Genomic DNA, 144,179 nt, shown 5'->3' with positions numbered 1-144,179 from the left:
CATACTAAATATGAAAGTTATATAAACATAACTCCAAAACCAAACATGTTTTATTTCTAAAATGTCCTGTAATATTGTATCTATGTGAGTTTTACCAGAATAAGGTATTTTGGTAAGGTTTACAAATACAAAAAATAGGTTTTACTCATAATGACAATATAACTGCCACATTTAACATGACAGGTATTTAAACATAATTACTAAACCAAACATGATAAAAGACTAATTATGCCTGGAGAAATGTATCTTTGTGAGTTTTACTGGGGAAAAAAAATTGTAAGGTTTATAAAGACACACGTTATTTTTTTTTACTCAATAAGACGGTATAACTGTCATACTAAATATGAAAGTTATATAAACATAACTCCAAAACCAAACATACATGTCTAAAAATTCCTGTAATATTGTATCGGTGTGGGTTTTACCAGATTCAGGTTATTTGGTAAGGTTTACAAATACAAAAAATAGGTTTTACTCATAATGACAGTATAACTGCCACATTCAATATGACAGTTATTTAAACATAACTCCTAAACCAAACATGTTAAATGGCTAATAATGCCTGGGGAAATGTATCTTTGTGAGTTTAACTGGAAAAAAAAATATTTTGTAAGGTTTGTAAAGACAAAAGTTAGTTTTTTTTTACTCATAATGACAGTATAACTGCCACATTCAAAATGACAGTTATATAAACATAACGCCAAAACCAAACATGCATTATGTCTAAAAATGCCTGTAATATTAAATCTATGTGAGTTTGACCAGAATCAGGTATTTTGGTAAGGTTTACAAATACAAAAAGTAGGTTTTACTCATAATGACAGTTCAAAATTACAGTTATTTAAACATAACTCCTAATTTAAACATGCTGAATGGCTAATACTGCCTGGAGAAAGGTATCTTTGTGAGTTTAACTGGAAAATAAAAATATTTTGTAAGGTTTGTAAAGACACAAGTTAAGTTTTTTTATTCAATATGTTTGTATAACTGTCATAATGAATGTAAAAGATACATAAACATAACTCCAAAACCAAACATGCATTATGTCTAAAAATGCCTGTAATTTTGTATCCATGTGAGTTTTACTAGAATCAGTTGTTTTTGTAAGGTTTACAAATACAACATATTAGTTTTACTCATCATGACAGTATACTGTCACAATTAATCTGACAAAATGGCTAATAATGCCTTGAGGAATGTATCTTTGTGATTTTTACTGGAAAAATTATATTGTAATGTTTGTAAAGACACGAGTTAGTTTTTTTTTTTTACACAATTTTACAGTAAAGCTGTCATACGATATATGAAAGTTATATAAACACAACTCCAAAACCAAATATACAATATGTGAATTTTATCAGAATCAGGTTTTTTGGTAAGGTTTACAAATACAAAAATTAGGTTTTACTCATAATGACAGTATACTACTACATTCAATCTGACAGTTATTTAAACATAACTCCTAAACCACAAATACAAAATGGTTAATAATGCCTGGAGAAATGTATCTTTGTGAGTTTTCCTGGAAAAAAAATATTTTATCACGTTTGTAAAGACACAAGTTAGTTTTTTTTACTTAATATGACAGTATAACTGTCTTACTAAATATTAAAGTTAAATAAACATAACTCCAAAACCAAACTTGCAATACGTCTAAAAATGCCTGTGATATTGAATCTATGTGAGTTTTACCAGAATCAGGTATTCAGGTAAGGTTTACAAATACAAAAATTGGGTTTTACTCATAATGACTGTATAACTGTCATATTCAAAATAACAGTTATTTAAACACAACTCCTAAACCAAACATGCTAAATGGCTAATCGTGCCTGGAGAAATGTATCTTTGTGAATTTTACTAGAAAAAACTATTTTGTAAGGTTTGTAAAGAAAAAAGTTATTTTCTTTTACTGAATATGATGGTATAACTGTCAAACTAAATATAAAATTAATATAAACATAATTCCAAAAACAAACTCCTAAACCAAACTTGCAATCCGTCTTAAACTGTCTTTAATATTGAATCTATATGACTTTTACCTGAATCAGGTATTTTGGTAAAGACACGAGTTAGTTTTTCTTTTACACAATTTAACAGTATAGCTGTCATACTATATATGAAAGTTATATAAACACAACTCCAAAACCAAATATGCAATCCGTCTAAAAATGCCTGTAATATTGAATATATGTGAGTTTTATCAGAATCAGGTATTTTGGTAAGGTTTACAAAAACAAAAATTAGGTTTTACTCATATTGACAGTATAACTGCCACACTCAATATGACAGTAAATTAAACATAACTCCTAAAACACAAATGCAAAATGACTAATAATGCCTAGAGAAAGGTATATTTGTGAATTTTACTGGAAAACAATATTTTGTAAGGTTTGTAAAGATACAAATTATTTTTTGTTTTTTACTCAATATGATGGTATAACTTTCATACTAAATATGAAAGTTATATAAACATAACTCCAAAACCAAACATGCTTTATGTCTAAAGATTCCTGTAATATTGTATCAATGTGGGTTTAACCAGAATGAGGTATTTTGGTAAGGTTTACAAATACAAAAAATAGGTTTTACTCATAATGACAGTATAACTGCCACACTCAATATGACAGTTGTTTAAACATAACTCCTAAACCAAACATGATAAATGGCTAATTATGCCTGGAGAAATGTATCTTTGTGAGTTTTACTGGGAATTTTTTTTTTGTAAGGTTTATAAAGACACAAGTTGTTTGTTTTTTTACTCAATATGATGGTATAACTGTCATACTAAATATAAAAGTTGTATAAACATAACTCCAAAACCAAATATGCATTATGTCTAAAAATGCCTGCAATATTGTATCTATGTGATTTTTACCAGAATCAGGTATTTTTGGTAAGGTTTACAAATACAAAAATTAGGTTTTACTCACTATGACAGTATACTGTCACATTCAATCTGACAGTTATTTAAACATACTGTAACTCCTAAACCACAATTACAAAATGGCTAATAATGCCTGGAAAAATGTATCTTTGTGAATTTTACTAGAAAAAAAAATATTTTGTAAGGTTTGTAAAGAAAAACGTTTTTTTTTTTTACTCAATATGATGGTATAACTGTCAAACTAAATATAAAAGTAATATAAACATGATTCCAAAACCAAACTCCTAAACCAAATTTGCAATCCGTCTTAAACTGCCTGTAATATTGAATCTATATGAGTTTTACCAGAATAAGGTATTTTGGTAAGGTTTACAAATACAAAAATTGGGTTTTACTCATAATGACAGTACAACTGCCATATTCGAAATAACAGTTATTTAAACATAACTCCTAAACCAAACATGCTAAATGGCTAATAATGCCTGGAGAAATGTATCTTTGTGAGTTTTACTTGAAAAAAATATTTTGTAAGGTTTGTAAAGACAAAAGTCGTTTTTTTTTTTACTCAATATAATGGTAAGACTGTCAAACTAATATAAACATAATTCCAAAACCAAACTCCTAAACCAAACTTGCAATCCGTCTTAAACTGCCTGTAATATTGAATCTATATGAGTTTTACCAGAATCAGGTATTTTGGTAAGGTTTACAAATACAAAACTTGGGTTTTACTCATAATGACAGTATAACTGCATTATTTGATATGACATAACTCCTAAACCAAACATGATAAATGGCTAATAATGCCTGGAAAAATGTATATAAACATAACTCCAAAACCAAACATGCATTATGTCTAAAAATGCCTGTAATATTGTATCTATGTGAGTTTTACCAGAATCAGGTATTTTGGTAAGGTTTATAAATACAAAATTTAGGTTTTTTTCATAGTGACAGTATAACTGCCATATTCAAAATAACAGTTATTTAAACATAACTCCTGAACCAAACATGCTAAATGGCTATCAATGCCTGGAGAAATGTATACAAACATAACTCCAAAACCAAACATGCATTATGTCTAAAAATGCCTTTAGTATTGTATCTATGTGAGTTTTACCAGAATCAGGTATTTTGGTAATGTTGAAATATACAAAAATGAGGTTTTACTCATAATGACAGTATAACTGCCACATTGACTGTCACCAAACATGCATGATGTATAAAAATGCCTATAATTTTGTATCCATGTGAGTTTTACTAGAATCAGTTGTTTTTGTAAGGTTTACAAATACAAAATATTAGTTTTACTCATAATGACAGTATATTGTCACATTTAATCTGACAAAATGGCTAATAATGCCTTGAGGAATGTATCTTTGTGAATTTTCCTGGAAAAAATATTTTGTAAGGTTTGTAAAGATACGATTTAGTTGGGGTTTTTCACACAATTTAACAGTATAGCTGTCATACTATATATGAAAGTTATATAAACACAACTCCAAAACCAATAATGCAATCCGTCTAAAAATGCCTGTAATATTGAATACATGTGAGTTTGATCAGAATCAGGTATTTTGGTAAGGTTTACAAAAACAAAAATTAGGTTTTACTCATGGTGACAGTATAACTGCCACACTCAATATGACAGTTAATTAAACATAACTCCTAAAACACAAATGCAAAATGACTCCAAAACCAAACATGCATTATGTCTAAAAATGCCTTTAGTATTGTATCTATGTGAGTAAGTATGTATGTAAGGTTTACAAATACAAAATATTAGTTTTATTCATAATGACAGTATACTGTCACATTTAATCTGACAAAATGGCTAATAATGCCTTGAGGAATGTATCTTTGTGAGTTTCACTGGAAAACATATTTTGTAAGGTTTGTAAAGACACAAGTTAGTTGTTTTTTTACACAATTTAACAGTATAGCTGTCATACTATATATGAAAGTTATTTAAAAAAAATTCCAAAACCAAATATGCAATCCGTCTAAAAATGCCTGTAATATTGAATATATGTGAGTTTTATCAGAATCAGGTATTTTGGTAAGGTTTACGAAAACAAAAATTAGGTTTTACTCATAGTGACAGTATAACTGCCACACTCAATATGACAGTTTTTTAAACATAACTCCTAAAAAACAAATGCAAAATGACTAATAATGCCTGGAAAAATGTATCTTTGTGAATTTTAATGAAAAAATTTTTTTTTGTAAGGTTTGTAAAGACACAAATTAGTTTTTTTTACTCAATATGATGGTATAACTGTCATACTAAATATGAAAGTTATATAAACATAACTCCAAAACCAAACATGTTTTATTTCTAAAATGTCCTGTAATATTGTATCTATGTGAGTTTTACCAGAATAAGGTATTTTGGTAAGGTTTACAAATACAAAAAATAGGTTTTACTCATAATGACAATATAACTGCCACATTTAACATGACAGGTATTTAAACATAATTACTAAACCAAACATGATAAAAGACTAATTATGCCTGGAGAAATGTATCTTTGTGAGTTTTACTGGGGAAAAAAAATTGTAAGGTTTATAAAGACACACGTTATTTTTTTTTACTCAATAAGACGGTATAACTGTCATACTAAATATGAAAGTTATATAAACATAACTCCAAAAACAAACATGAATTTGTCTAAAAATACCTGTAATATTGTATCTATGTGAGTTTAACCACAATCAGGTATTTTGGTAAGGTTTACAAATACAAAAATTAGGTTTTACTCACTATGACAGTATACTGTCACATTCAATCTGACAGTTATGTAAACAAAACTCCTAAACCACACATACAAAATGGCTAATAATGCCTGGAGAAATGTATCTTTGTGAGTTATCCTGGAAAAAAAAAATTATAAGGTTTGTAAAGACACAAGTTAGTTTTTTTTACTTAATATGACAGTAAAACTGTCATACTAAATATGAAAGTTAAATAAACATAACTCCAAAACCAAACTTGCAATACGTCTAAAAATGCCTGTAATATTGAATCTATGTGAGTTTTACCAGAATCAGGTATTTTGGTAAGGTTTACAAATACAAAAAATGGGTTTTACTCACAATGACAGTATAACTGGCATATTCAAAATAACAGTTATTTAAACATAACTCCTAAACCAAACATGCTAAATGGCTAATAATGCCTGGAGAAATGTATCGTTGTGAGTTTTACTAGAAAAAAATATTTTGTAAGGTTTGTAAAGACAAAAGTTTTTTTTTTTTACTCAATATGATGGTATAACTGTCAAACTAAATATAAAAGTAATATAAACATCATTCCAAAACCAAACTCCTAAACCAAACTTGCAATCCGTCTTAAACTGCCTGTAATATTGAATCTATATGAGTTTTACCAGAATCAGGTATTTTGGTAAGGTTTTACTCATAATGAAAGTATAACTGCATTATTTGATATGACAGTTATTTAAACAAACTCCTAAACCAAACATGATAAATAGCTAATAATGCCTGGACAAATGTATATAAACATAACTCCAAAACCAAACATGCATGATGTCTAAAAATGCCTGTAATATTGTATCTATGTGAGTTTTACCATAATCAGGTATTTGGTAAGGTTTATAAATACAAAAATTAGGTTTTACTTATAATGACAGTATAACTGCCACCCTCAATATGACGGTTATGTTAACATAACTCCTAAACCACACATGCAAAATGGCTAATAATTCCTGGAGAAATGTATCTTTGTGAGTTTTACAGTAAAAAAAATATTTTGTAAAGTTTGATAAGACACAAAATAGTTTTTTTAATTCAATATGTTTGTACAACTGTCATAATAACTGTAAAAGTTATATAAACATAACTCCAATACCAAACATGCAATCCGTCTTAAAATGCCTGTAATATTGAATCTATGTGAGTTTTACTAGAATCAGGTATTTTGTTAAGGTGTACAAGTACAAAAATTAGGGTTTACTCACTATGACAGTATACTGTCACATTCAATCTGACTGTTATTTAAACAGAAATTCTAAACCACAGATGCAAAATGGCTAATAATAACTGGAGAAATGTATTTTTGTGAGTTTTACTGGAAAAAAAATATTTTGTAAGGTTTGTATATACACAAGTTAGTTTTTTTTACTCAATATGATGGAAACATCCTTTATGTCTAAAAAATCCTGTAATATTTTATCCATGTGAATTTTATCAGAATCAGTTATTTTGGTAATATTACAAATACAAAAAATAGGTTTTACTCATAATGACAGTATATCTGCCACACTCAATATGACAGTTATTTAAACATAACTCTAAACCAAACATGGTTAATGGCTATTAATGCCTGGAGAAATGTATCTTTGTGAGTTTTACTGGAAAAAAATATTTTTTAAGGTTTACAAAGACACAAGTTAGTTTTTTTTACTCAATATGACAGTATAACTGTAATACTAAATGTAAAAAATATATAAACATAACTCCAAAACATAACATGCATTATGTTTAAAAATGCCTGTAATTTTGTATCCATGCGAGTTTTACTAAAATCAATTGTTGTAGTAAGGTTTGCAATTACAAAATATTGGTTTTACTCACCATAATAGTATACTGTCACATTCAATTTGACAGTTATTTAAACATAACTACCAAACCACACATGCAAAATGGCTATAATGCCTGGAGAAATGTATCTTTGTGAGATTACTGGAAAAACATATTTTGTAAGGTTTGTAAAGAAACAATTTAGTTTTTTTTACTTAATATGATGAGGTAGCGACTTTTCCAGGGTGTACACCGCCTTCCGCCCGATTGTAGCTGAGATAGGCTCCAGCGCCCCCAGCGACCCCGAAGGGAATACGCGGTAGAAAATGGATGGATGGATGGACAGTATAACTGTCACACTAAATGTAAAAGTAGTATAAACATAACTCCAAAACCAAACATGCATTATGTCTAAAAATGCCTGTAATATTGTATCCATGTGAGTTTTACTAGAATCAGTTGTTTTTGTAAGTTTTTCAAATACAAAATATTGTTTTTTCTCACTATGACAGTATACTGTCACATTCAATCTGACAGCTATTTAAACATAACTCCTAAACCACACATGCAAAATGACTAATAATGCCGAGAAAAATGTATCTCTCTGAATTTTATTGGAAAAAAATATTTTGTGAGGTTTTTAAAATTACGAGTTTGTTATTTTTTACTCAATTTGACAGTATAACTGTCATACTAAATATGAAAGTTATATACACATAACTCTAAAACCAAACTTGCAATCCGTCTAAAAATGCCTGTAATATTGAATCTATGTGAGTTTTACCAAAATCAGGTATTTTGGTAAGGTTTACAAATACAAAATTTAGGTTTTACTCATAATGACAGTATAACTGCCACACTCAATATGACAGTTTTTTAAACATAACTCCTAAAAAACAAATGCAAAATGACTAATAATGCCTGGAAAAATGTATCTTTGTGAATTTTAATGAAAACATTTTTTTTTGTAGGTTTGTAAAGACACAAATTAGTTTTTTTTTACTCAATATGATGGTATAACTGTCATACTGAATATGAAAGTTATATAAACATAACTCCAAAACCAAACATGTTTTATTCCTAAAAATTCCTGTAATATTGTATCTATGTGAGTTTTACCAGAATCAGGTATTTTGGTAAGGTTTACAAATACAAAAAATAGGTTTTACTCATAATGACAATATAACTGCCACATTTAACATGACAGGTATTTTAAACATAACTACTAAACCAAACATGATAAATGGCTAATAATGCCTGGAGAAATGTATCTTTGTGAGTTTTACAGGAAAAAAATAATTTGTAAGGTTTATAAAGACACAAGGTAGTTTTTTTTACTCAATATGATGGTTTAACCGTCATACTAAATATGAAAGTTATATAAACATAACTCCAAAAACAAACATGAATTTTGTCTAAAAATACCTGTAATATTGTATCTATGTGAGTTTTACCAGAATCAGGTATTTTGGTAAGGTTTACAAATACAAAAATTAGGTTTTACTCACTATGACAGTATACTGTCAATCTGACAGTTATGTAAACATAACTCCTAAACCACACATGCAAAATGGCTAATAATGCCTGGAGAAATGTATCTGTGAGTTTTACTAGGAAAAATAATTTGTAAGGTTTGTAAAGACACACGTTAGTTTTTTTTACTCAATATGACAGTATAACTGTCATACTACATGCAGAAAATATATAAACATGACTCAAAACCAAACTTGCAATCCGTCTAAAAATGTCTGTAGTATTGAATATATGTGAGTTTTACCAAAATGAGGTATTTTGGTAAGGTTGACAAATAAAAAAAATAGGTTTTACTGATAGTGACATTATAAGTGCCACACTCAATATGACAGTTATTTAAACATAAGTCATAAACGAGACATGAAAATGGCTATTAAACCTGGAGAAATGTATCTTTGCTAGTTTTACTAGAGTAATGATCTTTTGTAAGGTTTACAAAGTTTTTTTACTCAATATGACGGTATAACTGTCAAACTAAATAAAAAAGTTATAGAAACATAACTCCAAAACCAAACTCAAAAACCAAACATGCAATCCATTTAAAAATGCCTGTAATATTGAATACATGTGAGTTTTATCAGAATCGGGTATTTTGGTAAGGTTTACAAAAACAAAAATTAGGTTTTACTCATAGTGACAGTATAACCGCCACACTCAATATGACAGTTAATTAAACATAACTCCTAAAACACAAATGCAAAATGACTATTAATGCCTAGAGAAAGGTATATTTGTGAATTTTACTGGAAAACAATATTTCTAAGGTTTGTAAAGATACACATTTTTTTTTTTTTTTTTTACTCAATATGATGGGATAACTTTCATACTAAATATGAAAGTTGTATAAACATAACTCCAAAACCAAACATGCTTTATGTCTAAAAATTCTTGTAATATTGTATCGATGTGGGTTTTACCAGAATCAGGTATTTTGGTAAAGTTTACAAATACAAAAAATAGGTTTTACTCATCATGACAGTATAACTGCCACACTCAATATGACAGTTTTTAAACATAACTCCTAAACCAAACATGATAAATGGCTAGTTATGCCTGGAGAAATGTATCTTTGTGAGTTTTACTGGAAAAAAAAAAAAATTGTATGGTTTGTAAAGACACAAGTTAGTTTTTTCTAACTCAAAAAGACACGACAACTGTCATACTAAATGGAAAAGTTATATAAACATAACTCCAAAACCAAACATGCATTATGTCTAAAAATGCATGAAATGATGTATCCAAGTGAGTTATACTAGAATATGTTGTTTTTGTAAGTTTTGCAAAAACAAAATATTGGTTTTACTCACTATGACAGTATACTGTCACATTCGATCTGACAGTTATTTAAACATAACTCCTAAACCACACATTCAAAATGACTAATAATGCCTGGAGAAATGTATCTCTGTAAATTTTTTTGGAAAAAAATATTTTGTAAGGTTTGTTATAACACAAGTTTTTTTTACTCAATATGACAGCAGTATACTGTCATAGTGAGTAAAACCAATATTTTGTATTTGCAAACCTTACAAAAACAACTGATTCTAGTAAAACTCACATGGATACAATATTACAGTTTTTTTTAGATAATATGCATGTTTGGTTTTGGAGTTATGTTTATATAGAATGAAAGTTATAATGTCATATTGAGTAAAAAAAATAACTTGTCTTTACAAAATAACAATTTTTTCCAAGCATTATTAGCCATTTTGCATGTGTGGTTTAGGAGTTATATTTAAATAACTGTCATATTGAGTGTGGCAATTATACTGTCATTATGAGTGAAACCTTGTTTTTGTATTTGTAAACCTTACCAAAATACCTGATTATAATAAAACTTACATAGATACAATATTACAGGCATTTTTAGACATAATGCATGTTTGGTTTTGGAGTTATGTTTATATAACTTTCATATTTAGTATGACAGTTATACTGTCAAATTAAGTAAAAAAAACTAACTTGTGTCTTTACAAACCTTACAAAATATTTGTTTTTTTTTTCAGTAAAACTCACAAAGATACATTTCTCCAGGCATTATTAGTCATTTTGTATGTGTGATTTAGGAGTTATGTTTAAATAACTGTCATATTGAAGGTGACAGTATACTGTCATAGTGAGTAAAACCAAAATGTTGTATTTGCAGACCTTACAAAAACAAATTATTCTACTAAAACTCACTTGGATACAATATTATAGGCATTTTAAGACATAATGCATGTTTGGTTTAGGAATTATGTTGAAAAACAATTTTATTGCTTTTTTTGCATTATATCAGGATTTTAAAAACATCACTGTCATATTGAGAAAAAAACTACTTTTTTTAATTGCAAGCATTAAAAAAGCATATGTTCGAGTAAAACTCATAAGGATGCATTGTTTTAGGCATTATTAGCATTTTTGCATGTGTGGTTTAGGAGTTATGTTTAAATAACTGTCAGATTGAATGTGACAGTATACTGTCATAGTGAGTAAAACCAATATTTTGTATTTGCAAACCTTACAAAAACAACTTATTCTAGTAAAACTCACATGGATACAATATTACAGGCATTTTTAGACATAAAGCATGTTTGGTTTTGGAGTTATGTTTATATGAATTTTACATTTAGTAAGAGAGTTATACTGTCATATGGAGTAAAAAAAACTAACTTGTGTCTTTACAAACCTTACAAAAAAATGTTTTTTCCAGTAAAACTCACAAAAATGCATTTCGCCAGTCATAAATAGCCTTTAGCATGTTTGGTTTAGGAGTTATGTTTAAATAACTGTCATTTTGAATGAGGCAGTTATACTGTCATTATGAGTAAAACCTAATTTTTGTATTTGTAAATAATATCATGCATCATGTCTAAAAATGCCTGTAATATTGTATCTATGTGAGTTTTACGAGAATCAGGTATTTTGTTCAGGTTTACAAATACAAAAATTAGGTTTTACTCACTATGACAGTATACTGTCACATTCAATCTGACTGTTATTTAAACACAAATTCTAAACCACAGATGCAAAATGGCTAATAATAACTGGAGAAATGTATTTTTGAGAGTTTTACTGGAAAAAAAATATTTTGTAATGTTTGTATGGACACAAGTTAGTTTTTTTTACTCAATATGATGGAAACATGCTTTATGTCTAAAAAATCCTGTAATAATAAAATAATAATACAAAATTATATTTATTATAATAAAAATAATAAAAATTGTGTAATTCCAAAACCAAATATGCAATCCGTCTAAAAATGCCTGTAATATTGATTATATGTGAGTTTTATCAGATTCAGGTATTTTGGTAAGGTTTACGAATACAAAAATTAGGTTTTACTCATAGTGACAATATAACTGCCACACTCAATATGACAGTTAATTAAACATAACTCCTAAAACACAAATGCAAAATGACTAATAATGCCAAGAGAAATGTATATTTGTGAATTTTACTGGAAAACAATATTTTGTAAGATTTGTAAAGATACAATTTTTTTTTACTCAATATGATGGTATAACTGTCATACTAAATATGAAAGTTATATAAACATAACTCCAAAACCAAACATGCTTTATGTCTAAAAAATCCTGTAATATTGTATCGGTGTGGGTTTTACCAGAATCAGGTATTTTGGTAAGGTGTACAAATACAAAAAATAGGTTTTTATTTATAATGACACACAATACAATAACTGCCACACTCAATATGACAGTTATTTAAACATAAATCCTAAACCAAACATGATAAATGGCTAATTATGCCTGGAGAAATGTATCTTTGTGAGTTTTACTGGGGGAAAAAAATTGTAAGGTTTATAAAGACACACGTTATACCATCATATTGAGTAAAAAACAAAAAATAATTTGTATCTTTACAAACCTTACAAATATTGTCTTCCAGTAAAATTCACAAATATACCTTTCTCTAGGCATTATTAGTCATTTTGCATTTGTGTTTTAGGAGTTATGTTTAATTAACTGTCATATTGAGTGTGGCAGTTATACTGTCACTATGAGTAAAACCTAATTTTTGTTTTTGTAAACCTTACCAAAATACCTGATTCTGATAAAACTCACATGTATTCAATTTTAAAGGCATTTTTAGACGGATTGCTTATTTGCTTTTGGAGTTGTGTTTATATAACTTTCATATATAGTATGACAGCTATACTGTTAAATTGTGTAAAAAAAACAACTAACTCGTGTCTTTACCAAAATACCTGATTCTGGTAAAACTCATATAGATTCAATATTACAGGCAGTTTAAGACGGATTGCAAGTTTGGTTTAGGAGTTTGTTTTTTGAATTATGTTTATATTAATTTTATATTTAGTTTGACAGTTATACCATCATCCATCCATCCATCCATTTCCTACCGCTTATTCCCTTTGGGGTCGCGGGGGGCGCTGGAGCCTATCTCAGCTACAATCGGGCGGAAGGCGGGGTACACCCTGGACAAATCGCCACTCATCGCAGGGCCAACACAGATAGACAGACAACATTCACACTCACATCCACACACTAGGGCCAATTTAGTGTTGCCAATCAACTTATCCCCAGGTGCATGTCTTTGGAGGTGGGAGGAAGCCGGAGTACCCGGAGGGAACCCACGCAGTCACGGGGAGGACATGCAAACTCCACACAGAAAGATCCCGAGCCCGGGATTGAACCCAAGACTACTCAGGACCTTCGTATTGTGAGGCAGATGCACTAACCCCTCTTCCACCGTGAAGCCCAGTTATACCATCATATTCAGTAAAAAAAAAAAAAACTTTTGTCTTTACAAACCTTACAAAATAGTTTTTTCTAGTAAAATTCACAAAGATACATTTCTCCAGGCATTATTAGCCATTTAGCATGTTTGGTTTAGGAGTTGTGTTTAAATAACTGTTATTTTGAATATGGCAGTTGTACTGTCATTATGAGTAAAACCCAATTGTTGTAATTGTAAACCTTACCTAAATACGTGATTGTGATAAAACTCACATAGATTCTATATTAAAGGCATTTTTAGACGTATTTCAAGTTTGGTTTTGGAGTTATGTTTATTTAACTTTCATATTTAGTATGACAGTTATACTGTCATATTAAGTAAAAAAAACTAACTTGTGTCTTTACAAACCTTATAAAATATGTTTTTTTCCAGGGAAACTCACAAAGATACATTTCTCCAGGCATTATTAGCCATTTTGTATTTGTGGTTTAGGAGTTATGTTTAAATAACTGTCATATTGAATGTGACAGTATACTGTCATTATGAGTAAAACCTAATTTTTGTATTTGTAAAACTTACCAAAAATACCTGATTCTGGTAAAAATCACATAGATACAATATTGCAGGTATTTTTAGACATAATGCATGTTTGGTTTTGGAGTATTGTTTATACAACTTTCATATTTAGTATGACAGTTATACCATCATTTTGAATAAAAAAAAAAAAAAAAACTTGTGTCTTTATAAACCTTACATTTTTTTTTATTCCCAAACTCACAAAGATACATTTCTCCAGGCATAATTAGCCATTTATCATGTTTGGTTTAGGAGTTATGTTTAAATAACTGTCATATTGAGTGGGGTAGTTATTGTATCGTGTGTCATTATAAATAAAAACCTATTTTTTGTAATTGTAAACCTTACCAAAATACCTGATTCTGGTAAAACTCACATAGATACAATATTACAGGCATTTTTAGACATAATGTATGTTTTGTTTTGGAGTTATATTTATATAACTTTCATATTTAGTATGACAGTTATACCATCATATTCAATAAAAAAAACTAACTTGTGTCTTTATAAACCTTACAAATTATTTGTTTCCAGTAAAACTCACACTGATATATTTCTCCAGGCATTATTAGCCATTTATCATGTTTGGTTTAGGAGTTATGTTTAAATAACTGTCATATCAAATGTTGCAGTTATACTGTCATTATGAGTAAAACCCAAGTTTTGTATTTGTAAACCTTACCAAAATACCTGATTCTGGTAAAACTCGCATATATTAAATATTACAGGCAGTTTAAGACATATTGCAAGTTTGGTTTAGGAGTTTGGTTTTGGAATCATGTTTATATAACTTTCATATTTAGTATGACAGTTATACCATCATATTGAGTAAAAAAAAACTAACTTTTGTCTTTACAAACCTTACAAATAATTGTTTTCTAGTAAAAATCACAAAGATAAATTTTTTCCAGGCATTATTAGCCATGTATCATGTTTGGTTTAGGAATTATGTTTAAATAACTGTCATGTTGAGTGTGGCAGTTATATTGTCAATATGAGTAAAACCTATTTTTTGTATTTGTAAACCTTACCAAAATACCTGATTCTGGTAAAACTCATATAGATACAATATTACAGGAATTTTTAGACATAAAACATGTTTGGTTTAGGAGTTATGTTTAAATAACTGTCAGATTGAATGTGACAGTATACTGTCATAGTGAGTTAAACCAATATTTTGTATTTGCAAACCTTACAAAAACAACTGATTCTAGTTAAACTCACATTAATACAATATTACAGGCATTTTTAGACATAATGCATGTTTGGTTTTGGAGTTATGTTTATAATTTTTTTACATTTAGTATGACAGTTTTACTGTCATATTGAGTAAGAAAAAAATAACTTGTGTCTTTACAAACCCATTCATCCATCCATTTTCTACCGCTTATTCCCTTTGGGTTCGCGGGGGGCGCTGGAGCCTATCTCAGCTACAATCGGGCGGAAGGCGGCGTACACCCTGGACAAGTCACCACCTCATCGCAGTCTTTACAAACCTTACAAAATTGTTTTTTTTTCCTGTAAAACTTAAAAAGATAAATTTCTCCAGGCATTATTAACCATTTTGCATGTGAGTTTAGGAGTTATGTTTACATAACTGTCATATTGAAAGTGGCAGTTATACTGTCATTATGAGTAAAACCTATTTTTTGTTTTTGTAAACCTTACCAAAATACCTGATTCTAGTAAAACGAACATAGATTCATTGGTTTTGGAGTTATGTTAATATAACTTTCATATTTAGTAAGACAGTTATATCATCATATTGAGTAAAACATTTAACTTGTATCTTTATAAACCTTACAAATTCGTTTTTTCCAGTAAAACTCACAAAGATACATTTCTCCAGGCATTATTAGGCATTTATCATGTTTGGTTTAGGAATTATGTTTAAATACCTGTCATGTTAAATGTGGCAGTTATATTGTCATTATGAGTAAAACCTATTTTTTGTATTTGTAAACCTTACCAAAATACCTAATTCTGGTAAAACTCACATAGATACAATATTACAGGAATTTTTAGACATAAAACATGTTTGGTTTTGGAGTTATGTTTATATAACTTTCATATTTAGTATGACAGTTAGACCATCATATTAAGTAAAAAAAACTAATTTGTGTCTTTACAAACCTTACAAAATATATTTTTTTTCATTAAAATTCACAAAGATACATTTTTCCAGGCATTATTAGTCATTTTGCATTTGTTTTTTATGAGTTATGTTTAAAAAAAAATGTCATATTGAGTGTGGCAGATATACTGTCATTATGAGTAAAACCTAATTTTTGTATTTGTAAACCTTACCAAAATACCTGATCACATAGATTCAATATTACAGGCATTTTTAGACAGATTGCAAGTTTGGTTTTAGAGTTATGTGTATATAACTTTCATATTTAGTATGACAGTTATACTGTGAAATTGAGTAAAAAATAACAAACTTGTAATTTTAAAAACCTTACAAAATATTTTTTTCCATTAAAATTCACAGAGCTACATTTTTCTCGGCATTATTAGTCATTTTGCATGTGTGGTTTAGGAGTTATGTTTAAATAGCTGTCAGATTGAATGTGACAGTATACTGTCATAGTGAGTAAAACCAATATTTTGTATTTGCAAAACTTACAAAAACAACTGATTCTAGTAAAACTCACATGGATACAATATTACAGGCATTTTTAGACATAATGCATGTTTGGTTTTGGAGTTATGTTTATACTACTTTTATATTTAGTATGACAGTTATACTGTCCATCCATCCATCCATTTTCTACCGCTTATTCCCTTCGGGGTCGCGGGGGGCCCTGGAGCCTATCTCAGCTACAATCGGGCGGAAAGCGGGGTACATCCTGGAAAAGTCGCCACCTCATCATATTATGTAAAAAAAACTAAATTGTTTCTTTACAAACCTTACAAAATATGTTTTTCCAGTAATCTCACAAAGATACATTTCTCCAGGCATTATAGCCATTTTGCATGTGTGGTTTGGTAGTTATGTTTAAATAACTGTCAAATTGAATGTGACAGTATACTATCATGGTGAGTAAAACCAATATTATGTAATTGCAAACCTTACTACAACAATTGATTTTAGTAAAACTCGCATGGATACAAAATTACAGGCATTTTTAACATAATGCATGTTTGGTTTTGGAGTTATGTTTATATATTTTTTACATTTAGTATTACAGTTATACTGTCATATTGAGTAAAAAAAACTAACTTGTGTCTTTATAAACCTTAAAAAAAATGTTTTTCCTGTAAAACTCACAAAGATACATTTCTACAGGCATTATTAGCCATTAACCATGTTTGGTTTAGAGTTATGTTTAAATAACTGTCATATTGAGTGTGGCAGATATACTGTCATTATGAGTAAAACCTAATTTTGGTATTTGTAAAATTACCAAAATAACTGATTCTGATAAAACTCACATGGATAAAATATTACAGAATTTTTTTAGACATAAAGCATGTTTCCATCATATTGTGTAAAAAAAACTAACTTGTGTCTATACAAACCTTACAAAATATTTTTTTTCCAGTAAAACTCACAAAAATACATTTCTCCAGTTATTTTTAATCATTTTGCATCTGTGGTTTAGAATTTGTGTTTAAATAACAGTCAGATTGAATGTGACAGTATACTGTCATAGTGAGTAAAACCCAATTTTTGTATTTGTAAACCTTACCAAAATACCTGATTCTGGTAAAACTCACATAGAAACAATATTACAGGCATTTTTAGACATAATGCATGTTTGGTTTTGGAGTTATGTTTATAATTTTTTTACATTTAGTATGACAGTTTTACTGTCATATTGAGTAAGAAAAAAATAACTTGTGTCTTTACAAACCCATTCATCCATCCATTTTCTACCGCTTATTCCCTTTGGGTTCGCGGGGGGCGCTGGAGCCTATCTCAGCTACAATCGGGCGGAAGGCGGCGTACACCCTGGACAAGTCACCACCTCATCGCAGTCTTTACAAACCTTACAAAATTGTTTTTTTTTCCTGTAAAACTTAAAAAGATAAATTTCTCCAGGCATTATTAACCATTTTGCATGTGAGTTTAGGAGTTATGTTTACATAACTGTCATATTGAAAGTGGCAGTTATACTGTCATTATGAATAAAACCTATTTTTTGTTTTTGTAAACCTTACCAAAATACCTGATTCTAGTAAAACGAACATAGATTCATTGGTTTTGGAGTTATGTTAATATAACTTTCATATTTAGTAAGACAGTTATATCATCATATTGAGTAAAACATTTAACTTGTATCTTTATAAACCTTACAAATTTGTTTTTTCCAGTAAAACTCACAAAGATACATTTCTCCAGGCATTATTAGGCATTTATCATGTTTGGTTTAGGAATTATGTTTAAATACCTGTCATGTTAAATGTGGCAGTTATATTGTCATTATGAGTAAAACCTATTTTTTGTATTTGTAAACCTTACCAAAATACCTGATTCTGGTAAAACTCACATAGATACAATATTACAGGAATTTTTGGTTTTGGAGTTATGTTTATATAACTTTCATATTTAGTATGACAGTTAGACCATCATATTAAGTAAAAAAACCTAATTTGTGTCTTTACAAACCTTACAAAAAAATTTTTTTTTCATTAAAATTCACAAAGATACATTTTTCCAGGCATTATTAGTCATTTTGCATTTGTTTTTTATGAGTTATGTTTAAAAAAAATGTCATATTGAGTGTGGCAGATATACTGTCATTATGAGTAAAACCTAATTTTTGTATTTGTAAACCTTACCAAAATACCTGATCACATAGATTCAATATTACAGGCATTTTTAGACAGATTGCAAGTTTGGTTTTAGAGTTATGTGTATATAACATTTAATAACATTTCTCCAGTTATTATTAATCATTTTGCATCTGTGGTTTAGAATTTGTGTTTAAATAACAGTCAGATTGAATGTGACAGTATACTGTCATAGTGAGTAAAACCTAATTTTTGTATTTGTAAACCTTAACAAAATACCTGATTCTAGTAAAACTCACATAGATACAATATTACAGGCATTTTTAGACATGATGCATATTTGGTTTTGGAGTTATGTTTATATACATTTTTCCAGGCATTATTAGCTATTTATCATGTTTGGTTTAGGAGTTATGTTTAAATAACTGTCATATCAAATAATGCAGTTATACTATCATTATGAGTAAAACCCAAGTTTTGTATTTGTAAACCTTACCAAAATACCTGATTCTGGTAAAACTCATAGAGATTCAATATTACAGGCAGTTTAAGACGAATTGCAAGTTTGGTTTAGGAGTTTGGTTTTGGAATGATGTTTATATTACTTTTATATTTAGTTTGACAGATATACCATCATATAGTTAAAAAAAAAAAAAACTTTTGTCTTTACAAACCTTACAAAATATTTTTTTCTAGTAAAACTCACAAAGATACATTTTTCCAGGCATTATTAGCATTAGCATGTTTGGTTTAGGAGTTATGTTTAAATAACTGTTATTTTGAATATGGCAGTTATACTGTCATTATGAGTAAAACCCAATTTTTGTATTTGTAAACCTTACCAAAATACCTGATTCTGGTAAAACTCACATAGATTCAATATTACAGGCATTTTTTAGACGTATTGCAAGTTTGGTTTTGGAGTTATGTTTATTTAACTTTCATATTTAGTATGACAGTTCTACTGTCATATTAAATTAGCCATTTTGCATGTGTGGTTTAGGAGTTATGTTAACATAACCGTCATATTGAGGGTGGCAGTTATACTGTCATTATGAGTAAAACCTAATTTTTGTATTTATAAACCTTACCAAAATTCCTGATTCTGGTAAAACTCACATAGATACAATATTACAGGCATTTTAAGACATAATGCATGTTTGGTTTTGGAGTTATGATTATAGACATTTTTCCAGGCATTATTAGCTATTTATCATGTTTGGTTTAGGAGTTATGTTTAAACAACTGTCATATCAAATAATTTCAGTTATACTGTCATTATGAGTAAAACCTAATTTTTGTATTTATAAACCTTACCAAATACCTGATTATGGTAAAACTCACATAGATACAATATTACAGGCATTTTTAGACTTCATGCATGTTTGGTTTTGGAGTTATGTTTATATACATTTGTCCAGGCATTATTAGCTATTTATCATGTTTGGTTTAGGAGTTATGTTTAAATAACTGTCATATCAAATAATGCAGTTATACTTTCATTATGAGTAAAACCCAAGTTTTGTATTTGTAAACCTTACCAAAATACCTGATTCTGGTAAAACTCATATAGATTCAGTTTTACAGGCAGTTTAAGACGGATTGCAAGTTTGGTTTAGGAGTTTGGTTTTGGAATGATGTTTATATTACTTTTATATTTAGTTTGACAGTTATACCATCATATTGAGTAAAAAAAAACAACTTTTGTCTTTACAAACCTTACAAAATATTTTTTTCTAGTAAAACTCACAAAGATACATTTCTCCAGGCATTATTAGCCATTTAGCATGTTTGGTTTAGGAGTTATGTTTAAATAACTGTTATTTTGAATATGGCAGTTATACTGTCATTATGAGTAAAACCCATTTTTTGTATTTGTAAACCTTACCAAAATACCTGATTCTGGTAAAACTCACATAGATTCAATATTACAGGCATTTTTAGACGTATTGCAAGTTTGGTTTTGGAGTTATGTTTATTTAACTTTCATATTTAGTATGACAGTTTTACTGTCATATTAAGTAAAAAAACTAACTTGTGTCTTTACAAACCTTATAGTTTTTTTTTTTCCAGGATAACTCACAAAGATACATTTCTCCAGGCATTATTAGCCATTTTGTATGTGTGGTTTAGGAGTTTTGTTTACATAACTGTCAGATTGAATGTGACAGTATACTGTCATAGTGAGTAAAACCAAATTTTTGTATTTGTAAACCTTACCAAAATACCTGATTGTGGTAAAACTCACATAGATACAATATTACAGGTATTTTTAGACAAAATTCATGTTTGTTTTTGGAGTTATGTTTATATAACTTTCATATTTAGTATGACAATTATACCGTCTTATTGAGTAAAAAAAAAATAACGTGTGTGTTTATAAACCTTACAATTTTTTTTCCCCAGTAAAACTCACAAAGATACATTTCTCCAGGCATAATTAGTCATTTATCATGTTTGGTTTAGTAATTATGTTTAAATACCTGTCATGTTAAATGTGGCAGTTATATTGTCATTATGAGTAAAACCTATTTTTTGTATTTGTAAACCTTACCAAAATACCTGATTCTGGTAAAACTCACATAGATACAATATTACATGATTTTTTAGAAATAAAACATGTTTGGTTTTGGAGTTATGTTTATATAACTTTCATATTTAGTATGACAGTTAAACCATCATATTGAGTAAAAAAACCTAATTTGTGTCTTTACAAACCTTACAAAAAAAAATTTTTTCATTAAAATTCACAAAGATACATTTTTCCAGGCATTATTAGTCATTTTGCATTTGTTTTTTAGGAGTTATGTTTAAAAAACTGTCATATTGAGTGTGGCAGTTATACTGTCACTATGAGTAAAACCTAATTTTTGTTTTCGTAAACCTTACCAAAATACCTGATTCTGGTAAAACTCACATAGATTCAATATTACAGGCATATGATAAAACTCATATATATTCAATATTACAGGCATTTTTAGACGGATTGCATATTTGGTTTTGGAATTTTGTTTATATAACTTTCATATATAGTATGACAGCTATACTGTTAAATTGTGTAAAAAAACAACTAACTTGTGTCTTTACAAACCTTACAAAATATGTTTTCCAGTGAAACTCACAAAGATACATTCCTCAAGGCATTATTAGCCATTTTGTCAGATTAAATGTGACAGTATACTGTCATTATGAATAAAACTAATATTTTGTATTTGTAAACCTTACATACATACTTACTCACATAGATACAATACTAAAGGCATTTTTAGACATAATGCATGTTTGGTTTTGGAGTCATTTTGCATTTGTGTTTTAGGAGTTATGTTTAATTAACTGTCATATTGAGTGTGGCAGTTATACTGTCACTATGAGTAAAACCTAATTTTTGTTTTTGTAAACCTTACCAAAATACCTGATTCTGATCAAACTCACATGTATTCAATATTACAGGCATTTTTAGACGGATTGCATTATTGGTTTTGGAGTTGTGTTTTTATAACTTTCATATATAGTATGACAGCTATACTGTTAAATTGTGTGAAAAAACCCAACTAAATCGTATCTTTACAAACCTTACAAAATATTTTTTCCAGTAAAATTCACAAAGATACATTCCTCAAGGCATTATTAGCCATTTTGTCAAATTAAATGTGACAGTATACTGTCATTATGAGTAAAACTAATATTTTGTATTTGTAAACCTTACAAAAACAACTGATTCTAGTAAAACTCACATGGATACAAAATTATAGGCATTTTTAGACATCATGCATGTTTGGTGACAGTCAATGTGGCAGTTATACTGTCATTATGAGTAAAACCTAATTTTTGTATATTTCAACATTACCAAAATACCTGATTCTGGTAAAACTCACATAGATACAATACTAAAGGCATTTTTAGACATAATGCATGTTTGGTTTTGGAGTCATTTTGCATTTGTGTTTTAGGAGTTATGTTTAATTAACTGTCATATTGAGTGTGGCAGTTATACTGTCACTATGAGTAAAACCTAATTTTTGTTTTTGTAAACCTTACCAAAATACCTGATTCTGATCAAACTCACATGTATTTAATATTACAGGCATTTTTAGACGGATTGCATTATTGGTTTTGGAGTTGTGTTTATATAACTTTCATATATAGTATGACAGCTATACTGTTAAATTGTGTGAAAAAACCCAACTAAATCGTATCTTTACAAACCTTACAAAATATTTTTTCCAGTAAAATTCACAAAGATACATTCCTCAAGGCATTATTAGCCATTTTGTCAGATTAAATGTGACAGTATACTGTCATTATGAGTAAAACTAATATTTTGTATTTGTAAACCTTACAAAAACAACTGATTCTAGTAAAACTCACATGGATACAAAATTATAGGCATTTTTAGACATCATGCATGTTTGGTGACAGTCAATGTGGCAGTTATACTGTCATTATGAGTAAAACCTAATTTTTGTATATTTCAACATTACCAAAATACCTGATTCTGGTAAAACTCACATAGATACAATACTAAAGGCATTTTTAGACATAATGCATGTTTGGTTTTGTAGTTATGTTTGTATACATTTCTCCAGGCATTGATAGCCATTTAGCATGTTTGGTTCAGGAGTTATGTTTAAATAACTGTTATTTTGAATATGGCAGTTATACTGTCACTATGAAAAAAACCTAAATTTTGTATTTATAAACCTTACCAAAATACCTGATTCTGGTAAAACTCACATAGATACAATATTGCAGGCATTTTTAGACATAATGCATGTTTGGTTTTGGAGTTATGTTTATATACATTTTTCCAGGCATTATTAGCCATTTATCATGTTTGGTTTAGGAGTTATGTCATATCAAATAATGCAGTTATACTGTCATTATGAGTAAAACCCAAGTTTTGTATTTGTAAACCTTACCAAAATACCTGATTCTGGTAAAACTCATATAGATTCAATATTACAGGCAGTTTAAGACGGATTGCAAGTTTGGTTTAGGAGTTTGGTTTTGGAATTATGTTTATATTAGTTTGACAGTTATACCATTATATTGAGTAAAAAAAACAAAAACTTTTGTCTTTACAAACCTTACAAAAGATTTTTTTCAAGTAAAACTCACAAAGATACATTTCTCCAGGCATTATTAGCCATTTAGCATGTTTGGTTTAGGAGTTATGTTTAAATAACTGTTATTTCGAATATGGCAGTTGTACTGTCATTATGAGTAAAACCCAATTTTTGTATTTGTAAACCTTACCAAAATACCTTATTCTGGTAAAACTCTTATAGATTCAATATTACAGGCAGTTTAAGACGTATTGCAAGTTTGGTTTAGGAGTTTGGTTTTGGAATCATGTTTATATTACTTTTATATTTAGTTTGACAGTTATACCATCATATTGAGTAAAAAAAAAAAACGTTTTTCTTTACAAACCTTACAAAATATTTTTTTTCTAGTAAAATTCACAAAGATACATTTTTCCAGGCATTATTAGCCATTTTGTAATTGTGGTTTAGGAGTTACAGTATGTTTAAATAACTGTCAGATTGAATGTGACAGTATACTGTCATAGTGAGTAAAACCTAATTTTTGTATTTGTAAACCTTACCAAAAATACCTGATTCTGGTAAAAATCACATAGATACAATATTGCAGGCATTTTTAGACATAATGCATATTTGGTTTTGGAGTTATGTTTATACAACTTTTATATTTAGCATGACAGTTATACCATCATATTGAGTAAAAAAAAAAACAACTTGTGTCTTTATAAACCTTACAAAAAAAAATTCCCAGTAAAACTCACAAAGATACATTTCTCCAGGCATAAATAGCCATTTATCATGTTTGGTTTAGGAGTTATGTTTAAACAACTGTCATATTGAGTGTGGCAGTTATACTGTCATTATGAGTAAAACCTATTTTTTGTATTTGTAAACCTTACCAAAATACCTCATTCTGGTTAAACCCACATTGATACAATATTACAGGAATTTTTAGACATAAAGCATGTTTGGTTTTGGAGTTATGTTTATATAACTTTCATATTTAGTATGAAAGTTATACCATCATATTCAGTAAAAAACAAAAAATAATTTGTATCTTTACAAACCTTACAAAATATTGTTTTCCAGTAAAATTCACAAATATACCTTTCTCTAGGCATTATTAGTCATTTTGCATTTGTGTTTTAGGAGTTATGTTTAATTTACTGTCATATTGAGTGTGGCAGTTATACTGTCAATACGAGTAAAACCTAATTTTTGTTTTTGTAAACCTTACCAAAATACCTGATTCTGATAAAACTCACATATATTCAATATTACAGGCATTTTTAGACGGATTGCATATTTGGTTTTCGAGTTGTGTTTATATAACTTTCATATATAGTATGACAGCTATACTGTTAAATTGTGTAAAAAAAAAACTAACTCGTGTCTTTACCAAAATACCTGATTCAGGTAAAACTCATATAGATTCAATATTAAAGACAGTTTAAGACGGATTGCAAGTTTGGTTTAGGAGTTTGTTTTTGGAATTATGTTTATATTAATTTTATATTTAGTTTGACAGTTATACCATCATATTCAGTAAAAAAAAAAAACTTTTTTCTTTACAAACCTTACAAAATAGTTTTTTCTAGTAAAATTCACAAAGATACATTTCTCCAGGTATGATTAGCCATTTAGCATGTTTGGTTTAGGAGTTGTGTTTAAATAACTGTTATTTTGAATATGGCAGTTATACTGTCATTATGAGTAAAACCCAATTTTTGTATTTGTAAACCTTACCTGAATACCTGATTCTGGTAAAACTCACATAGATTCAATATCACAGGCATTTTTAGACATATTGCAAGTTTGGTTTTGGAGTTATGTTTATTTAACTTTAATATTTAGTAAGACAGTTATACTGTCATATTAAGTAAAAAAAACTAACTTGTGTCTTTACAAACCTTATAAAATATTTTTTTTCCAGGAAAACTCACAAAGATACATTTCTCCAGGCATTATTAACCATTTTGTATTTGTGGTTTAGGAGTTATGTTTAAATAACTGTCAGATTGAATGTAGTAGTATACTGTCATTATGAGTAAAACCTAATTTTTGTATTTGTAAACCTTACCAAAAAACCTGATTCTGATAAAATTCGCATATTGTATATTTGGTTTTGGAGTTGTGTTTATATAACTTTCATATATCGTATGACAGCTATACTGTAAAATTGTGTTAAAAAAAAAAAATAACTCGTGTCTTTACAAACATTACAATATAATTTTTCCAGTAAAAATCACAAAGATACATTCCTCAAGGCATTATTAGCCATTTTGTCAGATTAAATGTGACAGTATACTGTCATGATGAGTAAAACTAATATGTTGTATTTGTAAACCTTACAAAAACAACTGATTCTAGTAAAACTCACATGGATACAAAATTACAGGCATTTTTAGACATAATGCATGTTTGGTTTTGGAGTTATGTTTATGTATCTTTTACATTCATTATGACAGTTATACAAAAATATTGAATAAAAAAACTTAACTTGTGTCTTTACAAACCTTACAAAATATTTTTATTTTCCAGTTAAACTCACAAAGATACCTTTCTCCAGGCAGTATTAGTCATTTTGCATTTGTGTTTGAGGAGTTATGGTTAAATAACTGTCATACTGAGTGTGGCAGTTATACTGTCATTATGAGTAAAACCTATTTTTTGTATTTGTAAACCTTACCAAATAACCTGAATCTGGTAAAACACACACCGATACAATATTACAGGAATTTTTAGACATGTATGTTTGGTTTTGGAGTTATGTTTATATAACTTTCATATTTAGTATGACAGTTATACCAACCATCATATTGAGTAATAAAACACTAATTTGTATCTTTACAACCCTTACAAAATATTGTTTTCCAGTCAAATTCACAAATATACATTTCTCTAGGCATTATTAGTCATTTTGCATTTGTGGTTTAGGAGTTATGTTTAAATAACTGTCAGATTGAATGTAGTAGTATACTGTCATTATGAGTAAAACCTAATTTTTGTATTTGTAAACCTTACCAAAAAACCTGATTCTGATAAAATTCGCATATTGTATATTTGGTTTTGGAGTTGTGTTTATATAACTTTCATATATCGTATGACAGCTATACTGTAAAATTGTGTTAAAAAAAAAAACTAACTCGTGTCTTTACAAACATTACAATATAATTTTTCCAGTAAAAATCACAAAGATACATTCCTCAAGGCATTATTAGCCATTTTGTCAGATTAAATGTGACAGTATACTGTCATGATGAGTAAAACTAATATGTTGTATTTGTAAACCTTACAAAAACAACTGATTCTAGTAAAACTCACATGGATACAAAATTACAGGCATTTTTAGACATAATGCATGTTTGGTTTTGGAGTTATGTTTATGTATCTTTTACATTCATTATGACAGTTATACAAAAATATTGAATAAAAAAACTTAACTTGTGTCTTTACAAACCTTACAAAATATTTTTATTTTCCAGTTAAACTCACAAAGATACCTTTCTCCAGGCAGTATTAGTCATTTTGCATTTGTGTTTTAGGAGTTATGGTTAAATAACTGTCATACTGAGTGTGGCAGTTATACTGTCATTATGAGTAAAACCTATTTTTTGTATTTGTAAACCTTACCAAATAACCTGAATCTGGTAAAACCCACACCGATACAATATTACAGGAATTTTTAGACATGTATGTTTGGTTTTGGAGTTATGTTTATATAACTTTCATATTTAGTATGACAGTTATACCAACCATCATATTGAGTAATAAAACACTAATTTGTATCTTTACAACCCTTACAAAATATTATTTTCCAGTAAAATTCACAAATATACATTTCTCTAGGCATTATTAGTCATTTTGCATTTGTGTTTTAGGAGTTATGGTTAAATAACTGTCATACTGAGTGTGGCAGTTATACTGTCACTATGAGTAAAACCAAATTTTTGATTTGTAGACCTTACCAAAATACCTGATTCTGATAAAACTTACATATAATAAATATTACAGACATTTTTAGACGGATTGCATGTTTGGTTTTGGAGTTATGTTTATAAAACTTTCATATATAGTATGACAGCTATACTGTAAAATGAAGTAAAAAAAACTAACGTGTGTCTTTACAAACCTTACAAAATATTTGTTCCAGTAAAATTCACAAAGATACATTCCTCTAGGCATTATTAGCCATTTTGTCAGATTGATTGTGACAGTATACTCTCATTATGAGAAAAACTAATATTTTGTATTTGTAAACCTTACAAAAACAACTGATTCTAGTAAAACTCACGTAGATACAAAATTATAGGAATTTTTAGACATAATGCATGTTTGGTTTTGGAGTTATGTTTAAATAGTCATCATATTGAATGTGGCAGTATACTGTCAATATGAGTAAAACCTAATGTTTGTAATTGTCAACCTTACCAAAATACCTGATTCTGGTAAAACTCAAAAAGATACAATATTACAGGCATTTTTAGACAAAATGCATTTTGGTTTTGGAGTTATGTTTATATAACTTTCATATTTAGTATGACAGTTATACCATCATATTAAATAAAAAAAATAACTTGTGTCTTCATAAACCTTACACAATTTTTTTTTCCAGTAAAACTCACAAACTTACATTTCTCCAGGCATTATTAGTCATTTATCATGTTTGGTTTAGGAGTCATGTTTAAATAACTGTCATATCAAATGTTGCAGTTATACTGTCATTATGAGTAAAACCCAAGTTTTGTATTTGTAAACCTTACCAAAATACCTGATTCTGTCAAAACTCACATAGATTCAATATTACAGGCAGTTTAAGACAGACTGCAAGTTTGGTTTAGGAGTTTGGTTTTGGAATTATGTTTATCTAACTTTCATATTTAGTATGACAGTTATACCATCATATTGATTAAAAAAAAACAACTAACTTTTGTCTTTACAAACCTTACAAAATATTTTTTTCTAGTAAAACTCACAAAGATTCATTTCTCCAGGCATTATTAGCCATTTAGCATATTTGGTTTAGGAGCTATGTTTAAATAACTGTTATTTTGAATATGGCAGTTATACTGTCATTACGAGTAAAACCCAATTTTTGTATTTGTAAACTTTACCAAAATAACTGATTCTGGTAAAACTCACATATATTCAATATTACAGGCATTTTTAGACGGATTGCAAGTTTGGTTTTGGTGTTATATTTATTCAACTTTCATATTTAGTATGACAGTTATACTGTCATATTGAGTAAAAAAAAGCTAACTTGTGTCTTTACAAACCTTACAAACTATTTTTTTCCTGTAAAACTTACAAAGATACATTTCTCCAGGCATTATTTGACATTTTGCTTGCATGATTTAGGAGTTATGTTTAAAAAACAGTCAGATTGAATGTGACAGTATACTTCCATAGTAGTTTTTTACTCAATATGCCAGTAATGTTCTTAAAATCCTGAGATAATGCGAAAAAAGCAATAAAAATGTTTTTCAACATAATTCCTACACCAAACATGCAACATGTCTAATAATGCTTGAAGACATGTATCTTTGTTAGTTTTACTAGAAAATGTATCTTTTGTAAGTTTTACAAAGACTTAAGCTAGTTTTTTTAATACAATATGACAGTATAACTGTCATACCAAATATGGAAGTTATATAACCATAACTCCAAAACTGAACATGCATTGTGTCTAAAATTGCCTGTAATATTTTATCTATGTGAGTGTCACCAGAATCAGGTAATTTGGTAAGGTTTACAAATACAAAAATTGTTGTTTTTTTTCATAATAACAGTATAACTGCTACATTCAATTTGACTGTTATTTAAACATAACTTCCTAATCACACATGCAAATAGGTTAATAAAGCCTAAAACAATGCATCCTTGTGAGTTTTACTCGAAAAATTTGCTATTTTAAGGCTTGCAAACACAAAAAGTAGTTTTTTACTCATTATGACAGTAATGTTCTTAAAATCCTGAGATAGTGCGAAATAAGCAATAAAAATGTTTTTCAACATAATTCCTAAACCAAACATGCAACATGTCTAATAATGCCTGAAAACATGTATCTTTGTTAGTTTTACTAGAAAAAATATATTTTGTAAGTTTTGCAAAGAGGCAAATAAGTTTTTTTAATTCAATATGACAGTATAACTGTCATACCAAATATGAAAGTTATATAAACATAACTCCAAAACTGAACATGCATTATGTCTAAAATTGCCTGTAATATTGTATCTATGTGAGTTTCACCAGAATCAGGTAATTTGGTAAGGTTTACAAATACAAAAATTGTTTTTTTTTCATAATGACAGTATAACTGCTACATTCAATTTGACTGTTATTTAAACATAACTTCTTAATCACACATGCAAATAGGTTAATAAAGCCTAAAACAATGCATCCTTGTGAGTTTTACTCGAAACATTTGCTATTTTAAGGCTTGCAAACACAAAAAGTAGTTTTTTACTCATTATGACAGTAATGTTCTTAAAATCTCTGAGATAATGCGAAATAAGCAATAAAAATGTTTTTCAACATAATTCCTACACCAAACATGCAACATTACTAATAATGCCTGAAGACATGAATCTTTGTTAGTTTTACTAGAAAAATTATCTTTTGTAAGTTTTGCAAAGAAGCAAATTAGCTTTTTTAATTCAATATGAAAGTATAACTGTCATACCAAATATGAAAGTTGTATAAACATAACTCCAAAACTAAACATGCATTATGTCTAAAAATGCCTAAAGTATTGTATCAATGTGAGTTTTACAAGAATCAGTTAATTTGGTAAGGTGTACAATTATATAAATTAGGAGTTTACTCATAATGACAGATATCTGCTACATTCAATTTGACAGTTATTTAAACATAACTTCTAACCACACATGCAAAATAGGCTAATAAAGCCTAAAACAATGCATCCATGTGAGTTTTACCGAAACATATGCTATTTTAAGGCTTGCAAACACAAAAAGTAGTTTTTTACTCATTATGACAGTAATGTTCTTAAAATCCTGAGATAATGCGAAATAAGCAATAAAAATGTTTTTTCAACATAATTCCTACACCAAACATGCAACATGTCTAATAATGCGTGAACATATGTATCTTTGTTAGTTTTACTAGAAAACATATCTTTTGTAAGTTTTGCAAAGAGGCAAGTTAGTTCTTTTTAATTCAATATAACATTATAACTGTCATACCAAATATAAAATATATATAAACATAACTCCAAAATTGAACAAGTATTATGTCTAAAAATGCCTATAATATTGTATCTATGTGAGTTTTACCAGAATCAGGTAATTTGGTAAGGTTTACAAATACAAATATTGGGTTTTTCTCATTATGACATTATAACTGCTATATTCAATTTGACAGTTATTTTAACATAACTTCCTAACCACACATGCAAATGGGCTAATACAGCCTAAAACAATGCACCCTTGTGAGTTTTACTCTAAACATATGCTATTTTAAGGCTTGCAAACACAAAAAGTGGTTTTTAACTCATTATGACAGTAATGTTCTTAAAATCCTGAGATAATGCAAAATAAGCAATACAAATATTTTTCATCATAATTCCTACACCAAACATGCAACATGTCTAATAATGCCTGAAGACATGAATCTTTGTTAGTTTTACTAGAAAAATTATCTTTTGTAAGTTTTGCAGAGGCAAATTAGTTTTTTTAATTCAATATGAAAGTATAACTGTCATACCAAATAGGAAAGTTATATAAACATAACTCCAAAACTAAACATGCATTATGTCTAAAAATGCCTAAAATATTGTATCTATGTGAGTTTTACAAGAATCAGTAAATTTGGTAAGGTGTACAATTATATAAATTAGGGGTTTACTCATAATGACAGATATCTGCTACATTTAATTTGACAGTTATTTAAACATAACTTCTAACCACACATGCAAAATAGGCTAATAAAGCCTAAAACAATGCATCCTTGTAAGTTTTACTCGAAACATTTGCTATTTTAAGGCTTGCAAACACAAAAAGTAGTTTTTTACTCATAATGACAGATATCTGCTACATTCAATTTGACAGTTATTTAAACATAACTTCTAACCACACATGCAAAATAGGCTAATAAAGCCTAAAACAATGCATCCTTGTGAGTTTTACTCGAAACATTTGCTATTTTAAGGCTTGCAAACACAAAAAGTAGTTTTTTACTCATAATGACAGTAATGTTCTTAAAATCCTGAGATAATGCGAAATAAGCAATAAAAATGTTTTTCAACTTAATTCCTACACCAAACATGCAACATGTCTAATAATGCCTGAAGACATGAATCTTTGTTAGTTTTCCTAGAAAAAATATCTTTTGTAAGTTTTGCAAAGAGGCAAGTTAGTTTTTTTAATTCAATATGACAGTATAACTGTCATACCAAATATGAAATATATATAAACATAACTCCAAAATTGAACATGCATTAATGTCTAAAAATGCCTAAAATATTGTATCTATGTGAGTTTCACAATAATCAGGTAATTTGGTAAGGTTTACAAATACAAAAATTGTTGTTTTTTCATAATGACTGTATAACTGCTGCATTCAATTTGACTGTTATTTAAACAAAACTCCCTAACCACACATGCAAAATAGGTTAATATAGCCTAAAACAATGCATCCTTGTGAGTTTTACTCGAAACATATGCTATTTTAAGGCTTGCAAACACAAAAAGTAGTTTTTTACTCATTATGACAGTAATGTTCTTAAAATAATGAGATAATGCGAAATAAGCAATAAAAATGTTTTTTCAACATAATTCCTACACCAAACATGCAACATGTCTAATAATGCGTGAACATATGTATCTTTGTTAGTTTTACTAGAAAACATATCTTTTGTAAGTTTTGCAAAGAGGCAAGTTAGTTTTTTTTAATTCAATATAACATTATAACTGTCATACCAAATATGAAATATATATAAACATAACTCCAAAATTGAACAAGTATTATGTCTAAAAATGCCTATTATATTGTATCTATGTGAGTTTTACCAGAATCAGGTAATTTGGTAAGGTTTACAAATACAAAATTTGGGTTTTTCTCATAATGACATTATAACTGCTATATTCAATTTGACAGTTATTTTAACATAACTTCCTAATCACACATGCAAATGGGCTAATAAAGCCTAAAACAATGCATTCTTGTGAGGTTTACTCTAAACATATGCTATTTTAAGGCTTGCTAACACAAAAAGTGGTTTTTAACTCATTATGACAGTAATGTTCTTAAAATCAGAATCAGGTAATTTGGTAAGGTTTCCAAATACAAAATTGGTTTTTTTTCATGACAGTATATCTGCTACATTCAATTAAACTGTTATTTAAACATAACTTCCTAATCAAACAAGCAAATAGGTTAATAAAGCCTAAAACAATGTATCCTTGTGAGTTTAACTCGAAACATTTGCTAATTTAAGGCTTGCAAACACAAAAAGTATTTTTTACTCATTATGACAGTAATGTTCTTAAAATCCTGAGATAATGCGAAATAAGCAATAAAAATGTTTTTCAACATAATTCCTACACCAAACATGCAACATGTCTAATAATGCCTGAAGACATGTATCTTTGTTAGTTTTACTACAAACATATCTTTTGTAGGTTTTGCAAGGAGGCAAGTTAGTTTTTTTAATTCAATGTGAAAGTATAACTGTCATACCAAATATGAAAGTTATATAAACATAACTCCAAAACTAAACATGCATGTCAAAAATGCCTAAAATATTGTATCTATATGAGTTTTACAAGAATCAGTAAATTTGGTAAGGTGTACAATTACATAAATTAGGGGTTTACTCATAATGACAGATAACTGCTACATTCAATTTGACAGTTATTTAAACATAACTTCCTAACCACACATGCAAAATAGGCTAATAAAGCCTAAAACAATGCCTCCTTGTGAGTTTTACTCAAAACATTTGCTAATTTAAGGCTTGCAAACACAAAAAGTAGTTTTTTTACTCATTATGACAGTAATAAATGGCTAATTATGCCTTGAAAAATTTATCTTTGTGAGTTTTACTGGGAAACATTTTTTTTGTAAGGTTTATAAAGACACAAGTTTTTTTTTTTTACTTAATATGACAGTATAACTGTCATACTAAATATGAAAGTTAAACATAACTCCAAAACCAAACTTGCAATACGTCTAAAAATGCCTGTAATATTGAATCTATATGAGTTTTACCAGAATCCGGTATTTTGGTAAGGTTTACAAATACAAAAATTTGGTTTTACTCATAATGACAGTATAACTGCGATATTCAAAATAACAGTTATTTAAACATTACTCCTAAACCAAACAAGCTAAATGGCTAAAAATGCCTGGAGAATTGTATCTTTGTGAGTTTTACTAGTAAAAAATATTTTGTAAGGTTTGTAAAGAAAAACGTTTTTTTTTTTTTACTCAATGTGATGGTATAACTGTCAAACTAAATATAAAAGTAATATAAACATAATTCGAAAACCAAACTCCTAAACCAAACTTGCAATCCGTCTTAAACTACCTGTAATATTGAATCTATATGAGTTTTACCAGAATCAGGTATTTTGATAAGGTTTACAAATACAGAACTTGGGTTTTACTCATAATGACAGTATAACTGCATTATTTGATATGACAGTTATTTAAACATAACTCCTTAACCATTCATCCATCCATCCATCTTCTTCCGCTTATCCGAGGTCGGGTTGCGGGGGCAGCAGCCTAAGCAGGGCCCAGACTTCCCTCTCCCCAGCCACTTCGTACAGCTCTTCCTGTGGGACCCCGAGGCGTTCCCAGGCCAGCCGGGAGACATAGTCTTCCCAACGTGTCCTGGGTCTTCCCCGCGGCCTCCTACCGGTCGGACGTAACCTAAACACCTCCCTAGGGAGGCGTTCGGGTGGCATCCTGACCAGATGCCCGAACCACCTCATTTGGCTCCTCTCGATGTGGAGGAGCAGCGGCTTTACTTTGAGCTCCTCCCTGATGACAGGGCTTCTCACCCTATCTCTAAGGGAGAGCCCCGCCACCCGGCGGAGGAAACTCATTTCGGCCGCTTGTACCCGTGATCTTGTCCTTTCGGTCATAACCCAAAGCTCATGACCATAGGTGAGGATGGGAACGTAGATCGAACGGTAAATTGAGAGCTTTGCCTTCCGGCTCAGCTCCTTCTTCACCACAACGGATCGATACAGCGTCCGCATTACTGAAGACGCCGCACCGATCCGCCTGTCGATCTCACGATCCACTCTTCCCTCACTCGTGAACAAGACTCCAAGGTACTTGAACTCCTCCACTTGGGGCAAGATCTCCTCCCTAACCCGGAGATGGCACTCCACCCTTTTCCGGGCGAGAACCATGGACTCGGACTTGGAGGTGCTGATTCTCATCCCAGTCGCTTCACACTCGGCTGCGAACCGATCCAGTGAGAGCTGAAGATCCTGGCCAGATGAAGCCATCATCTGCAAAAAGCAGAGACCTAATCCTGCAGCCACCAAACCAGATCCCCTCAACGCCTTGACTGCGCCTAGAAATTCTGTCCATAAAAGTTATGAACAGAATCGGTAACAAAGGGCAGCCTTGGCGGAGTCCAACCCTCACTGGAAACGTGTCCGACTTACTGCCGGCAATGCGGACCAAGCTCTGGCACTGAGCATACAGGGAGCGGACTGCCACAATCAGACAGTCTGATACCCCATACTCTCTGAGCACTCCCCACAGGACTTCCCGAGGGACACGGTCGAATGCCTTCTCCAAGTCCACAAAACACATGTAGACTGGTTGGGCAAACTCCCATGCACCCTCAAGGACCCTGCCGAGAGTATAGAGCTGGTCCACAGTTCCACGACCAGGACGAAAACCACACTGTTCCTCCTGAATCCGAGGTTCCACTATCCGGCGTAGCCTCCTCTCCAGTACACCTGAATAGACCTTACCGGGAAGGCTGAGGAGTGTGATCCCACGATAGTTAGAACACACCCTCCGGTTCCCCTTCTTAAAGAGAGGAACCACCACCCTGGTCTGCCAATCCAGAGGTACCGCCCCCGATGTCCACGCGATGCTGCAGAGTCTTGTCAACCAAGACAGCCCCACAGCATCCAGAGCCTTAAGGAACTCCGGGCGGATCTCATCTACCCCTGGGGCCTTGCCACCGAGGAGCTTTTTAACTACCTCAGCAACCTCAGCCCCAGAAATAGGAGAGCCCACCACAGACTCCCCAGGCACTGCTTCCTCATAGGAAGACGTGTTGGTGGGATTGAGGAGGTCTTCGAAGTATTCCCTCCACCGATCCACAACATCTGCAGTCGAGGTCAGCAGAACACCATCCTCACCATACACGGTGTTGATAGTGCACTGCTTCCCCTTCCTGAGGCGGAGGATGTTGGTCCAGAATTGCTTCGAAGCCGTCCGGAAGTCGTTTTCCATGGTTTCCCCGAACTCCTCCCATGTCCGAGTTTTTGACTCTGTGACCGCTGAAGCCGCACACCGCTTGGCCTGTCGGTACCTGTCCGCTGCCTCAGGAGTCCTATGAGCCAAAAGAACGCGATAGGACTCCTTCTTCAGCTTGACGGCATCCCTCACCGCCGGTGTCCACCAACGGGTTCTAGGATTACCGCCACGACAAGCACCAACTACCTTGCGGCCACAGCTCCAATCAGCCGCCTCGACAATAGAGGCGCGGAACATGGTCCATTCAGACTCAATGTCCAGCACCTCCCTCGTGACATGTTCAAAGTTCTTCCGGAGGTGGGAATTGAAACTCTCTCTGACAGGAGACTCTGCCAGACGTTCCCAGCAAACCCTCACAATGCGTTTGGGCCTGCCAGGTCTGTCCGGCATCCTCCCCCACCATCGCAGCCAACTCACCACCAGGTGGTGATCGGTAGAAAGCTCCGCCCCTCTCTTCACCCGAGTGTCCAAAACATGAGGCCGCAAATCCGATGACACAACTACAAAGTCAATCATGGAACTGCGGCCTAGGGTGTCCTGGTGCCAAGTGCACATATGGACACCCTTATGTTTGAACATGGTGTTCGTTATGGACAATCTGTGACGGGCACAAAAGTCCAATAACAAAACACCGCTCGGGTTCAGATCCAGCCATTCTTCCCAATCACGCCTCTCCAGGTTTCACTGTCGTTGCCAACATGAGCATTGAAGTCCCCCAGTAGAACGAGGGAATCACCCGGGGGAGCACTCTCAAGTACTCCCTCAAGTGAATCCAAAAAGGGTGGGTACTCTGAGCTGCGGTTTGGCGCGTAAGCGCAAACCACAGTCAGGACCCGTTCCCCCACCCGAAGGCGGAGGGAAGCTACCCTCTCGTCCACCGGGTTGAACTCCAACGTACAGGCTCTGAGCCGGGGGGAAACAAGAATTGCCACCCCAGCCCGTCGCCTCTCACTGCCGGCAACGCCAGAGTGGAAGAGAGTCCAGCCCCTCTCGAGAGAACTGGTTCCGGAGCCCTTGCTGTGCGTCGAAGTGAGTCCGACTATATCTAGCCGGAACTTCTCCACCTCGCGCACTAGCTCAGGCTCCTTCCCCCCAAGCGAGGTGACGTTCCACGTCCCAAGAGCTAGCTTCTGTAGCCGAGGATCGGACCGCCAAGTGCCCTGCCTTCGGCTGCCGCCCAGCTCACATCGCACCCGACCTCTATGACCCCTGCTATGGGTGGTGAGCCCATTGGAGGGGGGACCCACGTTGCCTCTTCGGGCTGTGCTCTTCGGGGACAGGCCCGGCCACCAGGCGCTCGCCATTGTGCCCCACCTCCGGGCCTGGCTCCAGAGGGGGGCCCCGGTGACCCACGTCCGGGCGAGGGAAATCTGGGTCCTTGGTTTTTATATTTCATGGAGGTCTTCGAGCTGCTCTTTGTCTGATCCCTCACCTAGGACCAGTTTGTCTTGGGAGACCCTACCAGGGGGCATAAAGCCCCCGGACAACATAGCTCCTAGGATCATTGGGACACGCAAACTCCTCTACCACGTTAAGGTGGCAGCTCAGAGAGCCAAACAAAACATGATAAATGGCTAATAATGCCTGGAAAAATGTATACAAACATAAGTCCAAAACCAAACATGCATTATGTCTAAAAATGCCATTAGTATTGTATCTATGTGAGTTTTACCAGAATCTGGTATTTTGGTAAGGTTTACATATACACAAATATGGTTTTACTCATAATGACAGTAAAACTGCCACATTTAATATGACAGTTATGTAAACATAACTCCTATACCACGAATGCAAAATGGTTAATAATGCCTGGAGAAATGTATCTTTGTGATTTTTACTAGAAAAAAAATATTTTGTAAGGTTTGTAAAGACAAAAGTTAGTTTTTTTTTATTCAAAATGATGGTATAACTGTCATACTAAATATGAAAGTTATATTAACATAATTCCAAAAACAAACTCCTAAACCAAACTTGCAATCTGTCTTAAACTGCCTGTAATATTGAATCTATGTGAGTTTTACCAGAATCAGGTATTTTGGTAAGGTTTACAAATACAAAACCTGGGTTTTACTCATAATGACAGTATAACTGCAACATTTGATATGACAGTTATTTAAACATAACTCCTAATCCAAACATGATAAATGGCTAATCATTTTAGACATCCATTATATCTAAAATTGCCTGCAACGATGTATCCATGTGAGTTTTACTAGAATAAGTTGTTTTTGTAAGGTTTGCAAATACAAAATATTGATTTTACTCACTATGACAGTATACTGTCACATTCAATCTGACAGTTATTTAAACATAACTCCTAAACCACACATGCAAAAATCCTAATAATGCCTAAAACAATGCATCCTTGTGAGTTTTACTCGAACATATGCTTTTTTTAATGCTTGCAATTAAAAAAAGTAGTTTTTTTCTCAATATGACAGTGATGTTTTTAAAATCCTGATATAATGCAAAAAAAGCAATAAAATTGTTTTTCAACATAATTCCTAAACCAAACATGCATTATGTCTTAAAATTTCTATAATATTGTATCCAAGTGAGTTTTAGTAGAATAATTTGTTTTTGTAAGGTTTGCAAATACAACATTTTGGTTTTACTCACTATGACAGTATACTGTCACATTCAATATGACTGTTATTTAAACATACATTCTAAACCACAGATGCAAAATGGCTAATAATGCCTGGAGAAATGTATTTTTGTGAGTTTTACCGGAAAAAAAATATTTTGTAAGGTTTGTTTGGACACAATATAGTTTTTTTTACTCAATATGATGGTATAACTGTCTTACTAAATTTGAAAGTTATATAAACATAACTCCAAAACCAAACATGCAATCCGTCTAAAAATGCCTGTAATATTGAATCTATGTGAGTTTTACCAGAAACAGGTATTTTGGTAAGGTTTACAAATACAAAAATTAGGTTTTACTCATAATGACAGTATAACTGCAACGTTCAAAATGACAGTTATTTAAACATAACTCGTAAACCCAACATGCTAAATGGCTAATAATGACTGGAGAAATGCATCTTTGTGAGTTTTACTGAAAAAAAACAACATTTTTGTAAGGTTTGTAAAGACACAAGTTAGTTGTTTTTTACTCCATATGACAGTATAATTGTCATACTAAATGTAAAATGTATATAAACAAAACTCCAAAACTAAACATGCATTATGTCTAAAAATGCCTGTAACATTGCATCCATGTGAGTTTTACTAGAATCATTTTTTTTTTAAGGTTTACAAATAAAAAATATTGGTTTTACTCACTATGACAGTATGCTGTCACATTCAATCTGACAGTTATTTAAACATAGCTCCTAAACCACACATAGAAAATGACTAATAATGCCTGGAGAAATGTATCTTTGTGAGTTTTACTGAAAAAAAAAATATATTTTGTAAGGTTTGTAAAGACACAAGTTAGTTTTTTTTACTTAATATGACAGTATAACTGTCATACTAAATATGAAAGTTATATAAACATAACTCCAAAACCAAACATGCATTATGCCAAAAAATGCCTGTAATATTGTATCTATGTGAGTTTTACTACAATCAGGTATTTTGGTAAGGTTTACAAATACAAAAATAAGGTTTTACTCATAATGACAGTATAATTGCCACACTCAATATGACAGTTATTTAAATATAACTCCTAAACCACACATGCAAAATGGCTAATAATGCTTGGAAAAAATTGTTATTTTGTAAAGACAAGTTATTTTTTTTACTCAATATGACATTATAACTTTCATTCTAAATGTAAAAGTTATATAAACATAACTCCAAAACCAAACATGCATATTATCTAAAAAAAACTGTAATATTGTATCCATGTGAGTTTTACTAGAATCAGTCTTTTTTGTAAGGTTTGCAAATACAAAATATTGGTTTTACTCACTATGACAGTATACTGCTGTCATATTGAGTAAAATAAACTTGTGTTATAACAAACCTTACAAAATATTTTTTTCCAGAAAAATTCACAGAGATACATTTCTCCAGGCATTATTAGTCATTTTAAATGTGTGGTTTAGGAGTTATGTTTAAATAACTGTCAGATCGAATGTGACAGTATACTGTCATAGTGAGTAAAACCTATTTTTTGTATTTGTAAACTTTACCAAAATACCTGATTCTGGTAAAACCCACATCGATACAATATTACAAGAATTTTTAGACATAAAGCATGTTTGGTTTTGGAGTCATGTTTATATAACTTTCATATTTAGTATGAAAGTTATACCATCATATTGAGTAAAAGACAAAAAATAATTTGTATCTTTACAAACCTTAAAAATATTTTTTTCCAGTAAAATTCACAAATATACCTCAAATATATATATAGTCATTTTGCATTTGTGTTTTAGGAGTTATGTTTAATTAACTGTCATATTGAGTGTGGCGGTTATACTGTCACTATGAGTAAAACCTAATTTTTGTTTTTGTAAACCTTACCAAAATACCTGATTCTGATAAAACTCACATGTATTCAATATTACAGGCATTTTTAAATGGATTGCATGTTTGGTTTTTGAGTTAGGTTTTGGAGTTATGTTTCTATAACTTTTTTATTTAGTTTGACAGTATACCGTCATATTGAGTAAAAAAACTTGTGTCTTTGTAAACCTTACAAAAGATCATTACTCTAGTAAGACTAACAAAGATACATTTCTCCAGGTTTAATAGCCATTTTCATGTGTCGTTTATGACTTATGTTTAAATAACTGTCATATTGAGTGTGGCACTTATAATGTCACTATCAGTAAAACCTATTTTTTTTATTTGTCAACCTTACCAAAATACCTCATTTTGGTAAAACTCACATATATTTAATACTACAGACATTTTTAGACGGATTGCAAGTTTGGTTTTGAGTCATGTTTATATATTTTCTGCATGTAGTATGACAGTTATACTGTCATATTGAGTAAAAAAAACTAACGTGTGTCTTTACAAACCTTACAAATTATTTTTCCTAGTAAAACTCACAAAGATACATTTCTCCAGGCATTATTAGCCATTTTGCATGTGTGGTTTAGGAGTTATGTTTACATAACTGTCAGATTGAATGTGACAGTATACTGTCATAGTGAGTAAAACCTAATTTTTGTATTTGTAAAACTTACCAAAATACCTGATTCTGGTAAAACTCACATAGATACAATATTACAGGTATTTTTAGACAAATTCATGTTTGTTTTTGGAGTTATGTTTATATAACTTTCATATTTAGTATGACGGTTAAACCATCATATTGAGTAAAAAAAACTACCTTGTGTCTTTATAAACCTTAGAAATTATTTTTTTTCCCGTAAAACTCACAAAGATACATTTCTCCAGGCATTATTAGCCATTTATCATGTTTGGTTTAGTAGCTTTGTTTAAATACCTGTCATGTTAAATGTGGCAGTTATATTGTCATTATGAGTAAAAACTATTTTTTGTATTTGTAAACCTTACCAAAATACCTGATTCTGGTAAAACTCACATAGATACAATATTACAGGAATTTTTAGAAATAAAACATGTTTGGTTTTGGAGTTATGTTTATATAACTTTCATATTCAGTATGACAGTTATACCATCATATTGAGTAAAAAAAAACTAATTTGTGTCTTTACAAACCTACAAAAAAAAAAATTTCATTAAAATTCACAAAGATACATTTTTCCAGGCATTATTAGTCATTTTGCATTTGTTTTTTAAGAGTTATTTTTAAAAAACTGTCATATTGAGTGTGGCAGTTATACTGTCATTATGAGTAAAACCTAAATTTTGTATTTGTAAACCTTACCAAAATACCTGATTTTGGTCAAACTCACATAGATTCAATATTACAGGCATTTTTAGACGGATTGCAAGTTTGGTTTTAGAGTTATGTGTATATAACTTTCATATTTAGTATGACAGTTATACTGTCAAATTGAGTAAAAAATAACAAACTCGTAATTTTAAAAACCTCACAAAATATTTTTTTCCAATAAAATTCAGATAGATACATTTTTCTCGGCATTATTAGTCATTTTGCATGTGTGGTTTAGGAGTTATTTTTAAATAGCTGTCAGATTGAATGTGACAGTATACTGTCATAGTGAGTAAAACCAATATTTTGTATTTGAAAAACTTACAAAAACAACTGATTCTAGTAAAACTCACATTGATACAATATTACAGGCATTTTTAGACATAATGCATGTTTGGTTTTGGAGTTATGTTTATATATTTTTTACATTTAGTATTACAGTTATACTGTCATATTGAGTAAAAAAAACTAACTTGTGTCTTTATAAACCTTAAAAAAAATGTTTTTCCTGTAAAACTCACAAAGATACATTTCTCCAGGCTTTATTAGCCATTAACCATGTTTGGTTTAGAGTTATGTTTAAATAACTGTCATATTGAGTGTGGCAGATATACTGTCATTATGAGTAAAACCTAATTTTGGTATTTGTAAAATTACCAAAATAACTGATTCTGATAAAACTCACATGGATAAAATATTACAGAATTTTTTAGACATAAAGCATGTTTCCATCATATTGTGCAAAAAAAACTAACTTGTGTCTATACAAACCTTACAAAATAATTTTTTTTCCAGTAAAACTCACAAAAATACATTTCTCCAGTTATTATTAGCCATTTTGCATCTGTGGTTTAGAATTTGTGTTTAAATAACAGTCAGATTGAATGTGACAGTATACTGTCATAGTGAGTAAAACCTAATTTTTGTATATGTAAACCTTAACAAAATACCTGATTCTAGTAAAACTCACATAGATACAATATTACAGGCATTTTTAGACATGATGCATGTTTGGTTTTGGAGTTATGTTTATATACATTTTTCCAGGCATTATTAGCTATTTATCATGTTTGGTTTAGGAGTTATGTTTAAATAACTGTCATATCAAATAATGCAGTTATACTATCATTATGAGTAAAACCCAAGTTTTGTATTTGTAAACCTTACCAAAATACCTGAGTCTGGTAAAACTCATATAGATTCAATATTACAGGCAGTTTAAGACGGATTGCAAGTTTGGTTTAGGAGTTTGGTTTTGGAATGATGTTTATATTACTTTTATATTTAGTTTGACAGTTATACCATCATATTGAGTAAAAAACAAAACACTTTTGTCTTTACAAACCTTACAAAATATTTTTTTCTAGTAAAACTGACAAAGATACATTTTTCCAGGCATTATTAGCATTAGCATGTTTGGTTTAGGAGTTATGTTTAAATAACTGTTATTTTGAATATGGCAGTTATACTGTCATTATGAGTAAAACCCAATTTTTGTATTTGTAAACCTTACCAAAATACCTGATTCTGGTAAAACTCATAGATTCAATATTACAGGCATTTTTAGATGTATTGCAAGTTTGGTTTTGGAGTTATGTTTATTTAACTTTCATATTTAGTATGACAGTTCTACTGTCATATTAAGTAAAAAAAACTAACTTGTGTCTTCACAAACCTTATATATATATTTTTTTTTTTTCCAGGAAAACTCACAAAGATACATTTCTCCAGGCAGTATTAGCCATTTTGTATTTGTGGTTTAGGAGTTACAAAATGTTTAAATAACTGTCAGATTGAATGTGGCAGATATACTGTCATTATGGGTAAAACCTAATTTTGGTATTTGTAAAATTACCAAAATAACTGATTCTGATAAAACTCACATGGATAAAACATTACAGAATTTTTTAGACATAAAGCATGTTTCCATCATATTGAGTAAAAAAAACTAACTTGTGTCTATAGAAATCTTACAAAATATTTTTTTTCCAGTAAAACTCACAAAAATACATTTCTCCAGTTATTATTAGCCATTTTGCATCTGTGGTTTAGAATTTGTGTTTAAATAACAGTCAGATTGAATGTGACAGTATACTGTCATAGTGAGTAAAACCAAATTTTTGTATTTGTAAACCTTAACAAAATACCTGATTCTAGTAAAACTCACATAGATACAATATTACAGGCATTTTTAGACATGATGCATGTTTGGTTTTGGAGTTATGTTTATATACATTTTTCCAGGCATTATTAGCTATTTATCATGTTTGGTTTAGGAGTTATGTTTAAATAACTGTCATATCAAATAATGCAGTTATACTATCATTATGAGTAAAACCCAAGTTTTGTATTTGTAAACCTTACCAAAATACCTGATTCTGGTAAAACTCATATAGATTCAATATTACAGGCAGTTTAAGACGGATTGCAAGTTTGGTTTAGGAGTTTGGTTTTGGAATGATGTTTATATTACTTTTATATTTAGTTTGACAGTTATACCATCATATTCAGTAAAAAAAAAAAAACTTTTGTCTTTACAAACCTTACAAAATATTTGTTTCTAGTAAAACTCACAAAGATACATTTCTCCAGGCATTATTAGCCATTTAGCATGTTCGGTTTAGGAGTTATGTTTAAATAACTGTTATTTTGAATATGGCAGTTATACTGTCATTATGAGTAAAACCCATTTTTTGTATTTGTAAACCTTACCAAAATACCTGATTCTGGTAAAACTCATATAGATTCAATATTACGGGCAGTTTAAGACGGATTGCAAGTTTGGTTTAGGAGTTTGGTTTTGGAATGATGTTTATATTACTTTTATATTTAGTTTGACAGTTATACCATCATATTGAGTACAAAAAAAAACACTTTTGTCTTTACAAACCTTACAAAATATTTTTTTCTAGTAAAACTGACAAAGATACATTTTTCCAGGCATTATTAGCATTAGCATGTTTGGTTTAGGAGTTATGTTTAAATAACTGTTATTTTGAATATGGCAGTTATACTGTCATTATGAGTAAAACCCAATTTTTGTATTTGTAAACCTTACCAAAATACCTGATTCTGGTAAAACTCACATAGATTCAATATTACAGGCATTTTTAGATGTATTGCAAGTTTGGTTTTGGAGTTATGTTTATTTAACTTTCATATTTAGTATGACAGTTCTACTGTCATATTAAGTAAAAAAACTAACTTGTGTCTTTACAAACCTTATATATATTTTTTTTTTTTTCCAGGAAAACTCACAAAGATACATTTCTCCAGGCAGTATTAGCCATTTTGTATTTGTGGTTTAGGAGTTACAAAATGTTTAAATAACTGTCAGATTGAATGCGGCAGATATACTGTCATTATGAGTAAAACCTAATTTTGGTATTTGTAAAATTACCAAAATAACTGATTCTGATAAAACTCACATGGATAAAATATTACAGAATTTTTTAGACATAAAGCATGTTTCCATCATATTGAGTAAAAAAAACTAACTTGTGTCTATAGAAACCTTACAAAATATTTTTTTTCCAGTAAAACTCACAAAAATACATTTCTCCAGTTATTATTAGCCATTTTGCATCTGTGGTTTAGAATTTGTGTTTAAATAACAGTCAGATTGAATGTGACAGTATACTGTCATTATGAGTAAAACCCATTTTTTGTATTTGTAAACCTTACCAAAATACCTGATTCTGGTAAAACTCACATAGATTCAATATTACAGGCATTTTTAGACGTATTGCAAGTTTGGTTTTGGAGTTATGTTTATTTAACTTTCATATTTATTATGACAGTTTTACTGTCATATTAAGTAAAAAAAACTAACTTGTGTCTTTACAAACCTTATAAATTTTTATTTTTTTTCCAGGATAACTCACAAAGATACATTTCTCCAGGCATTATTAGCCATTTTGTATGTGTGGTTTAGGAGTTTTGTTTACATAACTGTCAGATTGAATGTGACAGTATACTGTCATAGTGAGTAAAACCTAATTTTTGTATTTGTAAGCCTTACCAAAATACCTGATTGTGGTAAAACTCACATAGATACAATATTACAGGTATTTTTAGACAAAATTCATGTTTGTTTTTGGAGTTATGTTTATATAACTTTCATATTTAGTATGACAGTTATACCGTCTTATTGAGTAAAAAAAAACAACGTGTGTCTTTATAAACCTTACAATTTTTTTTCCCCGGTAAAACTCACAAAGATACATTTCTCCAGGCATAAGTAGTCATTTATCATGTTTGGTTTAGTAATTATGTTTAAATACCTGTCATGTTAAATGTGGCAGTTATATTTTCATTATGAGTAAAACCTATTTTTTGTATTTGTAAACCTTACCAAAATACCTGATTCTAGTAAAACTCACATAGATACAATATTACAGGAATTTTTAGAAATAAAACATGTTTGGTTTTGGAGTTATGTTTATATAACTTTCATATTTAGTATGACAGTTATACCATCATATTGAGTAAAAAAAACTAATTTGTGTGTTTACAAACCTTACAAAATTTTTGTTTTTCATTAAAATTCACAAAGATACATTTTTCCAGGCATTATTAGTCATTTTGCATTTGTTTTTTAGGAGGGATGTTTAAAAAAAACTGTCATATTGAGTGTGGCAGTTATACTGTCACTATGAGTAAAACCTAAATTTTGTGTTCGTAAACCTTACCAAAATACCTGATTCTGATAAAACTCACATATATTCAATATTACAGGCATTTTTAGACGGATTGCATATTTGGTTTTGGAATTTTGTTTATATACCTTTCATATATAGTATGACAGCTATACTGTTAAATTGTGTAAAAAAAAAACAACTAACTTGTGTCTTTACAAACCTTACAAAATATGTTTTCCAGTGAAACTCACAAAGATACATTCCTCAAGGCATTATTAGCCATTTTGTCAGATTAAATGTGACAGTATACTGTCATTATGAATAAAACTAATATTTTATAATTGTAAACCTTACATACATACTTACTCACATAGATACAATACTAAAGGCATTTTTAGACATAATGCATGTTTGGTTTTGGAGTCATTTTGCATTTGTGTTTTAGGACTTATGTTTGATTAACTGTCATATTGAGTGTGGCAGTTATACTGTCACTAAGATTAAAACCTAATTTTTGTTTTTGTAAACCTTACCAAAATACCTGATTCTGATCAAACTCACATGTATTCAATATTACAGGCATTTTTAGACGGATTGCATATTTGGTTTTGGAGTTGTGTTTATATAACTTTCATATATAGTATGACAGTGTTAAATTGTGTGAAAAAATCCAACTAAATCGTATCTTTACAAACCTTACAAAATATTTTTTCCAGTAAAATTCACAAATATACATTCCTCAAGGCATTACTAGCCATTTTGTCAGATTAAATGTGACAGTATACTGTCATTATGAGTAAAACTAATATTTTGTATTTGTAAACCTTACAAAAACAACTGATTCTAGTAAAACTCACATGGATGCAAAAATTATAGGCATTTTTAGACATCATGCATGTTTGGTGGCAGTCAATGTGGCAGTTATACTGTCATTATGAGTAAAACCTATTTTTTGTATATTTCAACATTACCAAAATACCTGATTCTGGTAAAACTCACATAGATACAATACTAAAGGCATTTTTAGACATAATGCATGTTTGGTTTTGGAGTTATGTTTGTATACATTTCTCCAGGCATTAATAGCCATTTAGCATGTTTGGTTCAGGAGTTATGTTTAAATAACTGTTATTTTGAATATGGCAGTTATACTGTCACTATGAAAAAAAACTAAATTCTGTATTTATAAACCTTACCAAAATACCTGATTCTGGTAAAACTCACATAGATACAATATTACAGGCATTTTTAGACATAATGCATGTTTGGTTTTGGAGTTATGTTTATATACATTTTTCCAGGCATTATTAACCATTTATCATGTTTGGTTTAGGAGTTATGTTTAAATAACTGTCATATCAATTAATGCAGTTACACTGTCATTATGAGTAAAACCCAAGTTTTGTATTTGTAAACCTTACCAAAATACCTTATTCTGGTAAAACTCATATAGATTCAATATTACAGGCAGTTTAAGACGGATTGCAAGTTTGGTTTAGGAGTTTGGTTTTGGATTTATGTTTATATTACTTTTATATTTAGTTTGACAGTTATACCATCATATTGAGTAAAAAAAAAAAAAACGTTTTTCTTTACAAACCTTACAAAATATTTTTTTTCTAGTAAAATTCACAAAGATACATTTTTCCAGGCATTATTAGCCATTTTGTAATTGTGGTTTAGGAGTTACAGTATGTTTAAATAACTGTCAGATTGAATGTGACAGTATACTGTCATAGTGAGTAAAACCAAATTTTTGTATTTGTAAACCTTACCAAAAATACCTGATTCTGGTAAAAATCACATAGATACAATATTGCAGGCATTTTTAGACATAATGCATATTTGGTTTTGGAGTTATGTTTATACAACTTTTATATTTAGTATGACAGTTATACCATCATATTGAGTAAAAAAAACAACAACTTGTGTCTTTATAAACCTTACAAAAAAAAAATTCCCAGTAAAACTCACAAAGATACATTTCTCCAGGCATAATTAGCCATTTATCATGTTTGGTTTAGGAGTTATGTTTAAACAACTGTCATATTGAGTGTGGCAGTTATACTGTCATTATGAGTAAAACCTATTTTTTGTATTTGTAAACCTTACCAAAATACCTGATTCTGGTAAAACTCACATAGATACAATATTACAGGAATTTTTAGAAATAAAACATGTTTGGTTTTGGAGTTATGTTTATATAACTTTCATATTTAGTATGACAGTTATACCATCATATTGAGTAAAAAAAACTAATTTGTGTCTTTACAAACCTTACAAAAAAAAATTTTTTCATTAAAATTCACAAAGATACATTTTTCCAGGCATTATTAGTCATTTTGCATTTGTTTTTTAGGAGTTATGTTTAAAAAAACTGTCATATTGAGTGTGGCAGTTATACTGTCACTATGAGTAAAACCTAATTTTTGTATTCGTAAACCTTACCAAAATACCTGATTCTGATAAAACTCACATATATTCAATATTACAGGCATTTTGAGACGGATTGCATATTTGGTTTTGGAATTTTGTTTATATAACTTTCATATATAGTATGACAGCTATACTGTTAAATTGTGTAAAAAAAACAACTAACTTGTGTCTTTACAAACCTTACAAAATATGTTTTCCAGTGAAACTCACAAAGATACATTCCTCAAGGCATTATTAGCCATTTTGTCAGATTAAATGTGACAGTATACTGTCAATATGAATAAAACTAATATTTTGTATTTGTAAACCTTACATACATACTTACTCACATAGATACAATACTAAAGGCATTTTTAGACATAATGAATGTTTGGTTTTGGAGTCATTTTGCATTTGTGTTTTAGGAGTTATGTTTAATTAACTGTCATATTGAGTGTGGCAGTTATACTGTCACTATGAGTAAAACCTAATTTTTGTTTTTGTAAACCTTACCAAAATACCTGATTCTGATCAAACTCACATGTTTTCAATATTACAGGCATTTTTAGATGGATTGCATATTTGGTTTTGGAGTTGTGTTTATATAACTTTCATATATAGTATGACAGCTATACTGTTAAATTGTGTGAAAAAACCCAACTAAATTGTATCTTTACAAACCTTACAAAATATTTTTTTCCAGTAAAATTCACAAATATACATTCCTCAAGGCATTATTAGCCATTTTGTCAGATTAAATGTGACATTATACTGTCATTATGAGTAAAACTAATATTTTGTATTTGTAAACCTTACAAAAACAACTGATTCTAGTAAAACTCACATGGATACAAAATTATAGGCATTTTTAGACATCATGCATGTTTGGTGGCAGTCAATGTGGCAGTTATACTGTCATTATGAGTAAAACCTAATTTTCTTTTTTTTTTTTTTTTTTTTTTTTTTTTTTTTTTTTTTATTTATTTATTTTTTTATGTCCTGTCCAGCTTCTCAGGCAAATCATATAGTTGATGTAGATGCCCATGTCGGCTGTTCAGATTTACTTTACAAAAGAGAAGTGTAGGATACTTCTCTTGTTGCCTTATTTGTATTTGACTTTATTAAATGTATTTATATTATCATTTAGTGCAGCCGGGCAGGAGGGGATAGAAAGAGAAAAAAAAAGAAGACAGAGGGGGAAATTGTGGGGACAAGAGGGGGATTAGACAGAGAGACAAAAACAACAACAGCAAACAACAACAACAACAACAATAGAGCAACATCAGCAAATATGACATGTACAAATATGATGGTAAAAGTAATAGCAAATAAGCAGTTAGCGAAAAATAAAAAATAATACAGAAATGACAATGAGCATTATTACACTACAAATGGATCAATACAAATACCAATAGAAATAGCGCTATTGATATTGAACAATACCAATAATTTACCTTTATTATCAACAATACAGTTGTTTAAATGCAACAATACATATACGTAATGATAACTTGAGATACGAAAGAATGCAGAAAAATGGAGGGGGAGAAAGAGAAGCAACCTACATTAACCTTGTAGATTGTTATAGTCACAATAGGTTAAGCTTTGTCAGTGTGCCATGTGTTACACCCAGTTTACCCTAGGGCAACAACGTTAATATATGTTTGATGAAACGTGATTATGTGCATGAGTGTAAGTATGCATATGTACTTGTATATGTACAGAATGTGTATATGTGTTTGTACAATGAATGTATATGTACAGAATGTGTATATGTGTTTGTACAGTGAATGTATATGTACAGTATGTGTATGTGTATGTTTGTATATTGAATGTGCGTGTGGATGTACGAACATTAGGTAGGTAAATATGTACTGTATTTGTGTATGTATGTGGGAGCGTAGGTACCTATGTACGTATGTGAGCATATGTGAATTTGCATGTACAATACATTCGACTCCCAGAGTGCGTGGGAGCCAGAGCACGGCCCCATCACCCCCGAGAGCCCAACCCACAAACAGGAGGCGTGGTGCCCAGGGAACCAGGGACCACCACCCCCACGCAGCCAAGCCGGCCAGCGACAGGAACCCCAGAGCCCAACCCACCGTACCGCCCAAAAGGGCCAGCAGCAGGCCGCAGACAGACGCACCCGGCAGAGGACAGGGCACGAGAAAAGCAGGGGACAGCCAGACCCCAAGCCAGCGAGAGACCACACCCCACACGGGCAGAAAGGCGAGACGCCCCGCCCGAGGGACCCAGAGACTCCCCGCAACCGGACGGGAAGACCGCCCCCGCCCCACCGGCAACCGGGCCCCCACGAGCCCACCCCCCACCCCCGGAGAGCGCGGCGAGGCCAGCCCCCGGCCACCCCACCCAAACCGGCCGCCGCAGGACCACCCAGGCACAGGGCCACGGGAACCACCCACCCCACCCGCAGGGACCCCAACGATGGAGATGGAACAACCAGCAACCGCCCCGCCGAGCCCCCCCCCCCTGAGGGAGGGGAAAAATTAAAAAATAATATTAATAAAATATATTAAAAAATAAATAAATAAATAAATAAATTAAAACCTAGTTTTTGTATATTTCAACATTACCAAAATACCTGATTCTGGTAAAACTCACATAGATACAATACTAAAGGCATTTTTAGACATAATGCATGTTTGGTTTTGGAGTTATGTTTGTATACATTTCTCAAGGCATTATTAGCCATTTAGCATGTTTGGTTCAGGAGTTATGTTTAAATAACTGTTATTTTGAATATGGCAGTTATACTGTCACTATGAAAAAAACCTAAATGTTGTATTTATAAACCTTACGAAAATACCTGATTCTGGTAAAACTCACATAGATACAATATTACAGGCATTTTTAGACATAATGCATGTTTGGTTTTGGAGTTATGTTTATATACATTTTTCCAGGCATTATTAGCCATTTATCATGTTTGGTTTAGGAGTTATGTTTAAATAACTGTCATATCAAATAATGCAGTTATACTGTCATTATGAGTAAAACCCAAGTTTTGTATTTGTAAACCTTACCAAAATACCTTATTCTGGTAAAACTCATATAGATTCAATATTACAGGCAGTTTAAGACGGATTGCAAGTTTGGTTTAGGAGTTTGGTTTTGGAATTATGTTTATATTACTTTTATATTTAGTTTGACAGTTATACCATCATATTGAATTAAAAAAAAAAACGTTTTTCTTTACAAATCTTACAAAATATTTTTTTTCTAGTAAAATTCACAAAGATACATTTTTCCCGGCATTATTAGCCATTTTGTAATTGTGGTTTAGGAGTTACAGTATGTTTAAATAACTGTCAGATTGAATGTGACAGTATACTGTCATAGTGAGTAAAACCTAATTTTTGTATTTGTAAACCTTACCAAAAATACCTGATTCTGGTAAAAATCACATGGATACAATATTGCAGGCATCTTTAGACATAATGCATATTTGGTTTTGGAGTTATGTTTATTAAACTTTTATATTTAGTATGACAGTTATACCATTATATTGAGTAAAAAAACAACAACAACTTGTGTCTTTATAAACCTTACAAAAAAAAATTCACAGTAAAACTCACAAAGATACATTTCTCCAGGCATAATTAGCCATTTATCATGTTTGGTTTAGGAGTTATGTTTAAACAACTGTCATATTGAGTGTGGCAGTTATACTGTCATTATGAGTAAAACCTATTTTTTGTATTTGTAAACCTTACCAAAATACCTGATTCTGGTTAAACCCACATTGATACAATATTACAGGAATTTTTAGACATAAAGCATGTTTGGTTTTGGAGTTATGTTTATATAACTTTCATATTTAGTATGAAAGTTATACCATCATATTGAGTAAAAAACAAAAAATAATTTGTATCTTTACAAACCTTACAAAATATTGTTTTCCAGTAAAATTCACAATTATACCTTTCTCTAGGCATTATTAGTCATTTTGCATTTGTGTTATAGGAGTTATGTTTAATTTACTGTCATATTGAGTGTGGCAGTTATACTGTCAATATGAGTAAAACCTAATTTTTGTTTTTGTAAACCTTACCAAAATACCTGATTCTGATAAAACTCACATATATTCAATATTACAGGCATTTTTAGACGGATTGCATATTTGGTTTTGGAGTTGTGTTTATATAACTTTCATATATAGTATGACAGCTATACTGTTAAATTGTGTAAAAAAAACAACTAACTCGTGTCTTTACCAAAATACCTGATTCAGGTAAAACTCATATAGATTCAATATTAAAGACAGTTTAAGACGGATTGCAAGTTTGGTTTAGGAGTTTGTTTTTGGAATTATGTTTATATTAATTTTATATTTAGTTTGACAGTTATACCATCATATTCAGTAAAAAAAAATAACTTTTGTCTTTACAAACCTTACAAAATAGTTTTTTCTAGTAAAATTCACAAAGATACATTTCTCCAGGCATTATTAGCCATTTAGCATGTTTGGTTTAGGAGTTGTGTTTAAATAACTGTTATTTTGAATATGGCAGTTATACTGTCATTATGAGTAAAACCCAATTTTTGTATTTGTAAACCTTACCTGAATACCTGATTCTGGTAAAACTCACATGGAGTCAATATTACAGGCATTTTTAGACGTATTGCAAGTTTGGTTTTGGAGTTATGTTTATTTAACTTTAATATTTAGTAAGACAGTTATACTGTCATATTAAGTAAAAAAAACTAACTTGTGTCTTTACAAACCTTATAAAATATTTTTTTTTCCAGGAAAACTCACAAAGATACATTTCTCCAGGCATTATTAGCCATTTTGTATGTGTGGTTTAGGAGTTATGTTTAAATAACTGTCAGATTGAATATAGTAGTATACTGTCATTATGAGTAAAACCTAATTTTTGTATTTGTAAACCTTACCAAAAATACCTGATTCTGGTAAAAATCACATAGATACAATATTGCAGGCATTTTTAGACATAATGCATATTTGGTTTTGGAGTTATGTTTATACAACTTTTATATTTAGTATGACAGTTATACCATCATATTGAGTAAAAAAACAAAAAACAACTTGTGTCTTTATAAACCTTACAAAAAAAAATTCACAGTAAAACTCACAAAGATACATTTCTCCAGGCATAATTAGCCATTTATCATGTTTGGTTTAGGAGTTATGTTTAAACAACTGTCATATTGAGTGTGGCAGTTATACTGTCATTATGAGTAAAACCTATTTTTTGTATTTGTAAACCTTACCAAAATACCTGATTCTGGTTAAACCCACATTGATACAATATTACAGGAATTTTAGACATAAAGCCTGTTTGGTTTTGGAGTTATGTTTATATAACTTTCATATTTAGTATGAAAGTTATACCATCATATTGAGTAAAAAACAAAAAATAATTTGTATCTTTACAAACCTTAAAAAATATTGTTTTCCAGTAAAATTCACAAATATACCTTTCTCTAGGCATTATTAGTCATTTTGCATTTGTGTTTTAGGAGTTATGTTTAATTTACTGTCATATTGAGTGTGGCAGTTATACTGTCAATATGAGTAAAACCTAATTTTTGTTTTTGTAAACCTTACCAAAATACCTGATTCTGATAAAACTCACATATATTCAATATTACAGGCATTTTTAGACGGATTGCATATTTGGTTTTGGAGTTGTGTTTATATAACTTTCATATATAGTATGACAGCTATACTGTTAAATTGTGTAAAAAAAACAACTAACTCGTGTCTTTACCAAAATACCTGATTCAGGTAAAACTCATATAGATTCAATATTAAAGACAGTTTAAGACGGATTGCAAGTTTGGTTTAGGAGTTTGTTTTTGGAATTATGTTTATATTAATTTTATATTTAGTTTGACAGTTATACCATCATATTCAGTAAAAAAAAATAACTTTTGTCTTTACAAACCTTACAAAATAGTTTTTTCTAGTAAAATTCACAAAGATACATTTCTCCAGGCATTATTAGCCATTTAGCATGTTTGGTTTAGGAGTTGTGTTTAAATAACTGTTATTTTGAATATGGCAGTTATACTGTCATTATGAGTAAAACCCAATTTTTGTATTTGTAAACCTTACCTGAATACCTGATTCTGGTAAAACTCACATGGAGTCAATATTACAGGCATTTTTAGACGTATTGCAAGTTTGGTTTTGGAGTTATGTTTATTTAACTTTAATATTTAGTAAGACAGTTATACTGTCATATTAAGTAAAAAAAACTAACTTGTGTCTTTACAAACCTTATAAAATATTTTTTTTTCCAGGAAAACTCACAAAGATACATTTCTCCAGGCATTATTAGCCATTTTGTATGTGTGGTTTAGGCGTTATGTTTAAATAACTGTCAGATTGAATGTAGTAGTATACTGTCATTATGAGTAAAACCTAATTTTTGTATTTGTAAACCTTACCAAAAATACCTGATTCTGGTAAAAATCACATAGATACAATATTGCAGGCATTTTTAGACATAATGCATATTTGGTTTTGGAGTTATGTTTATACAACTTTTATATTTAGTATGACAGTTATACCATCATATTGAGTAAAAAAAACAAACAACTTGTGTCTTTATAAACCTTACAAAAAAAAATTCACAGTAAAATTCACAAAGATACATTTCTCCAGGCATAATTAGCCATTTATCATGTTTGGTTTAGGAGTTATGTTTAAACAACTGTCATATTGAGTGTGGCAGTTATACTGTCATTATGAGTAAAACCTATTTTTTGTATTTGTAAACCTTACCAAAATACCTCATTCTGGTTAAACCCACATTGATACAATATTACAGGAATTTTAGACATAAAGCATGTTTGGTTTTGGAGTTATGTTTATATAACTTTCATATTTAGTATGAAAGTTATACCATCATATTGAGTAAAAAACAAAAAATAATTTGTATCTTTACAAACCTTAAAAAATATTGTTTTCCAGTAAAATTCACAAATATACCTTTCTCTAGGCATTATTAGTCATTTTGCATTTGTGTTTTAGGAGTTATGTTTAATTTACTGTCATATTGAGTGTGGCAGTTATACTGTCAATATGAGTAAAACCTAATTTTTGTTTTTGTAAACCTTACCAAAATACCTGATTCTGATAAAACTCACATATATTCAATATTACAGGCATTTTTAGACGGATTGCATATTTGGTTTTGGAGTTGTGTTTATATAACTTTCATATATAGTATGACAGCTATACTGTTAAATTGTGTAAAAAAAACAACTAACTCGTGTCTTTACCAAAATACCTGATTCAGGTAAAACTCATATAGATTCAATATTAAAGACAGTTTAAGACGGATTGCAAGTTTGGTTTAGGAGTTTGTTTTTGGAATTATGTTTATATTAATTTTATATTTAGTTTGACAGTTATACCATCATATTCAGTAAAAAAAAATAACTTTTGTCTTTACAAACCTTACAAAATAGTTTTTTCTAGTAAAATTCACAAAGATACATTTCTCCAGGCATTATTAGCCATTTAGCATGTTTGGTTTAGGAGTTGTGTTTAAATAACTGTTATTTTGAATATGGCAGTTATACTGTCATTATGAGTAAAACCCAATTTTTGTATTTGTAAACCTTACCTGAATACCTGATTCTGGTAAAACTCACATAGAGTCAATATTACAGGCATTTTTAGACGTATTGCAAGTTTGGTTTTGGAGTTATGTTTATTTAACTTTAATATTTAGTAAGACAGTTATACTGTCATATTAAGTAAAAAAAACTAACTTGTGTCTTTACAAACCTTATAAAATATTTTTTTTTCCAGGAAAACTCACAAAGATACATTTCTCCAGGCATTATTAGCCATTTTGTATGTGTGGTTTAGGAGTTATGTTTAAATAACTGTCAGATTGAATGTAGTAGTATACTGTCATTATGAGTAAAACCTAATTTTTGTATTTGTAAACCTTACCAAAAATACCTGATTCTGGTAAAAATCACATAGATTCAATATTGCAGGCATTTTTAGACATAATGCATGTTTGGTTTTGGAGTTATGTTTAAACAACTTTCATATTTAGTATGACAGTTATACAATTATATTGAGTAAAAAAAAATAACTTGTGTCTTTATAAACCTTACTTCTTTTTTTTCTCCAGAAAACTCACAAAGATACATTTCTCCAGGTATAATTAGCCATTTATCATGGTTGGTTTAGGAGTTATGTTTAAATAACTGTCATATTGAGTGTGGCAGTTATACTGTCATTATGAGTAAAACCTATTTTTTGCACCACATCTATACAATATTACAGGAATTTTTAGACATCAAGCATGTTTGGTTTTGGAGTTATGTTTATATAACTTTCATATTTAGTATGAAAGTTATACCATCATATTGAGTAAAAAAACAAACTAATTTGTATCTTTACAAACCTTACAAAATATTGTTTTCCAGTAAAATTCACAAATATACCTTTCCTAGGCATTATTAGTCATTTTGCATTTGTGTTTTAGGAGTTATGTTTAAATAACTGTCATATTGAGTGTGGCAGTTATACTGTCACTTTGAGTAAAACCTAATTTTTGTTTTTGTAAACCTTACCAAAAATACCTGAATCTGATAAAATTCGCATATTGCATATTTGGTTTTGGAGTTGTGTTTATATAACTTTCATATATCGTATGACAGCTATACTGTAAAATTGTGTAAAAAAAAAAAAACTAACTCGTGTCTTTACAAACATTACAAAATATTTTTTCCAGTAAAAATCACAAAGATACATTCCTCAAGGCATTATTAGCCATTTTGTCAGATTAAATGTGACAGTATACTGTCATAATGAGTAAAACTAATATGTTGTATTTGTAAACCTTACAAAAACAACTGATTCTAGTAAAACTCACATGTATACAAAATTACAGGCATTTTTAGACATAATGCATGTTTGGTTTTGGAGTTATGTTTATGTATCTTTTACATTTATTATGACAGTTATACAAACATATTGAATAAAAAAACTTAACTTGTGTCTTTACAAACCTTACAAAATATTTTTATTTTCCAGTTAAACTCACAAAGATACCTTTCTCCAGGCAGTATTAGCCATTCAGCATGTTTAAATTAGGAGTTTTGTTTAAATAACTGTAATTTTGAACGTGGCAGTTATACTGTCATTATGAGTAAAACCTACTTTTTTATTTGTAAACCTTACCAAAATACCTGATTCTGGTCAAACTCACATAGATTTAATATTACAGGCATTTTTAGACATCATGCATGTTTGGTTTTGGTGTTATGTTTATATAACTGTCATTTTGAATGTGGCAGTTATACTGTCATTATGAGTAAAAAAAAACTAACTTTTGTCTTTACAAACCTTACAAAATATTTTTTTTTCCAGTTAAACTCACAAAGATACATTTCCCCAGGCATTATTAGCCATTTAACATGTTTGGTTTAGGAGTTATGTTTAAATAACTATCATATTGAATGTGGCAGTTATACTGTCATTATGAGTAAAACCTATTTTTTGTATTTGTAAACCTTACCAAAAAACCTGTATCTGGTAAAACCCACATCGATACAATATTACAGGAATTTTTAGACATGTATGTTTGGTTTTGGAGTTATGTTTATATAACTTTCATATTTAGTATGACAGTTATACCATCATATTGAGTAATAAAACACTAATTTGTATCTTTACAAACCTTACAAAATATTTTTTTCCAGTTAAATTCACAAATATACATTTCTCTAGGCATTATTAGCCATTTTGTCAGATTGATTGTGACAGTATACTCTCATTATGAGAAAAACTAATTTTTAAACCTTACAAAAACAACTGATTCTAGTAAAACTCACGTAGATACAAAATTATAGGAATTTTTTAGACATAATGCATGTTTGGTTTTGGAGTTATGTTTATATAACTTTCATATTTAGTATGACAGTTATACCATCATATTGAGTAATAAAACACTAATTTGTATCTTTACAAACCTTACAAAATATTTTTTTCCAGTTAAATTCACAAATATACATTTCTCTAGGCATTATTAGCCATTTTGTCAGATTGATTGTGACAGTATACTCTCATTATGAGAAAAACTAATTTTTAAACCTTACAAAAACAACTGATTCTAGTAAAACTCATGTAGATACAAAATTATAGGAATTTTTTTAGACATAATGCATGTTTGGTTTTGGAGTAATGTTTAAATAGTTGTCATATTGAATGTGGCAGTATACTGTCATTATGAGTAAAACCTAATGTTTGTATTTGTCAACCTTACCAAAATACCTGATTCTGGTAAAACTCAAAAAGATACAGTATTACAGGCATTTTTAGACAAAATGCATTTAGGTTTTGGAGTTATGTTTATATAACTTTCATATTTAGTATGACAGTTATACCATCATATTAAATAAAACAAATAACTTGTGTCTTTATAAACCTTACACATTATTTTTTTCCCAGTAAAACTCACAAACTTACATTTCTCCAGGCATTATTAGTCATTTATCATGTTTGGTTTAGGAGTCATGTTTAAATAACTGTCATATCAAATGTTGCAGTTATACTGTCATTATGAGTAAAACCCAAGTTTTGCATTTGTAAACCTTACAAAAATACCTGATTATGTCAAAACTCACATAGATTAAATATTACAGGCAGTTTAAGACAGACTGCAAGTTTGGTTTAGGAGTTTGGATTTGGAATTATGTTTAACTTTCATATATAGTATGACAGTTATACCATCATATTGAGTAAAAAAAACAACTAACTTTTGTCTTTACAAACCTTACAAAAAAATTGTTTTCTAGTAAAACTCACAAAGATTCATTTCTCCAAGCATTATTAGCCATTTAGCATATTTGGTTTAGGAGCTATGTTTAAATAACTGTTATTTTGAATATGGCAGTTATACTGTCATTAAGAGTAAAACCCAATTTTTGTATTTGTAAACTTTACCAAAATAACTGATTCTGGTAAAACTCACATATATTCAATATTACAGGCATTTTTAGACGGATTGCAAGTTTGGTTTTGGTGTTATATTTATTCAACTTTCATATTTAGTATGACAGTTATACTGTCATATTGAGTAAAAAAAAAGCTAACTTGTGTCTTTACAAACCTTACAAACTATTTTTTTCCTGTAAAACTTACAAAGATACATTTCTCCAGGCATTATTTGACATTTTACTTGCATGATTTAGGAGTTATGTTTAAAAAACAGTCAGATTGAATGTGACAGTATACTTCCATAGTAGTTTTTTACTCAATATGCCAGTAATGTTTTTAAAATCCTGAGATAATGCAAAAAAAGCAATAAAAATGTTTTTCAACATAATTCCTACACCAAACATGCAACATGTCTAATAATGCTTGAAGACATGTATCTTTGTTAGTTTTACTAGAAAATGTATCTTTTGTAAGTTTTACAAAGACTCAAGCTAGTTTTTTTAAATACAATATGACAGTATAACTGTCATACCAAATATGAAAGTTATATAAACATAACTCCAAAACGGAACATGTATTATGTCTAAAAATGCCTAAATATTGTATCTATGTGAGTTTTACAAGAATCAGTTAATTTGGTAAGGTGTACAATTACATAAATTAGGGGTTTACTCATAATGACAGTTAACTGCTACATTCAATTTGACTGTTATTTAAACATAACTCCCTAACCACACATGCAAAATAGGTTATTAAAGCCTAAAACAATGCATGCTTGTGAGTTTTACTCGAAACATATGCTATTTAAAGGTTTGCAAACACAAAAAGTAGTTTTTTACTCATTATGACAGTAATGTTCTTAAAATCCTGAGATAATGCGAAATAAGCAATAAAAATGTTTTTCAACATAATTCCTACACCAAACATGCAACATGTCTAATAATGCCTGAAGACATGAATCTTTGTTAGTTTTACTAGAAAAATTATCTTTTGTAAGTTTTGCAAAGAGGCAAATAAGTTTTTTTAATTCAATATGACAGTATAACTGTCATACCAAATATGAAAGTTATATAACCATAACTCCAAAACTGAACATGCATTGTGTCTAAAATTGCCTGTAATATTGTATCTATGTGAGTTTCACCAGAATCAGTTAATTTGGTAAGGTGTACAATTATATAAATTAAGGGTTTACTCATAATGACAGATATCTGCTACATTCAATTTGACAGTTATTTAAACATAACTTCTAACCACACATGCAAAATAGGCTAATAAAGCCTAAAAGAATGCTTCCTTGTAAGTTTTACTCGAAACATTTGCTATTTTAAGGCTTGCAAACACAAAAAGTAGTTTTTTACTCATTATGACAGTAATGTTCTTAAAATCCTGAGATAATGCGAAATAAGCAATAAAAATGTTTTTCAACTTAATTCCTACACCAAACATGCAACATGTCTAATAATGCGTGAACATATGTTTTACTAGAAAACATATCTTTTGTAAGTTTTGCAAAGAGGCAAGTTAGTTTTTTTAATTCAATATAACATTATAACTGTCATAGCAAATATGAAATATATATAAACATAACTCCAAAATTGAACAAGTATTATGTCTAAAAATGCCTATAATATTGTATCTATGTGAGTTTTACCAGAATCAGGTAATTTGGTAAGGTTTACAAATACAAAATTTGGGTTTTTCTCATAATGACATTATAACTGCTATATTCAATTTGACAGTTATTTTAACATAACTTCCTAACCACACATGCAAATAGGCTAATAAAGCCTAAAACAATGCATCCTTGTGAGGTTTACTCTTAACATATGCTATTTGAAGGCTTGCAAACACAAAAAGGAGTTTTTTTGCTCATTATGACGGTAATGTTCTTAAAATCATGAGATAAAGCGAAATAAGCAATAAAAATGTTTTTCATCATAATTCCTACACCAAACATGCAACATGTCTAATAATGCCTGGATACATGTATCTTTGTTAGTTATACTAGAAAAAATATCTTTTGTAAGTTTTACAAAGACTCAAGTTAGTTTTTTTAATACAATATGACAGTATAACTGACATACCAAATATGAAAGTTATATAAACATAACTCCAAAACTGAACATGCATTGTGTCTAAAATTGCCTGTAATATTGTATCTATGTGAGTTTCACCAGAATCAGGTAATTTGGTTAGGTTTCCAAATACAAAATTTGTTTTTTTTCATAATGACAGTATATCTGCTACATTCAATTAACCTGTTATTTAAACATAACTTCCTAATCACACATGCAAATAGGTTAATAAAGCCTAAAACAATGTATCCTTGTGAGTTTTCCTGGAAACATTTGCTATTTTAAGGCTTGCAAACACAAAAAGTAGTTTTTTACTCATTATGACAGTAATGTTCTTAAAATCCTGAGATAATGCGAAATAAGCAATAAAAATGTTTTTCAACTTAATTCCTACACCAAACATGCAACATGTCTAATAATGCCTGAAGACATGTATCTTTGTTAGTTTTACTAGAAAAATTATCTTTTGTAAGTTTTGCAAAGAGGCAAAAAAGTTTTTTTAATTCAATATGACAGTATAACTGTCATACCAAATATGAAAGTTATATAACCATAACTCCAAAACTGAACATGCATTGTGTCTAAAATTGCCTGTAATATTGTATCTATGTGAGTTTCACCAGAATCAGTTAATTTGGTAAGGTGTACAATTATATAAATTAAGGGTTTATTCATAATGACAGATATCTGCTACATTCAATTTGACAGTTATTTAAACATAACTTCTAACCACACATGCAAAATAGGCTAATAAAGCCTAAAACAATACATCCTTGTAAGTTTTACTCGAAACATTTGCTATTTTATGGCTTGCAAACACAAAAAGTAGTTTTTTACTCATTATGACAGTAATGTTCTTAAAATCCTGAGATAATGCGAAATAAGCAATAAAAATGTTTTTTAACTTAATTCCTACACCAAACATGCAACATGTCTAATAATGTCTGAAGACATGAATCTTTGTTAGTTTTAGTAGAAAAATTATCTTTTGTAAGTTTTGCAAAAAGGCAAGTTAGTTTTTTTAATTCAATATGACAGTATAACTGTCATACCAAATATGAAATATATATAAACATAACTCCAAAATTGAACATGCATTAATGTCTAAAAATGCCTAAAATATTGTATCTATGTGAGTTTCACAAGAATCTGGTACTTTGGTAAGGTTTACAAATACAAAAATTGGTTTTTTTTCATAATGACTGTTTGACTGCTACATTCAATTTGACTGTTATTTAAACATAACTCCCTAACCACACATGCAAAATAGGTTAATAAAGCCTAAAACAATGCATCCTTGTGAGTTTTACTCGAAACATATGCTATTTTAAGGCTTGCAAACACAAAAAGTAGTTTTTTACTCATTATGACAGTAATGTTCTTAAAATAATGAGATAATGCGAAATAAGCAATAAAAATGTTTTTCAACATAATTCCTACACCAAACATGCAAGCTGTCTAATAATGCGTGAAGATATGTATCTTTGTTAGTTTTACTAGAAAAATTATCTTTTGTAAGTTTTGCAAAGAGGCAAGTTAAGATTTTTTAATTCAATATAACATTATAACTGTCATACCAAATATGAAAGTTATATAAACATAACTCCAAAACTAAACATGCATTTTGTCTAAAAATGCCAAAAATATTGAATCTATTTGAGTTTTACAAGAATCAGGTAATTTGGTAAGGTGTACAATTACAAAAATTAGGGGTTTACTCATAATGACAGATAACTGCTACATTCAATTTGACAGTTATTTAAACATAACTTCTAACCACACATGCAAAATAGACTAATAAAGCCTAAAACAATGCATCCATGTGAGTTTTACCGAAACATATACTATTTTAAGGCTTGCAAACACAAAAAGTAGTTTTTTACTCATTATGACAGTAATGTTCTTAAAATCCGGAGATAATGCGAAATAAGCAATAAAAATGTTTTTCAACAATATTCCTACACCAAACATGCAACATGTCTAATAATGCCTGAAGACATGTATCTTTGTTAGTTTTACTAGAAAAATTATCTTTTGTAAGTTTTGCAAAGAGGCAAATAAGTTTTTTTAATTCAATATGACAGTATAACTGTCATACCAAATATGAAAGTTATATAACCATAACTCCAAAACTGAACATGCATTGTGTCTAAAATTGCCTGTAATATTGTATCTATGTGAGTTTCACCAGAATCAGTTAATTTGGTAAGGTGTACAATTATATAATTAAGGGTTTACTCATAATGACAGATATCTGCTACATTCAATTTGACACTTATTTAAACATAACTTCTAACCACACATGCAAAATAGGCTAATAAAGCCTAAAACAATACATCCTTGTAAGTTTTACTCGAAACATTTGCTATTTTAAGGCTAGCAAACACAAAAAGTAGTTTTTTACTCATTATGACAGTAATGTTCTTAAAATCCTGAGATAATGCGAAATAAGCAATAAAAATGTTTTTCAACTTAATTCCTACACCAAACATGCAACATGTCTAATAATGCCTGAAGACATGAATCTTTGTTAGTTTTACTAGAAAAATTATCTTTTGTAAGTTTTGCAAAAAGGCAAGTTAGTTTTTTTAATTCAATATGACAGTATAACTGTCATACCAAATATGAAATATATATAAACATAACTCCAAAATTGAACATGCATTAATGTCTAAAAATGCCTGAAATATTGTATCTATGTGAGTTTCAGAAGAATCTGGTAATTTGGTAAGGTTTACAAATACAAAAATTCTTTTTTTTTCATAATGACTGTTTAACTGCTACATTCAATTTGACTGTTATTTAAACATAACTCCCTAACCACACATGCAAAATAGGTTAATAAAGCCTAAAACAATGCATCCTTGTGAGTTTTACTCGAAACATATGCTATTTTAAGGCTTGCAAACACAAAAAGTAGTTTTTTACTCATTATGACAGTAATGTTCTTAAAATAATGAGATAATGCGAAATAAGCAATAAAAATGTTTTTCTACATAATTCCTACACCAAACATGCAAGCTGTCTAATAATGCGTGAAGATATGTATCTTTGTTAGTTTTACTAGAAAAATTATCTTTTGTAAGTTTTGCAAAGAGGCAAGTTAAGATTTTTTAATTCCATATGAAAGTATAACTGTCATACCAAATATGAAAGTTATATAAACATAACTCCAAAACTAAACATGCATTTTGTCTAAAAATGCCTAAAATATTGAATCTATTTGAGTTTTACAAGAATCAGGTAATTTGGTAAGGTGTACAATTACAAAAATTAGGGGTTTACTCATAATGACAGATAACTGCTACATTCAATTTGGCAGTTATTTAAACATAACTTCTAACCACACATGCAAAAGAGACTAATAAAGCCTAAAACAATGCATCCATGTGAGTTTTAGCGAAACATATACTATTTTAAGGCTTGCAAACACAAAAAGTAGTTTTTTACTCATTATGACAGTAATGTTCTTAAAATCCTGAGATAATGCGAAATAAGCAATAAAAATGTTTTTTCAACATAATTCCTACACCAAACATGCAACATGTCTAATAATGCGTGAACATATGTTTTACTAGAAAACATATCTTTTGTAAGTTTTGCAAAGAGGCAAGTTAGTTTTTTTAATTCAATATAACATTATAACTGTCATACCAAATATGAAATATATATATAAACATAACTCCAAAATTGAACAAGTATTATGTCTAAAAATGCCTATAATATTGTATCTATGTGAGTTTTACCAGAATCCGGTAATTTGGTAAGGTTTACAAATACAAAATTTGGGTTTTTCTCATAATGACATTATAACTGCTATATTCAATTTGACAGTTATTTTAACATAACTTCCTAACCACACATGCAAATAGGCTAATAAAGCCTAAAATAATGCATCCTTGTGAGTTATACTCTAAACATATGCTATTTGAAGGCTTGCAAACACAAAAAGGAGTTTTTTGCTCATTATGACAGTAATGTTCTTAAAATCATGAGATAATGCGAAATAAGCAATAAAAATGTTTTTCATTATAATTCCTACACCAAACATGCAACATGTCTAATAATGCCTGGATACATGTATCTTTGTTAGTTATACTAGAAAAAATATCTTTTGTAAGTTTTACAAAGACTCAAGTTAGTTTTTTTAATACAATATGACAGTATAACTGACATACCAAATATGAAAGATATATAAACATAACTCCAAAACTGAACATGCATTGTGTCTAAAATTGCCTGTAATATTGTATCTTTGTGAGTTTCACCAGAATCAGGTAATTTGGTTAGGTTTCCAAATACAAAATTTGTTTTTTTTCATAATGACAGTATATCTGCTACATTCAATTAAACTGTTATTTAAACATAACTTCCTAATCACACATGCAAATAGGTTAATAAAGCCTAAAACAATGTATCCTTGTGAATTTTACTGGAAACATTTGCTATTTTAAGGCTTGCAAACACAAAAAGTAGTTTTTTACTCATTATGACAGTAATGTTCTTAAAATCCTGAGATAATGCTAAATAAGCAATAAAAATGTTTTTCAACTTAATTCCTACACCAAACATGCAACATGTCTAATAATGCCTGAAGACATGAATCTTTGTTAGTTTTACTAGAAAAAATATCTTTTGTAAGTTTTGCAAAAAGGCAAGTTAGTTTTTTTAATTCAATATGACAGTATAACTGTCATACCAAATATGAAATATATATAAACATAACTCCAAAATTGAACATGCATTAATGTCTAAAAATGCCTAAAATATTGTATCTATGTGAGTTTCACAAGAATCTGGTAATTTGGTAAGGTTTACAAATACAAAAATTGGGTTTTTTTCATAATGACTGTTTAACTGCTACATTCAATTTGACTGTTATTTAAACATAACTCCCTAACCACACATGCAAAATAGGTTAATAAAGCCTAAAACAATGCATCCTTGTGAGTTTTACTCGAAACATATGCTATTTTAAGGCTTGCAAACACAAAAAGTAGTTTTTTACTCATTATGACAGTAATGTTCTTAAAATAATGAGATAATGCGAAATAAGCAATAAAAATGTTTTTCTACATAATTCCTACACCAAACATGCAAGCTGTCTAATAATGCGTGAAGATATGTATCTTTGTTAGTTTTACTAGAAAAATTATCTTTTGTAAGTTTTGCAAAGAGGCAAGTTAAGATTTTTTAATTCCATATGAAAGTATAACTGTCATACCAAATATGAAAGTTATATAAACATAACTCCAAAACTAAACATGCATTTTGTCTAAAAATGCCTAAAATATTGAATCTATTTGAGTTTTACAAGAATCAGGTAATTTGGTAAGGTGTACAATTACAAAAATTAGGGGTTTACTCATAATGACAGATAACTGCTACATTCAATTTGACAGTTATTTAAACATAACTTCTAACCACACATGCAAAAGAGACTAATAAAGCCTAAAACAATGCATCCATGTGAGTTTTAGCGAAACATATACTATTTTAAGGCTTGCAAACACAAAAAGTAGTTTTTTACTCATTATGACAGTAATGTTCTTAAAATCCTGAGATAATGCGAAATAAGCAATAAAAATGTTTTTTCAACATAATTCCTACACCAAACATGCAACATGTCTAATAATGCGTGAACATATGTTTTACTAGAAAACATATCTTTTGTAAGTTTTGCAAAGAGGCAAGTTAGTTTTTTTAATTCAATATAACATTATAACTGTCATACCAAATATGAAATATATATATAAACATAACTCCAAAATTGAACAAGTATTATGTCTAAAAATGCCTATAATATTGTATCTATGTGAGTTTTACCAGAATCCGGTAATTTGGTAAGGTTTACAAATACAAAATTTGGGTTTTTCTCATAATGACATTATAACTGCTATATTCAATTTGACAGTTATTTTAACATAACTTCCTAACCACACATGCAAATAGGCTAATAAAGCCTAAAATAATGCATCCTTGTGAGTTATACTCTAAACATATGCTATTTGAAGGCTTGCAAACACAAAAAGGAGTTTTTTGCTCATTATGACAGTAATGTTCTTAAAATCATGAGATAATGCGAAATAAGCAATAAAAATGTTTTTCATTATAATTCCTACACCAAACATGCAACATGTCTAATAATGCCTGGATACATGTATCTTTGTTAGTTATACTAGAAAAAATATCTTTTGTAAGTTTTACAAAGACTCAAGTTAGTTTTTTTAATACAATATGACAGTATAACTGACATACCAAATATGAAAGATATATAAACATAACTCCAAAACTGAACATGCATTGTGTCTAAAATTGCCTGTAATATTGTATCTTTGTGAGTTTCACCAGAATCAGGTAATTTGGTTAGGTTTCCAAATACAAAATTTGTTTTTTTTCATAATGACAGTATATCTGCTACATTCAATTAAACTGTTATTTAAACATAACTTCCTAATCACACATGCAAATAGGTTAATAAAGCCTAAAACAATGTATCCTTGTGAATTTTACTGGAAACATTTGCTATTTTAAGGCTTGCAAACACAAAAAGTAGTTTTTTACTCATTATGACAGTAATGTTCTTAAAATCCTGAGATAATGCTAAATAAGCAATAAAAATGTTTTTCAACTTAATTCCTACACCAAACATGCAACATGTCTAATAATGCCTGAAGACATGAATCTTTGTTAGTTTTACTAGAAAAAATATCTTTTGTAAGTTTTGCAAAAAGGCAAGTTAGTTTTTTTAATTCAATATGACAGTATAACTGTCATACCAAATATGAAATATATATAAACATAACTCCAAAATTGAACATGCATTAATGTCTAAAAATGCCTAAAATATTGTATCTATGTGAGTTTCACAAGAATCTGGTAATTTGGTAAGGTTTACAAATACAAAAATTGGGTTTTTTTCATAATGACTGTTTAACTGCTACATTCAATTTGACTGTTATTTAAACATAACTCCCTAACCACACATGCAAAATAGGTTAATAAAGCCTAAAACAATGCATCCTTGTGAGTTTTACTCGAAACATATGCTATTTTAAGGCTTGCAAACACAAAAAGTAGTTTTTTACTCATTATGACAGTAATGTTCTTAAAATAATGAGATAATGCGAAATAAGCAATAAAAATGTTTTTCAACATAATTCCTACACCAAACATGCAAGCTGTCTAATAATGCGTGAAGATATGTATCTTTGTTAGTTTTACTAGAAAAATTATCTTTTGTAAGTTTTGCAAAGAGGCAAGTTAAGTTTTTTTTAATTCAATATGAAAGTATAACTGTCATACCAAATATGAAAGTTATATAAACATAACTCCAAAACTAAACATGCATTTTGTCTAAAAATGCCTAAAATATTGAATCTATTTGAGTTTTACAAGAATCAGGTAATTTGGTAAGGTGTACAATTACAAAAATTAGGGGTTTACTAATAATGACAGATAACTGCTACATTCAATTTGACAGTTATTTAAACATAACTTCTAACCACACATGCAAAATAGGCTAATAAAGCCTAAAACAATGCATCCATGTGAGTTTTACCGAAACATATACTATTTTAAGGCTTGCAAACACAAAAAGTAGTTTTTTACTCATTATGACAGTAATGTTCTTAAAATCCTGAGATAATGCAAAATAAGCAATAATAATGTTTTTTCAACATAATTCCTACACCAAACATGCAACATGTCTAATAATGCGTGAACATATGTATCTTTGTTAGTTTTACTAGAAAACATATCTTTTGTAAGTTTTGCAAAGAGGCAAGTTAGTTTTTTTAATTCAATATAACATTATAACTGTCATACCAAATATGAAATATATATAAACATAACTCCAAATTTGAACAAGTATTATGTCTAAAAATGCCTATAATATTGTATCTATGTGAGTTTTACCAGAATCAGGTAATTTGGTAAGGTTTACAAATACAAAATTTGGGTTTTTCTCAAAACGACATTATATCTGCTATATTCAATTTGACAGTTATTTTAACATAACTTCCTAACCACACATGCAAATAGGCTAATAAAGCCTAAAATAATGCATCCTTGTGAGTTTTACTCTAAACATATGCTATTTGAAGGCTTGCAAACACAAAAAGGAGTTTTTTACTCATTATGACAGTAATGTTCTTAAAATCCTGAGATAATGCGAAATAAGCAATAAAAATGTTTTTCATCATAATTCCTACACCAAACATGCAACATGTCTAATAATGCCTGGATACATGTATCTTTGTTAGTTATACTAGAAAAAATATCTTTTGTAAGTTTTACAAAGACTCAAGTTAGTTTTTTAATACAATATGACAGTATAACTGACATACCAAATATGAAAGTTATATAAACATAACTCCAAAACTGAACATGCATTGTGTCTAAAATTGCCTGTAATATTGTATCTATGTGAGTTTCACCAGAATCAGGTAATTTGGTAGGGTTTCCAAATACAAAATTTGTTTTTTTTCATAATGACAGTATAACTGCTACATTCAATTAAACTGTTATTTAAACATAACTTCCTAATCACAGATGCAAATAGGTTAATAAAGCCTAAAACAATGTATCCTTGTGAGTTTTACTGGAAACATTTGCTATTTAAAGGCTTGCAAACACAAAAAGTATTTTTTACTCATTATGACAGTAATGTTCTTAAAATCCTGAGATAATGCGAAATAAGCAATAAAAATGTTTTTCAACATAATTCCTACACCAAATATGCAACATGTCTAATAATGCCTGAAGACATGTATCTTTGTTAGTTTTACTACAAAATTATCTTTTGTAGGTTTTGCAAAGAGGCAAGTTAGTTTTTTTAATTCAATATGAAAGTATAACTGTCATACCAAATATGAAAGTTATATAAACATAACTCCAAAACTAAACATGCATTATGTCTAAAAATGCCTAAAATATTGTATCTATGTGAGTTTTACAAGAATCAGTAAATTTGGTAAGGTGTACAATTACATAAATTAGGGGTTTACTCATAATGACAGATAACTGCTACATTAAATTTGACAGTTATTTAAACATAACTTCCTAACCACACATGCAAAATAGGCTAATAAAGCCTAAAACAATGCATCCATGTGAGTTTTACTCGAAACATATGCTATTTTAAGGCTTGCAAACACAAAAGGTAGTTTTTTACTCATGACAGTAATGTTCTCAAAATCCTGAGATAATGCGAAATAAGCAATAAAAAAGGTTTTCATCATAATTCCTACACCAAACATGTCTTATAATGCCTGGATACAAGTATATTTGTTAGTTATACTAGAAAAAGTATCTTTTGTAAGTTTTACAAAGACTCAAGTTAGTTTATTTCATACAATATGACAGTATAGCTGTCATACCAAATATGAAAGTTATATAAACATAACTCCAAAACTGAACATGCATTATGTCTAAAAATGCCTGTAATGTTGTATCTATGTGAGTTTTACCAGAATCAGGTAATTTTGTAAGGTTTGCAAATACAAAAATTGTTTGTTTTTTTATGACAGTATACCTGTTACATTCAATTTGACTGTTATTTAAGCTTAACTCCCAAATCACACATGCAAATAGGTTAAAAAAGCCTAAAACAATGCATCCTTGTGAGTTTTACTCGAAACATTTTAAGGCTTGCAATTACAAAAAGTACTTTTTTTATTCATTATGACAGTAATGTTCTTAAAATCCTGAGATAATGCGAAATAAGCAATAAAAATGTTTTTCAACATAATTCCTACACCAAACATGCAACATGTCTAATAATGCCTGAAGACATGTATCTTTGTAAATTTAACTAGAAAATTATCTTTTGTAAGTTTTGCAAAAAGGGAAATTCGTTTTTTTAATTCAATGACATTATAACTGTCATACCAAATATGAAAGCTATATAAACATAACTTCAAAACTGAACATGCATTATGTCTAAAAATGCCTAAAATATTGTATCTATGTGAGTTTTACAAGAATCAGTTAATTTGGTTAGGTGTACAATTACATAAATTAGGGGTTTACTCATAATGACAGATAACTGCTACATTCAATTGGACATTTATTTAAACATAATTTCCTAACCACACATGCAAAATAGGCTAATAAAGCCTAAAACAATGTATCCTTGTGAGTTTTACTCGAAACATTTGCTATTTTAAGGCTTGCAAACACAAAGAGTAGTTTTTTACTCATTATGACAGTAATAAATGGCTAATTATGCCTTGAGAAATTTATCTTTGTGAGTTTTACTGGGAACATTTTTTTTTGTAAGGTTTATAAAGACACAAGTTGTTTTTTTTTTTACTCAATATGATGGTATAACTGTCATACTAAATATTAAAGTTGTATAAACATAACTCCAAAACCAAACATGCATTATGTCTAAAAATGCCTGCAATATTGTATCTTTGTGATTTTTTACCAGAATCAGGTATTTTTGGTAAGGTTTACAAATACAAAAATTAGGTTTTACTCACTATGACAGTATACTGTCACATTCAATCTGACAGTTATTTAAACATACTGTAACTCATAAACCACAATTACAAAATGGCTAATAATGCCTGGAAAAATGTATCTTTGTGAGTTTTCCTGGAAAACATTTTTTTTATAAGGTTTGTAAAGAAACAAGTTTGTTTTTTCGCTTAATATGACAGTATAACTGTCATACTAAATATGAAAGTTAAATAAACATAACTCCAAAACCAAACTTGCAATACGTCTAAAAATGCCTGTAATATTGAATCTATGTGAGTTTTACCAGAATCAGGTATTTTGGTAAGGTTTACAAATACAAAAATTTGGTTTTACTCATAATGACAGTATAACTGCGATATTCAAAATAACAGTTATTTAAACATAACTCCTAAACCAAACAAGCTAAATGGCTAATAATGCCTGGAGAAATGTATCTTTGTGAGTTTTACTAGAAAAAAAAATATTTTGTAAGGTTTGTAAAGAAAAACGTTTTTTTTTTTACTCAATGTGATGGTATAACTGTCAAACTAAATATAAAAGTAATATAAACATAATTCGAAAACCAAACTCATAAACCAAACTTGCAATCCGTCTTAAACTACCTGTAATATTGAATCTATATGAGTTTTACCAGAATCAGGTATTTTGATAAGGTTTACAAATACAGAACTTGGGTTTTACTCATAATGACAGTATAACTGCATTATTTGATATGACAGTTATTTAAACATAACTCCTTAACCATCCATCCATCCATCCATCTTCTTCCGCTTATCCGAGGTCGGGTCGCGGGAGCAGCAGCCTAAGCAGGGAAGCCCAGATTTCCCTCTCCCCAGCCACTTCGTCCAGCTCTTCCTGTGGGACCCCGAGGCGTTCCCAGCCCAGCCGGGAGACATAACGTGTCCTGGGTCTTCCCCGCGGCCTCCTACCGGTCGGACGTGCCCTAAACACCTCCCTAGGGAGGCGTTCGGGTGGCATCCTGACCAGATGCCCGAAACACCTCATCTGGCTCCTCTCGATGTGGAGGAGCAGCGGCTTTACTTTGAGCTCCTCCCGGATGACAGAGCTTCTCACCCTATCTCTAAGGGAGAGCCCCGCCACCCGGCGGATGAAACTCATTTCGGCCGCTTGTACCCGTGATCTTGTCCTTTCGGTCATAACCCAAAGCTCATGACCATAGGTGAGGATGGGAACGTAGATCGACCGGTAAATTGAGAGCTTTGCCTTCCGGCTCAGCTCCTTCTTCACCACAACGGATCGATACAGCGTCCGCATTACTGAAGACGCCGCACCGATCCGCCTGTCGATCTCACTATCCACTCTTCCCTCACTCGTGAACAAGACTCCGAGGTACTTGAACTCCTCCACTTGGGGCAAGGTCTCCTCCCCAACCCGGAGATGGCACTCCACCCTTTTCCGGGCGAGAACCATGGACTCGGACTTGGAGGTGCTGATTCTCATCCCAGTCGCTTCACACTCGGCTGCGAACCGATCCAGTGAGAGCTGAAGATCCTGGCCAGATGAAGCCATCAGGACCACATCATCTGCAAAAAGCAGAGACCTAATCCTGCAGCCACCAAACCAGATCCCCTCAACGCCTTGACTGCGCCTAGAAATTCTGTCCATAAAAGTTATGAACAGAATCGGTGACAAAGGGCAGCCTTGGCGGAGTCCAACCCTCACTGGAAACGTGTCCGACTTACTGCCGGCAAAGCGGACCAAGCTCTGGCACTGAGCATACAGGGAGCGGACTGCCACAATCAGACAGTCCGATACCCCATACTCTCTGAGCACTCCCCACAGGACTTCCTGAGGGACACGGTCGAATGCCTTCTCCAAGTCCACAAAACACATGTAGACTGGTTGGGCAAACTCCCATGCACCCTCAAGGACCCTGCCGAGAGTATAGAGCTGGTCCACAGTTCCACGACCAGGACGAAAACCACACTGTTCCTCCTGAATCCGAGGTTCGACTATCCGGCGTAGCCTCCTCTCCAGTACACTTGAATAGACCTTACCGGGAAGGCTGAGGAGTGTGATCCCACGATAGTTAGAACACACCCTCCGGTTCCCCTTCTTAAAGAGAGGAACGACCACCCCGGTCTGCCAATCCAGAGGTACCGCCCCCGATGTCCACGCGATGCTGCAGAGTCTTGTCAACCAAGACAGCCCCACAGCATCCAGAGCCTTAAGGAACTCCGGGCGGATCTCATCTACCCCTGGGGCCTTGCCACCGAGGAGCTTTTCAACTACCTCAGCAACCTCAGCCCCAGAAATAGGAGAGCCCACCACAGACTCCCCAGGCACTGCTTCCTCATAGGAAGACGTGTTGGTGGGATTGAGGAGGTCTTCGAAGTATTCCCTCCACCGATCCACAACATCTGCAGTCGAGGTCAGCAGAACACCATCCTCACCATACACGGTGTTGATAGTGCACTGCTTCCCCTTCCTGAGGCGGCGGATGGTGGTCCAGAATTGCTTCGAAGCCGTCCGGAAGTCGTTTTCCATGGTTTCCCCGAACTCCTCCCATGTCCGAGTTTTTGCCTCTGTGACCGCTGAAGCCGCACACCGCTTGGCCTGTCGGTACCTGTCCGCTGCCTCAGGAGTCCTATGAGCCAAAAGAACCCGATAGGACTCCTTCTTCAGCTTGACGGCATCCCTCACCGCCGGTGTCCACCAACGGGTTCTAGGATTACCGCCACGACAAGCACCAACTACCTTGCGGCCACAGCTCCAATCAGCCGCCTCGACAATAGAGGCGCGGAACATGGTCCATTCAGACTCAATGTCCAGCACCTCCCTCGTGACATGTTCAAAGTTCTTCCGGAGGTGGGAATTGAAACTCTCTCTGACAGGAGACTCTGCCAGACGTTCCCAGCAAACCCTCACAATGCGTTTGGGCCTGCCAGGTCTGTCCGGCATCCTCCCCAACCATCGCAGCCAACTCAACACCAGGTGGTGATCGGTAGAAAGCTCCGCCCCTCTCTTCACCCGAGTGTCCAAAACATGAGGCCGCAAATCCGATGACACAACTACAAAGTCGATCATGGAACTGCGGCCTAGGGTGTCCTGGTGCCAAGTGCACATATGGACACCCTTATGTTTGAACATGGTGTTCGTTATGGACAATCTGTGACGGGCACAAAAGTCCAATAACAAAACACCGCTCGGGTTCAGATCCGGGCAGCCATTCTTCCCAATCACGCCTCTCCAGGTTTCACTGTCGTTGCCAACATGAGCATTGAAGTCCCCCAGTAGAACGAGGGAATCACCCGGGGGAGCACTCTCAAGTACTCACTCAAGTGAATCCAAAAAGGGTGGGTACTCTGATCTGCGGTTTGGCGCGTAAGCGCAAACCACAGTCAGGACCCGTTCCCCCACCCGAAGGCGGAGGGAAGCTACCCTCTCGTCCACCGGGTTGAACTCCAACGTACAGGCTCTGAGCCGGGGAAACAAGAATTGCCACCCCAGCCCGTCGCCTCTCACTGCCGGCAACGCCAGAGTGGAAGAGAGTCCAGCCCCTCTCGAGAGAACTGGTTCCAGAGCCCTTGCTGTGCGTCGAAGTGAGTCCGACTATATCTAGCCGGAACTTCTCCACCTCGCGCACTAGCTCAGGCTCCTTCCCCCCCCAGCGAGGTGACGTTCCACGTCCCAAGAGCTAGCTTCTGTAGCCGAGGATCGGACCGCCAAGTGCCCTGCCTTCGGCTGCCGCCCAGCTCACATCGCACCCGACCTCTATGACCCCTGCTATGGGTGGTGAGCCCATTGGAGGGGGGACCCACGTTGCCTCTTCGGGCTGTGCTCTTCGGGGACAGGCCCGGCCACCAGGCGCTCGCCATCATGCCCCACCTCCGGGCCTGGCTCCAGAGGGGGGCCCCGATGACCCGCGTCCGGGCGAGGGAAATCTGGGTCCTTGGTTTTTATATTTCATGGAGGTCTTCGAGCTGCTCTTTGTCTGATCCCTCACCTAGGACCAGTTTGTCTTGGGAGACCCTACCAGGGGGCAAAAAGCCCCCGGACAACATAGCTCCTAGGATCATTGGGACACGCAAACTCCTCTACCACATTAAGGTGGCAGCTCAGAGAGCCAAACCAAACATGATAAATGGCTAATAATGCCTGGAAAAATGTATACAAACATAAGTCCAAAGCCAAACTTGCATTATGTCTAAAAATGCCTTTAGTATTGTATCTATGTGAGTTTTACCAGAATCAGGTATTTTGGTAAGGTTTACATATACACAAATATGGTTTTACTCATAATGACAGTAAAACTGCCACGTTTAATATGACAGTTATGTAAACATAACTCCTATACCACACATGCAAAATGGTTAATAATGCCTGGAGAAATGTATCTTTGTGATTTTTACTAGAAAAAAATATTTTGTAAGGTTTGTAAAGAAAAAAGTTAGTTTTTTTTTTATTCAATATGATTGTATAACTGTTATACTACATATGAAAGTTATATAAACATAATTCCAAAAACAAACTCCTAAACCAAACTTGCAATCTGTCTTAAACTGCCTGTAATATTGAATCTATGTGAGTTTTACCATAATCAGGTATTTTGGTAAGGTTTACAAATACAAAACCTGGGTTTTACTCATAATGACAGTATAACTGCAACATTTGATATGACAGTTATTTAAACATAACTCCTAATCCAAACATGATAAATGGCTAATAATGCCTGGAGAAATGTATCATTGTGAGTTTTACTGGAAACAAATAATTTGTAAGGTTTATAAAGACACAAGTTAGTTTTTTTTATTTAATATGATGGTATAACTGTCATACTAAATATGAAAGTTATATAAACATAACTCCAAAACCAAACATGCATTATGTCTAAAAATGCCTGCAATATTGTATCTATGTGAGTTTTACCAGAATCAGGTATTTTGGTAAGGTTGAAAAATACAAAAATTAGGTTTTACTCATAGTGACAGTATAACTGCCACACTCAATATGACAGTTAATTAAACATAACTCCTAAAACACAAATGCAAAATGACTACTAATGCCTAGAGAAATGTATATTTGTGAATTTTACTGGAAAACAATATTTTGTTTGTAAAGATACAAATTAGTTTTTTTTTACTCAATATGTTGGTATAACTGTCATACTAAATATGAAAGTTATATAAACATAACTCCAAAACCAAACATGTTTTATGTCTAAAAAATTCCTGTAATATTGTATCGATGTGGGTTTTACCAGATAAGGTATTTTGGTAGGTTTACAAATACAAAAAATAGGTTTTACTCATAATGACAGTATACTGTCACATGCAATCTGACAGTTATTTAAACATAACTCCTAAACCAAACATGATAATAGCTAATAAAGCCTGGAAAAATGTATATGAGCATAACTCCAAAACCAAACATGCATTATGTCTAAAAATGCCTGGAATATTGTATCCATGTGATTTTTACCATTTTTGGTCAGGTTTACAAATACAAAAATTAGGTTTTACTCACTATGACAGTATACTGTCACATTCAATCTGACAGTTATTTAAACATATTGTAACTCCTAAACCACAAATACAAAATGGCTAATAATGTCTGGAGAAATGTATCTTTGTGAGTTTTCCTGGAAAAAAAAAAGTATAAGGTTTGTAAAGACACAAGTTAGTTTTTTTAACTTAATATGACAGTAGATCTGTCATACTAAATATGAAAGTTAAATAAACATAACTCAGAAACCAAACTTGCAATACGTCTAAAAATGCCTGTAATATTGAATCTATGTGAGTTTTACCAGAATCAGATATTTTGGTAAGGTTTACAAATACAAAAATTGGGTTTTACTCATAATGACAGTATAACTGCCATATTCAAAATAACAGTTATTTAAACATAACTCCTTAAACAAACATGCTTAATAGCTAATAATGCCTGGAGAAATGTATCTTTGTGAGTTTTACTAGAAACATTTTTATTTTTATTTTTTTTTACTCAATATGATGTTATAACTGTCAAAGTAAATATAAAAGTAATATAAACATCATTCCAAAACCAAACTCCTAAACCAAACTTGCAATCCGTCTTAAACTGCCTGTAATATTGAATCTATATGAGTTTTACCAGAATCAGGTATTTTGATAAGGTTTACAAATACAAAACTTAGGTTTTACTCATAACTGAAATTATTTGATATGACAGTTATTTAAACATAACTCCTAAACCAAACATGATAAATAGCTAATAATGCCTGGAAAAATGTCTATAATCATAACTCCAAAACCAAACATGCCTTATGTCTTAAAATGCCTGTAATATTGTATCTATGTGAGTTTTACCAGAATCAGGAATTTTGGTAAGGTTTATAAATACAAAAATTAGGTTTTACTCATAATGACAGTATAACTGCCACCCTCAATATGACGGTTATGTTAACATAACTACTAAACCACACATGCAAAATGGCTAATAATGCCTGGAGAAATGTATCTTTATGAGTTATACAGGAAAAAAATATTTGTAAGGTTTGATAAGACACAAAATAGTTTTTTTTATTCAATATGTTTGTATAACTGTCATAATAAAAGTAAAAGTTATATAAACATAACTCCAATACCAAACATGCAATCCGTCTATAACTGCCTGTAATATTTAATCTATGTGAGTTTTACTAGAATCAGGTATTTTGTTAAGGTTTACAAATACACAAATTTGGTTTTACTCACTATGACAGTATACTGTCACATTCAATCTGACTGTTATTTAAACATAACTCCTAAACCACACATGCAAAATGACTAATAATGCCGAGAAAAATGTATCTCTGTGAATTTTACTGGAAAAAAATATTTTCTAAGGTTTGTAACATTACAAGTTTGTTATTTTTTACTCAATTTGACAGTATAACTGTCATACTAAATATGAAAGTTATATACACATAACTCCAAAACCAAACTTGCAATCCGTCTAAAAATGCCTGTAATATTGAATCTATGTGAGTTTTACCAAAATCAGGTATTTTGGTAAGGTTTACAAATACAAAAATTAGGTTTTACTCATAATGACAGTATAACTGCCACACTCAATTTGACAGTTTTTTAAACATAACTCCTAAAAAAACAAATGCAAAATGACTATTAATGCCTGGAAAAATGTATCTTTGTGAATATTATGGAAAAAAATATTTTGTAAGGTTTGTAAAGACACAAATTTGTTTTTTTACGCAATATGATGGTATAACTGTCATACTAAATATGAAAGTTATATAAACATAACTCCAAAACCAAACAGGTTTTATGTCTAAAAATTCCTGTAATATTGTTTCTTTGTGAGTTTTACCAGAATCAGGTATTTTGGTAAGGTTTACAAATACAAAAATTAGGTTTTACTCACTATGACAGTATACTGCCACACTCAACATGACAGTTATTTAAACAAAATTCCTAAACCATACATGATACATGGCTAATAATGCCTGGAGAAATGTAGCTTTGTGATTTTTACTAGAAAAAAATATTTTGTAAGGTTTGTAAAGACAAAAGTTAGTTTTTTTTTACTCAATATCATGGTATAACTGTCATACTAAATATGAAAGTTATATAAACATAATTCCAAAACCAAACTCCTAAACCAAACTTGTAATATGTCTTAAACTGCCTGTAATATTTAATCTATGTGAGTTTTACCAGAATCAGGTATTTTGGTAAGGTTTACAAATACAAAACTTGGGTTTTACTCATAATGACAGTATAACTGCAACATTTGATATGACAGTTATTTAAACATAACTCCTAAACCAAACATGATAAATGGCTAATAATGCCTGGAGAAATGTATCAGTGTGAGTTTTACTGGAAACAAATAATTTGTAAGGTTTATAAAGACACAAGTTAGTTTTTTTTATTTAATATGATGGTATAACTGTCATACTAAATATGAAAGTTATATAAATATAACTCCAAAACCAAACATACATTATGTCTAAAAATGCCTGTAATATATTATCTATGTGAGTTTTACCAGAATCAGGTATTTTGGTAAGGTTTACAATTACAAAAATTAGGTTTTACCCATAATGACAGTATAACTGCCACATTGACTGCCACCAAACATACATTGTGTTTAAAAATGCTTATAATTTTGTATCCATGTGAGTTTTACTATAATCAGTTGTTTTTGTAAGGTTTACAAATACAAACTATTATTTTTACTCATATGGACAGTATACTGACAAAATGGCTAATAATGCCTTGAGGAATGTATATTTGTGAGTTTTACTGGAAAAATATTTTGGAAGGTTTGTAAAGACACAAGTTAGTTTTTTTTACACAATTTAACAGTTTAGCTGTCATACTATATATGAAAGTTATATAAACATAATTCCAAAACCAAATATGCAATCCGTCTAAAAATGCCTGTAATATTGAATATATGTGAGTTTTATCAGATTCAGGTATTTTGGTAAGGTTTACGAATACAGAAATTAGGTTTTACTCATAGATATAACTGCCACGCTCAATATGACAGTTAATTAAACATAACTCCTAAAAGACAAATGCAAAATGACTAATAATGCTTAGAGAAATGTACAGTTGTGAATTTTACTGGAAAACAATATTTTGTAAGATTTGTAAAGATAAAAATTAGGTTTTTTTTTATTCAAAATAATGGTATAACTGTCATACTAAATATGAAAGTCATATAAACATAACTCCAAAACATGCTTTATGTCTAAAAATTCCTGGAATATTGTATCGGTGTGGGTTTTACCAACTTTAACCCTAACCCTAACCCTAACCCTAACCCCTAACCCTAACCCTAACCCTAACCCTAACCCTAACCACACATGCAAAATGGCTAATAATGCTTGGAAAAATTTATATTTGTGAGTTTTACTGGAAAAAAAAATTGTAAGGTTTGTAAAGACACAAGTTATTTTTTTTATTCAATATGACATTATAACTGTCATACTAAATGTAAAAGTTATATAAACATAACTTCAAAACCAAACATGCATTATATAAAAAAATGCCTGTAATTTTGAATCCATGTGAGTTTTACTAGAATCTGTTGTTTTTGTAAGGTTTGCAAATACAAAATATTGGTTTTACTCACTATGACAGTATACTGCTGTCATATTGAGTAAAAAAAAAAACTAACTTGTGTTTTTACAAACTTTAAAAAAAAAAAAAATTTCCAGAAAAAATCACAGAGATACATTTCTCCAGTTATTATTAGTCACTTTGAATGTGTGGTTTAGGAGTTTTGTTTAAATAACTGTCAGATTGAATGTGACAGTATACTGTCATAGTGAGTAAAACCAATATGTTGTATTTGCAAAACTTACAAAAACAACTGATTCTAGTAAACTCACATGGATACATCGTTACAGGCAATTTTAGATATAATGCATGTTTGGTTTTTTAGTTATGTTTATACAACTTTTACATTAAGTATGACAGTTATACTGTCATATTGAGTAAAACAAAACTAACTTGTGTCTTTACAAACCTTACAAAATATTGTTTTTCCATTAAAACTCACAAAGATACCTTTCTCCAGGCATTATTAGCCATATAGCAAGTTTGGTTTAGGAGTTATGTTTAAATATTTGTCATTTTGAATGTGGCAGTTATACTGTCATTATGAGTAAAACTTAATTTTTTTATTTGTAAACCTTACCAAAATACCTAGTACTGGAAAGAAATATTTTGTAAGGTTTGTATAGACACAAGTTAGTTTCTTTTACTCAATATGACAGTACAACTGTCATACTAAATGTAAAAGTTATATAATTAAAACTCCAAAACCAAACATGCATTATGTCTAAAAATGCCTGTAATATTGAATCCATGTGAGTTTTACTAGAATAAGTTGTTTTTGTAAGGTTTGCAAATACAAAATATTGATTTTACTCACTATGACAGTATACTGTCACATTCAATCTGACAGTTATTTAAACATAACTCCTAAACCACACATGCAAAAATGCTAATAATGCCTAAAACAATGCATCCTTGTGAGTTTTACTCGAACATATGCTTTTTTTAATGCTTGCAATTAAAAAAAGTAGTTTTTTTCTCAATATGACAGTGATGTTTTTAAAATCCTGATATAATGCAAAAAAAGCAATAAAATTGTTTTTCAACATAATTCCTAAACCAAACATGCATTATGTCTTAAAATGCCTATAATATTGTATCCAAGTGAGTTTTAGTAGAATAATTTGTTTTTGTAAGGTTTGCAAATACAACATTTTGGTTTTACTCACTATGACAGTATACTGTCACATTCAATATGACTGTTATTTAAACATACATTCTAAACCACAGATGCAAAATGGCTAATAATGCCTGGAGAAATGTATTTTTGTGAGTTTTACCGGAAAAAAAATATTTTGTAAGGTTTGTTTGGACACAATATAGTTTTTTTTACTCAATATGATGGTATAACTGTCTTACTAAATTTGAAAGTTATATAAACATAACTTCAAAACCAAACATGCAATCCGTCTAAAAATGCCTGTAATATTGAATCTATGTGAGTTTTACCAGAAACAGGTATTTTGGTAAGGTTTACAAATACAAAAATTAGGTTTTACTCATAATGACAGTATAACTGCAACGTTCAAAATGACAGTTATTTAAACATAACTCGTAAACCCAACATGCTAAATGGCTAATAATGACTGGAGAAATGCATCTTTGTGAGTTTTACTGAAAAAAAACAACATTTCTGTAACGTTTGTAAAGACACAAGTTAGTTTACTCCATATGACAGGGGTTAGGGTTAGGGTTAGGGTTAGGGTTAAAGTTGGTAAAACCCATATTCCAGGAATTTTTAGACATAAAGCATGTTTTGGAGTTATGTTTATATGACTTTCATATTTAGTATGACAGTTATACCATTATTTTGAATAAAAAAAACCTAATTTTTATCTTTACAAATCTTACAAAATATTGTTTTCCAGTAAAATTCACAACTATACATTTCTCTAAGCATTATTAGTCATTTTGCATTTGTGTTTTAGGAGTTATGTTTAATTAACTGTCATATTGAACGTGGCAGTTATATCTATGAGTAAAACCTAATTTTTGTATTCGTAAACCTTACCAAAATACCTGAATCTGATAAAACTCACATATATTCAATATTACAGGCATTTTTAGACGGATTGCATATTTGGTTTTGGAATTATGTTTATATAACTTTCATATATAGGACAACTAAACTGTTAAATTGTGTAAAAAAAAAACTATCTTGTGTCTTTACAAACCTTCCAAAATATTTTTCCAGTAAAACTCACAAATATACATTCCTCAAGGCATTATTAGCCATTTTGTCAGTATACTGTCCATATGAGTAAAACTAATAGTTTGTATTTGTAAACCTTACAAAAACAACTGATTATAGTAAAACTCACATGGATACAAAATTATAAGCATTTTTAAACACAATGTATGTTTGGTGGCAGTCAATGTGGCAGTTATACTGTCATTATGAGTAAAACCTAATTTTTGTAATTGTAAACCTTACCAAAATACCTGATTCTGATAAAACTCACATAGATACAATATTACAGGCATTTTTAGACATAATGTATGTTTGGTTTTAGAGTTATATTTATATAACTTTCATATTTAGTATGACAGTTATACCATCATATTAAATAAAAAAAACTAACTTGTGTCTTTATAAACCTTACAAATTATTTGTTTCCAGTAAAACTCACACTGATACATTTCTCCAGGCATTATTAGCCATTTATCATGTTTGGTTTAGGAGTTATGTTTAAATAACTGTCATATCAAATGTTGCAGTTATACTGTCATTATGAGTAAAACCCAAGTTTTGTATTTGTAAACCTTACCAAAATACCTGATTCTGGTAAAACTCACATAGATTAAATATTACAGGCAGTTTAAGACATATTGCAAGTTTGGTTTAGGAGTTTGGTTTTGGAATTATGTTTATATAACTTTCATATTTAGTATGGCAGTTATACCATCATATTGAGTAAAAAAAAACTAACTTTTTTCTTTACAAACCTTACAAAATGTTTTTTTTCTAGTAAAAATCACAAAGATACATTTCTCCAGGCATTATTAGCCATGTATCATGTATGGTTTAGGAATTATGTTTAAATAACTGTTATGTTGAGTGTGGCAGTATACTGTCATAGTGAGTAAAACCTAATTTTTGTATTTGTAAACCTTACCAAAATACCTGATTCTGGTAAAACTCACATAGATACAATATTACAGGAATTTTTAGACATAAAACCTGTTTGGTTTTGGAGTTATGTTTATATAACTTTCATATTTAGTATGACAGTTATACCATCATATTGCGTAAAAAAAATTAATTTGTGTCTTTACAAACCTTACAAAATATTTTTTTTCCATTAATATTCACAAAGATACATTTTTCCAGGCATTAATAGTCATTATGCATTTGTTTTTTTAGGAGTCATGTTTAAAAAACTGTCATATTGAGTGTGGCAGTTATACTGTCATTATGAGTAAAACCTAATTTTTGTATTTGTAAACCTTACCAAAATAACTGATTTTGGTAAAACTCACATAGATTCAATATTACAGGCATTTTTAGACAGATTGCAAGTTTGGTTTTGGAGTTATGTGTACCGGTATATAACTTTCATATTTAGTATGACAGTTATACTGTCAAATTGAGTAAAAAATAACAAACTTGTAATTTTACAAACCTTAGAAAATATTTTTTTCCAGTAAAATTCACAGAGATACATTTTTCTCGGCATTATTAGTCATTTTGCATGTGTGGTTTAGGAGTTATGTTTAAATAGCTGTCAGATTGAATGTGACAGTATACTGTCATAGTGTGTAAAACTAATATTTTGTATTTGCAAAACTTACAAAAACAACTGGTTCTAGTAAAACTCACATGGATACAATATTACAGGCATTTTTAGACATAATGCATGTTTGGTTTTGGAGTTATGTTTATACTACTTTTACATTTAGTATGACAGTTATACTGTCCATCCATCCATCCATTTTCTACCGCTTATTCCCTTCGGGGTCGCTGGAGCCTATCTCAGCTACAATCGGGCGGAAGGCGGGGTACACCCTGGAAAAGTTGCCACCTCATCATATTAAGTAAAATAAAAAACTAAATTGGTTCTTTACAAACCTTACAAAATATGTTTTTCCAGTAATCTCACAAAGATACATTTCTCCAGGTATTATAGCCATTTTGCATGTGTGGTTTGGTAGTTATGTTTAAATAACTGTCAAATTGAATGTGACAGTATACTATCATGGTGAGTAAAACCAATATTTTGTAATTGCAAACCTTACTACAACAATTGATTTTAGTAAAACTCGCATGGATACAAAATTACAGGCATTTTTAAACATAATGCATGTTTGGTTTTGGAGTTATGTTTATATATTTTTTACATTTAGTATTACAGTTATACTGTCATATTGAGTAAAAAAAACTAACTTGTGTCTTTATAAACCTTAAAAAAAAATGTTTCCAGTAAAACTCACAAAGATACATTTCTCCAGTCATTATTAGCCATTAACAATGTTTGGTTTAGAGTTATGTTTAAATAACTGTCATATTGAATGTGGCAGATAAACTGTCATTATGAGTAAAACCTATTTTTTGTATTTGTAAAATTACCAAAATAACTGATTCTGATAAAACTCACATGGATAAAATATTACAGGATTTTTTAGACATAAAACATGTTTCCATCATATTGAGTAAAAAAAAACTAACTAGTGTCTATACAAACCTTACAAAATATTTTTTTTCCAGTAAAACTCACAAAAATACATTTCTCCAGTTATTATTAGCCATTTTGCATCTGTGGTTTAGAATTTGTGTTTAAATAACAGTCAGATTGAATGTGACAGTATACTGTCATAGTGAGTAAAACCAAATTTTTGTATTTGTAAACCTTAACAAAATACCTGATTCTAGTAAAACTCACATAGATTCAATATTACAGGCATTTTTAGACGGATTGCATGTTTGGTATTGGAGTTATGTTTATATAACTTTTACTTTTATTATGACAGTTATACAAACATATTGAATAAAAAAAACTATTTTGTGTCTTATCAAACCTTACAAAATGTTTTTTTTCCTGTAAAACTCACAAAGATACATTTCTCCAGGCATTATTAGCCATTTTGCATGTGTGGTTTAGGAGTTATGTTAACATAACCGTCATATTGAGGGTGGCAGTTATACTGTCATTATGAGTAAAACCTAATTTTTGTATTTATAAACCTTACCAAAATTCCTGATTCTGGTAAAACTCACATAGATACAATATTACAGGCATTTTAAGACATAATGCATGTTTGGTTTTGGAGTTATGATTATAGACATTTTTCCAGGCATTATTAGCTATTTATCATGTTTGGTTTAGGAGTTATGTTTAAATAACTGTCATATCAAATAATTTCAGTTATACTGTCATTATGAGTAAAACCCAAGTTTTGTATTTGTAAACCTTACCAAAATACCTGATTCTGGTAAAACTCATATAGATTCAATATTACAGGCAGTTTAAGACGGATTGCAAGTTTGGTTTAGGAGTTTGGTTTTGGAATGATGTTTATATTACTTTTATATTTAGTTTGACAGTTATACCATCATATTGAGTAAAAAAATAAAAATAAAAAAAATGTTCTAGTAAAACTCACAAAGATACATTTCTCCAGGCATTATTAGCTATTTAGCATGTTTGGTTAAGGAGTTATGTTTAAATAACTGTTATTTTGAATATGGCAGTTATACTGTCATTATGAGTAAAACCCAATTTTTGTATTTGTTAACCTTACCAAAATACCTGATTCTGGTAAAACTCACATAGATTCAATATTACAGGCATTTTTAGACATATTGCAAGTTTGGTTTCTGAGTTATGTTTATTTAACTTTCATATTTAATATGACAGTTCTACTGTCATATTAAGTAAAAAAAACTAACTTGTGTCTTTACAAACCTTATACATTTTTTTTTTCCAGGAAAACTCACAAAGATACATTTCTCCAGACATTATTAGCCATTTTGTATTTGTGGTTTAGGAGTCACAATATGTTTAAATAACTGTCAGATTGAATGTGACAGTATACTGTCATAGTGAGTAAAACCTAATTTTTGTATTTGTAAACCTTACCAAAAATAACTGATTCTGGTAAAAATCACATGGATACAATATTGCAGGCATTTTTAGACATAATGCATGTTTGGTTTTGGAGTTATGTTTATATACATTTTACCAGGCTTTATTAGCTATTTATCATGTTTGGTTTAGGAGTTATGTTTTAACTGTCAGATTGCATGTGACAGTATACTGTCATTATGAGTAAAACCCATTTTTTGTATTTGTAAACCTACCAAAATACCTTATTCTGGTAAAACCCACATCGATACAATATTACAGGAATTTTTTAGACATAAAACATGTTTGATTTTGGAGTTATGTTTATATAACTTTCATATTTAGTATGACAGTTATACCAACATATTGAGTAAAAAAAAAACTAATTTGTATCTTTACAAACAAAATATTGTTTTCCAGTAAAATTCACAAATATACATTTCTCTAGGCATTAGTAGTCATTTTGCATTTGTGTTTTAGGAGTTATGTTTAATTAACTGTCATATTGAGTGTGGCAGTTATACTGTCACTATGAGTAAAACCTAATTTTTGTATTCGTAAACCTTACCAAAATACCTGATTCTGATAAAACTCACACATCTTCAATATTACAGGTATTTTTAGACAGATTGCATATTTGGTTTTGGAATTATGTTTATATAACTTTCATATGTAGTATGACAGCTATACTGTTAAATTGTGTAAAAAAAACAACTAACTTGTGTCTTTACAAACCTTACAAAATATTTTTTCCAGTAAAACTCACAAAGATACATTCCTCAAGGCATTATTAGCCATTTTGTCAGATTAATTGTGACAGTATACTGTCATTATGAGTAAAACTAATATTTTGTATTTGTAAACCTTACAAAAACAACTGATTCTAGTAAAACTCACATGGATACAAAATTATAAGCATTTTTAGACATAATGCATGTTTGGTGGCAGTCAATGTGGCAGTTATACTGTCATTATGAGTAAAACCTAATTTTTGTATTTTTCAATCTTACCAAAATACCTGATTCTGGTAAAACTCACATAGATACAATATTACAGGCATTTTTAGACATAATGCATGTTTGGTTTTGGAGTTATGTTTATATAACTTTCATATTTAGTATGACAGTTATACCATCATATTAAATAAAAAAAACTAACTTGTGTCTTTATAAACCTTACAAATTATTTGTTTCCAGTAAAACTCACAATGATACATTTCTCCAGGCATTATTAGCCATTTATCATGTTTGGATTAGGAGTTATGCTTAAATAACTGTCATATCAAATGTTGCAGTTATACTGTCATTATGAGTAAAACCCAGGTTTTGTATTTGTAAACCTTACCAAAATACCTGTTTCTGGTAAAACTCACATAGATTCAATATTACAGGCAGTTTAAGACAGATTGCAAGTTTGGTTTAGGAGTTTGTTTTTGGAATTATGTTTATATAACTTTCATATTTAGTATGACAGTTATACCATCATATTGAATAAAAAAAAAACTAACTTTTGTCTTTACAAACCTTACAAAATATTTTTTTCTAGTAAAAATCACAAAGATACATTTCTCCAGGCATTATTAACCATTTTGCATGTGTGGTATAGGAGTTATGTTTACATAACTGTCATATTAAATGTGGCAGTTTTACTGTCATTATGAGTAAAACCACATTTGTGTATATGTAAACCTTACCAAAATACCTGATTCTGGTAAAACTCACATAGATACAATTCTAAAGGCATTTTCAGACATTATGCATGTTTGGTTTTGGACTTATGTTTGTATACATTTTTACAGGCATTATTAGCCATTTATCATGTTTGGTTTGGCTCTCTGAGCTGCCACCTTAACGTGGTAGAGGAGTTTGCGTGTCCCAATGACCCTAGGAGCTATGTTGTCCGGGGGCTTTATGCCCCCTGGTAGGGTCTCCCAAAACAAACTGGTCCTAGGTGAGGGATCAGACAAAGAGCAGCTCGAAGACCTCCATGAAATATAAAAACCAAGGACCCAGATTTCCCTCGCCCGGACGCGGGTCACCGGGGCCCCCCTCTGGAGCCAGGCCCGGAGGTGGGGCACGATGGCGAGCGCCTGGTGGCCTGTCCCCGAAGAGCACAGCCCGAAGAGGCAACGTGGGTCCCCCCTCCAATGGGCTCACCACCCATAGCAGGGGTCATAGAGGTCGGGTGCGATGTGAGCTGGGCGGCAGCCGAAGGCAGGGCACTTGGCGGTCCGATCCTCGGCTACAGAAGCTAGCTCTTGGGACGTGGAACGTCACCTCGCTGGGGGGGAAGGAGCCTGAGCTAGTGCACGAGGTGAAGAAGTTCCGGCTAGATATAGTCGGACTCACTTCGACGCACAGCAAGGGCTCTGGAACCAGTTCTCTCGAGAGGGGCTGGACTCTCTTCCACTCTGGCGTTGCCGGCAGTGAGAGGCGACGGGCTGGGGTGGCAATTCTTGTTTCCCCCCGGCTCAGAGCCTGCACGTTGGAGTTCAACCCGGTGGACGAGAGGATAGCTTTCCTCCGCCTTCGGGTGGGGGAACGGGTCCTGACTGTGGTTTGCGCTTACGCGCCAAACCGCAGCTCAGAGTACCCACCCTTTTTGGATTCACTTGAGGGAGTACTTGAGAGTGCTCCCCCGGGTGATTCCCTCGTTCTACTGGGGGACTTCAATGCTCATGTTGGCAACGACAGTGAAACCTGGAGAGGCGTGATTGGGAAGAATGGCTGCCCGGATCTGAACCCGAGCGGTGTTTTGTTATTGGACTTTTGTGCCCGTCACAGATTGTCCATAACGAACACCATGTTCAAACATGAGGGTGTCCATATGTGCACTTGGCACCAGGACACCCTAGGCCGCAGTTCCATGATCGACTTTGTAGTTGTGTCATCGGATTTGCGGCCTCATGTTTTGGACACTCGGGTGAAGAGAGGGGCGGAGCTTTCTACCGATCACCACCTGGTGGTGAGTTGGCTGCGATGGTGGGGGAGGATGCCGGACAGACCTGGCAGGCCCAAACGCATTGTGAGGGTTTGCTGGGAACGTCTGGCAGAGTCTCCTGTCAGAGAGAGTTTCAATTCCCACCTCCAGAAGAACTTTGAACATGTCACGAGGGAGGTGCTGGACATTGAGTCTGAATGGACCATGTTCCGCGCCTCTATTGTCGAGGCGGCTGATTGGAGCTGTGGCCGCAAGGTAGTAGGTGCTTGTCGTGGCGGTAATCCTAGAACCCGTTGGTGGACACCGGCGGTGAGGGATGCCGCCAAGCTTAAGAAGGAGTCCTATCGGGTTCTTTTGGCTCATAGGACTCCTGAGGCAGCGGACAGGTACCGACAGGCCAAGCGGTGTGCGGCTTCAGCGGTCACAGAGGCAAAAACTCGGACATGGGAGGAGTTCGGGGAAACCATGGAAAACGACTTCCGGACGGCTTCGAAGCAATTCTGGACCACCATCCGCCGCCTCAGGAAGGGGAAGCAGTGCACTATCAACACCGTGTATGGTGAGGATGGTGTTCTGCTGACCTCGACTGCAGATGTTGTGGATCGGTGGAGGGAATACTTCGAAGACCTCCTCAATCCCACCAACACGTGAGGAAGCAGTGCCTGGGGAGTCTGTGGTGGGCTCTCCTATTTCTGGGGCTGAGGTTGCTGAGGTAGTTAAAAAGCTCCTCGGTGGCAAGGCCCCAGGGGTAGATGAGATCCGCCCGGAGTTCCTTAAGGCTCTGGATGCTGTGGGGCTGTCTTGGTTGACAAGACTCTGCAGCATCGCGTGGACATCGGGGGCGGTACCTCTGGATTGGCAGACCGGGGTGGTGGTTCCTCTCTTTAAGAAGGGGAACCGGAGGGTGTGTTCTAACTATCGTGGGATCACACTCCTCAGCCTTCCCGGTAAGGTCTATTCAGGTGTACTGGAGAGGAGGCTACGCCGGATAGTCGAACCTCGGATTCAGGAGGAACAGTGTGGTTTTCGTCCTGGTCGTGGAACTGTGGACCAGCTCTATACTCTCGGCAGGGTCCTTGAGGGTGCATGGGAGTTTGCCCAACCAGTCTACATGTGTTTTGTGGACTTGGAGAAGGCATTCGACCGTGTCCCTCGGGAAGTCCTGTGGGGAGTGCTCAGAGAGTATGGGGTATCAGACTGTCTGATTGTGGCAGTCCGCTCCCTGTATGCTCAGTGCCAGAGCTTGGTCCGCATTGCCGGCAGTAAGTCGGACACGTTTCCAGTGAGGGTTGGACTCCGCCAAGGCTGCCCTTTGTCACCGATTCTGTTCATAACTTTTATGGACAGAATTTCTAGGCGCAGTCAAGGCGTTGAGGGGATCTGGTTTGGTGGCTGCAGGATTAGGTCTCTGCTTTTTGCAGATGATGTTGTCCTGATGGCTTCATCTGGCCAGGATCTTCAGCTCTCACTGGATCGGTTCGCAGCCGAGTGTGAAGCGACTGGGATGAGAATCAGCACCTCCAAGTCCGAGTCCATGGTTCTCGCCCGGAAAAGGGTGGAGTGCCATCTCCGGGTTGGGGAGGAGATCTTGCCCCAAGTGGAGGAGTTCAAGTACCTCGGAGTCTTGTTCACGAGTGATGGAAGAGTGGATCGTGAGATCGACAGGCGGATCGGTGCGGCATCTTCAGTAATGCGGACGCTGTATCGATCCGTTGTGGTGAAGAAGGAGCTGAGCCGGAAGGCAAAGCTCTCAATTTACCGGTCGATCTACGTTCCCATCCTCACCTATGGTCATGAGCTTTGGGTTATGACCGAAAGGACAAGATCACGGGCACAAGCGGCCGAAATGAGTTTCCTCCGCCGGGTGGCGGGGCTCTCCCTTAGAGATAGGGTGAGAAGCTCTGTCATCCGGGAGGAGCTCAAAGTAAAGCCGCTGCTCCTCCACATCGAGAGGAGCCAGATGAGGTGGTTCGGGCATCTGGTCAGGATGCCACCCAAACGCCTCCCTAGGGAGGTGTTTAGGGCACGTCCGACCGGTAGGAGGCCGCGGGGAAGACCCAGGACACGTTGGGAAGACTATGTCTCCCGGCTGGCCTGGGAACGCCTTGGGGTCCCACAGGAAGAGCTGGACGAAGTGGCTGGGGAGAGGGAAGTCTGGGCTTCCCTGCTTAGGCTGCTGCCCCCGCGACCCGACCTCGGATAAGCGGAAGAAGATGGATGGATGGATGGATGGTTAAGGAGTTATGTTTAAATAACTGTCATATCAAATAATGCAGTTATACTGTCATTATGAGTAAAACCCAAGTTCTGTATTTGTAAACCTTATCAAAATACCTGATTCTGGTAAAACTCATATAAATTCAATATTACAGGTAGTTTAAGACGGATTGCAAGTTTGGTTTAGGAGTTTGGTTTTCGAATTATGTTTATATTACTTTTATATTTAGTTTGACAGTTATACCATCACATTGAGTAAAAAAAAAAAAAAAATTTCTTTACAAGCCTTACAAAATATTTTTTTCTAGTAAAACTCACAAAGATACATTTCTCCAGGCATTATTAGCCATTTAGCTTGTTTGGTTTAGGAGTTATGTTTAAATAACTGTTATTTTGAATATCGCAGTTATACTGTCATTATGAGTAAAACCAAATTTTTGTATTTGTAAACCTTACCAAAATACCTGATTCTGGTAAAACTCACATAGATTCAATATTACAGGCATTTTTAGACGTATTGCAAGTTTGGTTTTGGAGTTATGTTTATTTAACTTTCATATTTAGTATGACAGTTATTCTGTCATATTAAGTGAAAAAACTAACTTGTTTATTTACAAACCTTATTTAAAAAAAAAGGTTTTCCAGGAAAACTCACAAAGATACATTTTTCCAGGCATTATTAGCCATTTTGTAATTGTGGTTTATGAGTTACAGTATGTTTAAATAACTGTCAGATTGAATGTGACAGTATGCTGTCATAGTGAGTAAAACCTAATTTTTGTATTTGTAAACCTTACCAAAAATACCTGATTCTGGTAAAAAATCACAAAGATACAATATTGCAGGCATTTTTAGACATAATGCATGTTTGGTTTTGGAGTTATGTTTATACAACTTTTATATTTAGTATGACAGTTATACCATCATATTGAGTAAAAAACCCAAAACTTGTGTCTTTAAAAACCTTACAAAAAAAATTTTTCACAGTAAAACTCACAAAGATACATTTCTCAAGGCATAATTAGCCATTTATTACTGTCATAATGAGTAAAAAAACTACTTTTTGTGTTTGCAAGCCTTAAAATAGCAAATGTTTCGAGTAAAACTCACAAGGATACATTGTTTTAGGCTTTATTAGCCTATTTTGCATGTGTGGTTAGGAAGTTATGTTGACATAACTGTCAAATTGAATGTAGCAGTTATCTGTTATTATGAGTAAACCCCTAATTTATGTAATTGTACACCTTACCAAATTAACTTATTCTTGTAAAACTCACATAGATACAATATTTTAGGCATTTTTAGACATAATGCATGTTCAGTTTTGGAGTTATGTTTATATAACTTTCATATTTGGTATGACAGTTATAATGTCATATTGAATTAAAAAAACTAATGTGCCTCTTTGCAAAACTTACAAAAGATAATTTTCTAGTAAAACTTACAAACATACATGTCTTCAGGCATTATTAGACATGTTGCATGTTTGGTGTAGGAATTATGTTGAAAAACATTTTTATTGCTTATTTCGCATTATCTCAGGATTTTAAGAACATTACTGTCATAATGAATAAAAAAAGTACTTTTTGTGTTTGCAAGCCTTAAAATAGCAAATGTTTCGAGTAAAACTCACAAGGATGCATTGTTTTAGGCTTTTTTAACCTATTTGCATGTGTGGTTTGGGAGTTAAGCTTAAATAACAGTCAAATTGAATGTAGCAGGTATACTGTCATTATAAAAAAAAAAATAATAATTTGTATTTGTAAACCTTACAAAATTACTGGATTCTGGTAAAACTCACATAGATACAATATTACAGGCATTTTTAGACATAATGCATGTTCAGTTTTGGAGTTATGTTTATATAACTTTCATATTTGGTATGACAGCTATACTGTCATATTGTATTAAATAAACTAACTTGAGTCTTTGTAAAACTTACAAAAGATAATTTTTCTAGTATAACTAACAAAGATACTTGTATCCAGGCATTATAAGACATGTTTGGTGTAGAAATTATGATGAAAAACTTTTTTATTGCTTATTTAGGGACGGCGTGGCGCAGTGGGAGAATGGCCGTGCGCAACCCGAGGGTCCCTGGTTCAATCCCCACCTAGTACCAACCTCGTCATGTCCGTTGTGTCCTGAGCAAGACACTTCACCCTTGCTCCTGATGGGTGCTGGTTAGCGCCTTGCATGGCAGCTCCCTCCATCAGTGTGTGAATGTGTGTGTGAATGGGTAAATGTGGAAGTAGTGTCAAAGCTTTTTGAGTACCTTGAAGGTAGAAAAGCGCTATACAAGTACAACCCATTTATCATTTATTTATTTCGCATTATCTCAGGATTTTAAGAACATTACTGTCATAATGAGTAAAAAACTACTTTTTGTGTTTGCAAGCCTTAAAATAGCATATGTTTCGAGTAAACTCACATGGATGCATTGTTTTAGGCTTTATTAGCCTATTTTGCATGTGTGGTTAGGAAGTTATGTTTAAATAACTGTCAAATTGAATGTAGCAGTTATCTGTCATTATGAGTAAACCCCTAATTTATGTAATTGTACACCTTACCAAATTTACTGATTCTTGTAAAACTCACGTAGATACAATATTTTAGGCATTTTTAGACATAATGCATGTTTAGTTTTGGAGTTATGTTTATATAACTTTCATATTTGGTATGACAGTTATACTTTCATATTGAATTAAAAAAAACTAACTTGCCTCTTTGCAAAACCTACAAAAGATAATTTTCTAGTAAAACTAACAAAGATACATGTCTTCAGGCATTATTAGACATGTTGCATGTTTGGTGTAGGAATTATGTTGAAAAACATTTTTATTGCTTATTTCGCATTATCTCAGGATTTTAAGAACATTACTGTCATAATGAGTAAAAAAATACTTTTTGTGTTTGCAAGCCTTAAAATAGCAAATGTTTCGAGTAAAACTCACAAGGATACATTGTTTTAGGCTTTATTAACCTATTTGCATGTGTGATTAGGAAGTTATGTTTAAATAACAGTTTAATTGAATGTAGCAGATATACTGTCATTATGAAAAAAAACAAATTTTGTATTTGGAAACCTTACCAAATTACCTGATTCTGGTGAAACTCACTAGATACAATATTACAGGCAATTTTAGACACAATGCATGTTCAGTTTTGGAGTTATGTTTATATAACTTTCATATTTGGTATGTCAGTTATACTGTCATATTGTATTAAAAAAACTAACTTGAGTCTTTGTAAAACTTACAAAAGATATTTTTTCTAGTATAACTAACAAAGATACATGTATCCAGGCATCCAATATATAATATATATATCCAGGATACAATATTATAGGCATTTTTAGACATAATACTTGTTCAATTTTGGAGTTATGTTCATATATATTTCATATTTGGTATGACAGTTATAATGTTATATTGAATTAAAAAAAACTAACTTGCCTCTTTTCAAAACTTACAAAAGATATGTTTTCTAGTAAAACTAACAAAGATACATATGTTCACGCATTATTAGACATGTTGCATGTTTGGTGTAGGAATTATGTTGAAAAAACATTTTTATTGCTTATTTCGCATTATCTCAGGATTTAAAGAACATTACTGTCATAATGAGTAAAAAACTACTTTTTGTGTTTGCAAGCCTTAAAATAGCAAATGTTTCGAGTAAAACTCACAAGGATGCATTGTTTTAGGCTTTCTTAGCCTATTTTGCATGTGTGGTTAGAAGTTATGTTTAAATAACTGTCAAATTGAATGTAGCAGATATCTGTCATTATGAGTAAACCCCTAATTTATATAATTGTACACCTTACCAAATTAACTGATTCTTGTAAAACTCACATAGATACAATATTTTAGGCAGTTTTAGACATAATGCATGTTTAGTTTTGGAGTTATGTTTATATAACTTTCATATTTGGTATGACAGTTATACTTTCATATTGAATTAAAAAAACTAACTTGCCTCTTTGCAAAACTTACAAAAGATAATTTTTCTAGTAAAACTAACAAAGATTCATGTCTTCAGGCATTATTAGACATGTTGCATGTTTGGTGTAGGAATTATGTTGAAAAACATTTTTATTGCTTATTTCGCATTATCTCAGAGATTTTAAGAACATTACTGTCATAATGAGTAAAAAACTACTTTTTGCGTTTGCAAACCTTAAAATAGCAAATGTTTCGAGTAAAACTCACAAGGATGCATTGTTTTAGGCTTTATTAACCTATTTGCATGTGTGATTAGGAAGTTATGTTTAAATAACATTCAAATTGAATGTAGCAGTTATACTGTCATTATGAAAAAAAAAAATTTTTGTATTTGTAAATCTTACCAAATTACCTGATTCTGGTGAAACTCACATAGATACAATATTACAGGCAATTTTAGACATAATGCATGTTCAGTTTTGGAGTTATGTTTATATAACTTTCATATTTGGTATGACAGTTATACTGTCATATTGAATTAAAAACACTTATTTGCCTCTTTGCAAAACTTACAAAAGATAATTTTCTAGTAAAACTAACAAAGATACATGTCTTCAGGCATTATTAGACATGTTGCATGTTTGGTTTAGGAATTATGTTGAAAAACATTTTTATTGCTTATTTCGCATTATCTCAGGATTTTAAGAACATTACTGTCATAATGAGTAAAAAACTACTTTTTGCGTTTGCAAGCCTTAAAATAGCATATGTTTCGAGTAAAACTCACAAGGATGCATTGTTTTAGGCTTTATTAACCTATTTTGCATGTGTGGTTAGGGAGTTATGTTTAAATAACAGTCAAATTGAATGTAGCAGTTAACTGTCATTATGAGTAAACCCCTAATTTATGTAATTGTACACCTTACCAAATTAACTGATTCTTGTAAAACTCACATTGATACAATATTTAGGCATTTTTAGACATAATACATGTTCCGTTTTGGAGTTATGTTTATATAACTTTCATATTTGGTATGACAGTTATACTGTCATATTGTATTAAAAAAACTAGCTTAAGTCTTTGTAAAACTTACAAAAGATAAATTTTCTAGTAAAACTTACAAAGATACATGTCTTCAAGCATTATTAGACATGTTGCATGTTTGGTGTAGGAATTATGTTGAAAAACATTTTTATTGCTTTTTTTGCATTATCTCAGGATTTTAAGAACATTACTGGCATATTGAGTAAAAAACTACTATGGAAGTATACTGTCACATTCAATCTGACTGTTTTTTAAACATAATTCCTAAATCATGCAAGCAAAATGTCAAATAATGCCTGGAGAAATGTATCTTTGTAAGTTTTACAGGAAAAAAATAGTTTGTAAGGTTTGTAAAGACACAAGTTAGCTTTTTTTTACTCAATATGACTGTCATACTAAATATGAAAGTTGAATAAATATAACACCAAAACCAAACTTGTAATCCATCTAAAAATGCCTGTAATATTGAATATATGTGAGTTTTACCAGAATCAGTTATTTTGGTAAAGTTTACAAATACAAAAATTGGGTTTTACTCGTAATGACAGTATAACTGCCATATTCAAAATAACAGTTATTTAAACATAGCTCCTAAACCAAATATGCTAAATGGCTAATAATGCCTGGAGAAATGAATCTTTGTGAGTTTTACTAGAAAAAAAATATTTTGTAAGGTTTGTAAAGACAAAAGTTAGTTGTTTTTTTTACTCAATATGATGGTATAACTGTCATACTAAATATGAAAGTTAGATAAACATAATTCCAAAACCAAACTCCTAAACCAAACTTGCAGTCTGTCTTAAACTGCCTGTAATATTGAATCTATGTGAGTTTTGACAGAATCAGGTATTTTGGTAAGGTTTACAAATACAAAACTTGGGTTTTACTCATAATGACAGTATAACTGCAACATTTGATATGACAGTTATTTAAACATGACTCCTAAACCAAACATGATAAATGACTAATAATGCCTGGAGGAATGTAAGTTTGTGAGTTTTACTGGAAAAAAATAATGTGTAAGGTTTATGAAGACACAAGTTATTTTTTTTATTTAATATGATGGTATAACTGTCATACTAAATATGAAAGTTATATAAACATAACTCCAAAACCAAAATGCATTTTGTCTAAAAATGCCTGTAATATTGTATCTTTTTGAGTTATACCAGAATCAGGTATTTTGGTAAGGTTGACAAATACAAACATTAGGTTTTACTCATAATGACAGTATACTGCCACATTCAATATGATGACTATTTAAACATAACTCCAAAACCAAACATGCATTATGTCTAAAAATTCCTATAATTTTGTATCTACGTGAGTTTTACTAGAATCAGTTGTTTTTGTAAGGTTTACAAATACAAAATATTAGTTTTTCTCATAATGAGAGTATACTGTCACAATCAATCTGACAAAATGGCTAATAATGCCTAGAGGAATGTATCTTTGTGAATTTTACTGGAACAAATATTTTGTAAGGTTTGTAAAGACACACGTTAGTTTTTTTTACTTAATTTTACAGTATAGCTGTCATACTATATATGAAAGTTTTATAAACATAACTCCAAAACCAAACATGCAATCCGTCTAAAAATGTCTGTAATATTTATTATATGTAAGTTTTATCAGAATCAGGTATTTTGGTAAGGTCTACAAATCAAAAAATTTGGTTTTACTCATAGTGACAGTATAACTGCCACACTCAGTATGACAGTTATTTAACCATAACTCCTAAAACACAAATGCAAAATGACTAATAATGCCTAGAGAAATGTATATTTGTGAATTTTACTGGAAAACAATATTTTGTAAGGGTTGTAAAGATACAAATTAGTGTTTTATTACTCAATATGATGGTTGGTATAACTGTCATACTAAATATGAAAGTTATATAAACATAACTCCAAAACCAAACATACATGTCTAAAAATTCCTGTAATATTGTATCGGTGTGGGTTTTACCAGATTCAGGTTATTTGGTAAGGTTTACAAATACAAAAAATAGGTTTTACTCATAATGACAGTATAACTGCCACATTCAATATGACAGTTATTTAAACATAACTCCTAAACCAAACATGTTAAATGGCTAATAATGCCTGGGGAAATGTATCTTTGTGAGTTCAACTGGAAAAACAAATATTTTGTAAGGTTTGTAAAGACAAAAGTTAGTTTTTTTTTACTCATAATGACAGTATAACTGCCACATTCAAAATGACAGTTATATAAACATAACGCCAAAACCAAACATGCATTATGTCTAAAAATGCCTGTAATATTAAATCTATGTGAGTTTGACCAGAATCAGGTATTTTGGTAAGGTTTACAAATACAAAAAGTAGGTTTTACTCATAATGACAGTATAACTGACACGTTCAAAATTACAGTTATTTAAACATAACTCCTAATTTAAACATGCTGAATGGCTAATACTGCCTGGAGAAAGGTATCTTTGTGAGTTTAACTGGAAAATAAAAATATTTTGTAAGGTTTGTAAAGACACAAGTTAAGTTTTTTTATTCAATATGTTTGTATAACTGTCATAATGAATGTAAAAGATACATAAACATAACTCCAAAACCAAACATGCATTATGTCTAAAAATACCTGTAATTTTGTATCCATGTGAGTTTTACTAGAATCAGTTGTTTTTGTAAGGTTTACAAATACAACATATTAGTTTTACTCATCATGACAGTATACTGTCACATTTAATCTGACAAAATGGCTAATAATGCCTTGAGGAATGTATCTTTGTGATTTTTACTGGAAAAATTATATTGTAATGTTTGTAAAGACACAAGTTAGTTTTTTTTTTTTACACAATTTTACAGTAAAGCTGTCATACGATATATGAAAGTTATATAAACACAACTCCAAAACCAAATATACAATATGTGAATTTTATCAGAATCAGGTTTTTTGGTAAGGTTTACAAATACAAAAATTAGGTTTTACTCATAATGACAGTATACTACTACATTCAATCTGACAGTTATTTAAACATAACTCCTAAACCACAAATACAAATTGGTTAATAATGCCTGGAGAAATGTATCTTTGTGAGTTTTCCTGGAAAAAAAATATTTTATAAGGTTTGTAAAGACACAAGTTAGTTTTTTTTACTTAATATGACAGTATAACTGTCTTACTAAATATTAAAGTTAAATAAACATAACTCCAAAACCAAACTTGCAATACGTCTAAAAATGCCTGTGATATTGAATCTATGTGAGTTTTACCAGAATCAGGTATTCAGGTAAGGTTTACAAATACAAAATTTGGGTTTTACTCATAATGACAGTATAACTGCCATATTCAAAATAACAGTTATTTAAACACAACTCCTAAACCAAACATGCTAAATGGCTAATCATGCCTGGAGAAATGTATCTTTGTGAATTTTACTAGAAAAAACTATTTTGTAAGGTTTGTAAAGAAAAAAGTTATTTTGTTTTACTGAATATGATGGTATAACTGTCAAACTAAATATAAAATTAATATAAACATAATTCCAAAAACAAACTCCTAAACCAAACTTGCAATCCGTCTTAAACTGTCTTTAATATTGAATCTATATGAGTTTTACCTGAATCAGGTATTTTGGTAAAGACACGAGTTAGTTTTTCTTTTACACAATTTAACAGTATAGCTGCCATACTATATATGAAAGTTATATAAACACAACTCCAAAACCAAATATGCAATCCGTCTAAAAATGCCTGTAATATTGAATATATGTGAGTTTTATCAGAATCAGGTATTTTGGTAAGGTTTACAAAAACAAAAATTAGGTTTTACTCATATTGACAGTATAACTGCCACACTCAATATGACAGTAAATTAAACATAACTCCTAAAACACAAATGCAAAATGACTAATAATGCCTAGAGAAAGGTATATTTGTGAATTTTACTGGAAAACAATATTTTGTAAGGTTTGTAAAGATACAAATTATTTTTTGTTTTTTACTCAATATGATGGTATAACTTTCATACTAAATATGAAGGTTATATAAACATAACTCCAAAACCAAACATGCTTTATGTCTAAAAATTCCTGTAATATTGTATCAATGTGGGTTTAACCAGAATGAGGTATTTTGGTAAGGTTTACAAATACAAAAAATAGGTTTTACTCATAATGACAGTATAACTGCCACACTCAATATGACAGTTGTTTAAACATAACTCCTAAACCAAACATGATAAATGGCTAATTATGCCTGGAGAAATGTATCTTTGTGAGTATTACTGGGAATTTTTTTTTTGTAAGGTTTATAAAGACACAAGTTGTTTGTTTTTTTACTCAATATGATGGTATAACTGTCATACTAAATATAAAAGTTGTATAAACATAACTCCAAAACCAAATATGCATTATGTCTAAAAATGCCTGCAATATTGTATCTATGTGATTTTTACCAGAATCAGGTATTTTTGGTAAGGTTTACAAATACAAAAATTAGGTTTTACTCACTATGACAGTATACTGTCACATTCAATCTGACAGTTATTTAAACATACTGTAACTCCTAAACCACAATTGCAAAATGGCTAATAATGCCTGGAAGAATGTATCTTTGTGAATTTTATTAGAAAAAAAATATTTTGTAAGGTTTGTAAAGAAAAACGTTTTTTTTTTTACTCAATATGATGGTATAACTGTCAAACTAAATATAAAAGTAATATAAACATGATTCCAAAACCAAACTCCTAAACCAAATTTGCAATCCGTCTTAAACTGCCTGTAATATTGAATCTATATGAGTTTTACCAAAATAAGGTATTTTGGTAAGGTTTACAAATACAAAAATTGGGTTTTACTCATAATGATAGTACAACTGCCATATTCGAAATAACAGTTATTTAAACATAACTCCTAAACCAAACATGCTAAATGGCTAATAATGCCTGGAGAAATGTATCTTTGTGAGTTTTACTTGAAAAAAATATTTTGTAAGGTTTGTAAAGACAAAAGTTTTTGTTTTTTTTACTCAATATAATGGTATAACTGTCAAACTAATATAAACATAAATCCAAAACCAAACTCCTAAACCAAACTTGCAATCCATCTTAAACTGCCTGTAATATTGAATCTATATGAGTTTTACCAGAATCAGGTATTTTGGTAAGGTTTACAAATACAAAACTTGGGTTTTACTCATAATGACAGTATAACTGCATTATTTGATATGACATAACTCCTAAACCAAACATGATAAATGGCTAATAATGCCTGGAAAAATGTATATAAACATTACTCCAAAACCAAACATGCTATATGTCTAAAAATGCCTGTAATATTGTATCTATGTGAGTTTTACCAGAATCAGGTATTTTGGTAAGGTTTATAAATACAAAATTTAGGTTTTTTTCATAGTGACAGTATAACTGCCATATTCAAAATAACAGTTATTTAGACATAACTCCTGAACCAAACATGCTAAATGGCTATCAATGCCTGGAGAAATGTATACAAACATAACTCCAAAACCAAACATGCATTATGTCTAAAAATGCCTTTAGTATTGTATCTATGTGAGTTTTACCAGAATCAGGTATTTTGGTAATGTTGAAATATACAAAAATTAGGTTTTACTCATAATGACAGTATAACTGCCACATTGACTGTCACCAAACATGCATGATGTCTAAAAATGCCTATAATTTTGTATCCATGTGAGTTTTACTAGAATCAGTTGTTTTTGTAAGGTTTACAAATACAAAATATTAGTTTTACTCATAATGACAGTATACTGTCACATTTAATCTGACAAAATGGCTAATAATGCCTTGAGGAATGTATCTTTGTGAATTTTACTGGAAAAAATATTTTGTAAGGTTTGTAAAGATACGATTTAGTTGGGTTTTTTCACACAATTTAACAGTATAGCTGTCATACTATATATGAAAGTTATATAAACACAACTCCAAAACCAATCATGCAATCCGTCTAAAAATGCCTGTAATATTGAATACATGTGAGTTTGATCAGAATCAGGTATTTTGGTAAGGTTTACAAAAACAAAAATTAGGTTTTACTCATGGTGACAGCATAACTGCCACACTCAATATGACAGTTAATTAAACATAACTCCTAAAACACAAATGCAAAATGACTCCAAAACCAAACATGCATTATGTCTAAAAATGCCTTTAGTATTGTATCTATGTGAGTAAGTATGTATGTAAGGTTTACAAATACAAAATATTAGTTTTATTCATAATGACAGTATACTGTCACATTTAATCTGACAAAATGGCTAATAATGCCTTGAGGAATGTATCTTTGTGAGTTTCACTGGAAAACATATTTTGTAAGGTTTGTAAAGACACAAGTTAGTTGTTTTTTTACACAATTTAACAGTATAGCTGTCATACTATATATGAAAGTTATATAAAAAAAATTCCAAAACCAAATATGCAATCCGTCTAAAAATGCCTGTAATATTGAATATATGTGAGTTTTATCAGAATCAGGTATTTTGGTAAGGTTTACGAAAACAAAAATTAGGTTTTACTCATAGTGACAGTATAACTGCCACACTCAATATGACAGTTTTTTTAAACATAACTCCTAAAAAACAAATGCAAAATGACTAATAATGCCTGGAAAAATGTATCTTTGTGAATTTTAATGAAAAATTTTTTTTTTGTAAGGTTTGTAAAGACACAAATTAGTTTTTTTTACTCAATATGATGGTATAACTGTCATACTAAATATGAAAGTTATATAAACATAACTCCAAAACCAAACATGTTTTATTTCTAAAATGTCCTGTAATATTGTATCTATGTGAGTTTTACCAGAATCAGGTATTTTGGTAAGGTTTACAAATACAAAAAATAGGTTTTACTCATAATGACAATATAACTGCCACATTTAACATGACAGGTATTTAAACATAATTACTAAACCAAACATGATAAATGACTAATTATGCCTGGAGAAATGTATCTTTGTGAGTTTTACTGGGGAAAAAAAATTGTAAGGTTTATAAAGACACACGTTATTTTTTTTTACTCAATAAGACGGTATAACTGTCATACTAAATATGAAAGTTATATAAACATAACTCCAAAAACAAACATGAATTTGTCTAAAAATACCTGTAATATTGTATCTATGTGAGTTTTACCAGAATCAGGTATTTTGGTAAGGTTTACAAATACAAAAATTAGGTTTTACTCACTATGACAGTATACTGTCAATCTGACAGTTATGTAAACATAACTCCTAAACCACACATGCAAAATGGCTAATAATGCCTGGAGAAATGTATCAGTGAGTTTTACTAGGAAACATAATTTGTACGGTTTGTAAAGACACACGTTAGTTTTTTTTTCTCAATATGACAGTATAGCTGTCATACTACATGCAGAAAATATATAAACATGACTCAAAACCAAACTTGCAATCCGTCTAAAAATGTCTGTAGTATTGAATATATGTGAGTTTTACCAAAATGAGGTATTTTGGTAAGGTTAACAAATAAAAAAAATAGGTTTTACTGATAGTGACATTATAAGTGCCACACTCAATATGACAGTTATTTAAACATAAGTCATAAACGACACATGAAAATGGCTATTAAACCTGGAGAAATGTATCTTTGCTAGTTTTACTAGAGTAATGATCTTTTGTAAGGTTTACAACGTTTTTTTACTCAATATGACGGTATAACTGTCAAACTAAATAAAAAAGTTATAGAAACATAACTCCAAAACCAAACTCAAAAACCAAACATGCAATCCATTTAAAAATGCCTGTAATATTGAATACATGTGAGTTTTATCAGAATCGGGTATTTTGGTAAGGTTTACAAAAACAAAAATTAGGTTTTACTCATAGTGACAGTATAACCGCCACACTCAATATGACAGTTAATTAAACATAACTCCTAAAACACAAATGCAAAATGACTAATAATGCCTAGAGAAAGGTATATTTGTGAATTTTACTGGAAAACAATATTTCTAAGGTTTGTAAAGATACACATTTTTTTTTTGTTTTTTACTCAATATGATGGGATAACTTTCATACTAAATATGAAAGTTGTATAAACATAACTCCAAAACTAAACATGCTTTATGTCTAAAAATTATTGTAATATTGTATCGATGTGGGTTTTACCAGAATCAGGTATTTTGGTAAAGTTTACAAATACAAAAAATAGGTTTTACTCATCATGACAGTATAACTGCCACACTCAATATGACAGTTTTTAAACATAACTCCTAAACCAAACATGATAAATGGCTAGTTATGCCTGGAGAAATGTATCTTTGTGAGTTTTACTGGAAAAAAAAAAATTGTATGGGTTGTAAAGACACAAGTTAGTTTTTTCTAACTCAAAAAGACACGACAACTGTCATACTAAATGGAAAAGTTATATAAACATAACTCCAAAACCAAACATGCATTATGTCTAAAAATGCATGAAATGATGTATCCAAGTGAGTTATACTAGAATATGTTGTTTTTGTAAGTTTTGCAAATACAAAATATTGGTTTTACTCACTATGACAGTATACTGTCACATTCGATCTGACAGTTATTTAAACATAACTCCTAAACCACACATTCAAAATGACTAATAATGCCTGGAGAAATGTATCTCTGTGAATTTTTTTGGAAAAAAATATTTTGTAAGGTTTGTTATAACACAAGTTTTTTTTACTCAATATGACAGCAGTATACTGTCATAGTGAGTAAAACCAATATTTTGTATTTGCAAACCTTACAAAAACAACTGATTCTAGTAAAACTCACATGGATACAATATTACAGTTTTTTTAGATAATATGCATGTTTGGTTTTGGAGTTATGTTTATATAGAATGAAAGTTATAATGTCATATTGAGTAAAAAAAATAACTTGTCTTTACAAAATAACAATTTTTTCCAAGCATTATTAGCCATTTTGCATGTGTGGTTTAGGAGTTATAATTAAATAACTGTCATATTGAGTGTGGCAATTATACTGTCATTATGAGTGAAACCTTGTTTTTGTATTTGTAAACCTTACCAAAATACCTGATTATAATAAAACTTACATAGATACAATATTACAGGCATTTTTAGACATAATGCATGTTTGGTTTTGGAGTTATGTTTATATAACTTTCATATTTAGTATGACAGTTATACTGTCAAATTAAGTAAAAAAAAACTAACTTGTGTCTTTACAAACCTTACAAAAATTTTTTTTTTTTTTTCAGTAAAACTCACAAAGATACATTTCTCCAGGCATTATTAGTCATTTTGTATGTGTGATTTAGGAGTTATGTTTATATAACTGTCATATTGAATGTGACAGTATACTGTCATAGTGAGTAAAACCAAAATGTTGTATTTGCAAACCTTACAAAAACAAATTATTCTACTAAAACTCACTTGGATACAATATTATAGGCATTTTAAGACATAATGCATGTTTGGTTTAGGAATTATGTTGAAAAACAATTTTATTGCTTTTTTTGCATTATATCAGGATTTTAAAAACTTCACTGTCATATTGAGAAAAAAACTCCTTTTTTTAATTGCAAGCCTTAAAAAAGCATATGTTCGAGTAAAACTCATAAGGATGCATTGTTTTAGGCATTATTAGCATTTTTGCATGTGTGGTTTAGGAGTTATGTTTAAATAACTGTCAGATTGAATGTGACAGTATACTGTCATAGTGAGTAAAACCAATATTTTGTATTTGCAAACCTTACAAAAACAACTTATTCTAGTAAAACTCACATGGATACAATATTACAGGCATTTTTAGACATAAAGCATGTTTGGTTTTGGAGTTATGTTTATATAAAGTTTACATTTAGTAAGAGAGTTATACTGTCATATGGAGTAAAAAAAACTAACTTGTGTCTTTACAAACCTTACAAAAAAATGTTTTTTCCAGTAAAACTCACAAAAATGCATTTCGCCAGTCATAAATAGCCATTTAGCATGTTTGGTTTAGGAGTTATGTTTAAATAACTGTCATTTTGAATGTGGCAGTTATACTGTCATTATGAGTAAAACCTAATTTTTGTATTTGTAAATAATATCATGCATCATGTCTAAAAATGCCTGTAATATTGTATCTATGTGAGTTTTACGAGAATCAGGTATTTTGTTCAGGTTTACAAATACAAAAAATAGGCATTACAGGCATTTTTAGACGTATTTCAAGTTTGGTTTTGGAGTTATGTTTATTTAACTTTCATATTTAGTATGACAGTTATACTGTCATATTAAGTAAAAAAAACTAACTTGTGTCTTTACAAACCTTATAAAATATGTTTTTTTCCAGGAAAACTCACAAAGATACATTTCTCCAGGCATTATTAGCCATTTTGTATTTGTGGTTTAGGAGTTATGTTTAAATAACTGTCATATTGAATGTGACAGTATACTGTCATTATGAGTAAAACCTAATTTTTGTATTTGTAAACCTTACCAAAAATACCTGATTCTGGTAAAAATCACATAGATACAATATTGCAGGCATTTTTAGACATAATGCATGTTTGGTTTTGGAGTTATGTTTATACAACTTTCATATTTAGTATGACAGTTATACCATCATATTGAATAAAAAAAAAAAAAAAAACTTGTGTCTTTATAAACCTTACATTTTTTTTTATTCCCAAAACTCACAAAGATACATTTCTCCAGGCATAATTAGCCATTTATCATGTTTGGTTTAGGAGTTATGTTTAAATAACTGTCATATTGAGTGGGGTAGTTATTGTATCGTGTGTCATTATAAATAAAAACCTATTTTTTGTAATTGTAAACCTTACCAAAATACCTGATTCTGGTAAAACTCACATAGATACAATATTACAGGCATTTTTAGACATAATGTATGTTTTGTTTTGGAGTTATATTTATATAACTTTCATATTTAGTATGACAGTTATACCATCATATTCAATAAAAAAAACTAACTTGTGTCTTTATAAACCTTACAAATTATTTGTTTCCAGTAAAACTCACACTGATACATTTCTCCAGGCATTATTAGCCATTTATCATGTTTGGTTTAGGAGTTATGTTTAAATAACTGTCATATCAAATGTTGCAGTTATACTGTCATTATGAGTAAAACCCAAGTTTTGTATTTGTAAACCTTACCAAAATACCTGATTCTGGTAAAACTCACATAGATTAAATATTACAGGCAGTTTAAGACATATTGCAAGTTTGGTTTAGGAGTTTGGTTTTGGAATCATGTTTATATAACTTTCATATTTAGTATGACAGTTATACCATCATATTGAGTAAAAAAAAACTAACTTTTGTCTTTACAAACCTTACAAATAATTGTTTTCTAGTAAAAATCACAAAGATACATTTTTTCCAGGCATTATTAGCCATGTATCATGTTTGGTTTAGGAATTATGTTTAAATAACTGTCATGTTGAGTGTGGCAGTTATATTGTCATTATGAGTAAAACCTATTTTTTGTATTTGTAAACCTTACCAAAATACCTGATTCTGGTAAAACTCATATAGATACAATATTACAGGAATTTTTAGACATAAAACATGTTTGGTTTAGGAGTTATGTTTAAATAACTGTCAGATTGAATGTGACAGTATACTGTCATAGTGAGTTAAACCAATATTTTGTATTTGCAAACCTTACAAAAACAACTGATTCTAGTTAAACTCACATTAATACAATATTACAGGCATTTTTAGACATAATGCATGTTTGGTTTTGGAGTTATGTTTATAATTTTTTTACATTTAGTATGACAGTTTTACTGTCATATTGAGTAAGAAAAAAATAACTTGTGTCTTTACAAACCCATTCATCCATCCATTTTCTACCGCTTATTCCCTTTGGGTTCGCGGGGGGCGCTGGAGCCTATCTCAGCTACAATCGGGCGGACGGCGGCGTACACCCTGGACAAGTCACTACCTCATCGCAGTCTTTACAAACCTTACAAAATTGTTTTTTTTTCCTGTAAAACTTAAAAAGATAAATTTCTCCAGGCATTATTAACCATTTTGCATGTGAGTTTAGGAGTTATGTTTACATAACTGTCATATTGAAAGTGGCAGTTATACTGTCATTATGAGTAAAACCTATTTTTTGTTTTTGTAAACCTTACCAAAATACCTGATTCTAGTAAAACGAACATAGATTCATTGGTTTTGGAGTTATGTTAATATAACTTTCATATTTAGTAAGACAGTTATATCATCATATTGAGTAAAACATTTAACTTGTATCTTTATAAACCTTACAAATTCGTTTTTTCCAGTAAAACTCACAAAGATACATTTCTCCAGGCATTATTAGGCATTTATCATGTTTGGTTTAGGAATTATGTTTAAATACCTGTCATGTTAAATGTGGCAGTTATATTGTCATTATGAGTAAAACCTATTTTTTGTATTTGTAAACCTTACCAAAATACCTGATTCTGGTAAAACTCACATAGATACAATATTACAGGAATTTTTAGACATAAAACATGTTTGGTTTTGGAGTTATGTTTATATAACTTTCATATTTAGTATGACAGTTAGACCATCATATTAAGTAAAAAAAAATAATTTGTGTCTTTACAAACCTTACAAAATATATTTTTTTTCATTAAAATTCACAAAGATACATTTTTCCAGGCATTATTAGTCATTTTGCATTTGTTTTTTATGAGTTATGTTTAAAAAAAATGTCATATTGAGTGTGGCAGATATACTGTCATTATGAGTAAAACCTAATTTTTGTATTTGTAAACCTTACCAAAATACCTGATCACATAGATTCAATATTACAGGCATTTTTAGACAGATTGCAAGTTTGGTTTTAGAGTTATGTGTATATGGAACTTTCATATTTAGTATGACAGTTATACTGTGAAATTGAGTAAAAAATAACAAACTTGTAATTTTAAAAACCTTACAAAATATTTTTTTCCATTAAAATTCACAGAGCTACATTTTTCTCGGCATTATTAGTCATTTTGCATGTGTGGTTTAGGAGTTATGTTTAAATAGCTGTCAGATTGAATGTGACAGTATACTGTCATAGTGAGTAAAACCAATATTTTGTATTTGCAAAACTTACAAAAACAACTGATTTTAGTAAAACTCACATGGATACAATATTACAGGCATTTTTAGACATAATGCATGTTTGGTTTTGGAGTTATGTTTATACTACTTTTATATTTAGTATGACAGTTATACTGTCCATCCATCCATCCATTTTCTACCGCTTATTCCCTTCGGGGTCGCGGGGGGCCCTGGAGCCTATCTCAGCTACAATCGGGCGGAAAGCGGGGTACATCCTGGAAAAGTCGCCACCTCATCATATTATGTAAAAAAAACTAAATTGTTTCTTTACAAACCTTACAAAATATGTTTTTCCAGTAATCTCACAAAGATACATTTCTCCAGGCATTATAGCCATTTTGCATGTGTGGTTTGGTAGTTATGTTTAAATAACTGTCAAATTGAATGTGACAGTATACTATCATGGTGAGTAAAACCAATATTATGTAATTGCAAACCTTACTACAACAATTGATTTTAGTAAAACTCGCATGGATACAAAATTACAGGCATTTTTAACATAATGCATGTTTGGTTTTGGAGTTATGTTTATATATTTTTTACATTTAGTATTACAGTTATACTGTCATATTGAGTAAAAAAAACTAACTTGTGTCTTTATAAACCTTAAAAAAAAAGTTTTTCCTGTAAAACTCACAAAGATACATTTCTCCAGGCATTATTAGCCATTAACCATGTTTGGTTTAGAGTTATGTTTAAATAACTGTCATATTGAGTGTGGCAGATATACTGTCATTATGAGTAAAACCTAATTTTGGTATTTGTAAAATTACCAAAATAACTGATTCTGATAAAACTCACATGGATAAAATATTACAGAATTTTTTTAGACATAAAGCATGTTTCCATCATATTGTGTAAAAAAAACTAACTTGTGTCTATACAAACCTTACAAAATATTTTTTTTCCAGTAAAACTCACAAAAATACATTTCTCCAGTTATTTTTAATCATTTTGCATCTGTGGTTTAGAATTTGTGTTTAAATAACAGTCAGATTGAATGTGACAGTATACTGTCATAGTGAGTAAAACCCAATTTTTGTATTTGTAAACCTTACCAAAATACCTGATTCTGGTAAAACTCACATAGAAACAATATTACAGGCATTTTTAGACATAATGCATGTTTGGTTTTGGAGTTATGTTTATAATTTTTTTACATTTAGTATGACAGTTTTACTGTCATATTGAGTAAGAAAAAAATAACTTGTGTCTTTACAAACCCATTCATCCATCCATTTTCTACCGCTTATTCCCTTTGGGTTCGCGGGGGGCGCTGGAGCCTATCTCAGCTACAATCGGGCGGAAGGCGGCGTACACCCTGGACAAGTCACCACCTCATCGCAGTCTTTACAAACCTTACAAAATTGTTTTTTTTTCCTGTAAAACTTAAAAAGATAAATTTCTCCAGGCATTATTATCCATTTTGCATGTGAGTTTAGGAGTTATGTTTACATAACTGTCATATTGAAAGTGGCAGTTATACTGTCATTATGAGTAAAACCTATTTTTTGTTTTTGTAAACCTTACCAAAATACCTGATTCTAGTAAAACGAACATAGATTCATTGGTTTTGGAGTTATGTTAATATAACTTTCATATTTAGTAAGACAGTTATATCATCATATTGAGTAAAACATTTAACTTGTATCTTTATAAACCTTACAAATTCGTTTTTTCCAGTAAAACTCACAAAGATACATTTCTCCAGGCATTATTAGGCATTTATCATGTTTGGTTTAGGAATTATGTTTAAATACCTGTCATGTTAAATGTGGCAGTTATATTGTCATTATGAGTAAAACCTATTTTTTGTATTTGTAAACCTTACCAAAATACCTGATTCTGGTAAAACTCACATAGATACAATATTACAGGAATTTTTAGACATAAAACATGTTTGGTTTTGGAGTTATGTTTATATAACTTTCATATTTAGTATGACAGTTAGACCATCATATTAAGTAAAAAAACCTAATTTGTGTCTTTACAAACCTTACAAAATATTTTTTTTTTCATTAAAATTCACAAAGATAAATTTTTCCAGGCATTATTAGTCATTTTGCATTTGTTTTTTATGAGTTATGTTTAAAAAAAATGTCATATTGAGTGTGGCAGATATACTGTCATTATGAGTAAAACCTAATTTTTGTATTTGTAAACCTTACCAAAATACCTGATCACATAGATTCAATATTACAGGCATTTTTAGACAGATTGCAAGTTTGGTTTTAGAGTTATGTGTATATAACTTTCATATTTAGTATGACAGTTATACTGTGAAATTGAGTAAAAAATAACAAACTTGTAATTTTAAAAACCTTACAAAATATTTTTTTCCATTAAAATTCACAGAGCTACATTTTTCTCGGCATTATTAGTCATTTTGCATGTGTGGTTTAGGAGTTATGCTTAAATAGCTGTCAGATTGAATGTGACAGTATACTGTCATAGTGAGTAAAACCAATATTTTGTATTTGCAAAACTTACAAAAACAACTGATTCTAGTAAAACTCACATGGATACAATATTACAGGCATTTTTAGACATAATGCATGTTTGGTTTTGGAGTTATGTTTATACTACTTTTATATTTAGTAAGACAGTTATACTGTCCATCCATCCATCCATTTTCTACCGCTTATTCCCTTCGGGGTCGCGGGGGGCCCTGGAGCCTATCTCAGCTACAATCGGGCGGAAAGCGGGGTACATCCTGGAAAAGTCGCCACCTCATCATATTCAATAAAAAAAACTAACTTGTGTCTTTATAAACCTTACAAATTATTTGTTTCCAGTAAAACTCACACTGATACATTTCTCCAGGCATTATTAGCCATTTATCATGTTTGGTTTAGGAGTTATGTTTAAATAACTGTCATATCAAATGTTGCAGTTATACTGTCATTATGAGTAAAACCCAAGTTTTGTATTTGTAAACCTTACCAAAATACCTGATTCTGGTAAAACTCACATAGATTAAATATTACAGGCAGTTTAAGACATATTGCAAGTTTGGTTTAGGAGTTTGGTTTTGGAATCATGTTTATATAACTTTCATATTTAGTATGACAGTTATACCATCATATTGAGTAAAAAAAAACTAACTTTTGTCTTTACAAACCTTACAAATAATTGTTTTCTAGTAAAAATCACAAAGATACATTTTTTCCAGGCATTATTAGCCATGTATCATGTTTGGTTTAGGAATTATGTTTAAATAACTGTCATGTTGAGTGTGGCAGTTATATTGTCATTATGAGTAAAACCTATTTTTTGTATTTGTAAACCTTACCAAAATACCTGATTCTGGTAAAACTCATATAGATACAATATTACAGGAATTTTTAGACATAAAACATGTTTGGTTTAGGAGTTATGTTTAAATAACTGTCAGATTGAATGTGACAGTATACTGTCATAGTGAGTTAAACCAATATTTTGTATTTGCAAACCTTACAAAAACAACTGATTCTAGTTAAACTCACATTAATACAATATTACAGGCATTTTTAGACATAATGCATGTTTGGTTTTGGAGTTATGTTTATAATTTTTTTACATTTAGTATGACAGTTTTACTGTCATATTGAGTAAGAAAAAAATAACTTGTGTCTTTACAAACCCATTCATCCATCCATTTTCTACCGCTTATTCCCTTTGGGTTCGCGGGGGGCGCTGGAGCCTATCTCAGCTACAATCGGGCGGACGGCGGCGTACACCCTGGACAAGTCACTACCTCATCGCAGTCTTTACAAACCTTACAAAATTGTTTTTTTTTCCTGTAAAACTTAAAAAGATAAATTTCTCCAGGCATTATTAACCATTTTGCATGTGAGTTTAGGAGTTATGTTTACATAACTGTCATATTGAAAGTGGCAGTTATACTGTCATTATGAGTAAAACCTATTTTTTGTTTTTGTAAACCTTACCAAAATACCTGATTCTAGTAAAACGAACATAGATTCATTGGTTTTGGAGTTATGTTAATATAACTTTCATATTTAGTAAGACAGTTATATCATCATATTGAGTAAAACATTTAACTTGTATCTTTATAAACCTTACAAATTCGTTTTTTCCAGTAAAACTCACAAAGATACATTTCTCCAGGCATTATTAGGCATTTATCATGTTTGGTTTAGGAATTATGTTTAAATACCTGTCATGTTAAATGTGGCAGTTATATTGTCATTATGAGTAAAACCTATTTTTTGTATTTGTAAACCTTACCAAAATACCTGATTCTGGTAAAACTCACATAGATACAATATTACAGGAATTTTTAGACATAAAACATGTTTGGTTTTGGAGTTATGTTTATATAACTTTCATATTTAGTATGACAGTTAGACCATCATATTAAGTAAAAAAAAATAATTTGTGTCTTTACAAACCTTACAAAATATATTTTTTTTCATTAAAATTCACAAAGATACATTTTTCCAGGCATTATTAGTCATTTTGCATTTGTTTTTTATGAGTTATGTTTAAAAAAAATGTCATATTGAGTGTGGCAGATATACTGTCATTATGAGTAAAACCTAATTTTTGTATTTGTAAACCTTACCAAAATACCTGATCACATAGATTCAATATTACAGGCATTTTTAGACAGATTGCAAGTTTGGTTTTAGAGTTATGTGTATATGGAACTTTCATATTTAGTATGACAGTTATACTGTGAAATTGAGTAAAAAATAACAAACTTGTAATTTTAAAAACCTTACAAAATATTTTTTTCCATTAAAATTCACAGAGCTACATTTTTCTCGGCATTATTAGTCATTTTGCATGTGTGGTTTAGGAGTTATGTTTAAATAGCTGTCAGATTGAATGTGACAGTATACTGTCATAGTGAGTAAAACCAATATTTTGTATTTGCAAAACTTACAAAAACAACTGATTTTAGTAAAACTCACATGGATACAATATTACAGGCATTTTTAGACATAATGCATGTTTGGTTTTGGAGTTATGTTTATACTACTTTTATATTTAGTATGACAGTTATACTGTCCATCCATCCATCCATTTTCTACCGCTTATTCCCTTCGGGGTCGCGGGGGGCCCTGGAGCCTATCTCAGCTACAATCGGGCGGAAAGCGGGGTACATCCTGGAAAAGTCGCCACCTCATCATATTATGTAAAAAAAACTAAATTGTTTCTTTACAAACCTTACAAAATATGTTTTTCCAGTAATCTCACAAAGATACATTTCTCCAGGCATTATAGCCATTTTGCATGTGTGGTTTGGTAGTTATGTTTAAATAACTGTCAAATTGAATGTGACAGTATACTATCATGGTGAGTAAAACCAATATTATGTAATTGCAAACCTTACTACAACAATTGATTTTAGTAAAACTCGCATGGATACAAAATTACAGGCATTTTTAACATAATGCATGTTTGGTTTTGGAGTTATGTTTATATATTTTTTACATTTAGTATTACAGTTATACTGTCATATTGAGTAAAAAAAACTAACTTGTGTCTTTATAAACCTTAAAAAAAAAGTTTTTCCTGTAAAACTCACAAAGATACATTTCTCCAGGCATTATTAGCCATTAACCATGTTTGGTTTAGAGTTATGTTTAAATAACTGTCATATTGAGTGTGGCAGATATACTGTCATTATGAGTAAAACCTAATTTTGGTATTTGTAAAATTACCAAAATAACTGATTCTGATAAAACTCACATGGATAAAATATTACAGAATTTTTTTAGACATAAAGCATGTTTCCATCATATTGTGTAAAAAAAACTAACTTGTGTCTATACAAACCTTACAAAATATTTTTTTTCCAGTAAAACTCACAAAAATACATTTCTCCAGTTATTTTTAATCATTTTGCATCTGTGGTTTAGAATTTGTGTTTAAATAACAGTCAGATTGAATGTGACAGTATACTGTCATAGTGAGTAAAACCCAATTTTTGTATTTGTAAACCTTACCAAAATACCTGATTCTGGTAAAACTCACATAGAAACAATATTACAGGCATTTTTAGACATAATGCATGTTTGGTTTTGGAGTTATGTTTATAATTTTTTTACATTTAGTATGACAGTTTTACTGTCATATTGAGTAAGAAAAAAATAACTTGTGTCTTTACAAACCCATTCATCCATCCATTTTCTACCGCTTATTCCCTTTGGGTTCGCGGGGGGCGCTGGAGCCTATCTCAGCTACAATCGGGCGGAAGGCGGCGTACACCCTGGACAAGTCACCACCTCATCGCAGTCTTTACAAACCTTACAAAATTGTTTTTTTTTCCTGTAAAACTTAAAAAGATAAATTTCTCCAGGCATTATTATCCATTTTGCATGTGAGTTTAGGAGTTATGTTTACATAACTGTCATATTGAAAGTGGCAGTTATACTGTCATTATGAGTAAAACCTATTTTTTGTTTTTGTAAACCTTACCAAAATACCTGATTCTAGTAAAACGAACATAGATTCATTGGTTTTGGAGTTATGTTAATATAACTTTCATATTTAGTAAGACAGTTATATCATCATATTGAGTAAAACATTTAACTTGTATCTTTATAAACCTTACAAATTCGTTTTTTCCAGTAAAACTCACAAAGATACATTTCTCCAGGCATTATTAGGCATTTATCATGTTTGGTTTAGGAATTATGTTTAAATACCTGTCATGTTAAATGTGGCAGTTATATTGTCATTATGAGTAAAACCTATTTTTTGTATTTGTAAACCTTACCAAAATACCTGATTCTGGTAAAACTCACATAGATACAATATTACAGGAATTTTTAGACATAAAACATGTTTGGTTTTGGAGTTATGTTTATATAACTTTCATATTTAGTATGACAGTTAGACCATCATATTAAGTAAAAAAACCTAATTTGTGTCTTTACAAACCTTACAAAATATTTTTTTTTTCATTAAAATTCACAAAGATAAATTTTTCCAGGCATTATTAGTCATTTTGCATTTGTTTTTTATGAGTTATGTTTAAAAAAAATGTCATATTGAGTGTGGCAGATATACTGTCATTATGAGTAAAACCTAATTTTTGTATTTGTAAACCTTACCAAAATACCTGATCACATAGATTCAATATTACAGGCATTTTTAGACAGATTGCAAGTTTGGTTTTAGAGTTATGTGTATATAACTTTCATATTTAGTATGACAGTTATACTGTGAAATTGAGTAAAAAATAACAAACTTGTAATTTTAAAAACCTTACAAAATATTTTTTTCCATTAAAATTCACAGAGCTACATTTTTCTCGGCATTATTAGTCATTTTGCATGTGTGGTTTAGGAGTTATGCTTAAATAGCTGTCAGATTGAATGTGACAGTATACTGTCATAGTGAGTAAAACCAATATTTTGTATTTGCAAAACTTACAAAAACAACTGATTCTAGTAAAACTCACATGGATACAATATTACAGGCATTTTTAGACATAATGCATGTTTGGTTTTGGAGTTATGTTTATACTACTTTTATATTTAGTAAGACAGTTATACTGTCCATCCATCCATCCATTTTCTACCGCTTATTCCCTTCGGGGTCGCGGGGGGCCCTGGAGCCTATCTCAGCTACAATCGGGCGGAAAGCGGGGTACATCCTGGAAAAGTCGCCACCTCATCATATTATGTAAAAAAAACTAAATTGTTTCTTTACAAACCTTACAAAATATGTTTTTCCAGTAATCTCACAAAGATACATTTCTCCAGGCATTATAGCCATTTTGCATGTGTGGTTTGGTAGTTATGTTTAAATAACTGTCAAATTGAATGTGACAGTATACTATCATGGTGAGTAAAACCAATATTATGTAATTGCAAACCTTACTACAACAATTGATTTTAGTAAAACTCGCATGGATACAAAATTACAGGCATTTTTAACATAATGCATGTTTGGTTTTGGAGTTATGTTTATATATTTTTTACATTTAGTATTACAGTTATACTGTCATATTGAGTAAAAAAAACTAACTTGTGTCTTTATAAACCTTAAAAAAAATGTTTTTCCTGTAAAACTCACAAAGATACATTTCTCCAGGCATTATTAGCCATTAACCATGTTTGGTTTAGAGTTATGTTTAAATAACTGTCATATTGAGTGTGGCAGATATACTGTCATTATGAGTAAAACCTAATTTTGGTATTTGTAAAATTACCAAAATAACTGATTCTGATAAAACTCACATGGATAAAATATTACAGAATTTTTTTAGACATAAAGCATGTTTCCATCATATTGTGTAAAAAAAACTAACTTGTGTCTATACAAACCTTACAAAATATTTTTTTTCCAGTAAAACTCACAAAAATACATTTCTCCAGTTATTATTAATCATTTTGCATCTGTGGTTTAGAATTTGTGTTTAAATAACAGTCAGATTGAATGTGACAGTATACTGTCATAGTGAGTAAAACCTAATTTTTGTATTTGTAAACCTTAACAAAATACCTGATTCTAGTAAAACTCACATAGATACAATATTACAGGCATTTTTAGACATGATGCATATTTGGTTTTGGAGTTATGTTTATATACATTTTTCCAGGCATTATTAGCTATTTATCATGTTTGGTTTAGGAGTTATGTTTAAATAACTGTCATATCAAATAATGCAGTTATACTATCATTATGAGTAAAACCCAAGTTTTGTATTTGTAAACCTTACCAAAATACCTGATTCTGGTAAAACTCATAGAGATTCAATATTACAGGCAGTTTAAGACGAATTGCAAGTTTGTTTAGGAGTTTGGTTTTGGAATGATGTTTATATTACTTTTATATTTAGTTTGACAGTTATACCATCATATAGTTAAAAAAAACAAAAACTTTTGTCTTTACAAACCTTACAAAATATTTTTTTCTAGTAAAACTCACAAAGATACATTTTTCCAGGCATTATTAGCATTAGCATGTTTGGTTTAGGAGTTATGTTTAAATAACTGTTATTTTGAATATGGCAGTTATACTGTCATTATGAGTAAAACCCAATTTTTGTATTTGTAAACCTTACCAAAATACCTGATTCTGGTAAAACTCACATAGATTCAATATTACAGGCATTTTTTAGACGTATTGCAAGTTTGGTTTTGGAGTTATGTTTATTTAACTTTCATATTTAGTATGACAGTTCTACTGTCATATTAAATTAGCCATTTTGCATGTGTGGTTTAGGAGTTATGTTAACATAACCGTCATATTGAGGGTGGCAGTTATACTGTCATTATGAGTAAAACCTAATTTTTGTATTTATAAACCTTACCAAAATTCCTGATTCTGGTAAAACTCACATAGATACAATATTACAAGCATTTTAAGACATAATGCATGTTTGGTTTTGGAGTTATGATTATAGACATTTTTCCAGGCATTATTAGCTATTTATCATGTTTGGTTTAGGAGTTATGTTTAAATAACTGTCATATCAAATAATTTCAGTTATACTGTCATTATGAGTAAAACCTAATTTTTGTATTTATAAACCTTACCAAATACCTGATTATGGTAAAACTCACATAGATACAATATTACAGGCATTTTTAGACATCATGCATGTTTGGTTTTGGAGTTATGTTTATATACATTTGTCCAGGCATTATTAGCTATTTATCATGTTTGGTTTAGGAGTTATGTTTAAATAACTGTCATATCAAATAATGCAGTTATACTTTCATTATGAGTAAAACCCAAGTTTTGTATTTGTAAACCTTACCAAAATACCTGATTCTGGTAAAACTCATATAGATTCAATTTTACAGGCAGTTTAAGACGGATTGCAAGTTTGGTTTAGGAGTTTGGTTTTGGAATGATGTTTATATTACTTTTATATTTAGTTTGACAGTTATACCATCATATTGAGTAAAAAAAAAAAACTTTTGTCTTTACAAACCTTACAAAATATTTTTTTCTAGTAAAACTCACAAAGATACATTTCTCCAGGCATTATTAGCCATTTAGCATGTTTGGTTTAGGAGTTTTGTTTAAATAACTGTTATTTTGAATATCTGTCATTATGAGTAAAACCCATTTTTTGTATTTGTAAACCTTACCAAAATACTTGATTCTGGTAAAACTCACATAGATTCAATATTACAGGCATTTTCAGACGTATTGCAAGTTTGGTTTTGGAGTTATGTTTATTTAACTTTCATATTTAGTATGACAGTTTTACTGTCATATTAAGTAAAAAAAACTAACTTGTGTCTTTACAAACCTTATAATTTTTTTTTTCCAGGATAACTCACAAAAGATACATTTCTCCTGGCATTATTTGCCATTTTGTATGTGTGGTTTAGGAGTTTTGTTTACATAACTGTCAGATTGAATGTGACAGTATACTGTCATAGTGAGTAAAACCTAATTTTTGTATTTGTAAGCCTTACCAAAATACCTGATTGTGGTAAAACTCATATACATACAATATTACAGGTATTTTTAGACAAAATTCATGTTTGTTTTTGGAGTTATGTTTATATAACTTTCATATTTAGTATGACAGTTATACCGTCTTATTGAGTAAAAAAAAATAACGTGTGTCTTTATAAACCTTACAATTTTTTTTCCCCAGTAAAACTCACAAAGATACATTTCTCCAGGCATAAGTAGTCATTTATCATGTTTGGTTAAGTAATTATGTTTAAATACTTGTCATGTTAAATGTGGCAGTTATATTGTCATGATGAGTAAAACCTATTTTTTGTATTTGTAAACCTTACCAAAATACCTGATTCAGGTACAACTCACATAGATACAATATTACAGGAATTTTTAGAAATAAAACATGTTTGGTTTTGGAGTTATGTTTATATAACTTTCATATTTAGTATGACAGTTATACCATCATATTGAGTAAAAAAACTAATTTGTGTCTTTACAAACCTTACAAAATTTTTGTTTTTCATTAAAATTCACAAAGATACATTTTTCCAGGCATTATTAGTCATTTTGCATTTGTTTTTTAGGAGTTATGTTTAAAAAAAACTGTCATATTGAGTGTGGCAGTTATACTGTCACTATGAGTAAAACCTAAATTTTGTATTCGTAAACCTTACCAAAATACCTGATTCTGATAAAACTCACATATATTCAATATTACAGGCATTTTTAGACGGATTGCATATTTGGTTTTGGAATTTTGTTTATATACCTTTCATATATAGTATGACAGCTATACTGTTAAATTGTGTAAAAAAAACAACTAACTTGTGTCTTTACAAACCTTACAAAATATGTTTTCCAGTGAAACTCACAAAGATACATTCCTCAAGGCATTATTAGCCATTTTGTCAGATTAAATGTGACAGTATACTGTCATTATGAATAAAACTAATATTTTATAATTGTAAACCTTACATACATACTTACTCACATAGATACAATACTAAAGGCATTTTTAGACATAATGCATGTTTGGTTTTGGAGTCATTTTGCATTTGTGTTTTAGGACTTATGTTTATTTAACTGTCATATTGAGTGTGGCAGTTATACTGTCACTATGAGTAAAACCTAATTTTTGTTTTTGTAAACCTTACCAAAATACCTGATTCTGATCAAACTCACATGTATTCAATATTACAGGCATTTTTAGACGGATTGCATATTTGGTTTTGGAGTTGTGTTTATATAACTTTCATATATAGTATGACAGTGCTAAATTGTGTGAAAAAATCCAACTAAATCGTATCTTTACAAACCTTACAAAATATTTTTTCCAGTAAAATTCACAAATATACATTCCTCAAGGCATTACTAGCCATTTTGTCAGATTAAATGTGACAGTATACTGTCATTATGAGTAAAACTAATATTTTGTATTTGTAAACCTTACAAAAACAACTGATTCTAGTAAAACTCACATGGATGCAAAATTATAGGCATTTTTAGACATCATGCATGTTTGGTGGCAGTCAATGTGGCAGTTATACTGTCATTATGAGTAAAACCTATTTTTTGTATATTTCAACATTACCAAAATACCTGATTCTGGTAAAACTCACATAGATACAATACTAAAGGCATTTTTAGACATAATGCATGTTTGGTTTTGGAGTTATGTTTGTATACATTTCTCCAGGCATTAATAGCCATTTAGCATGTTTGGTTCAGGAGTTATGTTTAAATAACTGTTATTTTGAATATGGCAGTTATACTGTCACTATGAAAAAAAACTAAATTTTGTATTTATAAACCTTACCAAAATACCTGATTCTGGTAAAACTCACATAGATACAATATTACAGGCATTTTTAGACATAATGCATGTTTGGTTTTGGAGTTATGTTTATATACATTTTTCCAGGCATTATTAGCCATTTATCATGTTTGGTTTAGGAGTTATGTTTAAATAACTGTCATATCAATTAATGCAGTTATACTGTCATTATGAGTAAAACCCAAGTTTTGTATTTGTAAACCTTACCAAAATACCTTATTCTGGGAAAACTCATATAGATTCAATATTACAGGCAGTTTAAGACGGATTGCAAGTTTGGTTTAGGAGTTTGGTTTTGGATTTATGTTTATATTACTTTTATATTTAGTTTGACAGTTATACCATCATATTGAGTAAAAAAAAAAAACGTTTTTTCTTTACAAACCTTACAAAATATTTTTTTTCTAGTAAAATTCACAAAGATACATTTTTCCAGGCATTATTAGCCATTTTGTAATAGTGGTTTAGGAGTTAAAGTATGTTTAAATAACTGTCAGATTGAATGTGACAGTATACTGTCATAGTGAGTAAAACCTAATTTTTGTACTTGTAAACCTTACCAAAAATACCTGATTCTGGTAAAAATCACATAGATACAATATTGCAGGCATTTTTAGACATAATGCATATTTGGTTTTGGAGTTATGTTTATACAACTTTTATATTTAGTATGACAGTTATACCATCATATTGAGTAAAAAAAACAACAACTTGTGTCTTTATAAACCTTACAAAAAAAAAAATTCCCAGTAAAACTCACAAAGATACATTTCTCCAGGCATAATTAGCCATTTATCATGTTTGGTTTAGGAGTTATGTTTAAACAACTGTCATATTGAGTGTGGCAGTTATACTGTCATTATGAGTAAAACCTATTTTTTGTATTTGTAAACCTTACCAAAATACCTGATTCTGGTAAAACTCACATAGATACAATATTACAGGAATTTTTAGAAATAAAACATGTTTGGTGTTGGAGTTATGTTTATCATATTTAGTATGACAGTTATACCATCATATTGAGTAAAAAAAACTAATTTGTGTCTTTACAAACCTTACAAATTTTTTTTTTTCATTAAAATTCACAAAGATACATTTTTCCAGGCATTATTAGTCATTTTGCATTTGTTTTTTAGGAGTTATGTTTAAAAAAAATGTCATATTGAGTGAGGCAGTTATACTGTCACAATGAATAAAACCTAATTTTTGTATTCGTAAACCTTACCAAAATACCTGATTCTGATAAAACTCACATATATTCAATATTACAGGCATTTTGAGACAGATTGCATATTTGGTTTTGGAATTTTGTTTATATAACTTTCATATATAGTATGACAGCTATACTGTTAAATTGTGTAAAAAAAAACAACTAACTTGTGTCTTTACAAACCTTACAAAATATGTTTTCCAGTGAAACTCACAAAGATACATTCCTCAAGGCATTATTAGCCATTTTGTCAGATTAAATGTGACAGTATACTGTCAATATGAATAAAACTAATATTTTGTATTTGTAAACCTTACATACATACTTACTCACATAGATACAATACTAAAGGCATTTTTAGACATAATGAATGTTTGGTTTTGGAGTCATTTTGCATTTGTGTTTTAGGAGTTATGTTTAATTAACTGTCATATTGAGTGTGGCAGTTATACTGTCACTATGAGTAAAACCTAATTTTTGTTTTTGTAAACCTTACCAAAATACCTGATTCTGATCAAACTCACATGTATTCAATATTACAGGCATTTTTAGACGGATTGCATATTTGGTTTTGGAGTTGTGTTTATATAACTTTCATATATAGTATGACAGCTATACTGTTAAATTGTGTGAAAAAACCCAACTAAATCGTATCTTTACAAACCTTAAAAAATATTTTTTTCCAGTAAAATTCACAAATATACATTCCTCAAGGCATTATTAGCCATTTTGTCAGATTAAATGTGACAGTATACTGTCATTATGAGTAAAACTAATATTTTGTATTTGTAAACCTTACAAAAACAACTGATTCTAGTAAAACTCACATGGATACAAAATTATAGGCATTTTTAGACATCATACATGTTTGGTGGCAGTCAATGTGGCAGTTATACTGTCATTATGAGTAAAACCTAATTTTTTTTTTATTTTTTTTTTTTATTTTTTTATGTCCTGTCCAGCTTCTCAGGCAAATCATATAGTTGATGTAGATGCCCATGTCGGCTGTTCAGATTTACTTTACAAAAGAGAAGTGTAGGATACTTCTCTTGTTGCCTTATTTGTATTTGACTTTATTAAATGTATTTATATTATCATTTAGTGCAGCCGGGCCGGAGCAGGAGGGGATAGAAAGAGAAAAAAAAAGAAGACAGAGGGGGAAATTGTGGGGACAAGAGGGGGATTAGACAGAGAGACAAAAACAACAACAGCAAACAACAACAACAACAACAATAGAGCAACATCAGCAAATATGACATGTACAAATATGATGGTAAAAGTAATAGCAAATAAGCAGTTAGCGAAAAATAAAAAATAATACAGAAATGACAATGAGCATTATTACACTACAAATGGATCAATACAAATACCAATAGAAATAGCGCTATTGATATTGAACAATACCAATAATTTACCTTTATTATCAACAATACAGTTGTTTAAATGCAACAATACATATACGTAATGATAACTTGAGATACGAAAGAATGCAGAAAAATGGAGGGGGAGAAAGAGAAGCAACCTACATTAACCTTGTAGATTGTTATAGTCACAATAGGTTAAGCTTTGTCAGTGTGCCATGTGTTACACCCAGTTTACCCTAGGGCAACAACGTTAATATATGTTTGATGAAACGTGATTATGTGCATGAGTGTAAGTATGCATATGTACTTGTATATGTACAGAATGTGTATATGTGTTTGTACAATGAATGTATATGTACAGAATGTGTATATGTGTTTGTACAGTGAATGTATATGTACAGTATGTGTATGTGTATGTTTGTATATTGAATGTGCGTGTGGATGTACGAACATTAGGTAGGTAAATATGTACTGTATTTGTGTATGTATGTGGGAGCGTAGGTACCTATGTACGTATGTGAGCATATGTGAATTTGCATGTACAATACATTCGACTCCCAGAGTGCGTGGGAGCCAGAGCACGGCCCCATCACCCCCGAGAGCCCAACCCACAAACAGGGGGCGTGGTGCACAGGGAACCAGGGACCACCACCCCCACGCAGCCAAGCCGGCCAGCGACAGGAACCCCAGAGCCCGACCCACCGTACCGCCCACAAGGGTCAGCAGCAGGCCGCAGACAGACGCACCCGGCAGAGGACAGGGCACGAGAAAAGCAGGGGACAGCCAGACCCCAAGCCAGCGAGAGACCACACCCCACACGGGCAGAAAGGCGAGACGCCCCGCCCGAGGGACCCAGAGACTCCCCGCAACCGGACGGGAAGACTGCCCCCGCCCCACCGGCAACCGGGCCCCCACGAGCCCACCCCCCACCCCCGGAGAGCGCGGCGAGGCCAGCCCCCGGCCACCCCACCCAAACCGGCCGCCGCAGGACCACCCAGGCACAGGGCCACGGGAACCACCCACCCCACCCGCAGGGACCCCAACGATGGAGATGGAACAACCAGCAACCGCCCCGCCGAGCCCCCCCCCCCCCTGAGGGAGGGGAAAATTAAAAAATAATATTAATAAAATATATTAAAAAATAAATAAATAAATAAATTAAAACCTAATTTTTGTATATTTCAACATTACCAAAATACCTGATTCTGGTAAAACTCACATAGATACAATACTAAAGGCATTTTTAGACATAATGCATGTTTGGTTTTGGAGTTATGTTTGTATACATTTCTCCAGGTATTAATAGCCATTTAGCATGTTTGGTTCAGGAGTTATGTTTAAATAACTGTTATTTTGAATATGGCAGTTATACTGTCACTATGAAAAAAACCTAAATGTTGTATTTATAAACCTTACCAAAATACCTGATTCTGGTAAAACTCACATAGATACAATATTACAGGCATTTTTAGACATAATGCATGTTTGGTTTTGGAGTTATGTTTATATACATTTTTCCAGGCATTATTAGCCATTTATCATGTTTGGTTTAGGAGTTATGTTTAAATAACTGTCATATCAAATAATGCAGTTAGACTGTCATTATGAGTAAAACCCAAGTTTTGTATTTGTAAACCTTACCAAAATACCTTATTCTGTTAAAACTCATATAGATTCAATATTACAGGCAGTTTAAGACGGATTGCAAGTTTGGTTTAGGAGTTTGGTTTTGGAATTATGTTTATATTACTTTTATATTTAGTTTGACAGTTATACCATCATATTGAATTAAAAAAAAAAACGTTTTTCTTTACAAACCTTACAAAATATTTTTTTTCTAGTAAAATTCACAAAGATACATTTTTCCAGGCATTATTAGCCATTTTGTAATTGTGGTTTAGGAGTTACAGTATGTTTAAATAACTGTCAGATTGAATGTGACAGTATACTGTCATAGTGAGTAAAACCTAATTTAAATACCTGATTCTGGTAAAAATCACATAGATACAATATTGCAGGCATTTTTCGACATAATGCATGTTTGGTTTTGGAGTTATGTTTAAACAACTTTCATATTTAGTATGACAGTTATACAATTATATTGAGTAAAAAAAAATAACTTGTGTCTTTATAAACCTTACTTCTTTTTTTTCTCCAGAAAACTCACAAAGATACATTTCTCCAGGTATAATTAGCCATTTATCATGGTTGGTTTAGGAGTTATGTTTAAATAACTGTCATATTGAGTGTGGCAGTTATACTGTCATTATGAGTAAAACCTATTTTTTGCACCACATCTATACAATATTACAGGAATTTTTAGACATAAAGTATGTTTGGTTTTGGAGTTATGTTTATATAACTTTCATATTTAGTATGAAAGTTATACCATCATATTGAGTAAAAAAACAAACTAATTTGTATCTTTGCAAACCTTACAAAATATTGTTTTCCAGTAAAATTCACAAATATACCTTTCCTAGGCATTATTAGTCATTTTGCATTTGTGTTTTAGGAGTTATGTTTAAATAACTGTCATATTGAGTGTGGCAGTTATACTGTCACTATGAGTAAAACCTAATTTTTGTTTTTGTAAACCTTACCAAAATACCTGATTCTGATAAAATTCGCATATTGCATATTTGGTTTTGGAGTTGTGTTCATATAACTTTCATATATCGTATGACAGCTATACTGTAAAATTGTGTTAAAAAAAACAAAAACTAACTCGTGTCTTTACAAACATTACAAAATATTTTTTCCAGTAAAAATCACAAAGATACATTCCTCAAGGCATTATTAGCCATTTTGTCGGATTAAATGTGACAGTATACTGTCATAATGAGTAAAACTAATATGTTGTATTTGTAAACCTTACAAAAACAACTGATTCTAGTAAAACTCACATGTATACAAAATTACAGGCATTTTTAGACATAATGCATGTTTGGTTTTGGAGTTATGTTTATGTATCTTTTACATTTATTATGACAGTTATACAAATATATTGAATAAAAAAACTTAACTTGTGTCTTTACAAACCTTACAAAATATTTTTATTTTCCAGTTAAACTCACAAAGATACCTTTCTCCAGGCAGTATTAGCCATTCAGCATGTTTAAATTAGGAGTTATGTTTAAATAAATCTAATTTTGAACGTGGCAGTTATACGGTCATTATGAGTAAAACCTACTTTTTTATTTGTAAACCTTACCAAAATACCTGATTCTGGTCAAACTCACATAGATTTAATATTACAGGCATTTTTAGACATAATGCATGTTTGGTTTTGGCGTTATGTTTATATAACTGTCATTTTGAATGTGGCAGTTATACTGTCATTATGAGTAAAAAAAACTAACTTTTGTCTTTACAAACCTTACAAAAAAATTTTATTCCAGTTAAACTCACAAAGATACATTTCCCCAGGCATTATTAGCCATTTAACATGTTTGGTTTAGGAGTTATGTTTAAATAACTGTCATATTGAATGTGGCAGTTATACTGTCATTATGAGTAAAACCTATTTTTTGTATTTGTAAACCTTACCAAAAAACCTGTATCTGGTAAAACCCACATCGATACAATATTACAGGAATTTTTAGACATGTATGTTTGGTTTTGGAGTTATGTTTATATAACTTTCATATTTAGTATGACAGTTATACCATCATATTGAGTAATAAAACACTAATTTGTATCTTTATAAACCTTACAAAATATTTTTTTCCAGTAAAATTCACAAATATACATTTCTCTGGGCATTATTAGCCATTTTGTCAGATTGATTGTGACAGTATACTCTCATTATGAGAAAAACTAATATTTTGTATTTGTAAACCTTACAAAAACAACTGATTCTAGTAAAACTCACGTAGATACAAAATTATAGGAATTTTTTAGACTTAATGCATGTTTGGTTTTGGAGTATATTGAATGTGGCAGTATACTGTCATTATGAGTAAAACCTAATGTTTGTATTTGTCAACCTTACCAAAATACCTGATTCTGGTAAAACTCAAAAAGATACAGTATTTCAGGCATTTTTAGACAAAATGCATTTAGGTTTTGGAGTTATGTTTATATAACTTTCATATTTAGTATGACAGTTATACCATCATATTAAATAAAACAAATAACTTGTGTCTTTATAAACCTTACACATTATTTTTTTCCCAGCAAAACTCACAAACTTACATTTCTCCAGGCATTATTAGTCATTTATCATGTTTGGTTTAGGAGTCATGTTTAAATAACTGTCATATCAAATGTTGCAGTTATACTGTCATTATGAGTAAAACCCAAGTTTTGTATTTGTAAACCTTACAAAAATACCTGATTCTGTCAAAACTCACATAGATTAAATATTACAGGCAGTTTAAGACAGACTGCAAGTTTGGTTTAGGAGTTTGGATTTGGAATTATGTTTAACTTTCATATATAGTATGACAGTTATACCATCATATTGAGTAAAAAAAACAACTAACTTTTGTCTTTACAAACCATACAAAAAAATTGTTTTCTAGTAAAACTCACAAAGATTAATTTCTCCAGGCATTATTAGCCATTTAGCATATTTGGTTTAGGAGCTATGTTTAAATAACTGTTATTTTGAATATGGCAGTTATACTGTCATTAAGAGTAAAACCCAATTTTTGTATTTGTAAACTTTACCAAAATAACTGATTCTGGTAAAACTCACATATATTCAATATTACAGGCATTTTTAGACGGATTGCAAGTTTGGTTTTGGTGTTATATTTATTCAACTTTCATATTTAGTATGACAGTTATACTGTCATATTGAGTAAAAAAAAAAGCTAACTTGTGTCTTTACAAACCTTACAAACTATTTTTTTCCTGTAAAACTTACAAAGATACATTTCTCCAGGCATTATTTGACATTTTACTTGCATGATTTAGGAGTTATGTTTAAAAAACAGTCAGATTGAATGTGACAGTATACTTCCATAGTAGTTTTTTACTCAATATGACAGTAATGTTTTTAAAATCCTGAGATAATGCAAAAAAAGCAATAAAAATGTTTTTCAACATAATTCCTACTTCAAACATGCAACATGTCTAATAATGCTTGAAGACATGTATCTTTGTTAGTTTTACTAGAAAATGTATCTTTTGTAAGTTTTACAAAGACTCAAGCTAGTTTTTTTTAATACAATTGACAGTATAACTGTCATACCAAATATGAAAGTTATATAAACATAACTCCAAAACGGAACATGTATTATGTCTAAAAATGCCTAAATATTGTATCTATGTGAGTTTTACAAGATTCAGTTAATTTGGTAAGGTGTACAATTACATAAATTAGGGGTTTACTCATAATGACAGTTAACTGTTACATTCAATTTGACTGTTATTTAAACATAACTCCCTAACCACACATGCAAAATAGGTTATTAAAGCCTAAAACAATGCATGCTTGTGATTTACTCGAAACATATGCTATTTAAAGGTTTGCAAACACAAAAAGTAGTTTTTTACTCATTATGACAGTAATGTTCTTAAAATCCTGAGATAATGCGAAATAAGCAATAAAAAAGTTTTTCAACTTAATTCCTACACCAAACATGCAACATGTCTAATAATGCCTGAAGACATGAATCTTTGTTAGTTTTACTAGAAAAATTATCTTTTGTAAATTTTGCAAAGAGGCAAATACGTTTTTTTAATTCAATATGACAGTATAACTGTCATACCAAATATGAAAGTTATATAACCATAACTCCAAAACTGAACATGCATTGTGTCTAAAATTGCCTGTAATATTGTATCTATGTGAGTTTCACCAGAATCAGTTAATTTGGTAAGGTGTACAATTATATAAATTAAGGGTTTACTCATAATGACAGATATCTGCTACATTCAATTTGACAGTTATTTAAACATAACTTCTAACCATACATGCAAAATAGGCTAATAAAGCCTAAAACAATGCATCTTTGTAAGTTTTACTCGAAACATTTGCTATTTTAAGGCTTGCAAACACAAAAAGTACTTTTTTACTCATTATGACAGTAATGTTCTTAAAATCCTGAGATAATGCGAAATAAGCAATAAAAATGTTTTTCAACTTAATTCCTACACCAAACATGCAACATGTCTAATAATGCCTGAAGACATGAATCTCTGTTAGTTTTACTAGAAAAATTATCTTTTGTAAGTTTTGCAAAAAGGCAAGTTAGTTTTTTTAATTCAATATGAAAGTATAACTGTCATACCAACTATGAAAGTTATATAAACATAACTCCAAAACTAAACATGCATTTTGTCTAAAAATGCCTAAAATATTGAATCTGTTTGAGTTTTACAAGAATCAGGTAATTTGGTAAGGTGTACAATTACAAAAATTAGGGGATTACTCATAATGACAGATAACTGCTACATTCAATTTGACAGTTATTTAAACATAACTTCTAACCACACATGCAAAAAAAGACTAATAAAGCCTAAAACAAAGCATCCATGTGAGTTTTACCGAAACATTTACTATTTTAAGGCTTGCAAACACAAAAAGTAGTTTTTTACTCATTATGACGGTAATGTTCTTAAATCCTGAGATAATGCGAAATAAGCAATAAAAATGTTTTTTCAACATAATTCCTACACCAAACATGCAACATGTCTAATAATGCGTGAACATATGTTTTACTAGAAAACATATGTTTTGTAAGTTTTGCAAAGAGGCAGGTTTTTTTTTTTAATTCAATATAACATTATAACTGTCATACCAAATATGAAATATATATAAACATAACTCCAAAATTGAACAAGTATTATGTCTAAAAATGCCTATAATATTGTATCTATGTGAGTTTTACCAGAATCAGGTAATTTGGTAAGGTTTACAAATACAAAATTTGGGTTTTTCTCATAATGACATTATAACTGCTATATTCAATTTGACAGTTATTTTAACATAACTTCCTAACCACACATGCAAATAGGCTAATAAAGCCTAAAACAATGCATCCTTGTGAGTTTTACTCTAAACATATGCTATTTGAAGGCTTGCAAACACAAAAAGGAGTTTTTTGCTCATTATGACAGTAATGTTCTTAAAATCATGAGATAATGTGAAATAAGCAATAAAAATGTTTTTCATCATAATTCCTACACCAAACATGCAACATGTCTAATAATGCCTGGATACATGTATCTTTGTTAGTTATACTAGAAAAAATATCTTTTGTAAGTTTTACAAAGACTTAAGTCAGTTTTTTTAATACAATATGACAGTATTACTGACATACCAAATATGAAAGTTATATTAACATAACTCCAAAACTGAACATGCATTGTGTCTAAAATTGCCTGTAATATTGTATCTATGTGAGTTTCACCAGAATCAGATAATTTGGTTAGGTTTCCAAATACAAAATTTGTTTTTTTTCATAATGACAGTAAATCTGCTACATTCAATTAAACTGTTATTTAAACATAACTTCCTAATCACACATGCAAATAGGTTAATAAAGCCTAAAACAATGTATCCTTGTGAGTTTTACTGGAAACATTTGCTATTTTAAGGCTTGCAAACACAAAAAGTAGTTTTTTACTCGTTATGACAGTAATGTTCTTAAAATCCTGAGATAATGCGAAATAAGCAATAAAAATGTTTTTCAACAATATTTCTACACCAAACATGCAACATGTCTAATAATGCCTGAAGACATGTATCTTTGTTAGTTTTACTAGAAAAATTATCTTTTGTAAGTTTTGCAAAGAGGCAAATAAGTTTTTTTAATTCAATATGACAGTATAACTGTCATACCAAATATGAAAGTTATATAACCATAACTCCAAAACTGAACATGCATTGTGTCTAAAATTGCCTGTAATATTGTATCTATGTGAGTTTCACCAGAATCAGTTAATTTGGTAAGGTGTACAATTATATAAATTAAGGGTTTACTCATAATGACAGATATCTGCTACATTCAATTTGACAGTTATTTAAACATAACTTCTAACCACACATGCAAAATAGGCTAATAAAGGCTAAAACAAAACATCCTTGTAAGTTTTACTCGAAACATTTGCTATTTTAAGGCTTGCAAACACAAAAAGTAGTTTTTTACTCATTATGACAGTAATGTTCTTAAAATCCTGAGATAATGCGAAATAAGCAATAAAAATGTTTTTCAACTTAATTCCTACACCAAACATTCAACATGTCTAATAATGCCTGAAGACATGAATCTTTGTTAGTTTTACTAGAAAAATTATCTTTTGTAAGTTTTGCAAAGAGGCAAGTTAGTTTTTTTAATTCAATATGACAGTATAACTGTCATACCAAATATGAAATATATATAAACATAACTCCAAAATTGAACATGCATTAATGTCTAAAAATGCCTAAAATATTGAATCTGTTTGAGTTTTACAAGAATCAGGTAATTTGGTAAGGTGTACAATTACAAAAATTAGGGGTTTACTCATAATGACAGATAACTGCTACATTCAATTTGACAGTTATTTAAACATAACTTCTAACCACACATGCAAAATAGGCTAATAAAGCCTAAAACAAAACATCCTTGTAAGTTTTACTCGAAACATTTGCTATTTTAAGGCTTGCAAACACAAAAAGTAGTTTTTTACTCATTATGACAGTAATGTTCTTAAAATCCTGAGATAATGCGAAATAAGCAATAAAAATGTTTTTCAACTTTCAACATGTCTAATAATGCCTGAAGACATGAATCTTTGTTAGTTTTACTAGAAAAATTATCTTTTGTAAGTTTTGCAAAGAGGCAAGTTAGTTTTTTTAATTCAATATGACAGTATAACTGTCATACCAAATATGAAATATATATAAACATAACTCCAAAATTGAACATGCATTAATGTCTAAAAATGCCTAAAATATTGTATCTATGTGAGTTTCACAAGAATCTGGTAATTTGGTAAGGTTTCCAAATACAAAAATTGTTTTTTTTTCATAATAACTGTTTAACTGCTACATTCAATTTGACTGTTATTTAAACATAACTCCCTAACCACACATGCAAAATAGGTTAATAAAGCCTAAAACAATGCATCCTTGTGAGTTTTACTCTAAACATATGCTATTTGAAGGCTTGCAAACACAAAAAGGAGTTTTTTGCTCATTATGACAGTAATGTTCTTAAAATCATGAGATAATGCGAAATAAGCAATAAAAATGTTTTTCATCATAATTCCTACACCAAACATGCAACATGTCTAATAATGCCTGGATACATGTATCTTTGTTAGTTATACTAGAAAAAATATCTTTTGTAAGTTTTACAAAGACTCAAGTCAGTTTTTTTAATACAATATGACAGTATTACTGACATACCAAATATGAAAGTTATATAAACATAACTCCAAAACTGAACATGCATTGTGTCTAAAATTGCCTGTAATATTGTATCTATGTGAGTTTCACCAGAATCAGGTAATTTGGTTAGGTTTCCAAATACAAAATTTGTTTTTTTTCATAATGACAGTAAATCTGCTACATTCAATTAAACTGTTATTTAAACATAACTTCCTAATCACACATGCAAATAGGTTAATAAAGCCTAAAACAATGCATCCATGTGAGTTTTACCGAAACATATACTATTTTAAGGCTTGCAAACACAAAAAGTAGTTTTTTACTCATTATGACAGTAATGTTCTTAAAATCCTGAGATAATGCGAAATAAGCAATAAAAATGTTTTTCAACTTAATTCCTACACCAAACATTCAACATGTCTAATAATGCCTGAAGACATGAATCTTTGTTAGTTTTACTAGAAAAAATATATTTTGTAAGTTTTGCAAAAAGGCAAGTTAGTTTTTTTAATTCAATATGACAGTATAACTGTCATACCAAATATGAAATATATATAAACATAACTCCAAAATTGAACATGCATTAATGTCTAAAAATGCCTAAAAGATTGTATCTATGTGAGTTTCACAAGAATCTGGTAATTTGGTAAGGTTTACAAATACAAAAATTGGTTTTTTTTCATAATGACTGTTTAACTGCTACATTCAATTTGACTGTTATTTAAACATAACTCCCTAACCACACATGCAAAATAGGCTAATAAAGCCTAAAACAATGCATCCTTGTGAGTTTTACTCGAAACATATGCTATTTTATGGCTTGCAAACACAAAAAGTAGTTTTTTACTCATTATGACAGTAATGTTCTTAAAATCTCTGAGATAATGCGAAATAAGCAATAAAAATGTTTTTCAACATAATTCCTACACCAAACATGCAACATGTCTAATAATGCCTGAAGCAGGAATCTTTGTTAGTTTTACTAGAAAAATGATCTTTTGTAAGTTTTGCAAAGAGGCAAATTAGTTTTTTTAATTCAATATGAAAGTATAACTGTCATACCAAATATGAAAGTTATATAAACATAACTCCAAAACTAAACATGCATTATGTCTAAAAATACCTAAAATATTGTATCTATGTGAGTTTTACAAGAATCAGTTAATTTGGTAAGGTGTACAATTATATAAATTAGGAGTTTACTCATAATGACAGATATCTGCTACATTCAATTTGACAGTTATTTAAACATAACTTCTAACCACACATGCAAAATAGGCTAATAAAGCCTAAAACAATGCATCCATGTGAGTTTTACCGAAACAATTACTATTTTAAGGCTTGCAAACACAAAAAGTAGTTTTTTACTCATTATGACAGTAATGTTCTTAAAATCCTGAGATAATGCGAAATAAGCAATAAAAATGTTTTTTCAACATAATTCCTACACCAAACATGCAACATGTCTAATAATGCGTGAACATATGTATCTTTGATAGTTTTACTAGAAAACATATCTTTTGTAAGTTTTGCAAAGAGGCAAGTTAGTTTTTTTAATTCAATATAACATTATAACTGTCATACCAAATATGAAATATATATAAACATAACTCCAAATTTGAACAAGTATTATGTCTAAAAATGCCTATAATATTGTATCTATGTGAGTTTTACCAGAATCAGGTAATTTGGTAAGGTTTACAAATACAAAATTTGGGTTTTTCTCAAAATGACATTATATCTGCTATATTCAATTTGACAGTTATTTTAACATAACTTCCTAACCACACATGCAAATAGGCTAATAAAGCCTAAAACAATGCATCCTTGTGAGTTTTACTCTAAACATATGCTATTTTAAGGCTTGCAAACACAAATAGGAGTTTTTTACTCATTATGACAGTAATGTTCTTAAAATCCTGAGATAATGCGAAATAAGCAATAAAAATGTTTTTCATCATAATTCCTACACCAAACATGCAACATGTCTAATAATGCCTGGTTACATGTATCTTTGTTAGTTATACTAGAAAAAATATCTTTTGTAAGTTTTACAAAGACTCAAGTTAGTTTTTTTAATACAATATGACAGTATAACTGACATACCAAATATGAAAGTTATATAAACATAACTCCAAAACTGAACATGCATTGTGTCTAAAATTGCCTGTAATATTGAATCTATGTGAGTTTCACCAGAATCAGGTAATTTGGTAGGGTTTCCAAATACAAAATTTGTTTTTTTTCATAATGACAGTATAACTGCTACATTCAATTAAACTGTTATTTAAACATAACTTCCTAATCACACATGCAAAATAGGCTAATAAAGCCTAAAACAATGTATCCTTGTGAGTTTTACTCGAAACATTTGCTATTTTAAGGCTTGCAAACACAAAAAGTAGTTTTTTACTCATTATGACAGTAATAAATGGCTAATTATGCCTTGAGAAATTTATCTTTGTGAGTTTTACTGGGAACATTTTTTTTTGTAAGGTTTATAAAGACAAAAGTTTTTTTTTTTTACTCAATATGATGGTATAACTGTCATACTAAATATTAAAGTTGTATAAACATAACTCCAAAACCAAACATGCATTATGTCTAAAAATGCCTGCAATATTGTATCTTTGTGATTTTTTACCAGAATCAGGTATTTTTGGTAAGGTTTACAAATACAAAAATTAGGTTTTACTCACTATGACAGTATACTGTCACATTCAATCTGACAGTTATTTAAACATACTGTAACTCATAAACCACAATTACAAAATGGCTAATAATGCCTGGAAAAATGTATCTTTGTGAGTTTTCCTGGAAAACATTTTTTTTTATAAGGTTTGTAAAGAAACAAGTTAGTTGTTTCACTTAATATGACAGTATAACTGTCATACTAAATATGAAAGTTAAATAAACATAACTCCAAAACCAAACTTGCAATACGTCTAAAAATGCCTGTAATATTGAATCTATGTGAGTTTTACCAGAATCAGGTATTTTGGTAAGGTTTACAAATACAAAAATTTGGTTTTACTCATAATGACAGTATAACTGCGATATTCAAAATAACAGTTATTTAAACATAACTCCTAAACCAAACAAGCTAAATGGCTAATAATGCCTGGAGAAATGTATCTTTGTGAGTTTTACTAGAAACATTTTTTTTTGTAAGGTTTGTAAAGAAAAACGTTTTTTTTTTTACTCAATGTGATGGTATAACTGTCAAACTAAATATAAAAGTAATATAAACATAATTCGAAAACCAAACTCATAAACCAAACTTGCAATCCGTCTTAAACTACCTGTAATATTGAATCTATATGAGTTTTACCAGAATCAGGTATTTTGATAAGGTTTACAAATACAGAACTTGGGTTTTACTCATAATGACAGTATAACTGCATTATTTGATATGACAGTTATTTAAACATAACTCCTTAACCATCCATCCATCCATCCATCTTCTTCCGCTTATCCGAGGTCGGGTCGCGGGGGCAGCAGCCTAAGCAGGGAAGCCCAGATTTCCCTCTCCCCAGCCACTTCGTCCAGCTCTTCCTGTGGGACCCCGAGGCGTTCCCAGCCCAGCCGGGAGACATAGTCTTCCCAACGTGTCCTGGGTCTTCCCCGCGGCCTCCTACCGGTCGGACGTGCCCTAAACACCTCCCTAGGGAGGCGTTCGGGTGGCATCCTGACCAGATGCCCGAACCACCTCATCTGGCTCCTCTCGATGTGGAGGAGCAGCGGCTTTACTTTGAGCTCCTCCCGGATGACAGAGCTTCTCACCCTATCTCTAAGGGAGAGCCCCGCCACCCAGGGGATGAAACTCATTTCGGCCGCTTGTACCCGTGATCTTGTCCTTTCGGTCATAACCCAAAGCTCATGACCATAGGTGAGGATGGGAACGTAGATCGACCGGTAAATTGAGAGCTTTGCCTTCCGGCTCAGCTCCTTCTTCACCACAATGGATCGATACAGCGTCCGCATTACTGAAGACGCCGCACCGATCCGCCTGTCGATCTCACTATCCACTCTTCCCTCACTCGTGAACAAGACTCCGAGGTACTTGAACTCCTCCACTTGGGGCAAGATCTCCTCCCCAACCCGGAGATGGCACTCCACCCTTTTCCGGGCGAGAACCATGGACTCGGACTTGGAGGTGCTGATTCTCATCCCAGTCGCTTCACACTCGGCTGCGAACCGATCCAGTGAGAGCTGAAGATCCTGGCCAGATGAAGCCATCAGGACCACATCATCTGCAAAAAGCAGAGACCTAATCCTGCAGCCACCAAACCAGATCCCCTCAACGCCTTGACTGCGCCTAGAAATTCTGTCCATAAAAATCATGAACAGAATCGGTGACAAAGGGCAGCCTTGGCGGAGTCCAACCCTCACTGGAAACGTGTCCGACTTACTGCCGGCAATGCGGACCAAGCTCTGGCACTGAGCATACAGGGAGCGGACTGCCACAATCAGACAGTCCGATACCCCATACTCTCTGAGCACTCCCCACAGGACTTCCTGAGGGACACGGTCGAATGCCTTCTCCAAGTCCACAAAACACATGTAGACTGGTTGGGCAAACTCCCATGCACCCTCAAGGACCCTGCCGAGAGTATAGAGCTGGTCCACAGTTCCACGACCAGGACGAAAACCACACTGTTCCTCCTGAATCCGAGGTTCGACTATCCGGCGTAGCCTCCTCTCCAGTACACTTGAATAGACCTTACCGGGAAGGCTGAGGAGTGTGATCCCACGATAGTTAGAACACACCCTCCGGTTCCCCTTCTTAAAGAGAGGAACCACCACCCCGGTCTGCCAATCCAGAGGTACCGCCCCCGATGTCCACGCGATGCTGCAGAGTCTTGTCAACCAAGACAGCCCCACAGCATCCAGAGCCTTAAGGAACTCCGGGCGGATCTCATCTACCCCTGGGGCCTTGCCACCGAGGAGCTTTTCAACTACCTCAGCAACCTCAGCCCCAGAAATAGGAGAGCCCACCACAGACTCCCCAGGCACTGCTTCCTCATAGGAAGACGTGTTGGTGGGATTGAGGAGGTCTTCGAAGTATTCCCTCCACCGATCCACAACATCTGCAGTCGAGGTCAGCAGAACACCATCCTCACCATACACGGTGTTGATAGTGCACTGCTTCCCCTTCCTGAGGCGGCGGATGGTGGTCCAGAATTGCTTCGAAGCCGTCCGGAAGTCGTTTTCCATGGTTTCCCCGAACTCCTCCCATGTCCGAGTTTTTGCCTCTGTGACCGCTGAAGCCGCACACCGCTTGGCCTGTCGGTACCTGTCCGCTGCCTCAGGAGTCCTATGAGCCAAAAGAACCCGATAGGACTCCTTCTTCAGCTTGACGGCATCCCTCACCGCCGGTGTCCACCAACGGGTTCTAGGATTACCGCCACGACAAGCACCAACTACCTTGCGGCCACAGCTCCAATCAGCCGCCTCGACAATAGAGGCGCGGAACATGGTCCATTCAGACTCAATGTCCAGCACCTCCCTCGTGACATGTTCAAAGTTCTTCCGGAGGTGGGAATTGAAACTCTCTCTGACAGGAGACTCTGCCAGACGTTCCCAGCAAACCCTCACAATGCGTTTGGGCCTGCCAGGTCTGTCCGGCATCCTCCCCAACCATCGCAGCCAACTCAACACCAGGTGGTGATCGGTAGAAAGCTCCGCCCCTCTCTTCACCCGAGTGTCCAAAACATGAGGCCGCAAATCCGATGACACAACTACAAAGTCGATCATGGAACTGCGGCCTAGGGTGTCCTGGTGCCAAGTGCACATATGGACACCCTTATGTTTGAACATGGTGTTCGTTATGGACAATCTGTGACGGGCACAAAAGTCCAATAACAAAACACCGCTCGGTTTCAGATCCGGGCAGCCATTCTTCCCAATCACGCCTCTCCAGGTTTCACTGTCGTTGCCAACATGAGCATTGAAGTCCCCCAGTAGAACGAGGGAATCACCCGGGGGAGCACTCTCAAGTACTCACTCAAGTGAATCCAAGAAGGGTGGGTACTCTGATCTGCGGTTTGGCACGTAAGCGCAAACCACAGTCAGGACCCGTTCCCCCACCCGAAGGCGGAGGGAAGCTACCCTCTCGTCCACCGGGTTGAACTCCAACGTACAGGCTCTGAGCCGGGGGGAAACAAGAATTGCCACCCCAGCCCGTCGCCTCTCACTGCCGGCAACGCCAGAGTGGAAGAGAGTCCAGCCCCTCTCGAGAGAACTGGTTCCAGAGCCCTTGCTGTGCGTCGAAGTGAGTCCGACTATATCTAGCCGGAACTTCTCCACCTCGCGCACTAGCTCAGGCTCCTTCCCCCCCCAGCGAGGTGACGTTCCACGTCCCAAGAGCTAGCTTCTGTAGCCGAGGATCGGACCGCCAAGTGCCCTGCCTTCGGCTGCCGCCCAGCTCACATCGCACCCGACCTCTATGACCCCTGCTATGGGTGGTGAGCCCATTGGAGGGGGGACCCATGTTGCCTCTTCGGGCTGTGCTCTTCAGGCCCGGCCACCAGGCGCTCGCCATCGTGCTCCAGAGGGGGGCCCCGATGACCCGCGTCCCGGCGAGGGAAATCTGGGTCCTTGGTTTTTATATTTCATGGAGGTCTTCGAGCTGCTCTTTGTCTGATCCCTCACCTAGGACCAGTTTGTCTTGGGAGACCCTACCAGGGGGCATAAAGCCCCCGGACAACATAGCTCCTAGGATCATTGGGACACGCAAACTCCTCTACCACATTAAGGTGGCAGCTCAGAGAGCCAAACCAAACATGATAAATGGCTAATAATGCCTGGAAAAATGTATACAAACATAAGTCCAAAACCAAACATGCATTATGTCTAAAAATGCCTTTAGTATTGTATCTATGTGAGTTTTACCAGAATCAGGTATTTTGGTAAGGTTTATTCCAAAACACAAATATGGTTTTACTCATAATGACAGTAAAACTGCCACATTTAATATGACAGTTATGTAAACATAACTCCTATACCACACATGCAAAATGGTTAATAATGCCTGGAGAAATGTATCTTTGTGATTTTTACTAGAAAAAAATATTTTGTAAGGTTTGTAAAGACAAAAGTTAGTTTTTTTTTATTCAATATGATGGTATAACTGTTATACTAAATATGAAAGTTATATAAACATAATTCCAAAAACAAACTCCTAAACCAACCTTGCAATCTGTCTTAAACTGCCTGTAATATTGAATCTATGTGAGTTTTACCAGAATATGGTATTTTGGTAAGGTTTACAAATACAAAACCTGGGTTTTACTCATAATGACAGTATAACTGCAACATTTGATATGACAGTTATTTAAACATAACTCCTAATCCAAACATGATAAATGGCTAATAATGCCTGGAGAAATGTATCATTGTGAGTTTAACTGGAAACAAATAATTTGTAAGGTTTATAAAGACACAAGTTAGTTTTTTTTATTTAATATGATGGTATAACTGTCACACTAAATATGAAAGTTATATAAACATAACTCCAAAACCAAACATGCATTATGTCTAAAAATGCCTGTGATATTGTATCTATGTGAGTTTTACCAGAATCAGGTATTTTGGTAAGGTTGAAAAATACAAAAATTAGGTTTTACTCATAATGACAGTATAACTGCCACATTGACTGCCACCAAACATGCATTATGTCTAAAAATGCTTATAATTTTGTATCCATGTGAGTTTTACTAGAATCAGTTGTTTGTGTAAGGTTTACAAATGCAAAATATTAGTTTTACTCATAATGACAGTATGCTGTCACAATTAATCTGACAAAATGGCTAATAATGCCTTGAGGAATGTATCTTTGTGAGTTTTACTGAAAAAAATACCTGCTACACCCTAGTAGCAGGTATTTAAATTGTGTAAATAATTGTGTATTTTTACACAATTTAACAATATAGCTGTCATACTATATATGAAAGTTATATAAACATAATTCCAAAACCAAATATGCAATCTGTCTAAAAATGCCTGTAATATTGAATATGTGTGAGTTTTATCAGAATCAGGTATTTTGGTAAGGTTTACGAATACAAAAATTAGGTTTTACTCATAGTGACAGTATAACTGCCACACTCAATATGACAGTTAATTAAACATAACTCCTAAAACACAAATGCAAAATGACTACTAATGCCTAGAGAAATGTATATTTGTGAATTTTACTGGAAAACAATATTTTGTTTGTAAAGATACAAATTAGTTTTTTTTTACTCAATATGTTGGTATAACTGTCATACTAAATATGAAAGTTATATAAACATAACTCCAAAACCAAACATGTTTTATGTCTAAAAAATTCCTGTAATATTGTATCGGTGTGGGTTTTACCAGAATAAGGTATTTTGGTAGGTTTACAAATACAAAAAATAGGTTTTACTCAAAATGACAGTATACTGTCACATGCAATCTGACAGTTATTTAAACATAACTCCTAAACCAAACATGATAATAGCTAATAAAGCCTGGAAAAATTTATATAAACATAACTCCAAAACCAAACATGCATTATGTCTAAAAATGCCTGGAATATTGTATCCATGTGATTTTTACCATTTTTGGTAAGGTTTACAAATACAAAAATTAGGTTTTACTCACTATGACAGTATACTGTCACATTCAATCTGACAGTTATTTAAACATATTGTAACTCCTAAACCACAAATACAAAATGGCTAATAATGTCTGGAGAAATGTATCTTTGTGAGTTTTCCTGGAAAAAAAAAATGTATAAGGTTT

This window comes from Nerophis lumbriciformis, linkage group LG16 (genome assembly GCF_033978685.3).
Source record: "Nerophis lumbriciformis linkage group LG16, RoL_Nlum_v2.1, whole genome shotgun sequence".
NCBI lineage: Eukaryota > Metazoa > Chordata > Actinopteri > Syngnathiformes > Syngnathidae > Nerophis > Nerophis lumbriciformis.
This window is presented reverse-complemented; position numbering follows the sequence as displayed.